This window comes from Vulpes lagopus, chromosome 2 (assembly GCF_018345385.1).
Source record: "Vulpes lagopus strain Blue_001 chromosome 2, ASM1834538v1, whole genome shotgun sequence".
NCBI classification, from domain to species: Eukaryota; Metazoa; Chordata; class Mammalia; order Carnivora; family Canidae; genus Vulpes; species Vulpes lagopus.
This window is the reverse complement of record NC_054825.1, coordinates 162,133,648-162,248,463: the sequence shown is the minus strand read 5'-3', so window position 1 is coordinate 162,248,463 and position 114,816 is coordinate 162,133,648. Positions and strand designations below refer to the sequence as shown.

At 50.1% G+C, this 114,816-nt stretch overlaps 8 protein-coding genes across 14 annotated transcripts; 2 read left to right on the top strand and 6 right to left on the bottom strand.

Moving 5' to 3' along the window:
- The first annotated feature begins 11,032 nt into the window (after positions 1-11,032).
- On the top strand, positions 11,033-15,323 carry SIGLECL1 (SIGLEC family like 1). Its single transcript, XM_041738272.1, has 5 exons — positions 11,033-11,115; positions 12,324-12,605; positions 12,727-12,832; positions 14,177-14,333; positions 15,300-15,323. The coding sequence occupies exons 1-5, from the start codon at positions 11,091-11,093 to the stop codon at positions 15,312-15,314; spliced, it is 585 nt and encodes a 194-aa protein (XP_041594206.1). The 5' UTR covers positions 11,033-11,090; the 3' UTR covers positions 15,315-15,323.
- A 26,857-nt stretch (positions 15,324-42,180) lies between these two features.
- IGLON5 (IgLON family member 5) lies at positions 42,181-58,011 on the top strand. Of its 2 annotated transcripts, none has more exons than XM_041737745.1 (8): positions 42,181-42,286; positions 49,955-50,033; positions 51,091-51,323; positions 52,789-52,908; positions 54,296-54,430; positions 54,583-54,685; positions 55,207-55,361; positions 56,424-58,011. In XM_041737745.1, the coding sequence occupies exons 1-8, from the start codon at positions 42,208-42,210 to the stop codon at positions 56,510-56,512; spliced, it is 993 nt and encodes a 330-aa protein (XP_041593679.1). In that variant the 5' UTR covers positions 42,181-42,207; the 3' UTR covers positions 56,513-58,011. The 2 variants fall into 2 exon arrangements, with proteins under 2 accessions (XP_041593679.1, XP_041593673.1); XM_041737739.1 differs by having other exon boundaries at positions 54,583-54,703.
- A 1,875-nt stretch (positions 58,012-59,886) lies between these two features.
- On the bottom strand, positions 59,887-70,907 carry VSIG10L (V-set and immunoglobulin domain containing 10 like). Of its 5 annotated transcripts, XM_041744138.1 has the most exons (11): positions 70,772-70,907; positions 67,735-67,856; positions 66,810-67,655; positions 66,122-66,415; positions 65,680-65,964; positions 64,753-65,007; positions 64,013-64,291; positions 63,495-63,791; positions 62,313-62,426; positions 61,975-62,129; positions 59,887-61,153 (listed from the first exon to the last, which is right to left on the bottom strand). In XM_041744138.1, the coding sequence occupies exons 2-11, from the start codon at positions 67,772-67,774 to the stop codon at positions 61,082-61,084; spliced, it is 2,637 nt and encodes an 878-aa protein (XP_041600072.1). In that variant the 5' UTR covers positions 67,775-67,856; positions 70,772-70,907; the 3' UTR covers positions 59,887-61,081. The 5 variants fall into 5 exon arrangements, with proteins under 5 accessions (XP_041600072.1, XP_041600069.1, XP_041600071.1 ...); XM_041744135.1 differs by lacking the exon at positions 70,772-70,907 and having other exon boundaries at positions 67,735-69,519; XM_041744137.1 differs by lacking the exon at positions 70,772-70,907 and having other exon boundaries at positions 61,975-62,126; positions 67,735-69,519.
- On the bottom strand, positions 70,885-85,480 carry ETFB (electron transfer flavoprotein subunit beta). The gene is made up of 6 exons (XM_041744141.1): positions 85,352-85,480; positions 76,905-77,063; positions 76,622-76,780; positions 74,372-74,434; positions 71,706-71,864; positions 70,885-71,098 (listed from the first exon to the last, which is right to left on the bottom strand). The coding sequence occupies exons 1-6, from the start codon at positions 85,406-85,408 to the stop codon at positions 70,928-70,930; spliced, it is 768 nt and encodes a 255-aa protein (XP_041600075.1). The 5' UTR covers positions 85,409-85,480; the 3' UTR covers positions 70,885-70,927.
- Positions 85,481-85,644: 164 nt separating this feature from the next.
- On the bottom strand, positions 85,645-89,139 carry CLDND2 (claudin domain containing 2). The gene is given in 5 exon segments (XM_041744142.1): positions 85,645-86,284; positions 86,465-86,584; positions 86,804-86,941; positions 87,264-87,402; positions 87,404-89,139. Coding segments are annotated over 5 exon segments (723 nt in total). The 5' UTR covers positions 87,656-89,139; the 3' UTR covers positions 85,645-86,210.
- A 395-nt stretch (positions 89,140-89,534) lies between these two features.
- NKG7 (natural killer cell granule protein 7) lies at positions 89,535-90,495 on the bottom strand. 2 transcript variants are annotated; one of them, XM_041745648.1, is made up of 4 exons: positions 90,251-90,495; positions 90,029-90,175; positions 89,812-89,946; positions 89,535-89,725 (listed from the first exon to the last, which is right to left on the bottom strand). In XM_041745648.1, the coding sequence occupies exons 1-4, from the start codon at positions 90,405-90,407 to the stop codon at positions 89,667-89,669; spliced, it is 498 nt and encodes a 165-aa protein (XP_041601582.1). In that variant the 5' UTR covers positions 90,408-90,495; the 3' UTR covers positions 89,535-89,666. The 2 variants fall into 2 exon arrangements, with proteins under 2 accessions (XP_041601582.1, XP_041601584.1); XM_041745650.1 differs by having other exon boundaries at positions 89,596-89,721.
- Positions 90,496-98,650: 8,155 nt separating this feature from the next.
- LIM2 (lens intrinsic membrane protein 2) lies at positions 98,651-104,878 on the bottom strand. The gene is made up of 4 exons (XM_041730496.1): positions 104,704-104,878; positions 100,077-100,226; positions 98,939-99,073; positions 98,651-98,712 (listed from the first exon to the last, which is right to left on the bottom strand). The coding sequence occupies exons 1-4, from the start codon at positions 104,876-104,878 to the stop codon at positions 98,651-98,653; spliced, it is 522 nt and encodes a 173-aa protein (XP_041586430.1).
- Positions 104,879-106,146: 1,268 nt separating this feature from the next.
- On the bottom strand, positions 106,147-107,518 carry C2H19orf84 (chromosome 2 C19orf84 homolog). Its single transcript, XM_041734281.1, has 2 exons — positions 107,474-107,518; positions 106,147-106,678 (listed from the first exon to the last, which is right to left on the bottom strand). Exons 1-2 carry the CDS (start codon positions 107,506-107,508, stop codon positions 106,147-106,149), a joined length of 567 nt encoding a protein of 188 aa, XP_041590215.1. The 5' UTR covers positions 107,509-107,518.
- Positions 107,519-114,816: the final 7,298 nt, after the last annotated feature.

The following is a 114,816-nucleotide window of genomic DNA, read 5'->3' as shown; positions in this document are numbered from 1 at the left end:
AATTCTACCAAACATTTAAAGAAGAATTAGAGATGCCTGGCTGACTCAATTGGTAGAGCATGTGACTTTTGATCTCAGGGTTGTAAGTTCAAGCCCACACTGGCTGTAGAGATTACTTAAAAATAATATCTTTAAAAAAAATAATAAGAAAGAATAATAAATACCACCCCTTCTCAAACTCTTCCCAAAAAGATCAAAGAGCAGGGAATAGTTCCTAACTCATTCCATGAAGAGTTTATCCTGATGCCAAAGCCAAAGACACCACAAGAAAATGAAACTACAGACCAATATCCCTTAGATATGACAACAAAACACAGGCAACAAAAGAAAAAGAAGGTAAGTTGAACTTATCAGAATTGAAAATTTTTTTTCTGATGACACTATTGACATTGTAAAAAGGCAACCCACAAAATGGTAGAAAACATTTGCAAATCAGAAATGTGATAAAGGGTTAACATCCACAATATAGAAAGAAGTCCTACAACTCAACAACAAATATAATAACCCAATTTTTTTTAAATGGTGAAGGACTTGAATAGACATTTCTTCAAAGATATATAAATGGGCAGTGAACATATGAAAAGATGTTCAACATCACTAGTCACTAGAGAAATGCTAATCAAGATCAAAACCAGAAAAAAATAAGGTTGATAAAGTTGTGGAGAAATTGGGACCCTTGTGCACTTATGAAGATAATGCAAAATGCTGAAGCCACTATGTAAAACAGTATGGAGTTTCCTCAAAAAATTAAATGTAGAATTATAATATACCAAATAATTCTACACTGGATATTTACCCAAAGAAAACAAAAACACTAATTCAAAAGGATATATACACCCTTATGCTTACTGAAGCATTATTTACAATAGCCCAGACATATAGGTAACCCAAGTGTCCATTTGTCCATTGATAGATGAATGGGTGAAGATGTGGTATATGTATACATATACATACTGACATTACTCAGCCATAGAAAAGGATGAGGTTTTGCCATTTGCAACAATATGAATGGACACGGAGGGTATAATGCTAAGTGAAATAAATCAGACATAGACAAATACCATATGATTTCACTCATGTGGAATTTAAGAAACAAAACAAATGAACAAACAAAGATAAAAAGACAAAAAAATACTCTTAAACATTGAGAACAAACTGGTGGTTGCAATGAGGGAATTGGTAGGGGGATGAGTGAAACAGAGAATGGGGGTTAAGATACACAATAAGGGTGATGAGTACCGAGTATGTATAAAATTATTGAATGACTAGGGACACCTGGGTGGCTCAGCAGTTGGGCATCTGCCTTCAGCTCAGGGCATGACCCTGGAGTCGTGGGATGGAATCCCACATCGGGCTCCCTGCATGGAGCCTTCTTCTCCCTCTGCCTGTGTCTCTGACTCTCTTTATCTCTGTCATGAATAAATAAATAAAATCTTTTAAAAAAAAGAATTATTGAATGACTATATCGTACACCTAAAACTAACATATCACTCTATGTTAACTAAACTTCAATTAAAAAAAAATTAAGGGACATCTGGGTGACTCAAAGGTTGAGCATCTGCCTTTGGCTCAGGTTCTGATCCCAGGGTCCTGGTATCTAGTCCTACATCAGGCTCCCTGCATCTCCCTCTGCCCGTGTCTCTGCCTCTCTCTGTGTCTCTCATGAATAAATAAAAATCTTAAAAAAAAAACATTAAAATAGCATTACCCCTCAGGAATATGCAGTTAAAATTACAATAAGGTATCACTACACAAACACCAGAATGGCTAAAATTAAAGACCAGCTATTATCAGATGTTGACAAGGATGTGGAGCATCTGTAACTCATAGGTTGCCAGCTCAAGTGTTAACTGGTTCATCCACTTTGGAAAATTCTTTGGCAGTATTTGGCCAATTAAACATATGCCTAGAGGACACCTGGGTGACTCAGCGGTTGAGCATCTGCCTTCGGCTCAGAGCATGATCCTGGAGTCCGGGGATTGAGTTCCACATCTGACTCTCTACATGAAGCCTGATTTTCCCTCTGCCTATGTCTCTGCCTCTCTCTCTCTCTCTCTCTCTCTCTCTCTCTCTGTGTGTGTGTGTGTGTGTGTGTCTCATGAATAAATAAGAAAATCTTTTAAAAATAAAATAGTCAAATAAAAAAATAAATAAACATATGCTTAAATATGAATTTTTTGTTGTTTTCCGTTTAAGAAATATTTATTGACAAGTACTATAGGAGATACAAAGATGTCTCTGACACCTGCCCTGCCCAAAAGGAGCTTACAGTCTAGTAGGAGAGAGAGTACATACATGGGATACATGAGAGAGCTATGTTTCAGTGAGATGAATCAATCTCATACTGCTAACATGAAACTTTGAGTTCCTGTTCCCCCAGCCTGTTCATGATTAAATGAAAACTTACTGATGAATATTAAATATCCTCAATATTCCAAGCATGCAAGAAACTTCAGTAAAAACAAAACAAAAAAGAAAACAAACAAACAACAACAACAAAAAACCCCACCTCTGGCCACAGTGAGCTTACATTCTAGTGAAGTAGACCATAAGCAAAACTATATTTAATAGCAATAAATGTCTTAAAATTTTTATGGCTAATTAAGTACTTAATGAGTACAACGAGGAACTGAGCCATCAGAGTTGGGAGGGTGGCGTGGTTTTCCTTAGCAACATCAAGAAAAGCCTCTCCAAGAAGAAAACTGACACCCACATTCCCACCGCTCCACGCGCCGCTCCTGCCTGCCTGGTTGCAGCTGCCTCATTGATTGGCTGCGGGGTAAGAGCGTTTGGAGCACTGATTGGCTGAGGCATAGGCCTGTGCCGCCGCTGATTGGCTGTAGAAGAGGCCCCTGCAGCCGCTGATTGGCTGCAGGGTAGACACGCCCATGCCAGGCCAGAGCTCAGGACCAAAGGAGACTTCAGACACTGCACGTCCTTCCCCGTGCCACAGATGAAAGCTGTTGTCACGAGCCCTTCTTGCCTTGTTGGCTTTTCTGGTAACCGTTGGGTGCGCGACTTGCGTTGGGACTGCCCAAAGTGGGCTACCAGGAAAGCGGGGCTTCTCTGTCAGGCAGCCCTGCTCCGCAGGCAGCAGCCGCTGGCTCATCAGTCCGTCCGTCACCAGGAGCCTGACTGTATTTAGCCTGCCACCAAGTAGGTCACTTGGTCAGCCTCAAGGGCAGCCAGAGGGTCCTCAGGTGATCTGTTGATTAATGATCAGATTAGTGCCCGTAGGAGGCAACAGGTAGTCTCCTTGCGAACCAATTAATCAGTTAATAGGATAATCCACCCATTTCCCTTCGCAGACTGCCCTGTTAGTTAATTACGCACCCTCTGAATCAGGCTCTTAATAAGTTAATCTCCCTGTAAGGCGCTCAGTCGTTGGTCCCACCGTTATCCCAAGTGTCAGCCAGTTAATCGGCTTCACTGTTAGTTCTTTGGTTTCCCTATAAAATCAGCTTTCCGGTCAGCATAAGTAGGTCAGTTGATCCAAAAGAGGGTCCTTCCCACAGCAAGTTGGGAAAGCCCTTTTTACCACTTAGATTCTGCCAAAGAAATACACCATCCCAAGTGTGCTGAGGACAAAGGATATCCTGGAGCCCTTGGAACAGGAGCCAAAGGTAAAATGGAGAAGAGAAATGATGGGCAGAGGGAAATGGTAGAGGGAGAAGAGTAGAGAGGGTGGTTGGAGTCCTCCTGTGTATCTCTAAAGCCTGACGGAGAAGAAATCAGAGTTTTAGAGCTAGATGGATCACTACATCTCAAGTCATAAAACCCACTCATGTTACAGATGAGGAAATCAAAAGGAAAAGTGGAGAGGAGAAAATATTTGACCAAGGCTATTCAGTGATTTACCAGCAGAGCCTGGGCCAGGACCCAGACAGGGCTCATCCCAACATCCAAATATGGTTTTATATCAGAGAAGGGCAAGGGGGGTGCAGGGGTGGGGGGGATTGGCAGTGCAAAAAGGCAGCAAATGTGGCTTTCCTTCCTCTAGGTTTCTGCTCAACTGTCACCTCCTCAAAGAGGCCTTCTGTGACCACCCTACCTCAACTGTTTCCCCATGGCCACCACCCCATAACCCTCTATCTTATTATCCTGCATTCTTTTTCTTCGTAGTACTTAATAGTTTTCAAATTATCTTAATTGCCAACTTGTTTATTGTCTGCCTTCCATACTAGAATGAGGACATGGATTGTCTCATTCTTGTTCACTGCCTTATCCCTAAAACATTGCCTGACATAAAGAGGTACTCAAATTGTTGGTTGTTAGAAGGAATGAATGAGAGTGCCAGTCATTAGGGAATGTGCTTCCTGAGACTCATTAGAGGAAGCAGACTCAGTTTGGAAGTAGAGAGCCTCCATAGAGTGGCAGGACATGAGGTCAGAGAAGCAAAGTTCAAGAAGGCTACCAGTACAGAACTTTGACTTTTACTCTGAGTGAGATGAGAGCCACTAGAGAGTTTTGAGTGGAGAAAGGCCAGGATCTTACTGAGGTGTTGATAGAGTCCCTCCAGCTGCCACTGTGGGGAATAGAATGGACAGAGACTAAGGTAGAGCAGCAAGTCCAGTGAGCAGGTTACTGTAGCAATCTGGGTGATAGAGGATGGTAGTTTGGGCCAGAGTGGCCTCAGTGGAGGTGATTGATTAGAAGTAGTGAGATTTTGAATTTATTTTAAAAGCCGTGCCAACATTTTCTGACATGGCTGTGGACTATGAGAGAAAAGAGAGTCAAAAGGGACTCCCAAGGTTTTGATTCTTGATTTCTTCCTAAGTATGACTTCATTTGATTTAGAGACGTGTTTCCTAAGTCTGAGGTGATTGATTTTTTCTCCTTTTTCTGAGATGAGAGCAAAGATATTTAAACTTTTAACTTTACTTTCTACCCTTACTTTGCTGCTGGTTGGCCAAACAATATAAGTAGTTTGTATATTTTCTGTTCTCTTGAAAGTTAGTGTGGAGAAAGAGGAACTTGAGTTTTATTATTTTTTTAAGATCTTATTTATTTCCTTATGCCGAGACACAGAGAGAGGCAGAGACACAGGCAGAGGGAGAAGCAGGCTCCCAATGGGGAGGCTGGTGAGGAACTTGATCCCCGGGGTCACGACCTGAACTGAAGGCAGACTCTCAACCACTGAGCCACCCAGGTGCCCCAAGGAGCTTAAATTTTAAATCTGTCTCTAAGTACACTTGCTCAGTGCATTAAGGAAGTCACTTACTTCTCCAAGCTTCAGTTTCTTCCTCCACAAGAAGGAAATCCTAAGACTTAATTCCTTGGAGTTTCTGGAAATAAATGAAGACTGCTCAAATGAGAACAAACAAGTTACTTATTCAGAGCTTGCTGTAGCCAGAGTCAGCCACCATCACTTGCATCGGCCAACAACTCAAAGGCAGGTAGCATAGTGGGAAAAAGAAGTTTCAGACAGGGTCTTAGAGATTGTGATCATAGGTAAGCTGAAGGTTAGCTAATTACAAATTGGGGTATCTTATGTGATTGAATTGTGAGCAGATTTAACTTTCTTTGATCGGTTCTGAGCTGGAAGCAGGGGCAAAAAATAGGGAACCTGGTATTCATTGCCCAATCCTGACTGTTCTGTGCCAATTGCTGCAGATATTGTGGTTTGGGACTGTTCACTGACTTTGCAGTTGGAAACAGAAATTAGATTTGTGAGAACCTAGTTCAGTGAAACATAAGTTTTGGGAAGGAGTAAGGATGTGAAGTCAGGGGATGATGAATGTTTTTTTCATGTCCCCAAAGTCACTTGTGGACATGAAAATGCAACTGTTCTGCAATTAGTTATAAGAGGTTAATGTTACCAATTTTTTAAAAAATTATGGATCCAACTCTGGAAGAGTTGACTCGGTGGATGCATAAAGAAATTCAAAATCTCAAGAAACAAACTAAATGTACAATCCTTTTGGCTAGTTTTATCTATAAAGGCTAAAATGAAAGTAAAGAAAAGGGCTGGAGTGGATCCTGACACTGGGCCAAGTTTGATTTCTGTCCAGTCTGAACTATGGCTGCTAACCTCAGAGCTGCTACTAAAGGGAAAAGCCATGTTGAAACAACAGGTAGCAAAGAAAATTAGAGTAATTCACAAGAGAATGAAAGACAAAGGGCTGGGGTGGCTGTCTGTTAAGCATCTGACCCTTGACTTTGGCTCAGGTCATGATCTCAGGGTCATGGGATCAAGTCCTGTGTTGCTCTGCTCCCCACCCCCATGCATTCTTTCTCTCAGATAAATAAATAAAATCAGAAAGAAAGAAAGAAAGAAAGAAAGAAAGAAAGAAAGAAAGAAAGAAAGAAAGAAAGAAAGAAAGAAGTGTCAAAGGGACTCATCCCGGGGATTCCCGGGTAGCTCAGGATTCCCCGGGTGGCTCAGCAGTTTAGCACCTCCCTTCAGCCCGGGCTGTGATCCTGGAGTCCTGGGATTGAGTTCCACGTCAGGCTCCCTGCATGGAGCCTGCTTTTCCCTCTCTCTCTCTCTCTCATGAATAAATAAATAAAATGTTAAAAAAAAAAAAAAGGGGATTCATCCCAAAGAGAAGAAAATCTTTAAACCATTATTAAGAAATAGAATGGACATTGATGGGATTAAAACAGAGGTCTTAGAACAGTGCTCTTGGAGTTTGGGTGGATCAGGGGGAGCCCCAGATGGTCCCTCAACTTTGAAGAATCCTAATCAAGTCTATTCTAGTTACTCTAAATTGGAGGAATTTCAAAAGCCAGAAGGCAAATGTGACAATGGGACTCTAACTTCAAACTGCCTGAGGTGATGATCTCATAATTAATCAAGATAAAAATTGGTTTAAAAAAAAACAAAAAAGGCCTGGGTTCTTTGGCTCCATGCTCAGCTGGAGACTCAAAGCCATAGGCACATTAGTGGTAAAATGATCTGCAGAAGAGATGTTTCTGGGACTCCTTAAGCTGGGCGCCCCATGCATTGTGAGTCCTAGTGAGAATTAAAGTTAGATTGGGAAGATACGGGAATACAAGTATTAAGGGGGTTAAAGTGAGGGTTTAGGATAGAAATGGAATACTTGAACAGATTTTATGTAAAGCCATTGTGTCTCTCTGTTCCTTTATCTGAATGTAAGTAGGTGCCGTGTCTTACTAGAGGACATTTCCCTTACCTAGCACTATGAAACAGGAGGCATGTAAATCCCCCCTTCAACCAATATTGATTGGACATGCTAAATGGGAGCCAATAAAATTGCCCAAGCCCAAACAGGTTGTTAATTTGAAAAACATAGGCTATCTGGTGAAAAAAAGAAAAAATGTCAGATACCTACTGTTTGATTGGCTTATTTCAATTTTGGTTGACACATATTCTACATTTGGGACTATGGCTAGCCCCTAACCATAAAGCTGCTAGAATGAGGTCTTTAAAGTCCTTATGGAAACTGCAGTTTATAACAAAAGCCAGTGAGCACCACCCAGTGGCGATCTCTGGGATTTTTCTTTTTAATCAGAAAATTTCCATTTGAAAGACAACCAGCTAGCTTGTTGGCCTTTGACTGAAACTGCCCATAAGAACTGAAGGAAGTAAAATAATCCTAAAACCTGAAATACTTATGATATCTTTGGTAATGTTGGATAAACTTGCTAATAATGAAGGCTATGCCCAGAAGAGTTTAGTAATAAAATGGAAATGGTTTGTAGAGGAACATGCTACCAAGGGATTATGAGGAGGTATTCATTGTATTCACAAGCAGGTGGTCTTTTTTTCCCTCTTTTACCACCTGAGGAGATGCCAGATCCTATTGCTACTTGGATGGTAGCAATAAGTACCTCTCAAATGACCAAAAAAGAGCTGCTTGGTTTATGGAAGGCTGTTCCAAGATGAATGAGTTCCTTTGAGTGGGAAATATTAGCAACGGTATGCTAGTAAATATTTAATAACTGGATCTCCAAAGGGAAAAGAAAGCCCTGAATTGTAGCATTGCCAAACAGCCCCCCCCACCTCCACCATAGACAGTTTCAAGCTACCAATTCATGATACAGGATTAAGAAGAGATCCAGTAGCACACCATTATGTAGTATTTCCATCATACAGATTAAATAGATGTAAATAACCTCAAGAACACAGATAACAGTAAAATGTACTAGACAAATTAGGAACTAATCATTTTCAAGTAATTATTACCTTTGTTTTTAACATAGTTTGTTTATGAATTTATATAACTTAATTTATAGTAATGACTGTGCTTTTGACACCCAGTTTGCAACATTCTTAAAAATTTAATAATTAGCTTCCTTAAGCTGGTTCACACAGGCTCCAGCACATTGATGGATGTTATTTAGAAACCGAGATTTAGGTGCTAGGCATGTTTATTGCTATGGATGTCTCATTGCTTCTAGGCTCTTTCTGTGAACAAAACATGGAAATAGAATTTGTTTGTTTGTTTTTTAACCACGGGTTTGTACTGATATTGCCAATTAAAATCAAACTTTACTTTCTTCTCTTAAATTATTGTATTTTGGGCAGCCCGGGTGGCTCAGCGGTTTAGCACCTGCCTTCAACCCCGGGTGTAATCCTGGAGACCCGGGATCAAGTCCCACGTCAGGCTCCCTACATGGAGCCTGCTTCTCCCTCTGCCTGTGTCTCTGTCTGTCTGTCTCTCTCTCTGTGTGTCTCTCATGAATAAATAAATAAAATCTTAAAAAAAATTATTGTATTTTATATTGTTTCTCTTTTTCCTTACTGTGAAAATCTTTAAAACATAGTTTCAAAATTACAATACCAATACTGATAGCTTTCTTTGTCCCCCCTTTAGACAGTACAGCCAAAGCACTGTGTTCAAAAGTTATTTGAAATAGATATTCTTCCAGAATTGTTCTATTATCATTGTGTTTGTTTACTAGCTCTTGTTTGTGTTCAATTTTAGGGTTTTTCTTTCTTTTTCCCTTCTAAGTTTAAGTGACCTTTCTGAACAGTAAAATACCAATTTGGTTGGAAAGGTTTTTTTCTCTTTGACCAGAACCATGTTACCTGAATACAAGGACATATATGTAAGGGAACCTGGGAACATTACTATTTATTATCTTCAGTCTCTGTATTGGGGACAGTGCAACAGGGACAGTGGTGCTGAGATACCTGTTGGGTCTGAAGCCAGCAGTGTCTGCCACAAGGAATTATAGATGGATACAGGAAGGAATCTAGACAAAGGACACATCCCCTCATTCTGCCTTTTCCAGAAATTAATGCAGACATGAGAGACTTGTAGCTCAGAGAGGGAAAGGATCTGTCTGTGGTCCTCTGGGGAATCAGTGACATAGCTTACATAGTCAGTGCTCCAATTCAGGGCTCCTGCTCTTAATGCTTTGCCAAAAAAAGAGGGGGGGGGGGAGATAATTTCATGAAAAGTGAGACCGACATTTGAACATTTATCAGTGACTATCAAAGGTCACTTTCTAAGCTGTTCTGAGGTCACAAGGGTCTATTTGTTGTATAGCCTTCCCTTAAAGACTCAGTCTCAGGTAGATTCTCTACTAAGTTATTTCTTTTTTTTTTTTTAAGTTATTTCTTTAGTTTCCCAACTAGAGTGACCTAACCAAATGAGAGTTTGTCTTCCTCATGTAAGGACATATTCAGAGGTAGGCTGTGCCGCCCGGTTGAGTGCCTTCAGCGCAGGTCATGATCCCAGGTCCTGGGATCGAGTCCTGCATCAGGCTCCCCACAGGGAGCCTGCTTCTCCTTCTGTCTCTGTCTCTGTCCCTCTGTCTGTGTGTCTCATGAATAAATAAAATCTTTTAAAAAAATAGAATGTTCCTTCATGAGTGGCATTCATCGTTGTAGATACTTCATAGCTGCCAAGTGGCTGTTCTACCTCTAGTAGCACATCCATATTTTAGGGAGGAAGGAGAAGGAAGTGACAAGGAAGAAGAAAATAACAATATTAGGAAAGGGAGACTTCCCCAGGAATCTTCAGCTCACTTCCACTAAAACAATATCATGTGTCCCACGTTAACTGCAAAGGAATCTAGACAAAGTGGTGCTTTAGCTTGCAGCATCGCACCCCTAAACAAAGCTGGATTTGTTGTAACGAAGAGCAGGGTAGGTAGTTGTCTGGCTGCACAAAAACAAATAATTGATTTGGGGAAAGACTGATTCTTTCCTCAAAAGACAACAAATGAAATAATGTAATTCTGGAAGGGGAAAGATTTCCCCACTTGTGACTGGGTAGGAAGATCAGGAAAGGTTGCATGCAGGAGGTGACACTGAACTCAGCTCTGAAATTGAAGTAGGATGTGAATGTGAATGAAGCGGAGTTGCAAGAGGAATAGCTGTGAAAGGGAGAAATCCCTGAATGATGGGAGAAGAATGTTTAGGGGGAGCACTAAAGAAGGCAGTGTTTTCCCTTTGGCATGGAAAATGTTGGGAAAGGCACAGGGAGACAGAAAAGCAAGGGTCAGGGAAAATTTCAGAGAACCTTATTTGCACAGCAAGGAAGTTTGGAACTTTTCCTATGAGCAGTAGGAATTCCTGTCCATTTTCGTTTTCCCAAAGGATCCGTGAAGGCTACCCCATCCTCTCCATCCTCACGGCCCACTCAGTAACGCAAGCATGTCATTCTTTCCTGACCACCTCTCCAGGTTCCTCCCTGGCCACTTGACCTGAGTTGCTCTGGTCTACACCATTTCTCCCGTGGCCCCAATGGGCTATTCCAAACACCCAGACTGGCCCTGACCCTCTGAGGTACACAGCCCTTCCGTGAATCCCTATTAGCTTTGAGACAGAACCCAAAGGCCCTAGTAGCTGAGTTTCTCCCAAATGGGCTGGGACTGGGAGGGAAAGACCAGAGGAGAGAGAAGGACACGTGGCATTGAGGCCTCTCAGAGGTGGTAGGTGTGCTCTTGAATATCCCATCCCACATAATTCCTGCTTCTGAGAGTGAACAGGCCTCCAGGATGACCAGAGACAGAAGCCCCTGGCTTGCTAAGAATACTTTCTGCTCTCCCAACCACACATTCTCTTCCAGTTATTCATCATCTCATCCCTTCTGAACCACACAGCTCTGATGTGAGAGCCAGCTGCGGCAAAGGTCCTAGCACCTCCTCTTCCTGAGGACTGCCGGCTGCTACAGATGGCAGTACCACTGCTGCAGCTTGGTGAGTGGGATGAGAGGCAGTGCTGGAGCTGTCTGAGGCTCTGGGACTGGGGTGGATGGGCTGCGGGGGTGTGAAAAAAGAGGACATAAGGGTGTAGGGTACCAAATAACCAACATGGTTTAGACTGTGTGCCGAGTCCGGGTGGGGCTGGGAGAGTCTGGGGTGAACAGCAGATTGGGCCAGGGAGCTGAGTTGGGGGTGAGGGTGGGCGTTCAGCCATGGTCGTTGAAAGCATGAGAGCACTAGGAGCTGGAAGGCCCAGGGTTAGTCAGGTTTCCCATGTCTGTCATCCACAGGCATGCTTTTCCAGATGGTAAAAATAAATAATCCAGAGGACAAGCAGTGCGGGACAGTCCCTGCAAATTCCTCATTCCCTCAAGTGACCTAGATGAGAAGACCAAATCAAGGGTTACTGGTTAAGAAAAAAATCACCCTTTTCTTTCAGTAACCTCAAACAACTCCAGTGAAAAAGTGTGTGGAAACAGTAAGAACCATTCCTTCCTTATTAACTGGCAAGTCACCAGTGGACAACATAGCCTACCTATTCTATGTAGAGTGAGGCAGTCTCGAATATTCTTACCCAGAAAATACCATAGCAATCTCTGCTTAGGATGAGTGCTCAATCAAAGGTCACCTTGGACTGGGAAGAAAGAAGTCTAAAAGGGTGTTCTGTTACCCATTCTGATTGAATGGGTAACACTTTACCATATATTCAGCTAGGAACACTGCCAACCTTAGGGCATTCATTCTTACATCCATGATAGTATGACACAGGTTCAGAGAATACCCCTATTTTTCAAACTGGGAAAGAGCAGAGAGAGGAGAAGTGACTTGCCCAACGGCATCCAGACTGTAAGAGACAGAGAAATTGATCATAGGTGGATCTAAGAAGGAGTAGAGCCTGAGGAATGGAAGGAAGAGGGAAGTAGGAGCTGAGACTGGGAAGTCTAACCTGGGGGTGGCAGTGGGGGTCAGGTAAGGGGTCAGAAGCAATGTAGATCCTCAGAAAGTTCCCTGGCCATTAGTCAGGTCCAGGTGAAGAGAGAGAATAAAAGAGAACTGGTCTGTGAAGCCTGGCTCCTCTGGGCTTCCAGAAAGTCTTTCTGAAGTTCCTTGGGAATCATGAATGAGGAGAAGGCTGGGTCCTGGAGGAAATGGAGAAAGGAAGTCAGGATTCCTTGCTAAATGCTGTCCCTATCTCCCCACAGCACCTGCCAGGCTGCTCTATTCCTCTTGTTCCTTGGAGAAGACTCTGCAGTGCAGCTGTTCTTTCCATGGGATCCCCACACCCTCTGTGCAGTGGTTGATGGACAGTGTCCCTGTAGGTGTGAACAACACAGATAGCAGACTCCAGGTGACTTCCATCATAATTGCCCCCTGGGCCAACAGCACCATCAGTTTGACAGAGCAGCCAAAAATGAGCACAAGCCTTCTCTGTAAAGGGAAGAACCAAAATGGAACCCATGCTTTGAGCATCCTACTGATGCCAAGTAAGGGTAGAGGGGGCCCAGTGACTGGGTGAGGAAGAGTGGGAGGGGGAGGGAGCAGAGCTTTGGTTCCAATTCCAAGGCCTCAGGAGAGAAGCCTTTCTCACATGCTCTCTTTTTCCAGGAAAGAGCTCTTTCCTTCCCACGATGTTCATGAAAGGGCTGATCCAGGGCGTTGTCTATGGAGCCATTACAACTGCAGTGCTGTTCCTTTGCCTCATCCCACTCATGTGAGTACCAAGGCTAAAATTCTACCTGGCAAGCCCTGGCTGCAGTGCTGGCATGGAAAGGGAAAGACAGGACCTCTGCCCCCCAAGGAGCTCAGGGTCTGGCAAGCTAAGAAGGCATCAAACATGGTTGCTACAGTCCAGGGCCATCAGGACTATGTTGAGCCACAAACAAGTCCAAGGGACAGGGGTTTTCAGTGAATTTCATAAAGGAGAAAGCAAAGGAGGAAGTGACAGTTCTGGAGAAGCCAGCAGAGTCCCCGGAGTGCTGTCTGAAGCAGTCCCAGGGGTGCTGAGTACTCATTTGTTAGGTGGAAAGTAGTATATGCATACCCCAGAGACACATTTGAGGAATTGCCAGTGTCTTTGTGCAATGTCAGGTGCATTGAGAATGAGAGGAAATGGCTAAAACTGAAGTTGAAAAAGCTTCTTGGTGTTAGTTTATAAAGACTCTTGAAAGTTGACTAAATGTATTGGCTAGAAGCCCAGAATGAGAAGGGCAGAGTTGCCAGAGGTCAGGCCAGAGAGTTTAGCAGGGGGGCCTCTGGCCAGTGCAAGTATCTCGGACTTGATCCTCAATTAGGAGCCATGAAACAGTGCTAAACTGGAAAGGAAAGCTCCTCATACAAGGTGTCTGTACACAGATCAGGGATCCCTGGGTGGCGCAGTGGTTTGGCGCCTGCCTTTGGCCCAGGGCGCGATCCTGGAGACCCGGGATCGAATCCCACATCGGGCTCCCAGTGCATGGAGCCTGCTTCTCCCTCTGCCTGTGTCTCTGACTCTCTCTCTCTCTCTGTGACTATCATAAATAAATAAAAATTAAAAAAAAAAAACAAAAAACAAGGTGTCTGTACACAGATCAAAGAGCAAGAGCCCAAAGGCCTGAAACAAGACAGGAAGTTGGTGCCACAGACTGCACAGCAAAGAGCCAGGTTTGAGCCAGGCAAGTGATGAGGGGCAGTAAGAGAGATGGGACTGGGGACTGACTGGCTATCAGGGGTGAGAAGGAAGAAACATAAGGTGGCAGGACAAACTGAGGAGCTATTTTTAGAGCATAATCAGCTGTACTTAAAGACTGATAACAATCCTTTACAGTTTGTAAAGCCCTTTCATAGCTGACCTCATCTGAGCCCCAGAGCCTAATAAGCAAGGTCTCCCCATTGTACAGAAGACAAAATCAATTCACAGAGAGGCTGTGTGGCTTGCCCTTGATAACACACCAAGCCAATGGTGTCATTGAGGCTCTAAACCAGAACTTCTGGTCAAGATTAGAGCCCTTGGGGGGGGGGGGGGGGGCGGTGGCATGGAGGTAGAGAGCCAGAACTGATCAAGGGGTCATTTCCTTAGAATGAAACCTATCAGAATGAAGCTGGTAAAGAAAATTACAGCCGTCAAAACAGAAAAGAGCCCTAAAGTCAGAGCAAGCCAAGAATCCAAGATGTCTCTGAAGCCTAAGGAACAAGAAAAATCCACAATCACCCCAATTTCAGAGAACTGGATATTGGTGGGTATCCATTGTGTCTGGAATCTTCTCTATCAGAATAGTGGCAATAAGACAAAGAGAAACACAGACAGTGTTTAAAGGAATTATCATCCTCAATCCTATAGGGCATCTAGAATGCCAGAATGTGCTGGCAGACCACTTATGGATGATGAAGCTAAGGCCCAAAGAAGGGAAGATGAAAATTAAGACAAATAAAGACTAATTCAAATCAGCAATGTACACACACACACACACACCTTCACACTGAATCCACATTGAGAAGGTTGAAAGAGCCCCTAAGAGTGGTCGTGGCATCAGAGTGGAAAATAAAGGCTTTGGTCTCTGAGTGCCTGGCAGACTGTGGTCAACACAGTCTGTAGATGCCACAGGCCCAAGTTAGGCTGAAGTGCTTGAAAACTATGCCAAAGCCAAGGTACTCCTTCATTTACCTTGGACCCCACATCCTCAGCAGGGCTTGGAAGAGACAGGCCTCAGTATTATTTACAATTTATAATTCTCTAGGACTGGAAATGCCCTGCTGCCCTCCTTACACACTGTGCTAGGATATGGTGTTCCTTCGTGGATAAACCATACATCTGTTAAATTCTACCAAAGTGTCCTGCAGTATCTCCTACCTTCCATGCTGGGCAATGCTGGGGTGTCGGAAATGGATGAGACTCAGGCCCCGTCCTCAGAGAGCAATCAGGCCGGTGGGAAGGCAGCCTTAAAGTAACTGGGCTGAGATGGGGTTATGGTTGCCCGGAGGTCTGGGATCCTGGTGCCGGGAATGCACACAGAGAACCAGCAGGAGAAGACAGGGTCACAGACTCCAATCATGAGATTCTGAGAAAAGGTGAAGCTAATGTCTGCTCCACATTGCCATAATTCTGTACTTAAAGAGAGAGACAGGATTCTTTCCTTTTAAGATTTGAATACCTCACCTCTAGACCTATTCCAATATCTTCTTTCTTTGCCCCTGCTCTGTAGCATCCCTTACCCTAACCTTCCAGAAAAAGCAAGATAAACTGGAACTGATAAAGCCTGTGAAAACTACATGCCTACCTGAAGTCCCCTGTCTGTGGAATTACTAAAGTCCACAGAATCCTCAGCAACCCCATAAATCCTGGAGTCTATTAGTCCCTGGAGTCTCCTCAGCTCACAAGCTCCCTCAAGCCCCATCTGTCCCTCACACTGATGCTCTATTGAATAGGATTACTCTGGGACCTGGTCTTAGAACCTTTCAAAGAAAATTCTATGATCTGTCATTCGGGTTAACTAGAAGAAATATGCCCTGGCCTGGAATGGTGTCAAAGGAAGGCAAAATAAATGTGAGACTATAATCCACCAAGAAGTAGCTTTTGAACCCCTACAGTATGCGCAGAACCTGGAATATATATATAACAGCACCAGACTTTAGAACCATCATATATAGATTGAGTACCAACTTCAGTGCTTAGTGGCTGTATACCTTTGGATAAGACCTTTCACCACTGCCCTGAGGCATACGTGGGTGGGGAGTGAGTTAAAAGTGGTGTCCAGAGGTGCAGGTGGAGAAAAGACACGAAGACAGTCCCTGAATGCCAAGATAAAGCATTGAAGTTTTATCTTCTACTATCTTAATCCTGATTCCCTTAGAATATAAATTCCACAAGAACAGGGATCTTGTCTGTCTTGTTTTCTGCTTATACCACCAACACCTAGAATGGTACCTAGAATATAAGTCTTTCAAAAATGTTTGTTGATAAGGAGGGCATGTGATATGATGTGATAAGCATTGGGTGTTATATGTTGGCAAATTGAATTGAAACTTAAAAAATAAAAACCGTATTAGAATAATATTTTAAAAGTTTGTAGAATAATTGAGTGAATTATAAACTGTTGCAGGTTTGAAGCAAACTGTTCTGATTTGCAATGACCTGGATGGAACTAGAAGGTATTATGCTAAGCAAAACAAGTCACTCAGAGAAAGATAAATACCATATGATTTCACTCATATGTGGAATTTAAGAAACAAAACAGATGAATATAGAGAAAGGGAAGGAAAATAAAATAAGATGAAAATTGAGAGGAAGGCAAACTATAAGAGACACTGAACTCTAGGAAACAGGGTTGCTGGAGGGGAGGTGGGTGAGGAGAAGGGATAATTGAGTGATGGACATGGAGGAGGGCATTTAATGTAATGAGCAATGGGTGTTTTATGCAACTGATGAATCACTAAATTCTACCATTGAAACTACTTAAAAAAAAAAAAAAAAAGAACTAGTGGCCAGATACACAGTGAAAGATCATTCTAAGAGTAGTTATTGAAGATGTACTTAGAAGAAGTAAGACTGGAGGCAAAGAGCCTACTTAGTGCAACATTTCTTGGCCAGGCTGAAAGTCAGGCATACAAGGAATGAGAACAAGAATCTGGCATGAGAAAAAAAAAAAAAAAAAGAATCTGGCATGAGAATAGACTGTGACTGTGTATTGTTCCCCTCAAAATGGATGACATCCTCCCTTCTGGATCCAGATGCTGGTAGTTCTTAGAGGTTGCAAAAAGGGTCATCTCTTCCCTGGGGCATTTTTTGTGAATAAATATAATGGTTCTCCATCCAGCACCAATGTGATGGTCATCCTGTATTCAACGGCAGATGTTTACATAAGCCCTCACATGTATGGGCGTCCCTTTGGCATGCAGCTCACTCATTGCACAGAAATGTGAGCATCCACCATAATGAGATAATGAGGTGACCAAGACAGACACTAGCCCTGCTTCCATTGAGCTTGTGGTCTACACAAGTACACAATGAAGAAATAAATGCAAGATTGCAGCTTAAATAAATGTTGACAAGTGGGATCCCTGGGTGGCGCAGCGGCTTAGCACCTGCCTTTGGCCCAGGGCACCATCCTGGAGACCCGGGATCAAATCCCATGTCTGGCTCCCAGTGCATGGAGCCTGCTTCTCCTCTGCCTATGTCTCTGCCTCTCTCTCTCTCTGTGTGACTATCATAAATAAATAAAAATTTTTTTAAAATGTTGACAAGTGCTAGGAAGAAAAATAGCCTAATATCATGAGAAAGTATAAGAGACCAGGGAGAGGAACCTACTTTGGATTAGAGAATCAGAGAAGTCCTCTCTGAGAAAGTGACATTTGTGCTGAGACCAAGATTATTATTACGGGCTGGTCAGAGGGACAGCAGATTCTAGGCTCTGGGATGAATGAAGTTTAGTGAGTTCAAGAGCCCAGAGGGAGTCTGTTTACCAGAGCTTAGATGGAAAGTGCCAGACCCTTCAAGGCTTCAAAGGCTCTGGGTGAGCAGTTTAAATTTTATCCTTACTCAAGGAGGTTATTTCCTTGCATCTTTGTAATTTCAGAAAGCGGGCTCCTAAGGAGTGGAGAATGCCATCTAGAAGAGAAATGCGAGAGAGGATGGGAACTGGGTTGGGAATAGGTCGGGGGTGAGTTTTGACAAGAGAATGGACAACTTGGTCTTCCTCATGTGTCTTGATTTGTTCATGATAGGGACCTGCTTGCAGGAAAGGAAATGGGGTACCAAGATGCTTTCTGATTGGCCCTAAGGATCAAGCACTTGGCATTTTCTTCCTTGGTTAATGGCTTTCAATCCACCCCATCACCTGGTACTCGCTTGAGGAAGGAGTATCTCTTAAAGCCTGATTGGCCTGCATTTTCAAGGCTGGTAGGAGTCTAGAACCTCCTTTTAAAATCTTTATTTATTAAAAAAAAAAATAAATAAATAAAAAAATAAAAAAAAAAAATCTTTATTTATTTATTTATTTATTTATTTATTTATTTTTATTTATTTATTCATGAGAGACACAGAGAGAGGCAGAGACACAGGCAGAGAGAGAAGCAGGATCCCTGCAGGGAGCCCCATGCGGGACTCGATCCCAGAACCCCGGGATCAGAACCTGAGTCAAAGGCAGACACTCAGCCACTGAGCCACCTAGGGGCCCCAATCTAGAACCTCCTGCTCAAGATCAAGGAACCACCGGTTGTTCCAATCTGCCTCAGGCGAAGGAGACCAACGGTTCTACTTTGCTTTCCCTCCCTATCCCAACAGCACCCACGCGCTTCGTCAGGCCCTCCCTGATTGGCTCTGGACAGATTTCACGAGGGCTCCCTGGTTCGCCTGAAGGGCTGGACTGGGGGCGAGGGCGGTGTGGCACCCCCACGCGACATCTAGCCGTTGGGAAGTTGGTGAGGCTGAGGACTCAGAGGCCACCTCATGAACTGGTTATACATGAGCTAACCAGCTTTCCTCTACCTTAGTCCCTTCGCAGTGAGTTACTCAGTAGTAGTACACACGTTTATTCCACCTGTCAGTTGATCCGGCTCATCAAGAGGCATTAAATCAGCCAATCAATTCGCCCCCTGGAAAGTAAGTTCCTGTAACAAGTCGGTCAATCGGTCACATGAGGCACTTAGCCAAAATCAAGGAGGACTTTGAGTTGTCAAGGAAATAGCGGAGTGGAGCCCTGCTGAAGAGGGTGCAGCCTGGAACTATGGGGACCCAAGACAAGGGTAAGTCTAGAAAAAGAAATGATCATTTAGCGGAAGGCGAAAGAGGTTTCCTGTGGAGATAACCCGTGGCTGTGCTAAACCCTAGAGAAGGGAATGAGACTTGGAAGAGATCAGAATTTTGAAGTCAGAAGGACCATTAGACGCTGGACAATAACACCTGCTTGTTTTACAGATGGAGAAAATGAGGGGAAACCAACCTCAAATCCAAGATTGAGGAGAGCTCTGGGGTGGTTCCAGACAGGGCTTTGCCAGTAACTCGCTGGAAACTTTAGGCAAGTGTCCTTACCTCTTGGTTTCCCCTCATTCATTCCATCCAATGAATACACATTCTACTCAACAACTCCTGGAACACTTAGACCATATTCTGAACTAAAAAAACCAGTCTCAACAAACTTAAATGAATTGAAGTCATATAAAGTATATTTTCTGACCACAGTGTAATTAAACTGGAAATTAATAGCTGGAAAATTATCAAGACTTGTGCCTGTACATTTTTTCAGTGAATATTTATCAGACAAGATCCTTTCTAAGCGCCTTGGAAAACAAAGATCTATTTGATGTAGGGCCTTCCCTCAAGAATCTCATTCTTAAATAGTGCCTCTGATAGGATATTTCATCAATTTCCCAACTAGAGCAACAAACAAATGAAGAGGAATCACAGCAGTAGATTGTACAAGGTGAATGTAGGAGCTCCACAAGGCTTCCAGGGAAACAGAACCCCTGTACTGTTTGTTGTCAACATCTTCAATCTGTGACTTTGATCCTTATGGTTATCTCATGGTTGCCAAAAGGCTGCTCCACCTCCACCATCACATCCATATTCCAGGGAAAGAGAAGGTGGAGAAGGGGAAGCAAGAGGAGAAGGGGAAAAAGAAGAAAGCAACAAAGAAAAAGTTGGGCTAATATCAAAAAAACAGAAATCCCCAGTCTTCAGTGGATAGACTCATGATTGGTATTCTAAGTAGACAAGTCTCTCAAAATATTTGCTTAATAATAAATCTAGCAGAGTCCAAGGTTTTTATTTTACATTGCACATGTGGGAGAAAAGAAGAGTACAATCCTATAGATTGGTGTGCAATTTAAGAAAACAGAGATGTCAGTTATAATATTATTGTTACCAGAGCAAGAAATTATCAAATAAGACAACTGGTCAGAATTCCATTTTATTTGGATATCATTTTCATAAGACATGGAATAATTTCTAATGTCTTTAGAGTCTCATAAGACCACTTTGTTTAAATTGTTCTTCCAAGGGCGGATTTGTATCAACAGAGAACAGAACAAGTCAGTAACAGTCATGAATATTCATACAAAACTGTATATTGCAAAGGAGAACATAAATTATATTCTTATAAACATTCTCAGTTTTGTACAATATCAAATCAGATTCCTTGAGCCCTTTTATAACACAGAACAATATCTTTTGATTTATAGCTTCAGGGAAAGTGAATATCTTTTTCAATTCTTTCTAAGACTTGTTTCCTTTATTATGAAAACTTATTTTAAAACCAGGCTCTGGAATTCCATTAGCTAGTATTATATGCAAAAAAACAGACCTTCAGAGCTCAATTGTAATGGTAAAGAAAGTGGGGTAAAGGCTGAATAGGCTTTTATTTACACAAGACATTTTTCTTGTACTTGGCCCATTGACCACAACTGTCAGAGAGCCATTACTGGATGTAGAGGAGGCAGAGAAATAGAGGTGTTTTTTCTTTTAAACTGGGGGGTTTATCACCTGGACAAATTTGAAATAATAAGGATACACAAGAGGATGGTTATCAGGGAGGGCAACTCTCAGAGTTTGTCTGAGACATTGCCTTAAAAGATGAACAGTTAGGGGTGCTGAAGTGAGTCTGGGAATGGAGACTTCTTTCTGGTTGTGAAGCTCCTGGAAGACAACCTGAAAGAAGTTACATTTGACCTGGACTTAGAAAGAGAGATAGCATTTGAATGTGGGCAGAATGGAGAGTTGCAGAAGGATGCCATGAAAAGATGAGTGGCCTGAGTAAACATACAGAGATGGCAATTTATAGACTACGTGTGGAAAGATACTTTTCTCTTTGGCAGGCAAAAAAAAAAAAAAAAAGCTGAGGCTAAGGACGGAAGTGGTAGAGGTAGGGCAAGTGTGCGGCGAAATCATGGACAGCCTCAAATGCAAGACAAAGGAGTTTGGAACTTATCCTGCTGGCCATAGAACTGTCTTTTATTGCTCAAATATCCCTTAAATATATCCTGTCCTCTCCACCCCGGAGCCACTGTTCTAGCTCAAGCCATATTATCCTCTTGAACTATTTTTTTCTCCTTGATGCAGTTCCATGGTGATCTTTATGACACCCATACCTGTTCCCTATGGTTCAAAACCTTTGAAAGTGATTTCCATGACTTCCCCCAACAACTTGAGAGAGAGGCCAAGCTTCTCTACCTGGTAGTCAAGGTCCTTCAAAGGGGGAAGGGCCTGGAGATGAAGATTGGAGGAGAAAGAAGAAAGTCATGGTATTGGGGCTTCAGAGACAGTCTTGGAGATACTTCTCTATCCTTGAAGCTCCTCAGCATCTGTTCCTATGAGCTCCTAATTCTCAAGGTGAACAGAACTTAAGAGTGATTGGAACAAAAGTTCCTTTTAGGCTATGAATTTACCTTTACCTCCACCTCATGCCTCTTACTGCTGACCTTCTCCTCATCCATTCCAAATCCTGCCTTCCACAACACATGACTCTGAGGCCAGGGTTAGCATTAGGCTAGGTCCTGGCCCTCTCTTGTCCCTGAGATCCTGTTGGTGTTATCATTGCTGCTTTTATGGTTGGGTAAATGGAATGAGAGGCAGGGTGGGAAGTGTCTGAGGAAGCAAAGGGTAGGGGTGAGGTGGCTATGGGTAGGGAGTGGAAGACTGGCAGGGCTAGAGTAAGGTAAAGAGGTGAAAACAGAGAATAAGTACTTGATAAATAATAAGTAATAGACTTCTTCCATGTGCATATTCTGTGACCCACTGTGTGTCCTATTTCATCTACCAAACAATTCCCTGAGGAATTACTGTCCTCATTTCACAGATGAGGAAGCAGGCCCTGGGAGATTCAGCAACTTGCTGTGAGTCACTAGAAATTTCACTATTGGAGTGCCCAACTCTTCTGACTCCTAGTTCCATTTTAATGCCATGCCCATGTCACTCTAGAAATTCAATGATAAATGTATTCACATGTGCTCTCTCAACACCATCATCTATATGGTAGGTGTTATTAAGTCACATCTTAGAGAAGAAAAATATCATGGTGTTGCAGAGCCAAGAGCGTTGAGATCCCAGGTGATGATGTTTTAGTGTACTGGACTTAACGTATGGAAGGCCAGGTTCTAGGTCTGATGCTGTTAGTCTTTTCTCTATGACCTGGAGCAGGCCATTAATCTCTCTGAGCTCCAATTTCCCATCTGTCTAAGGGACTATAATAAAACCATTATGATGATGGCTTAAGCAGATTTCTATGAAGATGCTGAGAAATCTGTAAATACTTACAGTATTTCAGGTCAGTATTACAGTACAGGTCAGTATTACTACCATAATCTTAGGATAGCATTACTAGAAGTGGCCTTGGGAACCATGAAGCTCACTATCCCCTCTATTTTGTACATGAGGGATCTGTCACCCTGGAAATAAAGAAAGAAGGGAAAAGAATAATTGTTCAGTGAAAGCCAACTAAGTTATGATCTACAATTACTGTAGGGCACCATGTGCATCAGTAGTTAATATCTCTAATTCTTACCACATTGCAGCACTGGTAGTATTGTTCCCATATTTCTGATTGAGAAACTGATATTCAGAAATGGAACCACATGGCCAACTTCACAAGATACAATTACTACCAGCAATAAGAACAACAAAAAACCCCAACAAACTAAATTGGGGTGGTTCAGTTAGGAGTCCACAGACCACCCTCAGGCTCAATGATTCATAAAAAAGTCTCACAGAACTCAGCAGAACTGTTATATTTTCAGTTATGGTTTATCACAGCAAACAAATGGAGATTAAAATCAGCAGAGGGGGCTGGCTCATCTGCCTTTGGCTCAGTGGTTGAGCATCTGCCTTTGGCTCAGGTCATGATCCCAGGATCCTGGGATGAGTCCCACATCAAGCTCCCCACAGGGAGTCTGCTTCTCCCTCTGCCTATGTCTCTGCCTCTCTATCTCTCATGAATAAATAAGTAAGTTAATTAATTAATTAATTAAGATCTTTAAAAAATAAAAATAGAATAAAATCAGCAGAGGGAAGAGGCATTGTAAGGTAGGATCTAGGAGAGACCAGGTATGAGCTTTCAGTTGTCTTCTCCCACTAGAGTTGTACTGGCCATATGCATAGTATCCCCAAGCAGGGAAACTCACTGAGCTTTAGTGTCCAGGGTTTTTATTGGGGGCCTGATCCCATAGGCATGGCTGGCCTTAGTCTCCGGCTCCTCCAGAGGTCAAGTTGATACCACATGTGGCCTGAGGTCCCCACCATAAATCACTTTGTTCATGTAGACTATCTGGCAAGGCTCATGGCCCTAGATAAATAGATACTCTTATCAAGAGAACATTCCAAGGGCTTAGAGGTTAACCTCCCTAGAGCTGGGCAAGGGCCAAATCTTTCTAGGGTAAGGCTAATTCTTTAATGCATCAGTGGAATACTGGAGGACAACTACGCCCTCTGCATGTGGTTATTTCCTTATATTTTGGTGAAAGTCAAAAAGATACCGTGGAAGAGGTATAATCCTTTGACTATTTGAACTTCTCAAGGAATTCCCCAGCAATTCTGTTGCCCATAGCTTACTGGCTCAATAAAAAATATCAGCTCCTGTGTAACTATAAATCAACTTAACACCACCACGGGCAGATTGCAAACCATTTAGAATCTTGAAGAACAGGACTATACCCTGCTTACCCACAATGTACTTCAAAGGGACAGCATGACACACTTATTCTGTGCAGATCTAGAACACAAGAGTGCTTCATGTGGGAAGATATTAACATCTATAGAGATCAGATAACATTCAATCTTATGCAATGGATGGTTTGTAAAGGAACTCGAAGAAGATATTCTGGTAATTGTGCAATTTTTTCTTCACAGGGCACTTGCACTTCATTTTTACAGCAATAATACAATGATATAGGTACAATAAATTATTTTTCCAAATAGAAATGGCAGAGAGAAGAAGTGACTTGCCCCACAGCATCCAGCAAGTAAAAGATAGAGGGGGAAGTGATCACAGATCTGCTGGGAAGGGGCAGAGCCTGAGGAGAGAGTTGGATTGGGAGGGAGGATGCAGCATAAGAGCTGAGCCTGGGAGGTCTGGGCTAGGTGACAGGTAAGGAATTCAGGAATTTTAGGAATTAAACTTGACAGGGTTCAGGTTCAAGCTCTGCCTCCTTAAACAAGTGTCCTCAGTTTGCTCACCTAAGCAGTAGAGAAGGGAAATATACTTGTAAAAATCCACCCAACAGTAACAGTCCTGGTTCCATGAGGTTATCAGAGTGGGGAAGGCATACCAAGTGAGCTTATGGGTGAGAAAGTACTTCATAACCTGGAAACACTGTGCATCAGCAAAGTGTCCATGAGGGTCCCTTGCTTCAGTCCAATTCCATTCAGACCAGTCCAATTCCATTCAGACCAAACCCAGAAACCAGAGCTCCACATGCTAGAGATTCTTGTGGCTGGAGATCCTATGACCTTGACTTGTACTATCAAAGGGCACCTGAAAAGAAAGCAAAGCCCCTTTCCTTTCCTAGAATTGGCCCACCGTGTTCTCCAACACGGATAGCTCCAACAACTCATCCTCTTAGTGCTGCTCTTCACCTTGAAGCCTCGGGATTATGGCACACCCTCAGATGTCATTTGAACATCTCCCTAGCTATGTTGACCAGAAGTAGCACAGTCTCATTTCAGGTGGTTTGCAAGTGCTGGTGGGCAAAGGAAGATCCAGAGTCTGGGAGAAATGGCAGGCTCAGGAGAAATTCCTGAGTCCTTTGGTGGGGTTGGATGGAAGGAGTCTGGGAAGCTGTCATATCCTTACCAGGCTTCTGTGACTGAAAGACCAGAGGTAAGAGCTGAGCCAGAGTCAGAGACAGATGAGGAAAGAGGATGAAGGGGAACTGGTCTGTGAAGCCTGACTCCTCTGGGCTTCCAGAAAGTCTTTCTGCAGCTTTTTGGAATCATGATTAAAAAGAAGGCTGGGTCCTGGAGGAAGTGGAGAAAGGAAGTCAGGACGCCTTGCTGAATGCTGACTCTCCCCCCCACAGCACCTGCCAGGCTGCTCTATTCCTCTTGTTCCTTGGAGAAGACTCTGCAGTGCAGCTGTTCTTTCCATGGGATCCCCACACCCTCCGTGCAGTGGTTGATGGAAGGTGTCCCTGTGGGTGTGAACAACACAGATGGCAGCCTCCAGGTGACTTCCACCAAAATTGATGCCTGGAACAACAGCACCATCAGCCTCACTGGGGAGCCAGAAATAGTCATGAGTCTCCATTGTGAGGGGAAAAATCAATATGGAATCCATACTTCAAGTATCTTCCTCCTTCCAGGTAAGTACACAGGGGTCTACTGACTGGGCTAAAATGACAGCACCTGGTGATCAAAATGAGGGTGGGCACAGGGCCAGAGGAAAGAGTGGTAGCTCAGACTTCACAGCCTTGGTTGGGGGGACTCTCATTTCTGTCTGATTCCAGATAAGCATTCAGGTTCCAGTGTGTTCATGAAAGGATTGGCCCAGGGCATTGTGTATGGATCTATTGTCTCCACACTGTTCTTCTTCTTCCTTGTCCTCCTCACGTGAGTATCAGGTTAAAATTCATCATCAAACCTTTTCTAACACCTATGACATTTATTTGTATTATTTATTTCCTTCATTATCTTCCAGTCTATTCTTCTTTGCCCTCTAAACATGGTCTCTTATATAATTTAAATTAGCCATTCTTCTTCTCCAATATTTGCAATTAAGGCTATAAATTTCCCTCTAAGCCTGACTTTAGCTGCATCTCACAATTTTTAATATATTTTAGTATTACATGGTTAAAATATTTCTAATTTCCATTATGATTTTTGACCCATGAGTGTTTTTTAGACACACCAACATTTTCTAATAATCCTGTTTTCTTTATTTCTAGCTTAAATCCAGTAAGTGAAGAGAGTATATATGCACTATTTATTTTCTTTGTGGCACTTTGTGGCATTATTTATTCTTGTATAGATTTATAAATATTCCACATAGGCTTAAAAAGAATGTGTATTCTATATTTGATGAAGGCAATGTTAGACAGATACATAGGCTTTAAATCAAGTTCACTGATCATGTTTACTTCTCCTCTAGTTGTACTGTGACTTCTGCTCAGTGACCTTTTTTGCACTTCACCTCCCATCCCTGCTCCCCTCTCACCTGGCTGACATTTACTCATCCATTTAGGGCTCAGCTCTAAATGGCTGGGTGCCTTTTCAGGGCCCCCACAGCCATCTGGGCTTTTGGATATTATTTGTGCAAATGGTTCTATTCTGATATGACTAAGTGTGGATATATTTTTTTGTTTGTTGTTGTGTATATCCTTTTTGCCTCTTTTATCTATGTTTTCCCTCTTGGCCTGTGTCCTGCATTTTCCAGACATATAGATAAATAAGCAAGTGCTAGATTAGAGCATGTACAAGGGAGAATGTCCATCCTTGCAGGGGAAGGTAGCATCCATACTGCCTAGGAATCCTCCCACACAGGGTGCCTGAGTGACTCATTCTTGATTTCAGCTCAGGTCATGATCTCAGGAGCCTGTGATCAAGCCCCACATTGAGTTCCTTGCTCAGCAGGGAGTCTGTTTCTTTCCCTCCCCCTCTGCTCCTCTTCCCTCCACACACACTCTCTCTCTAAAATAAATAAATAAATAAATAAATAAATAAATAAATAAATAAATCTTTTTAAAAACTCTTCCCACACACTTCTGGGGAGTCCTCCCCAACATGATATCCTGTCAGTATTACAGATGTTTTCTTTCCTTCCCTGTTTCTCTTATCTCCTCCCCCTCACTCAGCAACAAGTTTTGCCTTCTTCACAGGAAAAAAGCAACTCCCCAACACCTAGAGTTATTGCCACTGGCACTGGTGATTTACTCCTTGCCTTTTTCAGAGAAAGAGGCATCCCTCTTCCTGTCCAAGGTTAGCCTCACCTCCTTTGCCTGGGAATCCATCTCCTCCACATACCATTAATCAGCCTTTCTGTCTCCTAAATTTTCTATCATTCTTCCTTCACTGGCTCTTCCTCTGAAGGATATAAACATGCCCAAATCTCTCCTAACTCAGCCCCACAAACTCCCTTTATGTACCATCCAATTTTTTTTGAGAAGAGCTTACACCCACTGCCTGATTCTCATCGCCCTTACATACGTCAGTCCTCTGTAATCAGTACCATGCCACTGAAATGGCACTGTCTAAAGTAGTCCTTTTTCCTTACTCTCAAAATTATTCTCAAAATCCAATGGCAGATGTTCCATATTTTTCTTGTTCCCTTTAGGTGGCATTTCTGATTCTGGTGGGTGGGGTGAGGCCCTCCTACCCACAGGTTTTTTTTTTTTTTTCCACAGTGAATGAGTATGGTGAGGGCATCTGCTGAAAGTGATGTGGGTGGGAACAGGGTGAGGGGAAGGAATCGAGAAGAGTGGTGATGGTGATGGGGTGGTTGGAATACCCACTGAGGAGAATGAGTGGGATCCACACAAGGACAAGGAAAATAATTGGTGAGCAGCAGCAAAAAGTCCAACCATGACTGGATATTATTCATTGTTTAGCAACACCAATGTCATTGCTGTGTGTTCTTTCCTCCTAGCAGTGGCTATTGGAAGAGAAAGAGTGAATGGTGGCATTGATCTAGGCTTGAGTCTTTATAGGCAGGGTGCCATGGAAGGTGATGAAAAGAGATGTGGAAGCTGGAGGGAGAGAGAGCTTTGAGTGGATAGCCCTTGTATCTGGTGAGCAGGAAGGTAAAGAAGAGAAACCAAGAAGGCCCTTCATAAGGGTTAGAGAATGTGGTGTTTTGGATCTGAAGCCTCCACCTATGAGATCAAAGAATAGGAACACAAGGCTGGATGAGAGCACAAGAAAGCTGAATAGGACAGAACTAAGCAAAGCATGGGGTATTGGGATTTAAACTGTCATAGGTGGAAAAGTTTTGGGGAATAATACATAAGGCATAATGATTAAAGGAGATAAGTCACATCAGTTAGGACTCTTGTAGTTGTGAATGACAAGAGCTGAATTCAGCAAGCTCAAGGAAAAGGGGAACAGTTAAGGTTATTTGTTGCTGTATCACTGTCCCCTAAACTTAGTGACTTTAAATAGTGGTCATTTTAGTATATCTCACAATTTCATGGATCAGGAATTTGAGTAGGACCCAAACGAATGATTCTTCAGCTTCCTCTGGTATTCATTGAGGTCACTTGATGGTATTTAGCTAGCAGCTGGGCTGGGCTGGGTTAAAAGGCCCAGGATGCCTTCAAAATACTTGACATTTTGCTGGGGACAGCCAGAGGACTGGGCTCAGCTGGGCCCCTCTCGCTTTCCGTGGAGTGTCAGAGCCTCTTCTATCATGGTCTCTTCCAAGACAGAAGTTGCCAATCCTCTTTAAGGCTAGGCCTGGAATTGATAGAGTGTCACTTCCGTCATATTCTCTTCAAGCAAGTCACAGACCAGCCAAGATTCAAGGAGAAGAGAAAATAGACCCCATTTCTCCATGGGAAGAGTACCAGAAATTTGAAGCCATCTGTATGTAATCTGCTGCAGGAACATATTGACCATCTGTTAAGTCTAAGACTTCAACAACAGAGATTTATTTTTCTCATAGTTATGAAGGCTGGAAGTCCAAGATCAAAGTGTTAGCAGGATTGGTTTATCTTAAGATTTCTTTCCATGGCTTGCAGATGGCCACATCTTGCCTCTTCACATGGTCATCCCTGTGTGCACATACACCCCTGGTGTCTGTCCCTTTTCTTTCTTTTTTTTTTTTTTTTAAGATTTTATTTATTTTAGAGAGAGAGTGAGAGACAGCAAGCAAGAGGAGGAGCAGAGGGAGAACAAGCAGATTCTATGCGGGTGCAGAGCCCAATATGAGGCTCAGTCCCATGACCCTGAGATCATGACCTGGGCTGAAACCCAGAGTCTGCTGCTTAACTGACTGAGCCACCCAGGCACCTTGTCCCTCTTCTTACAAGGACACCAGTAATATTGGATTAGGACCCCACCTGACAGCCTCAATATAACTTAATCACCTCATTGAAGGTCCTATCCAAATACAATTACATGGATATGGGCCCATCCATATGATCTCATTTTACCTTTGTTACCTTTTTAAAGACTCTTCTCCAAATACAGTTAATTCTGAGGTACTGGGTGTTGGAACTTCAGCAAATGAATTGGGTGCAATGGGGGGGGGGGGGGGACACAATTCAGCCCATAACAGGGAATATCTGTACTTTTGGCATGACTGGATCTAGGTATGTAAATGACATTATTAAGAGTCTGCTATTCCCCGTGCCTTTGTTCTGCTGCTTCTGTGTTCCCTTGACCCCTGGAGCATTTTCCACCTAATGGCAAGATGGCCAGGAGCAGCCCCATGATTATATCCCATCTTTGCAACTCTAGCTGAAAGAAAACTTGTCTTCCCCTTGGTGATATATCAATCCCAGAGAAGACTCTGATTGTCCTAGCTTCAGTCACGGGGCTGTCCTCAACTAATGTCCAGGTGGGGAGGTACTTTGGTGGGCCAGTCCTAAGCCTACCTACTGTGCCATTCCAGTCCCATGGAAACAACAAGAACAGCTCCCACATGTGCTTGCCCCTCACTCCTACCTCTGACCAACCCTGGTGCTTCCCCATTTGGCCCTGTGTGGCATGGCCTGCCCCCTCTTGGAAACTTTAAATAACTATCTTTTCAATGGCAGTCATCCCCTTATCTGTTGGCTTCCCCACACCTGAATACAAATGAAATCCTATGTTTATTCCCACTCCTGGGGAAGAGCCAGACTGGGCAAAGCAGGGGGACCAGCGAGCAGGGCAGTCGTAGTTGCCAGGGCAAGAAAGGAAGGGGGCCAGTTATGTAATCAATGGTACAGCTATACAACAGAGCACTATGCAGCCATAAAAAAGACTGAGGAGGCTGTCTGTGTACTAATATGCACAAATATACCAGAAATATTAAGGAAAAGAGGAAAAGTACCAAAAAATTGGTCTAGAAAAAAAAGCGTACACATATTGAGACAGGACTGGAAGAGAAGCTGAGGAAAGGCACAGCCATGAAAAGCCACTGGGCTGGAGGGCTGGGACTTCGTCATGAGGTCCTGGGGAGCCATGGGAGAGCTGGAAGCAGGGGAGATGCAGGCCAGCTCTGGGGCAAGAAGCCAGAAAAGAGGCTAGGAAGAGGATCCAGGCCAAGAGAGTAGGGATTTGTATGCCCATTTGCTGAGGAGACGGTGGTGCTGGTCACAGAACCAGCAAATGAAGGCAAAGTGTCTTCTGACCCCTAGACAAGGGCTCCTTCTAGGAAGAGGGAGGGGGCAGGCAGAGACTGAGCACAGTATTAACCACAGCACTCTTTACCTTAGAATGAAGATGCTTAAATGGTGGAAGGACAGTCACATCTCCAAGGCCAAAGAGGCACCAATCATCCAGAAGCCAGAGCTGCTGGAGGAGCCAGAAATAGATGTGCAGTCTGAAGCCAAAACTACTGGGCCTCAGTTGGAAGTAAGTCCCTGGGCTCAGACTGGCCACCAGCCAGGCTGATGCACAGCTGAGGCCAGCTGAGCTCAACAAGCTGCCTGAACTCACCTACTGCCCGCTGGCACTGCCAGGGAACACTCGTTAGAAACAAAGATTGTCAGGGGCCCTTGGACCTGCAAATCCAACACCTCAGGGTCTGAGCCCAGAGGGTCTGTGCTGGTGGCAATCTCCTATTCATTCTGAGGCGTGGCCACTGGCCAGACAAGGGCCTTACCTGAGTGTCTGTCTGGTTCCTCAGGCCAAGTCCCCTGCCGGCAGAGCCCCTTTCTTGGATGGTGAGGACCCAGAGGGGCTCCAGGCCCAGCCCCCGCCCCAGCTAGGGAGGCAGACTTGGCCACAAGTGGCTGTTGCCCTGCCAGGAGAGGACAGTAAATACTAGGGAGTGGGCCTTCTTAATCTGCTCAGGGGCTGCCATAGCAAAGTATGGCAGACCCAGGAGCTTAAACGACAGATATTTTCATGGTTCTGAAGGTTAGAAGACCAAGAACAAGGTGTCTGCAGAGTTGGTTCCTTCCAACGTCTCTCCTTCTAGACAGCCACCTTCTCCCTGTATCCTCACGTGGCCTTTCTGTGCATGAGTCCGTGTCCTAATCTCCTCTTTGTATGAGGACACAAGTCATAATGGATTAGGGTCCACCCTAATGGCCTCATTTTAACTTAAGTATCTCCTTAAAGGCCCTGTCTCCAAATAAAGTCACACTGGGAGGTACTAGGATTAGAACTTCAACATATGAATTGTGCAAGGGGTAGAGAGTGGGGACACAAGGGGAGGGCAGAGTTCAGCCTGTAACAGAAGCATCAAGATGCTAGTCATGTCCCTCCATTGGTGGGGACCCAGATCGGGGAAAGGCTTGGCCAAGGCAGGAGAATGCCAGGATCTTGTTCTCCCACAGTCTAGGGCTCTTGAAACAGAAGGACCCACCATGGACAGGCAAATTCCCAAACGGATAAAGACCGACGCGTGGCTCGCAGACTATAAACTTCAAAGACCTACAGAGCAGGAGCAGCAGCTCCATTGGAGACTCTAAGACCAGAGACCAGGGCTAGGAGCTCACGCATTCACTGAACAGACATCCCCCGAGGACTCCCACGAGCTGAGCCTGTTTGTCAGCTCCTCCCAGCAACACACCTGCTCCCTACCCTTGAACTGTGAGGTCTGGGCAGGCACCCTGACGTCCAGGAGGACAGATGACATTACACAGGAGCCTGGTGGGGAGGGCAGGGGGAGGTAGCACTAGGAGATGAGCTAATGCTATTGCTATTGCAGGGGCCACACAAGGCAATGTGACCCAGAGTGACAGTGACCTTCCTGCAGCCTCGGGCACTGCCAAGCAAAGCTAACTTCAGTGTTCTAAGAAGAGAAACTGAGACCCACAGGAGGGAAGCCCCAGTGGTCTTACTGCAAGGACACTGGGGGTCATGAGGCCTGCCCTCCACACCCCCCACATTGCAAATGGGGAAATGGAGGCTCAGAAGGCCTCAGGCCACACAGCAAGACTGTGCACTGCTCAGGACACCTCCATCCCAGGATTGTTAGTCCCTGGAGCAGCTGTCCCTGTCCCCTGGCAATTTTCTCCTGACCTTATAAGACTGTAGTGCAGAGGTTGCAAGCTCAAAAGCCCACCGGGGCCCTGCACATAACAAGATGAGTACAGTTGACCTGGTGGAAACCAAGTCCATCTTAAGAGCAGGTGCCCCACCGAAAGGGGGCACCAGCAGCAGCAAACTCGGCTCCAACTCTTAGTTCCCACCCACCCCCACAGGAATGAGATCTGCATTGCTGGGCCTCCTGGTTTTGGTTTTATCTATTTATTTTCAGAAGAATCCAGACATCTAGATTTCAGTGTGAAATTTCTGGATTCAAACTGTTAGTAGCTGTTTTTAAAAAGCAGCACGGGCCCAGGAAAAGCCATATATGGACCTATCATTTGCGAGAGGGATCAGAAGACAGACCCGAAAGAGACATCTTTTCTCTGAACACACCTCCTGCCTAAAGGCGCTGTTTTTCAGAATGCAAGCTCCTTGGCCAGTGGAAACAGAATCCCCAGACCCTGGCCAGAGGCTTCGGTCTGGAAGGATGAGGTGGAATTATTTAGATGGAGAAGGAGTTCCAGGACCTCATTCACTTGTACTGCCACAAACAACTGCAGTGGCCCCCATGTGGCCTGTCCTGGGTTGGGGACACAGACGAGTGAGATCCAGGCCCTGCCCACAAGGACCCTCCAGGTATCCCAGCCTGAGGGGCTATGCCTGTGTACAGGGAGCTTCAGGGAGGGGCAGGGGCCAGCACTGGGGAGAGAGCTGGACCATTGCCATCTGAGCTGGGCAGACAGGCTGAGGCGACTGGGAAGCCATGGGATGGAAACCAGGGGGCCTGGAGTGCTGCAGCAAGGGCAGCACCAACAGGAGGCCACTGCAGGGAGAAAGGAGTCCAGCAAGGCACCACAAGCCAGCCAGAGTAAGTTCCCCTGCTCATGGGCCTCAGTCATCACTCCTTGGGTCACACCGTCTGGACCAAAAAGCAGGTTTGAGTCTCCAGAACAAACTCCCAGTCCTTGGTTATGTGGTCAGCAGTCATTCATGTCACTGGCTAAATCTCGCCATTTCCTCCCTCGACCCAAGGAAGAGGTCACAGGGGAGGTGGACTTTATAAAGAACCCTCCCCTGTTCTTTCAGGAGATGATGGGAACTACCATGATGGAGGATGATGGTGGCACTCCAAGCCCTCAGGCCTCCTTCGGTCCCATATCTCAGTGACACTGTGGAACTGGTCTGGTCATCAGGTTCATTTTACAGCAGAGGAAACTGAGGCCCAGAGAGGTTACAAAAACTCCATGCAGGAGAGAAAAAGAGAGAAACCTCCCTAAGGTCACACCTCAACCCACCTTTTCCCATAAGGAAGCTGGCATTCAGACCAGGGAAGGTCCTTCCCCGCTGGTCCTGCACCTCTACCCTCTCCTACCAGGTCCTTGGAGCCCAGTCCATTGGGATGGCTTCTACTGATCTGGGATACAGGAAGGCTGGAGCACAGGCTGGGGTCCCTGCTCACCCTGTTCCACTCAGCTCACTCAACACCATCATCCCAATTTGGTTCTATTCTCAGTTAACCCTTTGTATGCCTGAACTTAATAGGTTTGAAGGATGGCCATGGACAGGGCTGCTATGGTCCCGGCCTCCCCAGAGGAGGGCTTTCCACTGGTCGCTGCAGGGCCTCCAGAGCATGAACCTTTGGGGTGGGCCCCTAGGTGCTGGAGCTGAGGCTATCTATGATGGGACCCCAGCACTGCCCCCAGTGTGGGCCAGTCATGTATCCCATTCCTAGCTTCATCTGCAGAATGGGAGCATAACATCATTCATCACCGTGGGGTAAGAATGGGTTCACCTGGCACCTGGCAGGGCATTGAGGGCGCTGGAATGGCAGCTCACATCTGTTGAGCTGTTTGTACCCGCCAGGTCCTACTCTAAGCACGTTAAGATCCTCCTGTCTTTGCATCGGTCAGGGTTCAACCCCAGAAGCAGAACCAGTAGATGATCCCTCTTAAGAGATTTATTGCAAGGAATTGGCTTATGTGACTGTCAGGCTAGCAGGGCAGGTCTGACATCCATCCAGCAGGCAGGTTGATGGGGCAGGCAGGAGGCTCTTAAGCATGGGAAGCCTATGTCCCCAAGCAGAAATTTCTCCTGGGAATCCTCCGTTCTGCTTTGAAGGCCTTTCAAGTGATTGAATTGAGCCCACCCAGATTATTGAGAATTATCTCAACTGATTAGAGATGTCAGTCACATGTACAAAATACCTTTAGGGCAACGCTAGCCGGGGGCTGGACCAATGGGGAACTCTGGCCCACCCACGTTCACACATAGATATGACCATCCTGACATTTGATCCCCACCCCGACCTGGTGAGGTGGGCGCCAGTGTCCTCCCCATCCTACAGAGAGGGACGAGACACTTAAGGAGACCACATGACTGTACAGAGGTCAAGGCGCTGGAGCTGGTGCTTGGATCCCCCCACCCCCTGCCCCAGGCAGGGAGTGTCTGCACCTACTGTTACTAATACCCAGCATGGTTCCAGGGGCCTGACTGTGGCAGGAAAGAGGAATGTATATTACAAAGTGGGTGACTGTGCCTGACCTGTTATGGGGTGGAAGCCAGGGAAGAGGGTAGGGAATTATTTATTCTTTCAAAAATGTGCTGTGAGGAGATCCCTGGGTGGCTCAACGATTTAGCACCTGCTTTCTGCCTGCTCCTCCTTCTGCCTGTGTCTCTGCCTCTTTCTGTCTCTCTGTCTCTCTGTCTGTCTGTCTCTCTCTCTCTGTCTCTCATGAATAAGTAAAATTTTTAAGAAAAATGTACTGAGAGCCCTACTGTGTATGAAGGCATTGAGGGCATAGCAGTGAATGGGATGGACAAGGTCCCTGCCCTTGGGGAGCTCAGAATCCCTTGTGGGAGAAAGACACAGAGCAAGTGGGCAGGAATAAATGGGATGCGTGACAGATAAGGGGTGGTAGGGAAGACAGTGGGTGCCCCTGGCCAAGGAGCCAAGGGTAGCCATGGAAGGCCTCTCTGAGGAGGTGAAGGTCTTAGGAGAAGAGAGTCCAGGCAGAGGGCAGAGATGAGCAAGAGTCTGGGGGCTGAGTGCCTGGTGTGTTCACAGAGAGGAAAAAGCCAGTGTAAGAATTTTCCAGAAGAACCCACCCAAAAGCCCACAAAAGCAAGGCGTGGGCCACTTCCAGCACCACCTGTTCTTATTCTAACTTCCAGCTTTTGGTTTTAATGAATTCTTAAAAAAAAAAAAAAAAAGATTTTATTTAAGAGAACGTGAGAGGGCACAAGCAGAGGAAGAGGGAGAAGCAGGCTGCCTGCTGAGTGGGAAGCTCCACGTGGAGCTCAATCGCATGACCCTGGGACTATGACCTGAGCTGAATGCTGCTGCTTAACAGACTGAGCCACCCAGGCACCCTGAATTCCTCATTTTCAAAGAGCCTTTGCAGGAACAAGTTACAAAAGGGGGACATAATGAAAAGGCAAGACCCCTGCCTCATCCCACTCCCCAGAGACGACCACATGGGTCCCTGGTTCCTGTGCTTCCTCCCAGAGTGGTGGTTCTTCATGGGAGCAATATCCCCGATCCTGGGCAACACTCTGGGTTGTCCTGACCATTACTGGTGGCAGGAGAGCTCCTGACATCTAGGGCTCAAGTCCCTGGTGCTGCTCTACCCCCTGCAATGCCCAGCACCTGGTAAACACTGAGTGATAACAAAGCCCATGCTAGCACTGCAGGGGCCTGGCTGGAAAGAGATAACCCCCTTCAGTAAGATTCTTAAACACACCCCGACAAAGATGTCACTTACAGAAGTATGAGCAGGGTTAGGACGCCCAGGATCCAGCAACAGAAGGAAAGAGCTCCTTCCAGATTCTGCTGCACCCTAGAGGAGTCAGAGGGGGGTGGGGTGCCACTAGTGTCTCACTGAGAACCAGTGACAAGGCAGAGGGGCTACCCACCACGAAGGGAGGGCAGCGAGCAGAGAGGACAGCATTCTCCAGCCACCTTCCAGCGTTCAGCCTGTGCCTCCCTTTGGCCAGACCCACCTGAGGTCAAAGGGCAGGGGAGCTTGTTGATGTGATCACTAGAGGTCAGCCTCCCAGGCATGTATTAGGGCCGTGAAGGATAGAGGAGGGACGTAGTGAGAAGCTGAGTAACAGTCCCCAAAGATATCCAATCCTAATGCCTGAGACCCGTGAATGCTACTTTATGAAGGGAAAATGATCTTTTCAGATACAATTAAATGGGGGTTCCCTGGGTGGCTCAGCAGTTTAGTGCCTGCCTTTGGCCCAGGGCGTGATCCTGGATCCCAGGATCGAGTCCCACGTCAGGCTCCCTGCATGGAGCCTGCTTCTCCCTCTGCCTGTGTCTCTGCCTCTCTCTCTCTCTCTCTCTCTCTCTCTGTGTGTGTGTGTGTCTCAAATAAATAAATAAATAAATAAAATCTAAAAAAAAAAAAAAGATACAATTAAATGAAGGATCTTGAGATGAGGGGATTATCCTGGATAATCCAAATGGGCCCAAAATACAATCATGTGTATCCTTACATGAGGGGCCGAGCTTGGAGCCACGCAGCCACAAGCCAAGGAACGCAGGTGGCAACCAAAAGCTGACAGAGGCAGGGAACAGATTCTCCCCTGCCCAGCCCCAAAAGCCTCTCAAGGAAGCACAGCCCTGTTGACATCTTGCTTTCAGCCCTGCGAAATTGATGTTGGGCTGGCCTCCACAATCTGGAGGGAACACTGGTTTTAAGCTACTGTGGTTTTGGTCATTTGTTACAGCAGCCACGGGACGCCCGGGCAGATGGGGAAGGTGGTACATGGAGAGAGAGCAGCACAGCAGAAACCAGGAGAGCTCTCCCTTCTGGCTGGGTGCTGGGATGAGTACTATTCTTGTGTTAGGAAATTCCCTTCATTCTCAGAGAACTCCAGGAGCAGGAATTTTTTTTTTTTTTTTAAGATTTTATTCATGAGAGACAGACATAGGCAGAGGGAGAAGTAGGCTCCCCAAAGGAAGCCTGATGTGGGACTCGATCCCAGGACCCTGGGATTAGGACCTGAACCAAAGGCAGATGTTCAACCACTGAGCCACCCAGGTGCCTAGGAGCAGGAATTATCACCCTCCAGGTTTTTTTGATGATGAAACTAAGGCACAGAAATATTAAGTAATTTGCCCTGCCAAGCATTTTCTTTTTTAATTTGAACAGGGAAATTTTAATATAAGAAATTATTAACCATAACAGGTAGTATTCTATAAAGGGGTAAAGTAACTACAGTAGGATTCAGGGAGGATGTCTGAGGAAGGAAGGAACTTAGAAAGGGGCCCCCTCACCAACAGTGAGGTTCAGCCCACACTGTAAGAGATGTGGGTGTGAATCACTGGATGGTGAGGAAGGTAGCTAGCTTGCCCAGACCAGAGCTTGTCCACAGATGCTGAGCAAGCAGAGAACACCTCTCCCAAGTGCTGGCAGGGTGAGGCTGGGAAGCCAGCTTCTAGGACACATTGGGAAGGCATCAACTGGGACAGCACTGAAACCTAGTGAGATGCCGTCGTCCATGTGGACACCACCGAAACCTGATAGAAGTGAACACCACTGAATATGCCCCACATGTGTCCCTGATGACCACAGGATAAGAGCAAGAGGAAGCCCAAGGGAAAATTTAGAACAAGGAAGAAGCCCTGTTCCTTCTGCAGTGTCCTTCAGGCTCCCTCTACTGACAAAGCTTAGCAGCCCACTCACTCCAAGGAAGAATTTTTTTTTTTTTAACGATTTTATCTATTCATGAGAGACACAGAGAAGCTGAGACACAGGCAGAGGGAGAAGCAGGGTCTATGCAGGGAGCCCCATGTGGGACTCGATTCTGGGTCTCCAGGGTGGCACTAAACCTCTGAGCCACCTTGCAGGCTGCCCTGCAAGGAGGAATATTTAAAGGTTCCAACTCTATTTTTGCAGAGCAGGTAACAAAGGGTAGCTTTGGAGCATAGAAGCAATAGCCAAGTAGTATGATTATCCATTCATTGTGCCTGGTCTGGGAGAGATGGGATATTCTTATGTGATTATCAGATATCCTCTTGTGCATGTGTGTAGTGCCTATTCAAGTCTTTGCTGAGTTTAAAAATGAGTGTCTCTTAATGATTTGTAGTAGTTCTTTATATATTCTGGCTACTAGTTCATTATCAGATACACATATGACAGATATCTTCAGCCATATCTAAGGCTTTGGGAAATTTTTTTACTTCTCTGTGTCTCTATTTCCTCCTCTGTGAAATAAAGGCAAGACACACCTTGTAAGGATGTCACGAGGCTTCAAGGAGGTAATATCAAAAAAGTGCTCAGAGAGATGCCAGCTCATAGTAAGCACTCATGTTGTCATGAGGCCTGGCATGGGCCAATCCAGGAGGAGGAATGCCATCCTCACCCTAAATTTGGATGGTCCTGAATTCAAGGGGAGTGATAAATGGTCTTTGGCCAGGGCCACAGCAGATTTTGTACAGTGGTGTACTGGTACAACAGCCCTCCAAAAAAAAAAAGTTCTGATTTATAGTATTTGCTAGTTGCCATAGTGTAAATGCTCCCTTCACAGCCAATTTCAAACTAACAATGGTTTAACATCCAGCTTGCAAAATTACTGGAAATCTAACAGCCAGGTCTCTGGAGCCAGTGCAAGCCATCTGCAGTGTACCACTAGCTCTTGTACCACCTGGTTGGGTTAACTTAGGTGGATCTCTTCCTCTCTGTGGATCTTCATATCCTCCATCTGTCTAAATGGGGCAAGTCATCCAACTCATTCATGCAGTACCGATTTATTCAGTATCTTTTATGTGTCAGTCACTGGGCTTGGCTCTGGAGACACCGACTTGAGCAAAAACAGACAAGAAGACCTTCTCTAGCAAAGATATTCTGAAGATAGGGGCTGAGGGTAGTGTAATGCTTGAAAATAAACAAGCAAACACATGAAATAAAGGAATCATAAGAGCTACGGAGAAAGCAAAGCAGGTCTGACAGCTCTTGTGTTGAGAGGGGGTTTACTTTGGCTAACATGATTGACAAAGGCTTCTTAAAGGTGACACGTGATATGGGGCGCCTGGGAGGCTCAGTCAGTTAAGTGTCTACCTTTGACTCAGGTCATGATCCTGGGGTCCTGGAATCGAGCCCCACATCGGGCTCCCTGCTCAGCGGGCAGTCTGTTTCTCCCTCTCCCTCTGCCCCTCTTCCCACTTGCACTTTCTCTCTCTCTCTCTAATAAAATCTTTAAAAATAAATAAAGGTGACAACCGATAAAGAGTCTGGTACCAATATGGCAGGAAGAGAGCATTCCAGCTGAGGAAAAATGCCAGTGCAAAGGCCGGTAGCTACAACAAATTTGGCTTGTTTGAGGAACCGAACGAAGGCCAGAGCAGCTGCAGCAGAATGAAAGTTTAAGGGGGAGCAGTGGTATCAGCTAGTTTACTTGTTCAGTAGCTGTGGCTCTGAAGGTGAAGGCAAAGGTAGAGCAGGACACTGACTGCTGTAGTCAGAGCAGTCCTATGGGCGATGGTGACAGCTCAGACCTGTGAGGGACCCAGGACAGGTTGAAGTGGACAGAGACTGGTTTTAAAGGCAGGGCCTGCTGCTCTTGCAGACAGATGGGATGTGGGGAGAGGAAGGAAGGATGGATGTATTTGTGAGGCAAAACAGCCCCTGTAGGGTGGCTTCAGAAACTCCTGCCTGCAACTGCCAGACATGGAGGAGGCTGAGACTTCTCTTGCCTCAGAGGCCAATACAGGGGATGGGGACACCTCACCTGGTAGGCCCAGAGGGAGAATCCTACCTAGTGATGTAGGAACGATGTTAGGGTTCAAAGCCAATGGCTTAGAAAGAATTCTTGAGATGCCTTTGGCACAAAAAGGTGGTTTTATTACAGCCCAGGGACAGGATCTGTGGGCAGAAAGAGCTGCCCTGGGGTCATAAGGGGTGGCCCATTATATACTTTCAAGTTGGAAGGGAGTTAGGGATAGGGTAAGGTCCCAGGTATTTTGGAAACAAGGTTTCCAGGATCCTGAAAGGGGTTAGCTATTATTGGAAACAGGTCATTTATTACTGTTTCATAAAAACTCAGTCATGAGACCCTTCAGATGTATATTGGTGGGCCATATGCTTGGGGGATGATTGTCAACATGTATCTTGGGGGAATAGAAATAAAGGAAGTTTCCAAAGGAGTTTTTATAAAAGTAGACTTAGAGGATCCTGGGGGTCGGGCAAGAATTGCCTGTTGGGCTTAGCAAAGTGTTAACATCAAGGCAACTGAGTTCCTAGGGGAATGTGTCACTCTGCCTGTTTTAAGGACTTGTCAATGGGCTGTAGATCATAAGGAAATTTAATAATTTTTCTTCTGCCTTTGCTTCCCACATCACCTAGTAAGTGAGTACATGGTGGGACCAGGTGGGAAGAATGAACCACAGGTTGTTGGGATACTGGACAGAGCCAGCAGTTTCCCCAGGATCTCTCCTCTTCTCAATAGCTTGAGAAATAGAGATGATTCCCTCTTGCAGGGCAGACACAGAGGCTCTAGGAAAAGAAGTGACTCATCTAAGGTCACACAGCCAAGTAAGTGAAAGAATGGGGAATCCAGATTTTCTGCACCTTACCATCCCCTCCCCACTCCCATGACCAGATTCCGGGTCCTGCCTTATTCCCCCTGTTATCCTGAGGATGAGTACTGGAGTAAAGAGAAAAAGGAAATTTCACCCCAGAAGTCTGTTATTCATGAAAGTAGATGGAGAAGCTGAACTGTGTCCCATAAGAACTGGGATCCTAGACTCCTGGGTCTGAGGCAGGAGGGGGTTGGGGTCCTGGACTCTTGGGTCTGACAGGAGAGGGTTGGGGGGGGTTGGACTTCTAGGTTTGATGGAGGAGGGGCTGGGGTCCTGGACTCCTGGGTCTGAGGGAGGAGGGGCTGGGGTCCTGGACTCCTGGGTCTGAGGGAGGAGGGGCTGGGGGCCTGGACTCCTGGGTCTGAGGGAGGAGGGGCTGGGGGCCTGGACTCCTGGGTCTGAGGGAGGAGGGGGTTAGGGTCCTGGACTCCTGGGTCTGAGGGAGGAGGGGGTTGGGGTCCTGGACTCTTGGGTCTGAGGGAGGAGGAGGTTGGGGTCCTGGACTCCTGGATCTGAGGGAGGAGGGGTTGGGGTCCTGGACTCCAGGGTCTGAGGGAGGAGGGGCTGGGTGTAGGACTCCTGGGTCTGAGGGAGGAGGAGCTGGGGGACTGGACTCCTGGATCTGAGGGAGGAGGGGTTGGGGTCCTGGACTCCAGGGTCTGAGGGAGGAGGGCCTGGGGGTCTGAACTCCTGGGTCTGAGGGAGGAGGAGCTGGGGTCCTGGACTCTTGGGTCTGAGGGAGGAGGAGCTGGGGGACTGGACTCCTGGGTCTGAGGGTGGAGGAGGTTGGGGTCCTGGACTCCTGGGTCTGAGGGAGGAGGGGGCTGGGGGGCTGGACTTCTGGGTCTGAGGGAGGAGGGGCTGGGGGGCTGGACTCCTGGGTCTGAGGGAGGAGGGGGTTGGGGTCCTGGACTCCAGGGTCTGAGGGAGGAGGGGCTGGGTGTGGGACTCCTGGGTCTGAGGGAGGAGGGGGCTGGGGGGCTGGACTCCTGGGTCTGAGGGAGGATGATGTTAGTACACGAAGCAGAAAGAAGGTGGGCTCAGGAAGTGTCCCAGACCCGGGGTTCTGGGGATCCGAGGTGGGAAGACGCGGGGACGCCCGGGGCGGGAGGGGGTAGGGGCCGGGCGGCAGTAACAAAGGCCTCTCCCTCCAACAAGCAACCCCCCCTCGGCCCCGCCTCCCCGGCCCCCCGCCTCCCCTGATTGGTCGGCCTTCCTGCCCGTCAGCGCCGCCCCCCTCCCCGGGTCTGCAGCAGCTCCGGCCGCCTCGTCGCGCCCCCCCAGCCCCCTCCCCCCGCCCCCGCCGCCCCCGGGGCCGGTGCAGCCGCAGGCGGGGTCCCCCCTCCCCCTCCCCCTCTCCCCCCGGCCTCGCGCGCCCCGGACCGGCCCCCCCTATCCCCTCCCCCTTCGCGCCGCCGCTGCCGCGATGCCCCCCCCTACGCCCGGGGCCCGGCTCCGGCTTCTCGCCGCCGCCGCCCTGGCCGGCCTGGCCGTCATCAGCCGAGGTACCGCAGCGTCGGGGGCGGGGGGAGGGGGGCGGGGGGCTCGGCCGGGACGCCGTGGTCCCGAGCGGGGATTGGGGGTGGGGGGCTGCATCCCGGGCGGGGAACGGGAGGCTCCCGGACGCGGAGGTCTGGGCCCGGGGGCGGGGGCTGCAGCCCCCCGGCTGGGAAGGGGGTCTTGGACATCTGGATTCGCGCCCAGGGGCAGGGTTCCGCGTCCTGGGGCTCGAGCCTGGGCCTAGGGGCGGAGGTCGGCTTCTCCGGGGCCGGCGAGGGGGTCGCGGACACCTGATCCCGGCCTGGGGGCGGGAGTCTGCGGTTCCCGATCAGGGAATGGGATCAAGCTGAAGTTAAGGGTCCCTGGGCAGGATCCCTGAACTGAGTTGGGGTGTGGAGGGGAAGTGGGATGCCCCGTCGGGGGGTCTTCATCTCTGAGCGGAGACAGTCCCTGAGGGGGTCCTGGCCTAAGGACTGGGGTAGGCGTTTCTGGGCAAAGGTGGGGGGATGGTGTAAGAGAAGGTGGCAAGGGTATCCACAGACCCCCATCCCAGGGCCAGGAAAAGAAGAGGGGCTCTGGCCTCCCAGCTGGGTCATGTAGATTGGGAGAAAGTGCTGGTGTTTGGGAAGCTGCAGTTATATAGGGGAATGGAGCTGGTGATCCAGGAAGTTGGGGACACTGGGCTGGGGACTCAGATGTAGGAAGCAGGGTTCAGAGACTGAGGATAAAAGAGGGACAGGTTGAGAAAGGAAGGAAGGGAAGGGTTAACACGGGGTCAAAGGGTTAATGAGACTGGGGAGGATTGGGGAGGGGTGACCCCGGGCTGTCTGTGCACAGAGGATGTGGATGTCTGCGGGACCTTAAGTCTCCCCAGTGCTGGCAGCCCAGGGATGGTCCGGGAGGTGCCCCCCTGAGGAGGGGAGAACAGAGCACTGAGGCAGGAGATCAGGGTTAATTCAATGCTTCTGGAGGATTCCCCCAGGCCCTGCCCTGAACCAAGGATTATAGTCAGGGACACACAGTCAGGGACAACCTAGAGTCCTCAGCCGCCTCAAGGAGGCAGCCACTCTCAGCCTCCCACCCACACACACTGGGTCACGCACAGACACATAAACACCGTCACCGAGGCTGACCCAGGGCCGCACCCGCAGACGCCCACAGCCACACCAACATGGCTCTGTGCCCGCGGGACGCCTGTCCACGCACCCGGGCCCCCCAGCCCTAGGGCCTTGGCAGGCTGGAGCCTCGGTGGGTTGAGCGTTCCCCTGGCCTGACCTGTCTGAATCACGGTCTGACTCTGCCTGGCTGTCTGCGTTGCCCTGTCTCTCACTTGTCTGTCTCTTTAGGTCATTTCCAGAGGCTCCCTAGCTCTGGGGGACATCCCGTTTGTCTCTGTCTCTGGGTCCCTGTCTCTCTGTCCCTGCTGGTCTCAGCACAATTTCACATCTGTCCCTCCCTGCCTCGGGAACTGCTTCCCGTCGTCACACACGCGTGTCTGTGTCCTCTCCTCGCTTCCTCACATGTCCCTTGACCCTCGCTCCTTTCACTCCTGGGAATTCACCATCACTGGCGGCTCCCATTGTTGTCCTTGGCCTTTCCTTGTCTCTTGCCTCTCCTTCCCCTGCTCCTCGTAACCCCCATCCCACCTTGTCTCTGTGCCCCCCCACTCCCACTGTCCTTCTTCCCCTGCCCCCTCACCACCTCCTTGTTTCCTCCAGTCTCAAGATAACTTCTCACTTTCCACTTTGGATCTTCCAGATCCCAGAAATCACTGTTGTACACACACCTGGGGGGGAGCTTCTGGGCTCCCGGAGGCCACCGGTGACCTAGGTCAAGTCCTCTCCCACTCCTGGGCCTTGGGTTCTCTGTGGGAGATCGGGGTGGGGGTGGGGGGAAAAAGGGACAGGGCAGGGGTAGGCTGAGACCAAACTAGGTGGCAGCAAGGCAGCTGCACCCACTGCCAGTTGGGGCGCTCTGAGAAAAAGCAGGGGGGCCACGTAGACAAAATTGCATTCTTCTCTCCTCTGATTCATTTGCTCTTTGCCAAATTCCAGAAGGAATGCATGCAAGTGAGCATTCCACTACAAATATGTATCAGAGCAAAACCTACCTTACCCTGGCCCCGCCCCTGCCCAAACACACTCTCTTGAGAGAGCCAGGGCCACAGCTCTCCCTCGCTCACACACAGGCAGACACACCGAGTTGAACATATGTAAGGTATTGGTTTGTTCCGGAATGTTGCTTCCCGAGATAGAAACAAAATCAGCCCATTTCCCTGCAACTGGCTTTTTCCCACTTAACTTCAGCTCCCTGGCATGGGTAGATATTGCTCTGTCTTTAGTGTCTTTTGTAAATTCCTTATGCCAACACTCACACTCACACACACACACACTTACACACTCACACTCACATGTATCTATTCAGTTGCAGAGGTAGCTGCAGGAAGCGGTGCAGGGCAGCCCTGGGCGGCTGGTGAGGGGTGTTTGACTGCAGGGGGCAGCATGGGGGGCACTGTCCCCCGCCCTCTGGGCACCTGGTCTGTCTGGACTGGATATGTGACAGATATTTACTGAGCACAAAGTCTCTGTTCTGGGCACTGGAGATCTATAGACACAGGGCACTGAGCAAGCCAGATGAAGTCGAGGAGCTCTCAAGGAGCTTCTAGCCTAGAGGGATGGAGAGAGATCAAAACCTAAAAACAAGCAATGAGTAAACAGGTAATTTCAGAGAGTGACAGGTAGTGTAAAGAAGTTGGGAGTGACTTCAGGGATGAGCTGAGCATGTGAGGTGTGGTGGTTGAGGGAGCCCTCTCTAAGCTGCCGGGAGTGGAGTTCACACTGAAAGAAGAGAATTCAGCCTATCAAAGATCCCGAGGGAATGACAGTAGAGGCAAAGGTCCTGAGGTGGGAACCAGCAAAAAGGAGCAGCCAACATGTAATGGAAAGTTCTAGGGCTCTTGGCTCAGCATCTGAACTCTAGGAGTCCAGGCATCTGTCCTGGGAAGGCCCCGTTGGAGGGTCCCAGCTTCACCAAAGTTCCCCCCTTGGGGGGGGGTGGGAGGTGCTTATCTCCAACCCAGTGTTCTCCATCTGGTTCGAAATCTCTTTCTCTCTTTAGGGGAGGAAGCTCACCTACCTGTGACCTCCATCCCTTGATTTATCAAGCAGGGATGAGGGCTACCAGTCCAGACTGGCAGAGACCTGAGTGGTCCTTCTAGGATCACTCCCTGCCCCCGCCCCCCAGACAGGCTGGGGCACCTACCACATTATCATCATCCCATCAGTCAGCACATGTACAGCTGTTGGCAAGCACTCAGCTAGCAGGCTCTGCATTGAACCTGTTGCTGGGGTGACCTCTTTTCATCCTCCCCACCACAATGCGATGAGGGAGGCACAATGATCATCCCCACTCATAGAGGGAGAAACATGAGTCCTGGCAGGGTGAAGTAATTCATGCAACTAAACTGCGGTGCTGGAACTCAAACCCAGGCAGCCCAGGTCCCCAGTCTGTTCGAGTGGCCTGGTTATGCTGGCTTGGTGGCGTCAGAGCAGAAGCTGACAGGGCATCTGTACATGAGTTGCCGACTCTGGTGGGTGCTGGGCACAGAGCAACAGCCGCTCTGCCCTCGCCCCCACCCCCACCCCCAAGGGACTAACACCGAACCAGGGATAGCAGTAGGTGTTTCTTTAAAAAGGTGCTCTTAGGAACAGCCAGCATTTATTGGGCCCTTTCTGCATGCTAAGCGCTGAGCTAAACATTTTGCTTGCATGTCCTCATAGAATCCCTCACAAAACCCTCAGAGGGAAGAACTGTTGGTACTTTCTCCTTTAATAGATGGGGAAACTGAGGCTTAGGCTATCTGGGGGTCACCCCGACAGGAAATGGTAGGGCAGACATTTGGTCTCCCAGCACAGATTCCTCTGGGCTTTCTTATCCAACCTCTCAAGACCATTCATTCTCCCCACAAACACTTCCCTGCTCTGAGCTAAACCCGGTTCTGGGGGACACAGCCAAGATTTGGGCCCTTGGGGAACTCCTGGACAAGTGGGGGAGGCACCCCTGAACATTGTTCCAGCTGAGTCAGAGGGTATCCCGTAGAAAGGGTTGAGACTCTCCGTCTTAAACAGTCAGAGAGGTCCTCCTGGAGGAAAGGGCATTTGAGTTTGGGTCTTGAAGAATGAGTAGGAGTTCAAGAGTTGGAGGCACAAGTTGTAGGTATCTATTTACATTCACTCAGCAAATATTTCCCAAGGCCTTCCAGGATCAGGCCCGAGGCTGAGAAATCCTGAGGATACAGACCTGAGTCAGACCCAGGCTCTGCCCTCAAGAAACTTCTAGTCTATTGGGGGAAACAGGCACAGATGGTCACCATGGCGTGATATGAGCTCTACTGGAGGTAGTCCAGGCATTGTGGGAATACAGATCAGGTTCAGAGAGGGTTAGGGAGAGTTCCCAGAATTAAGAGAGAGTTTTTCAAGCATAATTCCTACAGAGTGGATCTCATGTGCACCAGCTTGTTTTTTATACATTATGTATCTTTCGTGGTCTTCTGTGGGACAGACCCAGAGCCAGCAATGCTGGAACCCTGCAGGTGGGTCAGACCCCAGCTCCACCCTGAGAGGCTCCCATCTGGTGAGGGAAACAGGCTCAGACAGGATCCTGGGGTGACCGAAACTGAGACCGAATGAAGAGCTGTGCTCAGGGACAGAGTGGGTGGTGAAATGACTAACCCGACCCCTACCTCCACTTACGGAAGCCCAGAAAAGGGAAGGGACTTGCCCAAGGTCACACAGCAGGGAGAAGGGAGGGAGTTCCTGATCCTGGAGTCTGGGAATTGTGTGAGACAGGAATGCAGACTCAGGATATCCACGTTTATAGACACAGGGACCAAGAATAAGACCTGCCTCAGACATGGATTCCTTCATCATGTACCTCCTGGGACTGCCCTCAGCTGAGCCTGGAGCTGGGTGTGCTGGGGACACAGATGGTCTGGACCAAGCTCTGCCCTGGAGGAGCAGGTGGGGGAGGCAGATGACACTGTTCCAAGCTGCCCTGAGAGGAGGGCAGGAGCTCATACGGGGCTGTCTCTCCTAGGAGAGGCCTCATTATACTAGACCCCTGAAGAAGGAGAAGCATTTTTGTCATAAACGGTGGGACAGAGGGATGAGAATAGTGAGGAACACAGAGCTGGGCCGCGCAGTGACCCCAGGGCCCTGGACAGGGTCTGGGCCTTTGTCCTGGGGGCAGTTCTGAGTGTTGGAAAGATCCCCTTGGAAGGAGTGTGTGTCTGTCTGTGTTTCTGTATGTCAGGACATGTGATTGGGGTCCTACTTGCCTGGGTTTGTGAGCCTAGCTCCTGCGGGCAGCACCTGGGTATTGTCCAGGGCTCAGCCCAGTAGCCCTGGGTCCCGAAGCCTGGGGGACCTTGGACAGCTCCATCTTCAACTCGAGCCGGATGTTCCTCCTGTAGCCTTGGACAGTGGCTGTCCCAGGGCGATGAGGGGAGATTTTGCCCCCCGTGGGGCACCTGCCAACGTCAAGAGGCATTTGTGGTTGTCACCACTGCAAAGTAGGTAGAGGCCAGGGATGCTGCTAAACATCCTGCAGTGCATAGTCCCCACTGTCCCCTTGTGGGGACAGGAGAGTCCCCACGGTGAAGAATCATCCGACCCCAAACGTTAGTGGTGCCAAAGTGGAGAGGCCCTGATCTAGGAATGTGTGAGCAGGAGTATGACAGGTCCTGTGGTGTGTGTGTGGATGTGTGTGTGTGGATGTGGCTGTGTATGATCTGATCATAGGTGACAGTGTGACTGCATGCGCCTGATTCTTGGCCCAGGGCAGCTCCTTTGTATTGGAGAGGCTGTGACAGTATAGCTGTTTCATTGCACGCTGTAGCTTTCTGCACGACTTTCCAGAGTGCAGGGGCGGGGGATGGTGAGCATAGCCCTTGGGCTGGTAGTGTCAGCGTGACTGATTAGGCCAGTGTGAGTGTGTGTGTATGAGAGAGTGAGAGAGAGACAGAGAGAGAGAGAGAGAGAGAGATGGCCCTCTGGATGGGGCTCTAACTGCCTGTATGTAGACTGCATCTGGGACTGTTAGTGTCAGTACAACCGTGTGCATCTAGTTGTATATGGTGGGGTGACCTTCTGCTGGGTGTGTGTTCGGGGCTGTGTGTCAGCAGGAGCGTGTGTGCACCTGTGCCTCCGAGCAGGCCACATGGCCCTCCATGTGTTGGAGTGTGGGATGGTCTCCTGGCCCAGCCCTGGCGCTGGGTGTCCTCCCTGGGCCCCAGCGATGTGTCTTGTCTCTGCGTGTGTCCACCTCCCAGCGGTCTCCTTCTCTTACCAGGGCTGTGTGTGGCAGCATCCACTCTGCACAGCTCAGGGCAGGCAGGCCCCTTCCCTGCATCCAGAAGTGACTCCGGCCACCGTGAGGGGCTGCAGGGCCCGCCCCAAACCCCAGGACCTGGTGAGCCCACTGCACTGGCTCTGCCCCAGCTCTGTCCTGAGGGGCTGCTGATGGAGAGGGCCCCCGGGAGTCATTGGGGCGGCACGGGCAATTAATTCATTAGATTAATTAGCTCCTCATGCCAGGGCGGGGGCAGGGCAACCCCACGCCAGGCCCTCCTTCCCAGGCATCCAAGGTCATCCAGTCTCCTCTCCCCCCGCCTGGTGCTGTGCCGGCTCCATCCTCCGCCTCCGCATGCCCAGCCCCCACTCCCTGGCCCTGGTCCAGCCCACTGGCCGTGGTCCATGGAGATGAATGGGTGGGGGTGGGGGCTCTGCCAGGCGATGGTGCCCCTGAGCTGCGCTGGAGGGTGCGGGCAGGCGTGGGCGTGCACCTGCAAGCGCGCCTCGTGAGCAGGCAGGCAGGCGGGTGTGTCTGTAGACGCATGTGTCTGCGAAGGTTTGTGTGGCTGTACAAACCCAAGGCCCAAGGGCCCAAGGATGTATTTGTGCATCTGTGACAGATGTGTGTCTGAGTGGATATACACATGCATCTGTGTTCGTGTGCATGTGTTTGCGATTATGTGTCTGTACGTCTGTGTACATACATGGGGAGCTCTGTGTATTTCCATATATTTCTGAATTGACGTGTACATGTGTGCATCTGTGTATATATATATGTGTCATAAGTTTGAATATGTGTGTGCCCATGTACATGGAATCTGTGTGTATCTGTGTTTATTGCACATATGTATGTGTGTATCTGTATATGTATCTGTGTTCCTGAACTTTGAGTGTGTGTCTGTATACTGTGAATGTGTACATATGCATCTGTGTACATGTGCCTCCTGTGTACGTGTATATCTGCATATACATTTATGCAGTTGTGTATCTGTGCATATGTATATGTGTGTTCCTCTGTACACTGCATTTGTGAATAGGTATGCGTGTGTATATGTGAATTTGTGTGCTGTGATTGGCATGTTGTCTCAGTGTCTCTGGAGGTATGTGGGATTGTGTGTCCCAGTCTGTCTGAGTCTCTGTGAGCTTGTGGAAAGGAACACATTGCACATGTTTGCTCTGAGCACATCTGCCGTGTGTCTCTGGAAACATCCATGACTGTGTGCCAGTGAGTGTGGGAAATGTCTGTAAGGGCATGTGTGTGTATGTGCAGACATGTACAGTCCCTGCTGAGCTGCCAAGCTGAGCTGGCCCTCCCCTCCGCAGGGCTGCTGTCCCAGAGCCTGGAGTTCAGCTCTCCTGCGGACAACTACACAGTGTGCGAAGGTGACAACGCCACCCTCAGGTACCTTCCATCTCAGGGACTCAGAAATCACCCAGTCCTGCTCCTTCACCTTCCTTGGGGCACAGCCTGGCCCTGTCAGTCAGGAGAGGTGGTTAGGGGCATGGACTCTGGGCCTGGTTCCATGCCTGGGCCTCAGTCTCCCCATCTGTCAAGTGGGTGGAGGAAAGATAACCACTATATTGGCTGTCACAGGGATTTAACATTTTGTACACACACTCCCAGTTCAGAGAGCTCAGCACACTGACTGCTTAGCAGATGGAGCCAGGCTTATTTCCCCAGATCAATGCTGCTCCCCACACTGGGTCAGCCATGCTCTCTGGCCCTGTCCCCATTTCTCTGGGTCTCTGTCCTTCTCTCTGGATCTCTGTCCCCTCTCTCTAGGTCTCTGCCCCCCTTCTGTCTGGGTCTCTGTCTCCCTCTCTCTTGGTCTCTACCCCTCCTCTTTCTGGGTCTCTGTTCACCCCTCTCTAGATCTCAGTTCCCCCCCCTCTCTGGATCTCTGTCCTCCTTCTCTCTGGATCTCTGTACCCTCTCTCTGGATCTCTGTCTCCTCTCTCTAGATCTTGGTTCCCCCTTCTCTGTGGGTCTCTGTCCCCCTGTCTCTGGATCTCTGTCCCCTTATCCCTGGATCTCTGTCCCCCCCTCCCTCTGGGTCTCTGTCCTGCCTCCCTCTGGATCTCTGTCCCCTGCTCTCTGGATCTCTGTCCCCTCTCCCTCTGGATCTCTGTCCCCCCTTTTCTGGGTCTCTGCCTCCCTTCTCTCTGGATCTCTATCCCCTTTCTCTCTGGATCTCTGTCTCCACTCTCTGGATCTCTGTCCTCCTGTCTCTGGATATCTGTCCAGCATCTCTGTCTCTCCCAGAGTGTTCCAAGTACTTTTCCAGTCTCTAGCACACAACAATCACTCAGTAACCACTAGCTACCCCTTCATTGTGCACTTGGGCTCAAACTCCGTCTAAGGCTGAGTTTACCCACTTCCAAGCCCCCAAGATGGCAGAACCCAGAGGGCCTTCTGGGGTGGGAGAGAGAAGAGCCCTCCTCCCTTGTCCTCCCTAAAGCTGCTTCATTGACGAGCATGTGACCCGCGTGGCCTGGCTGAACCGCTCCAACATCCTGTACGCGGGCAATGACCGCTGGACCAGTGACCCACGGGTGAGGCTGCTCATCAACACACCTGAGGAGTTCTCCATCCTCATCACCCAGGTGGGGCTCGGCGATGAGGGCCTCTACACCTGCTCCTTCCAGACCCGCCACCAGCCGTACACCACTCAGGTCTACCTCATCGTCCACGGTGAGCCCTCCACTGGGCCTAGGGTGGCAAAGGGGGTGGAGAGCATGAAGGAGAGGGAATATGCACATCCTTACCAACTGCCCGCTCTCTGATCCTGGAGATACATGGTGTGGAAGGCAGACACACACCCTGCCCTTGCAGATTTCAGCCAAACAGGAGGGACAGTCACTTGGAGAGTGACCCTTCAGCATGACAGCTTCTAGGACAGGAGAGCTACAGAGGTCAGGAAGTGCACAGAGAAGACTGCAGCCATTCACTCAGCTCTGTTTATTGAGCACCTACTATGTGCAGGCATTGCTCTAGGCCCTGAAGATAAAGGAGCCAGGCAGGCTGCCCCTGACCTTTTGAAGCTGACTTTCTAAGGAGGTAGCTTCCCAGACATAGTGTCTGAGCTGAGACCAGTGACCCACAGACTGGTACTGGGAAAAAAAGTGGCACTGCAGGGGTTGGGGAGAAAATGAGTCAGATGTGCAGAGTGGGTCCCACAGGGCTGGATGCCCCAGAATTCAGACAGGGAGAGGTGGGCAGAAGACAGATAAATGGGGGAAAAAGCTCAGGTGGCTGCCCCACATGGCATCAGAAACGGTCTGGAGGGCAGGGAACAGTTGGACTGATAGGAACCCAGAGACAGAGACAGCCCAGCCGGGCCATGACAAGCCCCAACTCAGGAGCCAGACCATCCAGCTGCTGAGGGACCCTGAGCAAGCAGGGTGGCCTCAGACTCCTCATCTGCAAAATGAGGATGACTCTGTCATGCATCACATCCAAAGCATCATCAACAGAAAAGGGCATCTTTATTTTACCCTCTGCCAAGAAAGAAAAGAAAAATAATCCTACCAGTTAAACTCTGGCATCCTAGGTTGTCAGGCAGGCCATCCTGATTGGAACAATGTTCAGATGGGAGGGAGAAACAGCCATATGTGTTAGAATTGATGAATATAGCAACATCTACCCCAGAGGGTGGTAGAGTGGTGAAGGTTTAATGAGCTAATTTGTGTAAAACACTTAGAACAGGGTTACCATTGCTGGAAGCCCCATATGAATATGTTATAGAAATTAATTGTTTAAAATAAGAATAATAACAATTAATAAATAAAAGCAGACTGAGATAAGGTGGGAGGAATTCAGAAGAGAAGGCAGAGAAACCAAGTTAGGGTGAAGGGAGACAGAGACAGAGAAAGAGACAGAGACAGAAAGAATGGAAGAGAGACCAACAGTTAGACAAGGAGCCAGACCCAGAAGCAAGGGAGAAACAGAGGAATTCTTAGAAAGACAGAGGGAATGTTGGCTAGACCCTTGGGTCTGAGGAAGGAGAAGGTTGGGGTCTGGACCCCTGGATCTGAGGGAGGAGGGGCTGGGGGCCTGACTCCTAGGTCTGAGGGAAGAGGGGGCTGGGGGCCTAGACTCCTGGGTCCTGGGAGGCCATATTCAGCCTCTCACTGCCCTCTCCCCTCCCGGCCTACAGTCCCCGCCCGCATTGTGAACATCTCCTCACCTGTGACGGTGAATGAGGGGGGCAATGTGAACCTGCTTTGCCTGGCCGTGGGACGGCCGGAGCCCACAGTCACCTGGAGGCAGCTCCGAGGTGAGGATCCCACCCCTGGCCCAAAGCCCCTTCCCCACTCCACAATCTGGGCCCCTCGATTCCCCATGTCCCTAGCTAGATTCCCAGAGTCCCCCTTCCCCTGACCCCCCAATCCTTGTCATGACCTGATTTCCCCCTCCCACTTTGATCCCATTATTTCACCAGCAGCCCCCAGAGCCTTAGGGTCTTCACCACCTGCTGGCCTGAACCATTTCATCAAACTCACCCGCTAGACCGCAGCCTGCCCTCTGTCCCCATGTTCCCCACCAGTTCACATAATTCTGGGTGCGGAATCCCTATCACTAATCCTAAATCAGTTTACAACAGTAACAGTAACAATAACAGTGGCCCCGGCCCCTGTTTCCATCTCCTGGTCACCTCACTGTATCTCCTCTGCTGGATGCTCTCACCCAGCAGTTCTCAAAGTGTGGTCCCCAAGCCAGCAGCATCAGCATCACTGGGAGCTGGTCAGAAATGCACATTCTGGGCCCATACCAGGCCTTAGGAATTAGAACTTCCGCCTACTACCACCACCACCACCACCACCAGTCTGTTTTAACAAGCCCTTCAGGTGATTCTGGTGATAGAGCTGAGAACCACTACTCTAGGCTTCCCCCAAACATATCACCAAGGCACCTGAACATGACATCCCAGATCCTGGACATCCACCACCCCTTTTACCTGGATCTCCACCACCACTCCCCCAGATCCCTAGGCCTTGTTCACTGAGTCTTTAGAGACCAATGGTGCCAATCACTCTATCCCCCGAGACCCCAGAACCCAAAAACTAGGTCTCTGATCCTAGATCCTTCCCACTGGGTCATCTGAGCCCCACAATCCTGGGCTTGAGATTCTGGATCTTTGGAGGTCCTTGGATCCCAAAGGGTCTTCTGAGCCTGATGATGTGTCATCAGACCCCAAATATCTAGATTGAGGATCCCAATTACTAGATCCTGATTCCCTGAACCCAAGAATAAGATCTCAGACCTCTGGACCCACCCCCCCTTGGGTCTGTATGATCTGGATCTTTCTGAGGTCCAGGAACCTGGGATCCTCCCTACTGGGTACTGTGAGCCTCATGATCTGAATTGTGAGCTCCCAGATCCCTGGATCTGTTGCACCCCCAAATTCTAGGACCCTCCCCATTGGGTTCTAGTTACTAGGCGCCAGACCCTCATTCCCCGCCCCACCCCTAGCAGGAGATCCCAGGCCTACCGATCCAAACCCCCACCCCAAAGCCCTGCGAACCCCTCCTGGCTCTCATTGCCCCGGGCACTCCAGGCCCTGCGGTGCCTGCCCCGCTGATGTATGTCCGTGTTGTGCCCGTGTTGTCCCGTGTTAAGTGTTTGTGTCCGGCCTCGCCCCCTCCCCTTCCCTCCCCGCACAGACGGCTTCACCTCAGAGGGCGAGATCCTGGAGATTTCCGACATCCAGCGAGGCCAGGCTGGGGAATACGAGTGCGTGACTCACAACGGCGTTAACTCGGCGCCCGACAGCCGCCGTGTGCTGGTCACAGTCAACTGTGAGCCCCTTGGCACCGGGCATGAAAGGGGGGGCAGTCCCTGGGGAGGGGGAAGGGGGTGCTGGACCCCTGCGAAGGAGGGAGGAGGGGGACAGGGACAGAACCCCTTCATCTCCAGCTCGCTGGAATTCGCGGACTCTCGCCCTTCCCAGATCCTCCGACCATCACGGACGTGACCAGCGCCCGCACGGCCCTGGGCCGGGCCGCCCTCCTGCGCTGCGAAGCCATGGCGGTGCCCCCCGCGGACTTCCAGTGGTACAAGGATGACAGACTGTGAGGACAGCACTGCGGCGGGCCGAGGGAGTGGGGTGGGGAAGGTAGCCGAGCCCTAGGTCCCGAGAACTGGGAGGTCCAGCTTCTGGGGGATGGAATCTGGTGCGCCCCAGAGAGATCTCGAGGGTTACTGGAGACTTTGGTCCCCCCATGGTGAATGTTGGAGCCTCATCTCTTCGGGCTATTCAGGGACAAGTTCGGGGGTCGATGCTGAGAATGGGGTGGGGAAGCTTCAGAGGACCATTGAGGTTGGGGTCTAGCAGGGTCTGGGACACACTGGGAGAGTCCAGTGACCGTGAGGGGCAGGGCTCCCTGGAGAGGGGTGTCTGTGGAAGTGGCCTGGGGACCCACGGGGAGCTAGAGCCCGAATCTGGGTAGAGGGCAGGATTCGGGGTCTCCGGGAAATCGGGGAACCTGAGAGTCGCGGGGAGTGGGGCTCTGCGCCACGAGGGGGTCCCGGGCCAGGGTCCCACGGCGCGGTCCCTGACCTGGATCCCCGGCAGGCTGATCAGCGGCACCGCGGAGGGCCTGAAGGTGCAGACGGAGCGCACCCGCTCGATGCTTCTCTTCGCCAACGTGAGCGCCCGGCACTACGGCAACTACACGTGTCGCGCCGCCAACCGGCTGGGAACGTCCAGCGCTTCCATGCGGCTACTGCGTGCGTCCGAGAGGGAGGGGCGGGGCCGGGTGGGGGCGGGGCGGGGCCGGCGCCGGAACTGCCCCAGACCCCCGCGAGCTCGGGGAAGTGACCGACGCTGAGACCCGAGCAAAGCGACTAAACGAGAAACCCATTCCTTCAATGAATGTGATTCATTGAGCCCCCACTAGGGGGCGGAACTGAGACGGGAATGGGAAGAAGCGGCCGGCCCCGCTGAGATCTGCGGGAAGAGCTTTGCAGGCAGAGGGAACAGTATCTGTGTGCAAAGGCACAGCAAGGAGGCTAGCATGACCTGAGCAGAGTGATCACCGTGGAGTCTGAGGCTGAAGAGGAGGGGGGAGGCAGAGGCAGAGTCTCGTGGATCTGGGGTTTTATTCTACCGCAGGGTGAGGCCCCTGGAGGCTATTCAGCAGGGGAGTATGACCAAGGGGTTGATGCTTATAATCACTTTGACTGCTATTTGAGGAATGGCCTGTAGGGGGCGCAGGATGGGCGCCGGAGGACCGGGGAGGCGGTGGCTGCAGAAATCCGAGGCGAGGGAGGGGGGTGGGGGGGGCGGTGGCACATCTGCCGGTGGGAGATGTTTTGAGGGTGGCAGGAAGAAGCAGGTGGCGTCCAGGCGATCCCAAGGTTTGGCTCGGGCAGCCGAGAGAATGGGGATGTGGTCACAAAGTATTGAAGTGGAGAGATGTTGGGGTGGGGGCAGTACCTAGTCTTGGGGAGAAACGTCAGGAGTACCACTCCAGGCGTGCCAACTGCGAGACGCTTCATGGCGGTACTGGGTAGATCCAAACCATACGACGTGAAGATCTGAGAAAGACAGATCTTTCTAAGTCCCTTTCTTAAGAGAGAGGGACCGAGTGGCAGAGAGAAACAGATATTCAGCGAGATGACTCGGAACCGAGTGGGAGGAGCAGAGTGGAAGCCCCGGAAAGGTCCCTAGAGAGGAAGGCTCCAAGAGCCCCTCGGAGACCAGGACCTGGCAGACCCAAAGCCCCGCAGGACGCACACGGAGTCTCGCCTTCCCAGGTCACTCCCGTGACCCCCTCTCTCTTTCCCCAGGCCCAGGATCCCTGGAGAACTCAGCCCCAAGGCCCCCGGGGCCCCTGACCCTCCTCTCCGCCCTGGGCTGGCTGTGGTGGAGGATGTAGGAAGAACCCAGTGCAGCTCGCCTCCCCCTGCGCGGGGCCTGAGGCCGGGAGCGAGAGCAAAAGGGAGAGCAAGCACCGTGGGTCTCGAGGGGGCGGAAGAGCTCTCTGCCACCGAGGAGGAAGAAGAGAGGAGGAGGAGCAGGAGGAGGAAGAGGAGGAAAGCTCTTTAGAGAACCCATCACTGTGAGGGATAACGCAAAATTATGCATCTTTCTACAGCCATTGTCGCCACTGTTCACGTTTCCGATTGTGACCCACCCCCGGCCACCCCACACCCCTCTCTTAGCTCAGGCTGTCAACTGGATCGTGTGTATGTAGTGGGTGTGTGTGAGCATGAGCCTGCACGTATGTGTATGTGTGTGGAGGGAAGGGGCTCAGCAATCTTCCCTCCCCTAACACCCACACGCCCACTGCCCCCCAATGCTGCTGCCTCTCACCTCTGACTGGAGGTAGGTATGTGGGCTTCGTGGCAGAAGCTGTGAGGAGAGGTTTCCAGGCTCCCTGCGTTCCCAATATATGCACGCACACCACCCTCTCCCCTCCCTGTTGAAAGAGCGTCTCCTGGCCAGGTTGAGAGTGAGGAGGGTTGTCGCGCTCACCTGTCGAGCTCAACATTCAGCCTTTGTGAGCAGGTGGGGGATCCCCATCGTGGCTCTGGGCCTCCTTGCCGTCAACCACCAGCTGCCTGTAGCCAGAGTCCCCGTAACTGGCTCAGCAGTCTGAGACCTTCCCACTTTCCCTGCCAGCCCTCCCTCCCCTGCCCCCTGACTTTCTGGCCCCCTCTGGGCCAATCGGTGCTTCCATCCAACTGTCAGACAGGTGCCTGTGGTCACCTGTCTGTCTCAGTGCTTTGCCCTACCCCACCCCTGACTCCCTTGGCCCCCCCGCAAGCACCAACCAGCTGCCCTCAGTGCCCCTGTAGCCACCCCCAGGTGTGGGCTTGCTGGTCTACCACTCCCTGGCTTCTCCAACAACTGCACCTCCCAAAGGCTGACCCAACTGCCCTCACACACACACTCAGATAGACACACACACACACACACACACACACACACACACATACCAGCGAATGACCAGCAATAGCTCCTGGCTCCAGCTGCCCTGTAGCTGGTGACCAGCTGTAGTTCCCCGGAGGGTGGGCAGCTTGTCAGGAGGGGGTGCTGAGAGGCCATAACTCTCAGCTCCAATTGTAGGAATATGCAATCCTGGCACACCACACCACACAACGTGGGGAAGAGAGAGGCATCACGCAAACATCCCCCATCCAGACCAAGATGTCAGGTCACCAGCTCTGACTCCTGGGAGACCCGCTATAAACACCCACCCCAAATCACACTACCCAGAGCTTGGGGAGGAAGAGCTCAGAGCAGGGGCAGGGGGGCAAGGGGCAGTGACTGTACCTCAGACGGGGGCGTGGGCCCCATCCCACATTGTCTTCCATTCCCAGGGTCCAGGGGTTGGGGAGGGGTGGGGGAGGGATGCGAGGAAGGGGGCGGGGGGGCCCTGGGGGCCGTGTGTTCCGATTCATGGGGAGTGTTGAGACCACCACACCAATAAACGCCTTTTTCCAAAGTCTCTGCCTGCAAATGTCAGTGTCATTGAGGATTTGGGTGAGTTGAGAGTGAAGGGTCATCGGTGGTTTCTCCCCAGCATCATCTCTACCCTCTCTTTTGGTAGATTTGGAATTGACCCATTACAGAGGGGGCCCCTGATTGACTTAAGCCCCTCAGCTAATGAGACAGTACCATAGCTGCATGGATTTCACAAGATGCTCTTCCACTGGATAATGTAGCTCAATGATGTGAGATCTATCTAGATCTGCATAGTTGCTTTTCTCCATTACATGGAAGATCTTGGGTCTGTGGGGATAGCAATGGTGGGGAAGATGGCACATAGAGCCTGAGAATGATAGAAACTACACAATACAGAGAGGAAGGAAACTGAGTCCATGGTGACATTGAGTAGCTGGATCAAAACTGACCTGACACCCAGCTTTATTTACATAAGCAATACAGTTGCCTATCTGTATAAAACAAGTTGTGCTAGGTTTGTTATTAGCTTTCGTTTCCTTTTCAATCAAAAAGGAAATGAAAGCTCTGAAACAGAAAAGACAGAGAGAATCCAGGTACCCAGGACCCCAGCCTTCATCTTTCCGAAAATATCAAGAGTTCTATTTCCCTAAAGGCCTCTTTCATCCCAGTCTTCAACCAGAATACCTCCCATCCTTTCCTTCCCTGAGACAGACGCTTTAGTTGTTTCCTCCTCCTTTGCTATCAGACCCACCTCCCATGATGCAGGCTGAGATGTTTGGTTTCCCAGCCTCCCTTGCAGTGATGTGGCTAGTTTTGGACCAATATGGGCAGTTTGCTGATGGGATTCCAGGAAAGTTTTTTTCCTCATTATGAGTTTGGTCAAGGGAAGGGGTGTAGGAAGGGACTCTAGCTACCCCTCTCCTTTTGTCTTCAGATACAGTTGTGTGAAGACGTGATGCCTGGAGCTCCAGCAGCCATCTTACCACATAAGACAAATATGTTAACCCACTGAGGGTGGTCAAGCAGAAGGATGCAGAGAGCTCAGGTCCTTGACGGGGTCTCGAAGTTGCTGAGCCAGCCTGAAACCACCACCACTTTATTTTGCCACCATATATTTTGTCACTGGCAGCCAAGGGAATCTTCACTGACGCACTCCCTAAATTTCTAATGAGAAACCCAGCTAAGAAAGAAAGGCATCGTGCTGGCAAGAGTGGCTGCAAGCCCAGCCTTCCACTGGCACCAAAACAATTGCTCGGTCAATCCATATTTATCGATTGCCTGCTGTGTGCCAGGCATTATGTTAAAAGCTGGGGATAATGACATTGTCTCTGCCTTCATGAAGTTCTCAGTTTGGAGAACGAGTCAGAGGCTAAACATGTATGTACAGATTTATGTGAGAGGGGCCAGAGGTTCAGAGGCTGTGGGACTTAACCCATGACTAAGGCAGATTAAGGTCATGGGTTAGGGAAGGGTCTCCCAAGCTGGTAATGTTACTTTTTTAGGGTTTCTGCACCTGATTCCAACATTAGAGGAATGTTCTAATGTTCTCCGCCACCCCCCTCCCCCAACAACAACAACAAGCAATTGTCAGACACCTGCTGGTGTCTGACAATTCAACTCCATTCTGACTTGTCTACCCAAAGATAGCATGAAATTCTACAGGTGAAGGATGCAGCCCTACAAAACTGCCACCCCTATTCCCCACATCAGACACTAACTGCAAGCCCCAAACTGCTACCCATGCTTCTGACTGACTGGCTACAGGCTGGAGGTTCCAAAGACCTCTTCCTTGGATTTGATTATTTTGCTAGACTGGCAAGCAGAACTCAGGGAAACACTTAGTTACATTTACCAGTTTATTAAAGGACATGAGAAAGGATATAAACCAACAGCCAGATGAAGAGATACACAGGGCAAGCTCCCAAAGGAATCTCTGTCATTGTGGGGCTTGGGGACCCAGTTTAGTGGTACATGGGGGCATTCTGGTTCCCCCAGCATGGAAGCTCTGCTGAAATGGGTCAAAGAGCTGTCCTCTGGGGTTTGTTCGTAGGCTTCATTTTATAGTCATGATTGACTACGTCACTGGCCATTGGTTGATTCAACATCCAGTCCCTCCTCCTCCTGGAGGTGGGGGTGGGGAGAGTGTACAACTGAAATTTCCAATCCTCTAATCACAGGTTTGGTCCTCCAGGCAACCAGTCCTGCCTTTGGGTGCAACCCAAAAAGTCACCTCCATTAATAATAAGACACTCATTTCACCTTTATGGCTCTGAACCATTTTCAAGAACTGTGGATCAAGACCAAATCTATCTGAGAAACCAAATGATAATCAAATATACATGTCCTATAAATCACTGTATCTCAGTTCCCATTATACTTGAGAAGTGGACGACCCAGGGCAAAGAGTGGTGTTCTAGGCAAAGCAAACTCTGAGGCAAAGCCCTGGAGGCAATCTAGAGCTGTGTGGACAGAAAATCTGTTGTTAATTCTGAGTAGCAGGAGTGAAAGGACTGGAAGGGAAGGTCAGAGGCCAACAAAAGCCAAACCACAAGGCTTTGAAAATCACAGTGAGGAATCAGGACAATATCTGAAGGGCAATTGGCAGCCATCAAAGGGTTCAAAGAGAAGTGGATGTGATCTGGGCTGTTTTAAAGATGAAGACTCTGGGTACTGGATGCGGAATGGCCTGGAGGAGACAAATGGACATAGGAAGATCTTCTGAGAGAATGAGGCAGGGCCCTCTCTGGGGCTCGGAACAGCAAGGACAAGCCCTGCCTGTTCACCACCAAGCCTGTACGTCCTGCCTGCTTGGAGGTTGTGCAAATCACACTGGTACATCAGCAAGGAGTATCTCCCAGCCTGGGAACCACAGCTCCTTAGTTGCACAAATATGAGTAGAGTCTTCTGTGCTGACAGGGAGACTGGAAGTCTCATGCTCTATGGCCAGTCTTCAATCTCAGCAGGGCGGGAAGGCCCTGCCTGCTGTCGGGGTGAAACAGGAGGTCCTACCAAAAAGTCCTGTGCAGAGTGGGCCCCGTCACACCTGTGTGGCTGCCCGAACAGTCCTTAGGCCCCCACCCGGAGAGATGACTGGACTGGGGCCAGTGACCTGGAAGAGAAAGGAAGGGAAGGGGACCATCTCAGGGGTTACCCTGAATGTGACACAACTTATGCTTTTCTAGGGTGAGCTCACACCAGTTGGACATTAACCAGGTTACCTCCATTTACCAAAGGAAAAAATGTCCACCTACCCTTGGGAGAGAGAAGACAAGCAACAACCCAGCTTTTATGGGGAAGATATTCCATCCCACATCTGATAGAAAAAGGAAATTTGCCAATTGCTATGGAAAAGAATAAGGTGTTTTTCCTCCAAAACTGGAATTTTTTTTTTAAAGATTTTATTTATTTATGAGAGACACAGAGAGAGAGAGAGGCAGAGACACAGGCAGAGGGAGAAGCAGGCTCCACACAGGGAGCCTGATGCGAGACTCAATCCCAGGACGCAGGGGTCACGTCCTGAGCCGAAGGCAGACACCAAACTGCTGAGCCACCCAGGCATCCCTAAAACTGGAATTTCACTCTTAATATAACAAAAATTGGATGGGAAGAGGGGGGATTTTACCGACATTGTAAATCAACAAGTAAAGCTAGAAGAAGACTCAGACCGTGTTCTCTCCCTGATTAATACATAGGAAGGGGGCACCTGGGTGGCTCAGTGATTGAGCATCTGCTTTTGGCTTAGGTGGTGATCCTGGGGTCCTGGGATGGAGTACTGCATCAGGCTCTCCACAGGAAGCCTGCTTCTTCTCTGCCTATGTCTCTGCCTCTCTCTGTGTCTCTCATGAATAAATAAGTAAAATCTTTTTTTAAAAAATAAAATAAAACACAGGAAGTTCCATGCCCTTTGGACATTGGGGCACCTACACTCACCTGGTGGGCCCTGTCTGGGCTAGGGTCCTCCAGCGGCACTTTGAAGGGCAGAGGCTGTGGTGTCTGCACTGGGGTTATGCTCTGCATCTTTTTTTCCGGTGGGGGAACCACAGGAGTCAAGGAGGGAGGACACTTGTTTTTCTTTAGAGTGTCTTCTGGAAAGAGAAGGAAGAGAAACAGGAACCGTGACTGGCTGGTCCAACATTCCAACCCAGCCAATGACCAGGGAAGCTGGGCTGAGGGGCGGGGCCTTACTCTGATTGGCTGATAATGGTAGAAGACAGGGTGAATGACCTATGACTGGGTTGACTGACTCAGCCAGTGGGCCCCTCACTTACCCCTAAAACTGCACAGGCAGCGGATGCACTTGTAGAGAAGCGCTGCTAGGAGGGCCAGGCCCAGTAGGGAACCCAGGACGATGCCAGCAATGGCCCCAGAGCCCAGGGGGGGACCTGGAAGAGACAAAGAGATGGAGGATAAGGAAGCAGGAGCCAGGGCTGGACCCAAGTTTCCTAAGCTCTCTGCTCCAACTATTTTGGAACTCAGGAATCTGGGATCCCAGACTCCCAATTCATTTTGCATCTACTAAATCACTGTGGTGCGTCCGGCATTCTACCGGATGGTAATGATCCACTGATGAGCAAACCCGGATATCTACTCTCAGGGGGATTAATTTTTAGGGAAATCAGAAATGAATACCCAAATTAATAACAATTACAGGTGGCACTAAAAAGAAAGTAAGTGTGCTATGCCAGAAGTAATGTGCTATCATAGAAATAGAGTCAATCTTCTACAAAGAATCTGTTTCCATATAAGTTCACATTCACAGGCACAGAGAGTTAAAACGTAATATATCTTTTCAGGAGGAGACACATCTCAACCAATCAACTCAAGATGAGATCATTAGGATAAGCTGTAACCCAATATGACTAGAGTCCTTACAAGAAGAAGACAGAGGGACACCTGGGTGGCTTAGCAATTGAGTGTCTGCCTTCAGCTCAGGGCATGACCCCAGAGATCCAGGACCAAGTCCCACATCCTGTAGGGAGCCTACTTCTCCCTCTGCCTATGTCTCTGCCTCTCTCTGTGTGTCTCTCATAAATAAATGAATGAATGAATGAATGAATAAATAAATAAATCTTAAAAAAAAAAGAAAAGAAAAGAAAAAAGAAGACAGAGACACACACACAGGGAGGAGGTAGCTGTGGAAAGCTAGAGGCAAAGATCACAGTGATGCAGCTATAAGCCAAGGATTGATGGCCACTATCAGAAGCTGGATGAGGTGACAAAGAGTCTACCCCAAGTCTCAGAGGGAGCATGGCCCCAATTTCCCTCAGAGGGAGCACTGACACCTTGATTTCCAACTTCTGGCCTCCAGAATTGGGCGAGAATACATTTCTGTTGGGTCCAAGCTACTTTCTTACACTAGCCCCAGAAAATGGATACAAGCAGACAAGCGGGATACAATGCAACAAACTGAGGAAACAGCCCAGGAAAAGGCTCCAGTAGCCCCAACTCACTGGCCTGGTACACTTGGCTCTGTGATGGGGTCCCTGGCTGGCCCCCCAGCATGGGCAGGACACGGAAGACCCAGGTGCCAGGGTTCCGATGGGGAAGGGGTACCACGGCTGACCGCTCCTGAGGCCCCAGGATGAGCAGAGAAATCCAGTCCTTGTAGGTAGTGGCTCGACCCAGGTCAGGGCCTTCTCTTTGTGCCTGGATCTCAAAATCACTGATCAGGGCCCCACGTTCCACATCCCAAGTAAGCACTGCTGCATCCTGGGCTCTCTGCAGCCTCCATGAGGAGATGGAAGGTCCTGAGGAGATTAAGGTGAAGGCTAGATTTATGGGTCCTAGAGGGGAGAGGGAAGGGGGCTCTGGACCTGGGCTCATAGGTCCTGAGGGTCTGCTGGGGAGCCTTCTAGGCCTACAAGAGCAAGGGACTGAGGGGCTGGACTCTTGGATCTGAGGCAAAAGGAGCTGGGGACCGAGTGTGAGGGAAGAGAAGGCTGGAGGTTCTGGGAAAGGATGGACTCACCAGTGAGAGTGATCTGGTTGCCCCCAGCACCCAGCGCCCCGCTGCACAACACGGAGTAATTTCCCAGGTCCCAGTCCAGACTGAAGTTGCTAATGAGGAGCCTGCGCCCATCTTGGCTGAGCCGCAGGCGACTCCCATCTCCTGGGGCCACAGGCTGCCCTGCCCGGGCCCAAGAGGCTCTCGATGGTGGAGGGCAGCCAGTGGCCTCTAGCACCACCTCCACCTCCCCTGACCGTGTTTCCTCCACTGTGGGATGCAGCAGCACTTCCCGAGGAGCCTCTGCAGGTAGAAGAAACCCAGCTGAGTCAAGACCTTCCCCTGGAGTGGGAGACCAAGTCCTGCACCCTTTGGTGAAGTAAATTGCTGTGAGACCCCAGCACTCTAGCCAAACAAGGAAGCACTGCCCATTCACTCACTCTCATCCAATCACCATTATGATTTCTTTAATAAAGACGACTTATTACATACATACTAGCAGCCAGGTTCTAGACTGCGGAACTCGTATTATTCTCAACCATTTATTGCACTGGACACGTAGGAAGGTGTCTCTTCCTGGGTCCAGGAAAGAAATTGTGGCCCTTCTCCTGTTTGAGGTATGGGAAAACCTTAGTCCTTCTGCAGGGTTTAAGACAGAGGAACTCTCTTTTCCGGGAGTTTCGAGTCTGCCTTTCTCATTTCCTAAAGGAGCTAAGAAATACACCCCCTTCAGGAAACAGGAGAGGAGTCCCACCGGCTCTCACCCGGGGTGACAGTGCAGGTGCGCGTGGTCATCAGGTGGCGGGCAAGGCAGGTGACCGGGACGCCGCTGAGCCGGGGGTGGGCGGGGACCGCTGCCAGGAGCGCAGAGGCCACCGGCCCCGCGCGGACGCCTTCGGGGAGACCCTGGAACTGCAGGGAGGCGGCGGGGACCCCGCCGGGCCACGCGCAGCGGAAGCGCAGGCTGCGGTCCCCTGGGCCGCCTTCGACTGAACACTGCGGGGACCCGGGAGGCAGATCTGTGGGGCGGAGGGAGATCCCGGGGTCAGCCTCTCTCCGCTCAGCCCTCCAGCCCCGCCTCTCCGCGCCGCACACCAACCCTTCGGCACCTGGCCCCGCCCGGTAGGCGCCGCCCGCGCCCCATTCTCCAGTCACCCCAGCGCACTCTCCCAGAAACTTCCGGGCTGAGTGGGCAGCTGCAGACCCCTGACCGCACCTCTTTCCTAAGGAAACTACATTTCTGCACGGATTTCTTTCCTTGCAAACATAACCCCGCCCCTTTCTTCCTAGTCCCGCCCCCTCCACCAAGTTACTCCGCGCCTTCAGCCAGACCTCTGCGCCCCTCCTGGTGCGCCCAGTCCCTCTTCTAAGACCAATCCGCCCATTTCTAGAATGATCCAGCCCCCTTTTCTTATGACTTAACTCCCAGGCAATTTATTTGCTGATCCCACTTACTGGCTCAAGTGCCCTAAGCCCCTTCCCTTTCTGGCCTCCACTCTTGCCACCCGACGCTCTGCTTAATTTGTTGAGATTCCTGCCCAGGAATCGCTGCCCTATTAACGCTGGCCCCGTGCCCTCCCTGGCCCTCCCGCCCCACCCGCCCAGTCCCTCGGGCCCCTGTTGGCCCCGCCCCTTCCCCGGGGAGGCCCCGCCCACAGGTACCCCACTCCCCCCGCCCCCACCGCGTTCACCCGCCACCGTGAGGTTGAGCAGAGAGCGGCGGCGGCGGCCAGTGCGCGGGTTCGCGGCCAGGCAGGCGTAGGTGCCGGCGTGGCCCGGGCCCACCGCGGGCAGCAGGAGACGCGGGCCGGCGGGCACCGCGGCCTCGGCCGGGTCGGCCAGGCTCCACGCGATGTCGGCGGGCGGCCGCGAGGCGGCGGTGCAGCGCAGGGTCACGTTGCTGCCCGCAGTGACAAAGAGGGCGGGGGCGGCGTCGCGGTCCGAGGAGATCTTGATGACCGGCGCATCCGGGCCGTCTGGACGGAGGAAAGGGTCCGGACCAGGAGAGGCGGGGTTACCCGGGACCCCGCCGCAACCCCGGGGCGCTGGACCTCCACCCCCCCTCGGCCCCAGGGACTCAGGAACCTGAGCTCCCAGCTCAGGGACCCGAACCCGAGGCACGCCCACACTCACAGAAGACTCTGACGTCGGCCGCAGCCTCGGTGTGGCCGAAAGGGCTGCGGACGCGACAGGTGTACCGGGCCTGGTCGCTGCGCACGGGTCGCACGATGAGCAGCTGGTCGCCCTCTGTGCGGATCCGGGGTGGTTCCGCTCCCTCAGGGACTGTCGCCTCCAGGGTGCGTCCGTCCTGGCTCCAGCTCAGCTCTCCACGACCAGGCCCCCACCCCAGGCAGCGCAGCCGGAGCTCGGCCGCCCCCTCCTCTGTCTCGGGGGTCTGGGGCTGCACCGACAGCTGGGGCAGGGGCTCTGGAGAAGGGAGCAGACTCAGGACCCGGTCTCTGGCCCCCTGGTCCCCTAGATCCAGGACTCCAGACCTCACCCTTCACTCCTCCCACCCAAGACTTTGAGGCCCAGCCCTAGGGGTCCTCCTCCTCCCAGACCCATAAGTCTGAGTCCCCCACTCTGTCCTCTCAGAGACTCAGGGTTCCAAGCCCCCAGGGGTCTTGATCCCCAGGTCCACCTCCCCTCAAGAACTCCTGTCTTGACCCCCAGCCCCTCTTATCCCTCCAACCTAGAAGTGCTCTCTCCCCTGTCAAAGGACCCCTTCATCAAGGGAGAAAACATGGACAGCAGCCACCTGCCCAAAGGTCTGGCACAGCAGACCCTGCAGCCTGCACTCTGAGCCTCAGTGCCCACTTACCATACACACCCACCATGAACTCCCGAATCTGCCGGGAAACCCCAGCCCGGATAACCTCAGCAGTGTAGAGACCAGCATCCTCCAGCCCGGCAGAAGCAAGTTCCAGGCCCCCTTGGGCCTGGTCAAATCGTAAGCGGTCTCGGTAAGCAGGGTCCAAGCTGATCAGGGGCGCCCCTGGCCCCAGGCCTCCTGCAGCCAGCACCTTGGAGCCCCGGCGCCAGACAACCAGAGGAGCAGGAGGGCCAGGGCTGGGAATTGGAACTAGAGGAAGCTGGATGGTGGTCCCCACTAACACCGAGAGAGGCCTCCCCACCTGCTGGGGGAAGCTTTCCCCTGGCTGGGCTCCTGCAATTACTTTGGACTCAGGTTTCTGGGCAGAGATTTCAAGATTATGATCCTCAGGGGAGGCTTTTGAACCTGGGGTCTCAATAGGTACTTCAGTATCTGGGACCGGAGCTGAAATGTTCAAAGCTGGGGTCTTAACAGAGAAGGAGGGCTCTGAGTCTTTGGCAGGAACTTGAGAACCCAAGATATCAGAAAATACTTCAGAATCAGGGATTTCAGAGAAGGTAGGATCCAGGCTCAACTTTTGGCCCTCAGCAGAAACATTTGACCAGACGGACCTAGGCATATCGTTAAAATTTGAGGCCTCAGAAAACCATTTGGGATGAGGGATAGCAGCCGTGGCATTTGAACCTGGAGACTGATCTGGAAGTTTCCAGCTGGGGGGGTTGATGTAGGAGACTTTTGAACCTGGGCCCTGGGAAGAGCTTTCTGAGTCCAAGGAGAAATTGGTTTGCTGAACTCCAGAAGAGGCTCCAAGGGTGAGGACCTCTCCTCCAGAGGCTGCAAGGAGAGGAGGGGAGGGTGTTGAGGAGGTCCCGAGAAGGGGAACAGGTGGGAAGGGGCTGAGCAGGGGACTTACCCAGAAACAGGAAGAGCAGCAGAGCCCATGAGGTGTCCATGGTGCTGGCTGCACCTGTGAGGACACTGGAGCGAGACTCCAGTGCCTCCCTGGTCAACAAGTCTGACAGGACTGGTAGCTTCCTGGGCGGGGAAGGAAGCCAGACCCAGTGGGCGGTGCCAGGATCCCCCAACCCCAATCTAGTGGCAGAGCCAGCCACCCCACCTGACTGGTCCTCATCAGCTGGTCCCATATGACCCCTGCACTCCCCACACCCAGGGTGAAGATAGTGAAAGCTGCTGAGTCCCAGCGGAAATTGGGTAGCAAACCCATGGGGAAGAGAAGCCAGGAAGACTTCTTGGAGGAGGGTGAGGTGACCCTTTGGAGAGCCCCACTTCTGATGGCCTTGGCCTCAGTTCAGCCTTCCTTCTCCCCACCCTCTGGCCTTGAGTCTCCTCTGTCCTCCCTGCAGCCTCAGATACCTGCAATTGCCGAACTGCTTCAACTCCTCCTATGGCTCCCTGCTGCCCTCAGAATATGTCTCAATTGGTTGTCTCCTACCCTCTCCTGAGACCTAGAGTTGCATCTCTGTGCCCCCCACGGCCTCAAATGCCCTGCATCCCACTAAACTCAGCATCTTCCCTCCAATACAACCCCTTCCTGGGCTCTCCATCTCAAGTGCCATTCCACATCTATGCACAGGTTGGGGAGCCTTCTTCCCTCCTCTCTCCCCCTCCTCTGCCCCTTCCTCTCCATTCCCACTGGCCAGATCCTAGCACAGATCCCATCCTCTCCTCCAGCCTCCTGCCTCCAGCCTCTGCCAGCCTATGGATCCACACTTAAACCCTTTCTGTCCCTGCCCCTCCTGTGGCTCCCCTGTGCCCTCAAGAGACATCTAAGGGCCCTTTCAGACCCACCCACTCTGGCCACGCCCTCCACCCTCTAATTCTTTGAACATCCTGCCATTCTTCTGCGCCATCTCTCCCCTCCCAGATTTGCAGGCGGGTTTCCTACCTGGAATGCTCTGCTCACTCCCTGCCCAGCCCCCACCCCCAACTTGTCCTGCAACCTCACCTGCTTAAGAATCATAACAATAATTACCACTTCTGTGCCAGGAACCATGCAAAATGCTACCCAGGCATTATCTGCCCAAACACTTCCAAATGCCCTCAGAGCTGGGTGTCGTTATCGCTATCGTCATCTTACAGGCCAGGGGACCATGGATCAGAGAGGTCAAGGGACCTGCAGGAGGTTGCACAGCCAGAGAGAGGAGCTGGGCTTTGGCTCAGGGTGGTCAGAATGCTTACTCCTCCTGAAAGCTTCTACCACCCAGAGCTCTGCTCAAGCTCCCAGTCAGTCCTCTGAGCTTATCCAGGGAGTTCTAACCATGCTGATGGTAACAACAATGGTAATAATACATTGTGAGCACTTTCTGTGTGTCAGATGTGGTTCTGGGGGAGCTACATTAATTCCCTCAAAACTTCATGGGGTAAGATTTATAGCTTCAAGATGCCTGTAAATTCAACCCTCCTCCCTGAAGGAGTAGGGTCTATACCCCCTCCCCTTGGATCGGGGTAGACTCGGACTACCAGATCAAGGGAGTACAGCAGAAGTGACCCCACACCAATGTCTGCATCTCAGCCTGCAGACTGGCATATTCCACTTCATGTGTGGTGGAACACTCCCTCTTGGGGGGTGCCTGGGTGGCCCAGTGGTTGAGCATCTGCCTTTGGCCCAGGGCATGATCCCAGGGTCCTGGGATCGACTCCACATTAGGCTCCCTGCAGGGAGCCTGCTTCTCCCTCTGCCTATGTCTCTGCCTCTCTCTCTCTCTCTCTGTGACTATCATAAATAAATAAAAAATTAAAAAATAAATAAATAAATAAATAAATAAATAAATAAATAAATAAAATCTTTTTTAAAAAAAAGGGGGGGGGATCCCTGGGTGGCGCAGCGGTTTGGCGCCTGCCTTTGGCCCAGGGCGCGATCCTGGAGACCCGGGATCGAATCCCACATCGGGCTCCCGGTGCATGGAGCCTGCTTCTCCCTCTGCCTGTGTCTCTGCCTCTCTCTCTCTCTCTCTCTTTGACTATCATAAATAAATAAAAATAAAAAATAAATAAAAAATTAAAAAAAAGAACACTTCTTCGAACCCAGCCACCATATTGTGAAGAAGCTCAAGCAGCCCCATGGAGAGGAATCATGGCCTCTGGTCAACAGTCAGCTCAAGCCAACAACCCTGGCCAGTTTGTGGGTCACATGACTGAATCATCTTGGATGTCAATCCTCTGGCCACTTCTTGAGACCCCAAATGATGCCATGTAGAGCAGTGAGCTCTCCTGCCAAGCCCTGCCCAAATTTCAGGTTTATGGGCAAAATAAATTACTGCTGGCTTACACCAGAGTTTTGGGGTGGTTCGTTATGCCATGCCAGACAACCAGAACACAGATCTTATTACTAACTCCACCTGAGAGAGGAGGAAATACAGGTTCAGAGAATAGGAACTTGCCAGGAAGTGGCCTGGCCAGACCCCAAGCCCTAACCATTACACTAAGCTCTTACTATTTTGATCAGCTAGATAAAGAAACTGAAGCTCAGACACCAAATGTAACTCACTCAAGATCCCACAGTTGGTAAATGCGAGAGAGGCTCTAAAATCACCAGGTCTGACTCCAGGGCCCGCTCTTTATTCCCACAGGGGTTTTGATTGTGGTATGTCTGTGTCCCAAACCAGAACCTGAGCTTCCAGCTTTGTCCTCTCTTGTATCCCGACTCTCAGAAGGGCCTGGCACCTGGGAGTCCCCAGCAAAAACTCTGCAGATGAAAGCCTTTCTTCTTCCCACCTCACTGATAAGTGTCTTTCAAGACTCAACCAAGAAGCCACTCCCTAGGAAAGCTCTTTGGCCCCAAGAGCCAGGTCAGGTGCCCCAGGTGGCTCCCAAGTGTGTGGTGTCACCTGTGCTTAGAGCACATAGCACTCTGCATTACAGCTGCCTCTGCCCATGTCCACCCCCACCCCCCCAACATGGAAGCTTCTCAGGGACTAGATGTGACTCACCTGGGTCCCCGGCGTCACCCAGCACAGGGCCTGGCACACAGGAGACTTAAGTCAATGTCTGTTGAATGAATCAAGGAACAGGTCTCCAGGGAATGAGTTAACAGAGACAGTCGTCGAGAGGGTCATAGTTTTATTGCTGGGTTTCAGGGAAGGGGCTCAAATCCGCCCAATCTCCTTCAGCTTGGCCACCAGGTCCTCCACAGTCTCCACCTTGATGCCAGCGGTTCGCTGGGGTGGGTCCTCCACACTAACTATGGAGAGCTTGGAGGTCAGGTCCACACCCAGGTCTCCAGGCTTGATCACTTCAATCTTCTTCTTCTTGGCTTTCTGCACATGGGTGGCCACAGTTTACAGGCTGCTGAAGGCGCTGCCCACCCTCCCACAGCCTCCTACCCATGAGTGCCACATCTGCAGAACAAATGCCACTGCCTGAACTTTCCTGGACCTACCCACTAGCCAGGACATCTGTGACCTCTTACAGAGCCTGGTATAGATCATTTCTGTTGGCAGGGATGTCCTGGAAAGCCCTTCACTGGCTGAAGTACACTGGCAAAGTCAACCTTCTGGTAGTAATGACTCCATGAACTTTGGGCCGAGCTGACCCACTGAACCCACCGTGCTGGATGGATGAGATAACTCACTGAACCCATCCACTGGAAGAGATGCTCCACTGAATTCTCCTTGTTGGCTGAGATAACTCCTTGAATCCATCCTACTGGATGAGATGACCCACTATACCCTTCCTATTGGCTGAGAGGACCCAATGAACCCATCCTACCGGCCATGATGAACAGTGAACTCTTCCTTTTAGCCAGGTGATCACTCCCTTTGGATAAGAAGAGCCTTAGATCCTCTCTCCTATCAGGGAGGCACTGGGCGTGCCATGCACTAACCCGTTCCCGGGCCCTCTGTAACCCGTCCACTAAGCGCTCACCATGATGTTGGGCAATGTGGCATAGCGGGGCTCATTGAGCCGCAGGTCAGCAGTCACCACAGCAGGCAGCTTCAGCCGTACGGTCTCTAGGCCCCCATCAACCTCCCGCTCCACTTTCAGTTTGTCGCCTTCCACTGTCACCTGGGAGGCGAATGTGCCCTGGGGAGATGAGAGGATGGGTAAGGTTAACTCAAGGCAGGAACAGAGCTGCAGGTGTGCATGCACACAGGTGAGTGAACAAATAAGAGAACAGAAAAGAAAGTCCTGCAAGGCAACCTGTAGACATCAAGTTCACAAACATGAGGAAGCCACAGAAAGAGATCTCAGTAATCTAGGGAAGGTATCTTGTACTTTCCCTGGGAGCCAAGGTGTGGGTCCTAATGATCTGAACCTGCCAGTTAGGCTCCTTCCTACTATTAACCTAAATTAATAATGATGAACATATATGGAGTAGGAAAGGCACTGTTCTAAACAATTTACATGCACTAAGTCATCAGGCCTCACAGGAACTCTATAAGGTAAATGTTATTATCCCCCTTACAGATGAAGAAAACTGAAGCAGAGGAAGGCTCCAAAATGTGCTCACTGTCACCCACCACTGTTAAATCCAAGAGCTGGCAGTCTGGTTCTAGGCTCAAGGCGGGGCTCCCACTACCCACCATTCTGTCCCCTGGAGCTCCCTTTGAGGCCCCCTGTGGGGCTGACCACAGCTTTATGTTCACCTTGACCCTGGTAACCTCCACTAGGACCCCATCTTCTTCACTCGGTGCCAATGCTCTGGCCAAAACCCCTCTGGCCCTCAGCTCTGAATCAACATTTCCTGATGTACTTACACCCTCTTTGTCCAACCAACCTGTTCTCTCCATTCACCTATTCACTAGACAAACCTTCCAAGTCTTAGCTGGAATGTTCCATCATTCCCAGTGTCATCTGAGTGCCTCAAGAGCCAGTCCTGGGGATACACTGTGACCCCCACCAACAAGACCCTGGCTTTCATGGGCATCTATCCCGGCCAGGAAGACCACCGGGAACCATAGAGATACACAGCAGCCATTGGACCCAGGTGTCTCCTGAGCACAAGAAACGTGGCTACCATGATTGAGGGATAGAGTTTTTCATCTTACTTAATTTAAATATAAAGACCAAAGGGAATCTGGGTGGCTCAGTTCGCTAAGTGCCCACCTCTTGATTTCAGTTCAGGTTATGGTCTCAAGGTTATGAGATCGAGTCCTGTGACGGGATCCTCACTTAGCAGGGAGCCTGCTTCTCTCCCTCTGCCCCTTCCTGTGTGTTCTCTCGTTCTCTCTCTCTCTCTCTCTCTAAAATAAATAAATAAATTTTTTTAATAAACAAATAAATAAATTTAAAGATTGACAAGCCAGATACATTATGATTGTAGTGATGGCTTCATGGGTGTACCCATGTGTCAAAGCTTACCAGACCGTACACTCTAAATATATGCAGCTATTGTAGGTCACTTAATCTCAATAATGCTGGTTAAAAAATAAAAGATACTCAATGCAGTCCCTGGAAAATTTTTAAGTTCATTTGGAACAACTTAGGTATGTGAACCTACTTTTCCTTTTTTTTTTTTTTTTTTTTTTTAAGATTTTATTTATTTATTCATGAGACATAGAGAGAGACAGTGACACAGGCAGAGGGAGAAGCAGGCTCCCCATGGGGAGCCCAATGCGGAACTCGATCCCAGGACCCCGGGATCACGACCTGAGGCAAAGGCATACGCTAAACCACTGAGCCACCCAGGCACCCTGAACCTACTTTTTCAACTGTGAATTTTAGGAATCTAAATTAAGTATTTTTTTTAAATATTTTATTTACTTATTCATGAGAGACACAGAGAGAGGCAGAGACATAGGCAGAGGGAGAAGGAGTCCTGGGATCGTGCCCTGAGCCAAAGGCAGATGCTCATCCACTGAGCCACCCAGGCATCCCTAAATTAAGTATTTCTGATGGAATTTCAGCATCTGAACTGAGATGTGCTGTACATATAAAAATCCACCCTGGATTTCAAAGACTTAATACAAAAAGAAAAAAGAATGTAAAATAGCTCAGTATTTTTTATATTGATCATATGCTAAGAATATTTTAGATGTCTTCAGTTAAATAAAATATTATTGCAATTAGTTTTGCCTGTGTCTTCTTACTTTTTTTTTAATCTGGCTATGAAAAAAAAAAATTTTTTTTTAAATTTTTAATTACCTAGGTGGCTTGTGTTTCTATTGGGCTGGCATAGGTGGGGAGCAGGGAATCTGACATTGAGGAGGGGGTCTGAGGATTTCATAAGGGTGGGCAAGGAAGGCCTCTCTAAAGAGGTAATAACAGAGCAGGGACCTAAAGGAGAGAGTGGGAAAGCCATGAGGCAATCTGGGGGAACCATGTCTTGGCTGAGAGAACAGCAAGTGCAAAGGCACTGAAGCAGGGATGAATTCAGTGAGGTTGACAAGTGACAGGGCAGGTAAAAACAGAGGACCAAATGCCCAGATGAGAAGCATGGTGTCCTGGCTGGGCACATCTCCTTCCTGCCCGCCAGAGTAGCCATCCTGTCTTACTAAGCCTGCCTCCTTCCAAAAGGACAGGGACAAGGGTGGCCCTGTTCTGAGCTCCCAGATCTGACCCCCAGCAGGTGCTCTCCACTCCAGCCTCACCTGTGGCCAGTCTAGAAATCCAGCTGTCATCTGCCCCGTCTGGTTACAGTCATCATCGATGGCCTGAGTGGAAAAAGAGAGAAGACTATATGACAACGGGTCTTTTCACATATCATTTGGGCCTTGGTCTCGATGGGGTTTGGCCAACATTTTCCAAATATCACCTAGTCTCTGTCATAGCTACTGAACTCCACCTCAGTAGTACACAAGCAGCCACAACAATGTGCTTATATAAAGCAACAAGTGTGATAGTGTTTCAATAAAATTTTATTTATAAAATCAGCAGTGGTCATGGCCCACAGTTTGCTGACTCTTGGTCTAGAATGATCCCATCCCTTCACTTGGGTCTGAAGATAGGCAGCCACTTGTCCAGGGGCAGCAAAGGACATCTAGCATCCTCAATGCCAAACAGGGGTCTTTGCCCACCATACAAATATTCATAGAAGCCAGGACCTGGGACAGCCACACTGGAGAACTGAATAAGCAGGACCTGGGCCAAGAACATTCTATCCCCTGACCCTAGTGATTGGTTCAGGGATGGGTACTTGACTCAAGCTGGACCAACGAAGAGCCCTGAAAGCTCTTTGGAGCCCTGAAAGATTTGCTGGAATCTTTGGGAAAGAGGCTCTTTTCTTTTCACTGAAGGTGCTAGACTTGTGGGGTGTGAGCCTGGAGATGTGGAAAGTAAAGATAAGACAGAGGAACAGAGCCTAGAGCTGACATGTGACCCTGGATCAAGCTATGCCTGAAGCCTGCTTGTATAAACTAACAGGTTCACTTTCTGGCTTAAGCCAGTTTGATTCTGTCACCTACAATGAAGAATGTCTTGACCCGTTTATCCTCTATCTTCTCAGTTGGAGGTCCTGGCCCCAGGAACTGTCCCTGACAACCAGGACAGGCAAAAGGGGGGCTTCCATTGGCCATGCTGCCACCAGCAGTATCCTGGGGAGCTGGTGTGAGACCTGGGTCCTCAGAGCCCTGAGCCCTATCCAAACCATGCCTTTTTGGCCTGTCCTCTGACCAGGCCCTTTGCCTCAGCTTACTGACTTACACTGATTCCCTTATTGTTTGTCATGTCTTGTTCTCTATTGCCTGACTTGTGCAAGGCTGTGCAGGACACCCAACAACCTACATAGACCCATCAGCCTCCCTGTATCCTCAGGTGCTGATCCAGCCTGCTGGAATCACTGTCTTTTCCTGCCAGGGCTCAGCCTCTATATCTGAACCTCCTGTGCCATCTATGTGCCTCATCTTCTTTCCCAGGCTCTGATAATTCTTTCTCAACCTCTGTCCCTGAGTCCCTGCCCTTTGGTCTCTCCCCTCCCACTGCTGTCTATCGATGGCTTAGCTCTTCTGATGACCCTCTGCCCCCACCCTGAGTGAGGCCACAAGGTCTGTCCTCAAATAGGAGGGGGTGGACAGGCTACCCAGAGGGTGTCACCTGCCTGGTCTCCTGAAAGAACAGCTGAGCCAGACTCACATCCTCCTCAGGTTGGGGGTACCACATAGTAGGCAGGGTTCCAGCTCCCCATTAGCCCCCATTCCCCTCCCAGGACTCCTAACCTCCAGTCTCTCCCCTTCCAATTCATTCCTCATGGCCTCAGAGAGGTCTTTCTGTACCCAGAGCTGATCCCGTCCCTCTCCTGCTCATAGGCCTCCAGAGGCTCCTCAGCACCCTCCAGAAGCCTCAGGTCTCTGCTGTAGCCCAGGCTGTCTGAACCACACGGCTGTCTTCCCCACACACCAAATCCCCGTGTCTTCCTGAGTTCTTTGTAATTCCTGATTGTTCTTCCAGGAGTGCCCCTCTGCGTCTCCCAGCCAGACCCAGCACTGTCTGTACCTCCTCCCTCCCCCTCACTCCCTACAGCTCAAGCCCAGTCCCTCCAGCCACATATATCTGCTCTATCCATCTGTCTGCTCTATGTTGGCTTCCTATTCTTCCACACAGGCCATCACCACAGCCTCCGGGGCTCCAATGATAACCCCTAGGACCCCAGGAGTCTCTGGAGCTCCGATCATACCCCTAGGACTCTGGGGAGTCTCCAGAACTCCAATTGTACTCCAGAGGACCCTGGGAGTCTACAGATCTCCAATCATAGCCCCTAGGACCCTGAAAGTCTCTGGAGCTCCGATCGTACCCCCAGGATCCTAGGAGTCTTTCTGCATCTGTGGTCACCCTGCCCTCCACTCAGCCTGGGCCCCCTGTAGTCTCAGCTCCTGTGTGTGTGTGTGTGGGGGGGGCACATTTACCTGCTTGCCCAGCAGCAGCAGGTCCACCTTCTCCTTCTCTGCCAGCTTGGCCAGGACCCGGGCCACCTGCAGGGGACCCAGGCGATCTGCCTCTGCAGCTGGCACCTCCACGTGGATACCTCGGTCTGCACCCATGGCCAGAGCAGTGCGGATGGTCTCCTGCCAGGAGAAGGGGCTTGACTTGGCTTCCAGCCCCAAGGGGATCCCGGAGCCTGGTCCCAGTCCTTCCTCCCTCAGACCCAGGACTCAGGGCCTTGGCACCCTTTCCCCAGGATCTGGGCACCTGGCACTGGGCAGGCCCACAGCTGACAGCGATGACCTCTTTGACCAGCTTCTTCTCCTTGAGCCTCACGGCCTCCTCCACTGCGATCTCACAGAAGGGGTTCATGGAGTGCTTCACGCCATCTGTGACCACGCCCATCTTGTCAGGTTTGACCCGGATCTGCCAGCCAGAAAGGGAAGGGGCGGGGTCAAAGGAAACAGGCAAGGAGGCAAGAGGGGGACCCCCGAAAGGGGCAGGGCCTTGTCCAGGGTTCCACAGCTCTGGGGACACAGCAGAGGAGAATTTCAGGTAGGTAGAGGGTCATCCTCTCATGGTCTCATTCAGACATTTGTTGAGCACCAGGGACATCTGACAGGCTCATCAGACTCTGTTGCTCTGCTTGGGCCTGAGAGGAGAACGTTTCTCAAATTTCTATTTCCCATAATCCAGTGTGAAACACATTTTATGATACACCTGAGTATATCACAAATGCGTAACATATACTTATATATAAATATGAATATCACTGCAATGTGAGATTCAGTGAACAATACTTAACCTTAAAAAAAATAATAATAATAAAATAATAATAATAATAATAATAATAAATTTTAAAAAAAAACAATACTTAACCTTACTTTATACACCATACCCTGACATTTTCTACTCTTTCTTTAAATGTCAGCCTTCAGAATGCCTGGGTGGCTCAGTGGTTGACTGTCTGCCTATGACTCAGGTCGTGATCTTGGGGCCCTGGGCTCCCCGTGGGGAACCTGCTTCTCTCTCTGCCTGTGTCTCTGCCTGTCTCTCTCTCTCTCTCTCTGTCTCTCATGAATAAATAAAATAAAAATCTTTAAAATAAAAAAATAAAAAATAAATAAAATCTTAAAAAATAAGATAATTTTTTTAAAAAGATAAATAAATGTCAGCCCTCTTGGGGGATTTCATGATTGACACATGGTCATGATCTAGTCTGAAAAACACCAGTATCAAAGGCCTATTCTGCCAAAGAGGCAAACTCTGCTCATTCCTTTCCTCAAAGGGTCCGTCTTTACTGAGCACCGACTGTATGTGGGCCCAGAGCTGGATTCTGGGGATACTGCCATGAGCAAGGGAGAGAGGCCCACCGGCCCTTGAGCTCCGGGTCTAGTTAAGGGAGGACAGTATAAACAACTAACCATCCTCCTATTAGTTTCCACGTGGTTGCCCTTCCAAATTACTAACCCAGTGGCTTGCTGTCTCACCACTCTGGAGGCCAGAAGTCCACAATCCGTTTCAGGGAGCTGCAAGCATGTGTTGGCAGGGCGCAGCCCCTCTGGAGGCTCTAGGGGAGAATCTATCCCTCAGCTCCTCCTGCTCCCTCTGCCTCTCTCTTGTGAAGACTCTAGAGATGGCATTTCGGGCCATCCAGGATAACCTCCCCATCTCAGGAGCCTTAATTCAGCCACGACTGCAAAGACTCCACTTCCAAATTAGCTACCATTCATAGGTTCCAGGGATCAGGGCCTGGATAGCCTGGGGGGGGGAGGGCACTTCCTAGCCTATCACATTCCTCTTAAAAGCCAACGGACACTGAAGGAGCCTCAGGCAGGAGCCGTGTTCTAAGCAATTATCCTAACTTATTCATCTCATGGGTGACCGTTTGATGAGGGAGGAGCAGTCATTATCTCCATGGGCGGATGAGAAAACTGAGGCACTCAAGCAAAGTACTTGGCTTGGTTTCTAGGACCCAAGCACTCAAATTCCCTGTTATGCCACTTGACAATCCATGAGGAAGTCTGGGGAGCTCTGAGAGAGGATGATGGGGGCCTCACCGAGTCTGAGGTTGGAGGCTATCAGGGAAGGCTTCCCTGAGTCAGTGGCCCTAGAGCTAACGCCTGAAAGATGAAATAGAGCTGAATATGTTAAGTGTGAAAGCGGTCAGTGGCGGGCAGAGCATGTGCAAAGGCCCTGAGGTATAAGGAGTCTAAGGAGGCCTGTGTGACCACAGGAGTAGTCTGCCATCAGGCCAGAGAGCCGGGACTATTGTGATGGGCACAAGATGTCCTCATCCTAATCCCCAAAACCTGTGAATGTCGCCACCATGACAAAAAGGACTTTGCAAGGGGGATTTGAGAGGGGGACTATCCTGGGTTGTCTGGGAATGGGCCCCGTATAATCACAAGGGTTGCTGTCAATGAAGAGAGGTCAGTGGGAGAGGTAGTGTCAGGGTCAGAGAGACAGTGAAGACACTGTGCTGCTGACTTTGAACCTGGAAAAGCATCTCTCCGCACCTCCAGAGGGAATGTAGGGCTGAGGACACCTTGATCTTAGCTCAGCAGGCTCATTTCAGTTATCAGATGTGCAGAGTGATAAGAGAACCAGTCTGTGTTGTTTGAAGCAACTGAGTTTGTCAGAGTTGCTAAAGCAGTAACAGGAAACGAACACAACTCTTAGGGCCCAGCAGGCTACAGAAGGGGAGCTGGGTCTCGATCCAAAGAACAATGATGATCAAGAAGCAAGTGGATCCAACTTAAGTTTTCACAAGATCACTCTGGATTCTTGGTGGAGAAGAACGGGAACACAGTAAGGGCAGAAATAGGGAGCCAGCTGGGTGGCTGTTAGTCAACAAAATAAGTAATGACAGTGGCCTGGTCAGCTGTGCCAGCAGGGATGGAGAAGTGGATGGACTGGAGAAGCCTTTGGAGGTGGGAGTGACAGGGACAGAGTGGGGTTTCTAGAAGCCAGGGGAGGGGAAGAGGTGGGTTCTGTGTCTGAGAAGCCCATGAGATGCCTAGAGGAGCCTTGCTCGGGAGCCTGCACGATCCACCAGGATCTGGCCTGCCTCTCTCTTTCCCTGTGGCTGCTGCCAAGGCCTCAGCCAGTGCAGACCTGGGATGATAGCCTGGCCCAGCCGGGGACACTGGGACACTGTCTCTTTCTATCTTCTTACACATTTCTCTCTTCCCAGCCTGGATGTGCCTCATGGACCAGTAATACTGAGGCGGGGGAAGAGGAGAAAAGGACAACTATCATTTGCCATCACTGTTATTTCTTTTTAAAAGTCAGGGGCACCTGGGTGGCTCAGCCAGTTGAGCATCTGCCTTCAGTTCAGGTCACAAGCTCAGGGTCCTGGGATCAACCCCCACATTGGGCTCCCTGCTCAGTGGGGAGTCTGCTTCTCTCTCTCCCTCTGCCCCTCCCCGTACTTGTGCCCTCTCTCTCTCAAATAAATAAATAAAAATCTCTCTTTTAAAAAAAGTCATTTTAGCACCAAAATAGGCTCAAATTTCAGACCTGAATAAATTCACTCTACAGAAATCCAATTGGAAGAAACACCATGTTCCGAATCCATGCTTTTCTCCCAAACCATACCGTGGGGCTTGCACATGATCCCCAGAATTTCTTGGAATATGCCCTGGCTTGACTCCCACCTCCTCTGCTGTCCCTGTCCCACCTCCTCTTGTGTAAACCCTGTCCCTCCCGACTCTCCCCACCCCCTTATCCTGTTTAACTCTCACCATAGCACTGACCACCCCTGACAATCAACACACGCTGGTCATATTAAGAGTCAATTTTCTCCTTACCAGAATGTCAACTCCCCGAGGACACGGATCTCCATCAGCTCTGTTCACAACTAAACTCGCAGGCCTAGCATAGTGCCTGGCACACTGCAGGCACACAGTTAAATACTCGCCAGACACACACATGAGAACCCGTGTTAGAACCATTCAAGACTTGAAAACGGTAGGAAACTAAAACACAAAAGCCCTCTGGTTACAAAAATAAAATACAAGTCAGAGGTTTCCCCTTTCAACAGAAAAGCAGCCCCCAACAGCAAAAGGCCAGTGCTGGTGAGCCAGGGGCCAGTGGAGGGCGCTGGGCCTGCTCTTGCTCTGGCAGGACTCCCAGCACCAACCTCCTGACTCCCAAGCAGAATGAGACAAGAGCCCTCCACACCAGGGAAACATGCCAGCTCATCTTCTCCATGGAAGACCCTTTAGCCTGAGTTGATTTCAAGCTTCAAAACCACTGTTTAGTTAAATTACGTAAGTCAGGAAAGCATGGTCAGTCTGAAAAATTAGTGCCAGTCTTTTTATTATTTTAAGTAACGAGCTTGTATAAATCAGAGATGATCATGAAGCTTCCACCCTTTCTCTTAATGGTGCAAAATATTGGGGCGCCTGAGTGGCTCAGTAGGTTAAATGTTTGCCTTAGGCTGGGGTGATGGTCCCAGGGTCCTGGGACCCAGCCCCATGTCCGGCTCCCTACTCAGAGGAGCCTGCTTCTCCCTTTCCCTCTCTGTCAAATAAATAAATAAAATCTTTTTTTATAAAAGTGTAGAACATTAACCTTTAACAAAAATAACCATGAGTCAGGCAGGCATCGCTCCAAGGGCTTTATGTGTATTAACTTAATTAACTGTCCTAATCGCCTAGAGGTTAGTTACTGCCATTACCATTCCCTTTGTACAGATAGAACAACCACCGAGAGGCCAAGGCCTTGCCCAGGATCACACAGCAGGACCAAGGGGCCTAACTCCGAGTTTGACTTGGGAATCACAAGACTCTCCAGGACATAAAATGGGCTCTCAAGAGGTAGGGTAGCCAGTCCTTTTATTCATGGCCCACTGTATCAGAGCAGGTGTTTATAAAATGACTTCCAAAAGCTCTCCCTGAGCTCTTGACACAGCTCAAGGACTTCTCTATGGTTCTGTCTTCTAGTTTTTTCCATCAAGTGAGTCACTCACTGGGCATGTGCTAGAGCTTTGGGCAGAGCACAGAGCACCCAGGACACACAGTGATCAGGACAGCCAAGGCCAGATAGGCAGATGGTGGCCAGGGAGTGATGACAGTGACAGATGACTAAGGCAGTGGTCAGTGCTCTGAGACCCTTCTACAGGAGACCACATGTGGGGCAGGCAAAGAGGATCAAAAACTCCCGGAGTTGACATGTGTGACCTGAGGGAGTGATGAGGAGGTGCCAGCCTTGCCAAGAACCGGGAGGGGCCAGGAGATGCAGAAAAGGCCATGTGTTCCCAGAACCGAGAGAAGGCATGGCTGGTTGGAGTTAGGCCCAGAGGTCAAAACAGGTTTTCTGGGGTCTGAGGTTTCCAGCCTTTTGGAGAAGGCTCTTTAAGAATATGCACACCAGGGGCACCTGGGTGGCCCAGTGGTTGAACATCTGCCTGTGGATCAGGTGGTGATCCGGGAGTCCTGGGATCAAGTCCTACAGGGAGCCTGCTTCTCCCTCTGCCTATGTCTCTGCCTCTCTCTGTGCCTCTCATGAATAAATTTTTAAAATATTAAAAGAAAAAAGAAAAAGAAAAAAGAGAAAACACACACCAAATCATGAAGGCAAAATTGATCCAATCTCTTCCTGGGCCTTGAAAGAAACTCTGAAGGTTACGGCCTCATTCAGCCTCATGGAAAATGTATCCCTGGCCAGAACTGAGCATTCCTGGGTTGCCAAATGCTGATGTATTAATACCCCAGGCGCACAATCTCAGACATACACAAACACACTGAGCAGAGTGTTTGTTGTGTTCTGAACAGATGAGCAAATGAATTTCTACTACCAGTTCTACCGATAGTAACCACACTCACTGAGTGCTAGCCAAAGCCAACAGTTACTATAGGCCAGGCATTATCTAAAGGGTTAATTTAATTTTCACTGCCACCTGATACAGGAGGTATTACTGTCATCCCTATTGTAAAGAAGAGGAAAATAGGGCTCAGAGTGGTTAAGCAACTGCCCCAAGGCCACACAGCAGGAAGCAGACCCAGGCAGATGGCCCTGAACTTCTCTTGCAGGGTCTCTGCTATCTCAGACAATGGTGACTACATTAAACAGACTTTCCTCTCGAATGCTGGAGCTCAAAGCAGTCTTTGAGCTGTCTGGAAGGAGAGACAGACACCAAAGTGAGCAGTTATAAATTACATTGTAGAAAAAAAAATTTTTTTTTTTAAATTACACTGTGGATTGCAAAGCAATAAGAGTATGGGAGGAATCACCATGAGATAGCAGACAGGGATGATGGGAGCTGCAATTTTAAGTCGGTGTCCAGGAAAGGTCTCACAGGGAAGGTGACATCTGAACAAAGGCTTGGAAGGAAGTGAAAAAGCCACACTGGGAACAGAGCAAATGAGACCCAGCACTGACCTCGAGGAGCTACCATTCTGGGCAGGGGCAGTTGAGGGCGGGTACACGGGTGAACCAGGGGATCCCAATCCAGCATGGAAGCAGAGCTGAGAGAGGCAAGCCCGGGGGTGGGGGTGGGAGGGCTGCAGGAGTGTTCAAGGACACATGGAGAGGCCTGAGAGGGTTGGGGTAGGGGGACTTTCTGGAGGAGGTGACACCAGAGAATCACTAAACTTTGATACAATTGACAGGTCAGAGTTAGGCAGGACAAGGGAGGCACAAGCAACAGAGGTGGAGAGGGAAGGGTACCCAGGTAGAAGGCAGAGTAGGGGCAAAGGCCCAAGGCAAGAAGGAGTCTGGTATGTCCAGAAAGATCAGGTGGGAGCTGTGGACACACAAAGGGTGAGGGAGGGACAGGGCACCGTGGATGGCAGAGCAGGAAGCACACACCCCTGGGATAGGTCAGAGGCTGATACCCGAACTTTGTTCTCACCACACACCCCCATGCCAGGCGCTGTGCTGGGTGATGCTGGGACCCAAAGCCCATCAAACTCGGGTCTGCCAGGTCAGGGAAACAGATGCTACCCAGGCATCTCAGGCCATGGAGACCAGGGTTGCGGCCCAGGGAGGCCTACGGGGCAGAAAGAGCCCGAAGCAACAGCTACAGGTGGGAGGAAATCAAGAGAGAAGGTCCCAGGACGCCAAGAGCAGCTAAAGACAATATCCCTGCCCTCTGCTGCCAGGGCTGTGCTCTAGCTATGGAGTGAGAAGGGGAAGAGTGGCGCCTGGGTGGCTTGGTCAGTTTAGTGTCAGCCTTTGGCTCAGGTCATGATCTCCAGGTTCTGGGATTGAGAACCGTGTAGGGCTTCCTGCTCAGCGGGGAGCCTGCTTCTCCCTCCCCTTTTGCCCCTTCCCCTGCTTGTAAGTGCACCTGCACACACTCTCTCACTCTCAAATAAAATCTTTAAAAAGCCGGTGGGAGTGGTGGGGGGAGGAGGAGGAGCAGAGACTGGAGCAGGACTTGCCTGCACTTAGATCCTGCTTGTGGCTGCCTGGAGCTGGGTGATCTGGCAAGTCACAGAACTTCCACAGGCCTCAGTTTCCTCACCGGTCCAACAGGATTCATAACATCAAGAAGATACTGAAAGTACTGAATGAGTCAGTCCCTGTCCCTGCAGAATAATCACTCACTAACCATTAAGCAGCTATGATCACTGAAGTTTCCATGCCAGGTCCGGCTCCCAGGCCCTCCTCCCCACCTCACTCCCCAAGCCCATAGGGGCCCTGGTTTCATGCACCCCGAGGCCTCTGGCATGCCAGGCCCTGTGCTGGGCAATGCTGGGGACAGAGAGGTGGAATCCAGTCTAATAGTGGGGACAGACACGGATGGGCAGTCACCATCTTCAGTCTGCTTAAAGCCAAGTATTTCAAGGGGTGCCTGAGTGGCTCAGATGGTTAATCATCTGCCTTCAGCTCACGTCATGATCCCAGGTCTTGGAATGAAGCCACACTTTGGGTTCCCAGCTCAGCAGGGAGTCTGTTTCTCCCTCTGCTTCTGTCTCTTCCCCCTGCTCATGCTTGCTCGCTCTCCCTCAACCCCTCTCTGTCTCAAATGAATAAATAAAATCTTTAAAAAAAAAAAAAAAAGCCAAGTATTTTGAGAAACTGGCCTGAGAGGCTGCATCTGATTCACCTCTGCTTGGACCAGCTTTTCTCTGGGGCAAGCCAGACCCTCAGACACACTGCCCCCCCAAGCCCTCTCATGGGTAGTGGGAGCCATTCCACCAGCTCAAACAGGATTTCATCTCTAGCAAACACTTCTCCCTCCCTTCCTGGCTAGAGCCTCCTTGCTCACCAAGAGACTATGTAGGGTGAAAGCTCCTGGGTTCCCAAGTAACAGTCAACTGAGTGTGCGTGCCATGACAGTGTGGCTTGCGTGCAAAGCACTAGTTGGGCTGAGCCAGACGGACCTGGAGGGGAATCTCAGCTCTACCGCATTAGCTGGGTGACCTCTCCGCGCCTCAGTTTCTCCAATATGTTCCACAGGGGCCATGGCACCTCCAGCAGGTTAAAAATAGAGAAGGCAACTCGTACTGCACACGATTATTAAGACAGTGAGTCCAGAAGTTGAGAAAAGGGCACGGGGTCATGACCCCAGAAGGGCCGGGGCTGAATGAAGAGGGATCTGAAGTCTGAACCTCACAGTCCTTGATCTTTGCCCTCAGGTGTGACTTTGACGTTTGGGGGAAGAGCGGCAGAGATCAGATGTACGAGAAGACCCCCCAGCCAGTGACCCCGGAAGCACATGGCCGCGGGGTTCGGGGAGGTGGGGAGTGGGGCCCGGTCACCTTCACGGCGAAGTCGATGACCCTCTTTACAGCCACGAGCGCGCGCAGCTCCGCCATCTTCCTGCTGCCACCTGCGGGGTCAGGGGGCTCGCTCGGCCTCCAGATCCAGACGTCCCGCCCCCCCACCCCTCCCACCGCCCCTCTCTGCGTCTGCGCCCCGCGCCGCCAGCCAGTCAACCGCTGCGGTGCCTCCTCCGTCCTGACAGAGGACCAATCGGAGGCCCGGAGGGGAGGGGGTGTGGCAAGAAGACCCGGACCAATGGGAACCGGATCCCGGAGAAAGAGGCGGGACCTGAGGGGAAGGGACCGGGACTCAGGGAAGGGGGCGTGGCCGGGAACTAGGGGAAAGGTCGTGCGCGTAGGCTGGAGCTCCCGCGGTGGAGCTCCTCCCGAGCCTTCTAAACTTTTCCCAACGCTTCTGCAAGTCGCCATGCTTGTGTTTCACCACCCACCCCGGCCTCTTATGTCTGTCTCCCCTTTTTCTTCTTGCCATGTCGCTAGTCCCCTGATCATGCCTCTAACGTTCCCCTATATCCGTCTTCCCGCGTCCATGTCCCTAAATCCCCTCCACGCGCCCTTGTGCTCTCCTGATCCCCTAACCCCCGTGCCCCGTTCCCCCTCCTAGCCCACGCGCCTTGACCACTCCATGCTCGTGTCCCCATGTCCCTTGCTCCCTATAGATTCTTGTGCTTATGTCTCCCCCAACCCCAGGTACCCCCCATGTCCCAGTCCCCCGTCCTTTTCCTATCCGTGTTCCCGCGTGCTTTTGTGCCCCCGGTGTCCGCGTCCTCACGGCCGCTAGAAAGGCACGCGCAGCCGCGGTGGTGAAAGCGGTTCCTTTATTCTGCCCCAGGCAGGCTCACAAGTACACGGGGAATCCGCTGATGGCATCGGTGCTCTGCACGACCATGTCCGCCAGCAGAAAGTAGATGCCTGGGGAGCGGAAGGCGGGTGGGGGCCCTTGGGCGGGTGGGAGCCCCCAGGGCGCCCTTGCCGGGGATCTGCGGGGGTCGGGAGCGGAGTGTGCTGGGGAGTCCCGGGGGAGGGGGTGGCGGCCGAGAGTCTGCGGTGAGGGGGTCCTCTCCTCCACCCTCTTCCCGCTGTGCAGCTTACCCGCGAGAATAGAGAAGGGCAAAGCCAGCCACCCCGAAAAATAGGACCACGAGAAGAAGACGTCGTTTTTCCACGCGTTCTCCACGGTGTAGCCTGTCAAGGCCATCAGCAGCAGCAGGCCTGGGCCCCCGCGCACGCAGTGAGCGTGGCCGGGGCCCAAGAGGGAGGGGGGCGCGGACCCTGGCCCCACCCAGACTGCGTCCACGCCCGGGCCACGCCGCCTCCTCTGGGTCCCCTCCTCCCACTCCCCTCTCAGCGCCTGAAAGCTTGACGCGTGAGCCCCTAACCCCGTGCAAGCGGCAGGCCCGCCCTATGCCTGAGGGCCCGCTGCCCTCTCACCGCAGAGGAAGAAGATGCTGCTTGTGGTCTGGCCCCGCGCGTCGCCCTCGTGGCACTGGATCCGCAGCCCCATCACTAAACCCACGATGCCGGAGCCCGCCGCCAGCACCATGTACGCCCCGGTCACCGCCAGCATGGCTGGGGAAAGGGGGCGCCTCAGCCCTGCGCCGGCCCCTGGCCACCACCCCGACCCGCCCGGTACTGGGCGGGAGCAGAGTTGACGATTTGGATGGGGACTTGGAAGTTACTTCATGAGGGGCAGTTAATGTCACAACAGGGAAGCAGGTCCCAAAGTGGGGATTTGTGGTAGTCTCTGTCGTGGAGGAGCAGGTGGGCCTGAGACTGGAGTGGAAGGGGTGAGGGTGGGGGCAACTCGGGATGTGCCCAGCTGTTGTGCCAGCTGTGGTCTGTGCTGGGGGCTGTCTGTCCAGTGGGGGAGACCTGGGCGGCCGGGCCTCACTCTGGCAGGGGATGTTGGAGCAGGTGCCGGCATTACACTCCTGCCACAGGCCACGGTGGCCCCCAGGGTAGCGTATCCAGTAGTTGGTGGCAGTGGAGAGAATCATGAGGATTTTGGCCAAGAAGCCCAGCAAGATAGATGCCCCCTCTCTGAAGGCTCCGCTTCACCCCCATGCCAAGGAGGCTGCTGCCAAGGGCCACACATGCAAGATTGGCCAACACTCCTCCCGCCCCTAGACCCCTCTCCCAGGTCCTGCAATTCCTTGAGATCCCCTCCCACATGTCTCTCCATATCTGACTGCACCCCGGGCACTGCTGTCTGTGGACCCCTTCTTCAGGCCCTCCCCAAACCTCCTTCCAAGACCTCCTTCCCCCTGGCCTACTGCTCTTCATGGGGGCCTTAAGACCTTACCCCCAAGGAGTCACCGCTTAGAAACCTCCCTGTCTTTCAAAGATCTTCATGCCCCAGTGGAATGTCCCTTTAGCCTGTCCAGTGCCCTCCCTGCCTCCCCCATGCACACACCCACCTAAGTGACAAGTGACTCACCCCTAACTCCCAGGCTTCTTAGACACAGAGTCCAGAGGGGTGGGGGAAGGGAGACTGGGTCTCTGTGAGGCAGGAAGAGTTCCAGAATTCCCTCTCCCATCAGCCATTTAAAGGGATAACAACCCACCCACCCACACATACACACACACACACACACACACACACACACACACACAACTCTTCTAGCACAGAGACAGCTCAGAGTCTAGGGGGAGCCAAAAGGCCATGACATGGTAGACCGTATCCCTCTGAAAACTCTTCCCTTGATCACATAAGCACTCCAGGTTCCCAGCTCTCTGACTGCCCTCTTAGATGCCCATGCAAACTCCTGCTCCCCATCCTCCCGATTTTCCTGGAGCCTCCATCCTGCACATTCCCACAAGAGGACCTCCCTCACCTCCACTGGTAGCCACCGATTCTCTGATAACAACCCAAACCATCTCCAGCCCAAGTCTCCCTCCCAGACCCCTGACAAACATATCCCAACTGAGCTCAATATCCCCCACCCAAACCAGGGATGACCCTGCTATCCTGCCCATCGCCCATGCCAGACGCCTGAGTAGTCTCCTTCCCCCTCCTGCCCATCACTCCACAAAGCCCTTGGATCCCTGAATCTGGTTCCTTCTGCCACCACCACCCACTCCTGCCCCAATCTTTCTGGCTCCTTCCCTCTTTCTCATCTCATGCCCTGGTCGCAGTCACACCCGTCACGTTGCCAAACTTCTCTCTCCCTCTGGCCTCCCTGCATGCCGCAGAGGTGTCTTTCTGGCACCTAGAACTGGTGTCACCCCTCCCCAACTCATAACCTTCTCCTAGATCCCCATTGCCCCCAGGAGTGGCCTTAGGGGCCCTCCCACCTGCCTCTCCATCTTCATGCTCCACCACCCTGCATTCCACATTCCACCACAAAGCACTGTTTTCCATCCCTGAAAACGTCCAGCCATTCCACACCTCCACCTTTGTGTCCCTCTGCCTGGATGACCTCTCCTTGGCCCTCAAGAAGCCCCTAAAAATGCTCTTCCCAGAAAAGCTCACCTTCACCACCCCCAACAGTCTTTCTTCCCACCATCCTGGACTCTACCTGTGGTCTCAATTTCCCCAACCAGGACTAGCAGCCCTAGTGGGCAAGGCCCAGGTCAGATTACCATCAGCACCCCAGTGAGACCCAGCAGGAAAGATGAGCTCAGGAAAAGCCAGCTGAAGGAGTAAGTGAATTAATGAAGTGGGCAAGGAGAACCAGAGTGAAGACCAGGGTGACAAAATCAGAGCAAGAGTGAGATGGAAAGATAAAGAAGAAAGAGAAAGGACAGAGAGTCTTGAGGTGGAAACAGGGAGAAAGATAAGGGCAAGAGAAGGAAAAGACATGGGACCATGCCTGAATCCACACCGTCGTGTGCGGGAGCTACCTGAGCACAGGTGGGGGTTCTGACTCCTTTCTGTGTGCCTAGTGTCCCCACCATGGAGCTCAGCTTATGTCGTGTCAGAATTAATCTCAGAATAACCAGATTCCAGGATGCCTGGGTGGCTCAGTGGTTGAGCATCTGCCTTCTGCTCAGGTCATGACCCCAGGGTCCTGGGATCGAGTCTTACGTCAGGCTCCCTTCAGGAAGCCTGCTTTTCCCTCTGCCTGTATCTCTGCCTCTTTCTGTGTCTCTCACGAATAAATAACTAAAATCTTAAAAAGAAAAAAGAAAGAATAACCAGATCCCAGCAAATTTTTGTTGAATGGATGAAGAAACAAATGAAGGGGTCTCAGGAGGGCTAGGGGTAAGGGCTAGAGGGAGGCCTGTGGGTGCCTGCGGCTCCTGACGACATCTTCTGTGACTACTGCTTCTTCCTCCTGGTCTCGCCTTCAGCTCACAAGGTGTCATAGCCAGGCCGGGAGGCTCTACAATAAGCACTCAGACTCAGGCTACCTGGTGTGGCAGAGAGAGGTTAGCGCTTGCCCCCACTCTGCTCTCTCAGACCCCAGACCGCCTCCAGTTCCCAGAGCAACAGTCACCTGTACAGAGAAACAGGACAGTCGAAACCCAGCCCAGGTAGAAGGACCAGGAGAAGAAGGTCTGGACCTGGGGGCTTTGAGGCTGGTTCCACCGCTCACTGGTATAGACCACCATGGCCACCATCGCAAAAAGGCCTGAGGATGCAGAGGAGAGACAGGGCTCAGCCCCTCTGCAGGAACTCCGGTCCCCAGTGCCCAAGTACAGCCCAGAGTCTACCTGCAGCAAAGGCTGTGACAGAGGAGACAAGGCGCCCGTGGCCTGGAAGGGACAGTAAGGGGATGTAGGACAGGACCAGGAAGATCACCGACACCAGGACCGACAGACCAGCCAGAATGGTGAGGCTCTGCGTCGCACGGATGTAGTCTGTTTGGAGGTGAGATTTTGGTGCCTGCCCCTCTGGCAGCCCACCGCCCCCAACAAGAGACCCCTCTCCCTTACCTGCTACTTTGTTATAAACCCCCTTTGGCCAGAGGCCCGAGTGAAATGTAAAGCTGGGCCCCATGGCCACGAACCAGAAATCCGTACTCAGAGCAATCAGGATGGACACCAGGCCCAGGGAGCCAGTGAGTAGAGCCAAGGACCGATAGGGCTCCATGTAGGTGAGCACTGGGTGTCTGGGTCCTGGAGATGAAGAGGCTGGTAACCTGGGTGGATGGGTCCTCTGAGCTCAAGAAAGAGACTCAAGACTTTAAAACCAAGCTGGTTTGGTTTTACACGAAGTTCCGGGTAACTGACTCTTGCCTTACACCCTCCCTTCCTGGTTGCCCTGTCCTCCCCCCGCAGAGGTCCGGTTCTCCTCATAGTGTGTGGTGGGGGAGGGTGTCATATCATCAGTGGTTTGGGTGGTGGTTCAGAACTTACCTCTGTTTTAGGTTCTATACCTCCCACCCTTGGAACCCTCAACATCAGAGGAGACTTCTTCCTGGAAGAGGTGTGAGAGAGGCTTGGGGGCCTCAGGGTGGAAGGTGACAGATGAGACCAGGGTGTGAGTTAAATGGGGGGGATGTGGCCAAAGGGGACAGTTAGGGGTTGTGTCATGCTTTCCTGTGGGTTCTGCAACCTTCCATTCTGGAAGAGGGGGCCCCAACTCTAGTGTCTCTGCGGAAGGAGGGGCCTGGAGGCCAGGATGCTTGCAACTGAAGGCATAGAGGGCTGGAGGCCTGGACTTGGGTCCTGAGGAAGAGGCGAGCAAGCAGGGTCTCAGACTCCTGGACCCTGCCTGGAGCTTTTACCCAAGACAAGCAAACAGTGGAGAATCACAATTCTGAAAGTTTGTGGAGAGCATGACATGCCCACATCCTCCTCTGATGAGAGTTCACAGAGCTCTGCTTTGAGCAGGGCCTCTAGTGTGATGGGCTTCATTGCCAGGATCAGGGTGCCTGAGGGACACAGGCAGGCACACAGGACCCACCCACCCTCCAAGCACTAGCCGCCTCTTCCCATACCAGCAATGGGCCCTAAGCAGTGCCTCACCTCACCAATGAGCAGGTATAAGGTAAAGGTGCCATAGCCCAGGTAGAAGGTGCAGGCCATTCCTCATGGCCTAGAAAAGGACCCCTGTCATGAAGCCAGCAGTCCCACAACAGCTGGTAAAATGGAGACCCAAGAGTGACTCAAGTGGCCAGGGCTCCTTCCATCTTCCATCATTGGAGACTCCAGTTTGCAGTCCCCCATCTCTCACCCAGACCCTCACCACTGACGTAACTGGCCACTCCTGAGAACATGTTCACAAGGACAGGCTCTCAGGGGCAAATTCAGGTCAGCAATAACAGGGGCACCAATACAAAAATGGCGGTGCATATAACTCTAGTGAAGAGCAGCAGACAGGCTTCAGAAAGTCTGGGCCATGGGTGTGTGGTGAAGGGAATGTCAGGGCACGGAGGCCTTCTGTGATGTCTACCCCATCTAAGACCCAACCCCATTCTCATTCCCAAACCTAACCCCAAATTCAACCCCATCCATAACCCAGCTCTACGCACAAACTCAACCCCAACCTGATTCCTAAAGCAAGCCCTATTTACATCATCAAGACCAGCTCTAAAGCCAGTCACATTCCCAACCCTAAATATGACCCACTCTTTAACCCCAGTCCCAACCTCTAATTTAATCCCATCCTCCAACCTAACCTAACCTTCAACTTCTTGGAGAAAGAAAACTCTGCCCCAACCCCATCTCCAAATCTAAGCTTAGCCCTAAACTCAAACCCATCCTCATCCCAAGAGACTTAACCCTATCCACATTCCCATCCCCATGCCAGATCACACTTATAGCCCACCCTCACTTTCTCATCCCCTACCTCACCCCCCATAATTCCTATCTCGACCCTACTCATTTTTCTCTCCATTCCACCTCCAGGCCCATGCCTGTAACCCTGTTTCATCTCCCTTTACTTTTGAGTTTGTTTCTTTAAGTAATCTTTAGCCCCAATCTGGGGCTTGAACTCAGGACCCCAAGATTGAGAGTCACGTGGTCTCCCAACTGAGCCAGCCAGGCACCCCTCCTGTTTCATATCTGTAAATCCCACCATCACCACCACACCATACACATACACAGGAGCACACACATGCACACACATGGCCATACCGTGCTCCTGCAGGTTCCTTGCACTTGTAGGCATCACAGGCTGACTACAGGCCCATGATCTTGGTGCCCACCAGACCATACACCTCAAACCAGTAGAATCAGACTAAGGCCACCAGGAGAGCCCGAAGCAACTCAATGTGACATTGAAGATGCACTTGTCCTGCAGAACCTCCATCTTTTTTCTTAACAAGATGTGTGTGTGTTCTGAAGCTCTTCCCCAGACCTCAAGTCCCCAGCTCCCAGCCTCTCCCAGACTCAGGGAATTCCTTCTGAGGCCCCCACCCTGCAGAAGCTCTGCCCAGTCCTCAGGCTCACCTGTACCACCTAGACACCTGGTCTTTATTCTATGGGCTCTGTCTCCAGACCTGAGGTCCCCCAGTGCCAAGGCTCCAGGCTCCACCCTCAGTCCAGGGCACTATTCCATAGCCCTAGCCCAATTATTATCTCCCAGGACATTGCTCACTTGGCTTGATCCAAAGTGTCTTGCCTTCCACCACTTTCCACACGTCCTCAGACCTCAACAACTCCAGAAACAAAGTCTGATGAATTTGCGGGACTCGGGGGCTCCCCTGTAGGAGGCCTCTGGAAATATTTAATTTTGTTTTGTTTTGTTTTGTTTGATTGAGGAGAGACTGCACACCAGGGCAAGGGGCAGAGGGAGAGGGAGAATCTCAGGCAGGCTCCACGCTCAGAGCAGAGCCCAATGCCAGGCTCAATCTCACAACCCTGAGATCATGACCTGAGCCAAAATCAAGAGTCAGATGCCCAAACAACTGAGCTACTCAAGTGCCCCTGGAAATAGTGAATTCAATCAGCACTGCTTATAGGCCAGGCCTTGAGGAAACAGCAGTGCCCAAGGCACATGAGGCCCTCACCCTCACTGAACCTATAGAAAAGATGTGAATGCTGCTTATAAACAGTTATTATGGAAGACACTCTCATTTCTACTGAGGCCTACTCCATCAATATTTAAGGCAGTCTATTATGATAATAAAAATGTACTAAATCTGTTAGTTTAGTTGTTGTCTAGTAGAATGCAGCTTAATGTATCTGCTCTGACATAAAAAATAACTCATTAGATGGAAACTCTCTGCTAAGAATAGTAAGCTGAGGGGTGCCTGGCTGGCTTAGTGGGTGGAGGATGTGACTCTTGATCTCCAGGTTGTGAGTTTGAAACACACAAGGGCACCTTGATGGCTCAGATCATGATCTTGGGGTCCTGGGATCAAATCCCACATCACATTGGGCTCCCTGCTCTGCTGGAGGCCTGTTCCCTCTCCCTCTGCCTGCTGCTCCCCCTGCTTGTGCTCTCTTTCTCTCTGTCAAATGAATGAATAAAATCTTTTTAAAAAACAAAACAGGGGGCAGCCTGGGTGGCTCAGCGGTTTAGCACCGACTTCAGCCCAGGGCCTGATCCTGGAGACCCAGAATCGAGTCCCAAGTCAAGCTCCCTGTATGGAGCCTGCTTCTCCCTCTGCCTGTGTCTCTGCCTATCTCTCTCTTTTTCTCTCTCTCTCTCTCTCTGTCTCTCTCTCTCTCTCTCTCTCTGTCTCTCATGAATAATAAATAAAATCTTTAAAAACAAAACAAAACAAAACAAACAAACAAAAGCAGATTGATCCAGATGGGCGACGTTCTCCCAAGCAAGCACTACTCTCTCCTTGCTGTTGTATTTGTGGTTACTTTTTTCAGCTTTATCAATTTTACAACAAGCACTCCCTCCTCTCAGGGTCCCTCTCTTAACTTCTCAGAGTTTAAAAAAGTAAAGTAGGTTTTTTATACAGTGTGTCAGGATCTTATGAAATGTCTCACTATAAAATTAATAGTAATAAAAGTGTCTGCTACATATGTAAAACAGGAAATATATGTATTTTGTATATTATCTTTGGAAAAATAATGTTTTCTGGTTGTGTAGCCTATAACTCATAAAGTGATTATATGCTCTTCCACTTCTATTTTGCTTTTTTGGTTTATTTTAAATGAAAAAATATAGGGGCACTTGGGTGGGTTGAACATCTGCCTTTGGCTTGGGTCATGATCTTAGGATCTTGGGATCAAGTCCCAAATCAGGCTTCCTGCTCATCAGGGAGTCTGTGTCTCTCTCTCCCTCTGTCCCTACATCCTGCTTGTGCTCTCTCTCACTCTCTCTCTCAAATAAATAAAATTCTTAAAAAAATAAATGAAAAAAAATATATATTAGGGGATCCCTGGGTGGCTCAGTGGTTTGGCGCCTGCCTTTGGCCTAGCATGATCCTGGAGTCCCGGGATCGAGTTCTGCAGGAGGCTCCCTGCATGGAGCCTGCTTCTCCCTCTGCCTGTGTCTCTGCCTCTCTCTCTCTCTCTCTCTCTCTCTCTCGCTCTTTCTCTCTCTCTGTGTGTCTCTCGTGAATAAATGAATAAAATCTATTTAAAATATATATATTAAATAAGCAGATTAATTATAAAAATATACATATATACTAAATCTCAATAAATATCATTAGGGTAGAGCTCAACAAATATTTTTCTAAGATGATAAATAGTATCATTAATTGGCCTGAATAAATGTATTTTAAGCAACATTCTTTTTTTTTCTTTTAGCAACATTCTTTTGAGTGATAATTCTAGCGGTGACCAAAACCAGATACAAATCTCCCTTTTGGTAACATTTACATTCCAGCTGGGGATAGACAAACATGGTGTCCATGAAAAATAGCATAACTGTGAAAAGTGCTGTAGCTAAGTAAAAGTAGGGAAGTGGGAGAGGAAGTGTGTTGTGATTTCAGATAAGGTGGCCAGTGGAATCTCAGCAAAAAGTTAACTTTGAGACAAAAAACTGACAGACACTTGGAAAGAGCCATCCAGGAAGAGGTGGCCCAGGCCTGTGCCAACATGGTGGCCAGCAAGGCTCAGAGAAGAGTGGGAAGCCAAACATTAGCCTTGACAAGAGATTGAGGGAGGAACTTCTAAATCCTTGGCATGTCCTGCCTGTTTAGAGTGTCTCTGATTACCTGGGGTCCTTGGGCCACACTAGATGGTATATACTGTCCATGTGGCATATGGTGGGGACCCTGGGCCATACGGTATCAGGATGACCCCTGGAGTAGCTAAGGTCAGCCACATGATTTCTCCATGCTTACAAAACTGCCTTGGACCCTGGACAGTGACACCCCTGGACACCAAGGCTCAGGTGAACTTCTCCGGGGCGCAGGACTCTGTGTATATTGTCATACATTGTTGGTGGAAGCAGTAAGTAAGCACTGTCTGTGTGACTCCGCTGGGAGAAGACGACTGGAAGCCCAGGCCTGGTCCCCTGGACACTGCCTGCAAGCCTCTTCATTTCGCCGCTTTTCATCTCTAACCTTTGGCTATTTATGATGATCTGTAACTATGAGTATAACAGCTTTCCAGTGGTCCCTTCTAGTGAATTATTGAAATTGAAAGTGGTCTTGGTCTAGTCAAAGAGCTAGCAGGGTTTGGAACATGTGGCACCTTGTATGGTCTTGCTAGACTAGCTTTTTTTTTTTTTTAAGATTCCTTTCATTTATTCATAAAAGACACACAGTGAGAGGGAGAGATAGGCAGAGGGAGATGCAGGCTCCCTACAGGGAGCCCGATGTGGGACTTCATCCCAGGATCCTGGGATCACAACCTGAGCCAAAGGCAGATGCTCAACCACTGAGCACTCAGGCACCCCTATAGACTAGCTTTTCATTGGAACAGAGGGGTGACATGACTTGAATCAAGCTTTAACAAAAATCCCTCTAAATGCTGTGTAAGGAATGGACTGTGGGGGTGGCAGGAGGAGGGTAGAGACACCAGCAGAGCTGGTTAGGAGGATGAGGCCATAAGCCAAGGGAGATAAGATCAGACTGGTAACTGGATGGGCAAGGAATCAAATTCTGGACACATTTTTAAGGTAGAGCCAAAGCTGCTTGCTGATAAATCAGATGTGCGATGTAACAAAGCAGCTGAGGATGTTCCCAACACTCTTGGCTGGAGTAGCTGGATGACAGTGGGGCAGGATAGGGAGATATGGGAGGAGTCAGTGTGGGACGTGGAAGAAACTAGGACACGTGAGATTTGAGATGCCTCTGCTCTTCCAGCGGATATTGGAGATGAGTCTGGAGTTGCAACATCATTATTATTGCTAGAATAAACCTCTATAAATATGATTACTGGAATAAGCCTCAGTGAATATGACTCCTTAAATAGGCCTCAATAAATTATGATTAGAGAAGGCTTCAATTGCCATTATTAGTAGAGGAAGCCTCTATAAATATGGTACTATTGTTATTTGTGGATGCCTCAATAAACATTTCTAGGGAGTAAGCCTCTATTAATATGACAGTTTTAGCATAGGATGTAATTAATATTATTTTCTTTAAAGATTTTTAAATTTATTTATTTATGAGAGACACAGAGAGAGAGGCAGAGATACAGGCAGAGGGAGAAGCAGGCTCCATGCAGGGAGCCCGACGTGGGACTCAATCCCCAGACTCCAGGATCACACCCTGGGCTGAAGACAGGTGCCAAACCGCTGAGCCACCCAGGGATCCCTGTAATTAATATTCTTATTATTAGAATTAGCTTTGCTAAATGGCCTTATTATTTTATGATAGATATCAGTAAATCTCATGGCAATTGGGTGCAGCTTATTGAATAAAGTAATGAAGAGAAGATCAAGGTCATGATGAATGGTGTGCAAAGAGGCAGGAGGGTGTGCAGATCAGAGATCTGGTGCTTCTAGATGGAGGGGGCCATCCAGGAGGGGAGGGCCTGTTAGGAATGCTGCCTGGAGATGCTGCGAGTGGACAGTGAGATCTTTTCTTTTATTGTATTATCCCACTGATATGATTCATAATAAGAAATATATATTTGGTCTTTGTACTATTCCTGGCACAAAGCTGTGGAATTTCATGGGTGATAAGGGCCTTGAAGGTCTATTTGTTACATTAATGAGGAGACTGGGGGGAGTGGGTTGCACTCCAGGGTAAGGGCAGGTGGCAGGGGAACCAACCAGGTGACTAGAGGGAGTCCAGCCCCCAACCTGGAGAGGGAGAGGCTGGAGACTCAGTAACCACCTGTGGCCAATGATGTACTCAAGTATGCCTGTATAATGAAGCCACCATAAAAACCCACTAGGACTGGGTTCAGAGAGCTTCCAGGTTGGTGAATGCATGCATAATGGGGAGAGTGGCCTCCTGGAGAGTGCATGGAAGCCCTTGGCCTTTTCCCCACACCTGGCCCTGCACTTTCCTTCCATCTGGCTGTTCGTGACTTAGATCCTTTTGTAGTAAACTAGTGATCTAGTGATCTAGTGATCTAGTGATTACTAGAACTGGTGCTCTAGTAAGTAGAAGCTTTCTCTGAGTACTGTGAGCCACTCTAGCAAAGTAATCAAACCCAAAGAGTGAGTCATGGAAATCTCCAACTACTGCTGGTTGACCTTCAGAAGCCCAAGTGATAAGCTTCACTTCTGATGATATTTGAGGTAAGGGGTGGGGCAGTCTTTAGGACCCAGTCCTTCCTCTGTGGTATCTGACACTACCTCCACTTGGATAGTGTCAGAATGGAGTTGCTTGGTGATGTAGAATAAAAAAAAAACCACATCAGGGGCACCTGGGTGGCTCAGTGGTTGAGCATCTGCCTTTGGCTCAGGTTGTGATCCCAGGGTCCTCCCTGGCAGGGAGCCTGCTTCTCCCTCTGCCTATGTCTCTGCCTCTCTCTGTCTGCTTTTTATGAATAAATAAATTAAAATCTTTAAAAAAAAACACATACACACATTAGAATAGGTGTCAGAATTGGACCTATACATCTGTTTCCTAGAAGTCATAGTTAACCCCTGGTGGGGACTGTGTGATTCATGTCTGTCCCCATCCCTACAGAGACTGAGTGGGTTCACCTGCAGTAATCCAACCACTCCCACCCCATCCACCTCTCACACGTGTTTCTCAGCACCCCAGCCCCTCAGGGACCACACCTTAGTAGTTTCACATCAGTTTTATTAGACTCTCAAAAAGTCGCTCTAATGGAGATCCCATTTCTCTAACACCCCCCTTTGTGGGCTGGGCCTTGGGTCTTCTCAGCTGCTTCCCACCAGGCCCCATTCTTCCTCCTTACCCCTTGGGACACAGGAGTCAGAGGTCCCCACCCGGAGTCCAGGACTGAACCCCTTCATGCCCACAGGAACCGGGACTTCAGGCCTCTAGACCCTCCCCCTCCTTTTCAGTGGCCCCATTCTAACTTCCAGATGAAGTTGGGAGTACACTGGGCTCAGCGGGGAGTAGACAGGCGCCGACATTCATGCATCCGGTAAGCACACATGTAGAAAATCCCTGCATGAGAAGAGATCCCAGTTGACCTCCCAAGTCCTCCTAACCTGGGCTCCCAACCCAAGACCCCAGCACAGCACTCCCTTCTTCCTTGGGTTTTGGCAGAACCTGGAGTCTGTCTTCTGGCTCACTGCTAGGGGACTTGTAGGGGACACCCCATCATCTTGCCCTCTGGAGTGCCGCCCACTCTGCCAAGGACACTGACTTTCCCACCCCCAAGCCCTCGTACCTGCGAAGAAGGTCATGAGCAAGGCCACCCAGCCCAGGATGTAAGACCAGGAAAAGCGCCAGTCCCCAAAGCGGCGACCAAGGAAGCTGACAGTAACTCCAGTGTAAATGGCCAAGGCCAACAGGACAAAAAAGGCTGGGGAGAGAGGGTAGGGGGTAATGGGTGGGAAAGGGGGCAGGAATGGGGTTTGGAGATGGGATGGGAATGAGATGGAGGAAGGGGGAGGCCCAGGTAGGGGAGGGAAGGTGTAAAAGGTGAGGAGGCTTGGGGAGTAGGGTTGGATGAGGATGGGTCAGGCCAGTGCTGTGTAATAGAATTGGACTGGGCTGGTTTTGGTCTCTGGTTCCTGGGAGGGAAAAATTAAATCCTTGGAATTTCCTGAGTAATAGGAGTATCTTTGTTATTATTGGATTTATGTGGAGCTGAGATGACACAGGGTAGGAACTGGTCACCAGAAAGACCAGCCACAGAAACAGAACAGACAGTGGGGGTTTGAGCCACTAGCTATCAGATCACCCTCTGCAGAAAGAACCTGGAGATTAAATTCGCTCACACAATCAATGACTGAGTTGTGCTTTGGCAATGAAACCCCAGCAGGAACTCTGGATGTCCAAGTGTGCAGAAGCTTTCTGGCTGCTAACACAGCAGTGTGTTGGGAGGGGACTGTGCTCTGACCCCAAGGGGGAGGGTGCAGAAGCTCTGTCTTCAGGACCCTCTCCAGCTTCATGCTAGACATCTCTTTATTTATCCAGTGCTGAGATGGAGCCTTTATTAATCTGTTCGTTGTTAAGTGTAGTTCCTTCCTGAGTTCTGTGATTTCTAGTGAATTTTTTAATCTGCCTGGGTTCTGGGAACCCCTGAATCTATAGCCAGTTGGCCAAAAGTGCAGATGGCCTGTGGCCCCCTCTTGCCACCCAAGTAGGCACAGCCTTGTTAGGGGTCATGCCCTTAATCCTGTGGGGTATGGCATCAATTCTGGGTGGTTGGTGCCAGAAACTCTCTGGTTGTTGGTATCAATCGGGGTTGGGGTCATGGAGCTGAGAATGAGAAGAAACCCCCCAGAAAGAAGTGCTGGGGATGGAAATGGGCAGGGAAGTTGGGGGTGGGAGAGGGGATGGGGGAGGGTGGGTCCACTCACTGGAAGCGAAAAACATGATGCCTGCGGAGAAGGGCCGGGAGAGGCGGGTGAAGGTGGGCTGCTGAGCGAAGGCGAGGATGCCCATGATGATGCCCGAGGTGGCGCACAGGGAGGACAGGATCATGAAGGCCCGGGTGGCATTCCAATAAGCTGTGGTAGCACCGAACAGTCACTCCCAGGCTCCCAGGCCACTCCTGCCCTCAGTGGCGAATACTGCTACCTCTGAGGGCTGTAATGTCTTGCCTCTCTCCATATCCTGACCCAGCTTCTCCCTCGCCTCTCTGCAAACCAACACTCTCTGCACCTGGCAAACTCCTATTCATCTTCCACAGTCCAGCTCCCAAATTCCCTCTGGGAAGCACCCTTTCACCCATCAGGCATGGTCTTTCCCTCCTGCTCTGGATTGTGGCTCTTGGCTTGTTTTCCCTTCTAGCCTGATTGCTCCCTGAGGCCAGGATTCTACATGGAGAACACCCCAGCTCAAGTTTGGTTTGCTAATGGGTGTGGAGAAATGTTTGTTGGATGAATGAATGAATGAATGAATGATGAATGAGTGTTGATTCCCTGCTATCCTCCTGCTATTTACTTCCTATACTCACCGTCTTTTTAAAAAATATTTTATTCGTTTATTCATGAGATACACAGAGAGAGGCAGAGACACAGGCAGAGAGAGAAGAAGGCTCCCTGCAGGGAGCCTGATGTGAGACTCTATCCCTGGACCTGGGATCAAGACCTGAGCCAAAAGCAGACACTCAACCACTGAGCCACCCAGGTGTGCCCCATCACTGTCTTTCATTTCCTTGATACCACTTGCCCATACCTGAAAATGGCCTATTTATTTATTTTTAACTTTATATCTGTCTTTCCCTGATGATTTCTTAGTTCTGCAAGGACAAAGGTCTTGCTTCCTCATTCATTGCTTCATCCCTAGCACAGAGCACCTGGCACATAGTGGGTGCTCAGGGCAAATGCTGAATGAATGAATGTGGAGACCTGAGAATCATTCTTCTGTGCTTAGCTCTGGGCTTGCCCTATAGGACATGTCCTGAGAATAATAGTTATGATCTCATCTTCTGTTTAGCAGCTGCTAAATATGTGCCAGGCATGCATTCTGTGAATGGGCCTATTTGTTCCTTCTGAGAGCCCTTATGCTGTACATACTATTTTTAACCTCATTTTTTTTTTCAGGTGAAAAACTAAGGCTCAGAGAGGTAAAGTGACTCACCCAGGGTCTCATAACTGGCAGTAGGACAGGCATTGAAAGTCAAGCACCAAAGCTCTTGTTGTTAACTGCTTGCCTAGTCTGTCTCTCAGAACACCCAGGACAATTCTGCAGCTGGGACAGAGCCTAGGTCCTGCCACTTGAAAAGTAAAAAGTCTGAGGGCACCTGGGTGGTTCAAGGGTTGAGTGTCTGCCTTTGGCTCAAGTCATGATCCTGGGGTCCTGGGGTCCTGGGATCAACTCCCGCATCAGGCTTCCCACAGGGAGCCTGATTCTCCCTTGGCCTATGTCTCTGCCTCTCTGTGTCTCTCATGAATAAATAAATAAAATCTTTAAAAAATAATAAAATAAATAAAAAGTCTGGATCTTTGCAAAATGCGCTTTTGTTTTGTGCAAATGTCAGTGAGAAAAATTGCTGGCTGTTTCTCCATGGCTGTTGTTACAGAGTTGAACTGTGTCTCTCCCCCAGCCCCCAAATTCAGACATTGAAGCTCTAATCCCCAGAATAGGACCTTATTTGGAAATAGGGTCATTGCGGATGTGATTAGTCAAGATAAGGTCCTACTGGAGTAGGTGTATTCCTAATCCAAAATGACTAGTATCCCCATAAAATGGGGAAATTTGGAAAAAGACAGACATACAGCATGGGGTGGGGTGGCAGGTGCAGGGATGGGGCACCATATGAAGATAGAGATGGAGATCAGGATGATGCATTGACATGTCAAGGAATACCAAAGACTGCCAGCAAACCACCAGACACTGGGCGAGAGACAAGTAACAGACTCTCCCAGGCAGCCTCAAAAGGAACCAACTCTGCTGACACCTTGGTTTTGGACTTCCAGCCTCCAGAGCTGGGAGACAGTACATTTCTGTGGTTTGAGCCTCTCAGTCTGTGGTCCTTTGTAATGGCAGCCCCAGGAAACTACAGATGCCTCTGGGTATTTAAAAGTCTGGAGGAGGGGCATCTGGGCAGCCAGGTCCATTAAGCCTCTGCCTTCAGCTCAGGTCCTGATCCTGGGGTCTTGGGATCAAGCCCCACACTAGGCTCCCTGCTGAGTGGGGAGTCTACTTCTCTCTCTCCCTCTGCTCCTCCCCGCACCCCCCGCCCCCGCTTATGCTTGCTCTCTCTCTCTCAAATAAATAAATAAAATCTTTTAAAAAAATAAAAATAGGGGCACCTGCGTGGCTCAGTGTTTGAGCTTCTGCCTTTGGCTTAGGTTGTGATCCCGGGGTGCTGGGATCGAGTCCTGCATCAGGCTCCCTACAGGGAGCCTGCTTCTCCCTCTGCCTATATCTCTGCCTCTCCCTCTGTCTCTCATGAATAAACAAATAAATAAAATCTTTAAAAATAAACAAATAAAAATAAATATAAATAAATAAATAAATGCAAACCTGGAGGACTTACCAGGTACATTTTAGTCTATGCCCTTCCCATGGTGTGCTGAGGTGGGATTGGAAAGAGCAAATGTCTCTGAGGCCTGCCTAAAGCTGCAAATAAGTCCAGTGGGCTACGGTGGGGTGTTGCTGTGAATTGGGCATGTACATCCCATCACCAGTTACCCACTATGGCCCTCTGCTCCATCTTCAGAGAAAATTCTCCTGTTTAAATTGCAGTGTGCTTCCCTGAGGGGCCCCTGACAGATATACCACAGTTAAAGGTTGCAAAACTGGATTTTTCTAAGTGAGCTGCAAGCCCAGATTTTGTAATAAAAATTTTTATACAAAATTTTAAATTCTGGCAGAGACTTCAGAAACTTTAAAAACTCTATACACCCACGTCTGCAGCTGGGTTCGGCCACTGCAAGTTCATGTCTCCTGCTTTGACTCTCATGAGCTCCTGAGAGTTGATGTGCAAAGTGAGCCAACTGCTTGGACAGATATTCAGCAATCCATCATGGTAAGGTGTGTCCCTGAGGATCTTGGGTTTGAGGTCAAATGCACTTGCAAAGCTCCATCATGCCTCCCTCTCCCCATCCCCAGCAGAGTTAAGACAGGGGATATGGGTGTCCCCCAGGGTGTTCCCAGACTGAAGTGGGAGAAATGGTAGGTAGAGGCATGAATGAGACCTCCAGAAATGAAAGGGAAACATGAAGTCAGGAGGCCAACTGAGCTCAGAAGCTGGAGGCTGGGGCAAATCTTTCCACTGCTTGCTGCCCTGGTTTACCCCTTCTGAAGATGGGCATCCTGCTGCCTCTCCCAGGCAGGTTCAATGAGATGGGATGCCTGAAATCTGGCCCATCACAGGGCTCAGGGGGGTTGGCTCTTCCTCTCAAAAACTCCCTGGAGAGAAAGTCTGGATTTTTTTTTTTTTTTAAGATTTTATTTATTTATTTGTGAAAGACATAGAGAGAGAGGCAGAGACACAGGCAGAATGAGAAGCAGGTTGCATGCTGGGAGCCTGCCCGATGCCAACTTGATCCCAGGACTCCAGGATCACACCCTGGGCTGAAGGCAGGCGCTAAACTGCTGAGCCACCCACGGGTCCCCAATGTCTGGCTTTTTGAGGGCAAGTTTCATATTTTATTCCCAGAAACAGTGGTACCACCTTCAGTGTTGTTGAGCGACCAAAGGGTATTAATTCATGTCAAGCACTTAGAATAGTGAATAGGACACAATAATATTCAATAAATGCCAGTCATCATTATTGTTATTACTATTATTACTACTACTGTTTAGTAAATATAAAATATGTAACCTTATATATTATTAATATATTAATATATAATGCACATTATATATAATATACAATGAATGTATCTCTCCATATATATGTATAAATACACATAGGTATATGTATATACATATGGAGAGAGATACACAGATATATATTATATAATATACTATATAATATGTATTATTTTTTATATAAAATATATATTATTATAATGTAGCTTGCAAGAACTCTATGCTGGGAGAGCTATTTTTCCCCATTTTTACAGCATATATTGTAACATGCACATATATACATACACATGTACATATAGACAGATAGATTACATAGCCTGGCACACAGTACGTATTAAATACTACCATCCAGTCTTTAGCAAATTTAGGATCTATATTTCTTCTGTAACCCAGTTTCCAACCTAGTTCTTGATACGTAGTAGATATTTAGAAAATGCTAGTCTGACAACCCTAACCCCACCTGCCCTATCTGACTTCATGCCAGGAAATGTCACGTCTCTACTTAACCTCTAGGACATTTCATAATTGTACTAGAAAAAAATCCTGAAATCCCAGTTCTGCTGAGTGATCTTTGGTTGGTGCCTTTACCTCTCTGAGGCACAGAGTTCTCCACCTGCAAAACAGGCGGAGAGACTGTGTCCTGGGTGGGTGGGTGGGTGGGTGGGTGGGGGGCTCTGGCTCTATCCCCAGAGGGCCTCTAACCCCGCCCCAGAGCCTTACCGATACTCTCTGTCTGCAGGTAGCACTTGTTGCCCAGGCAGTAACGCCACAGGCCCTGGTGGGCAAAGGACCCTGACAGCCGGTACTGCATCCAGTGATCTGTTGCTGTGGCCACCACCAGGAGGATGGTTCCCACCCAGGCACAGAAGAGGCCGCCACCCATGAAGCTGTACATGGTGATCTGTGAAGAAGGGGAGAGATGGGGTCAGGAGCTGGACTCCTGGGTCCTGGCAGAGGAAGGGACTGGAACCTGGGCCCCTGGATCCTGGGAGGGGGTGGCTGGAGGCCTGGGCTTCCGGGTCCTGGGTGAGGAGGGGGCTAGGGGCTGGGACCCCAGCAGGCCCCTGGGAGAGGAAGGAGCTAGAGGATGGCCCCCTGGGTCGTGGTGGAGGAGGGGGCCTGTAGGTCCAATGCCTGGTCCCTACCTGAATGGCAGAGCCTGTCACAAGCCCTCTGTCTGCCTCGGCCCTTCTGTGCAGACTGAGCCGAGCCAGGTCACTGGCCTCTCTGCTCCCTGGGCCCCCCAAATCCCTTAAGCCTCCCCACACAATGACCCCATGGCCCAGCAGCTTCCAGCGGGCAGAAGTGCAGTGGTGGCAGAGGCCCCAAATGGAATTCGCTGAAACAGGGATCCAAGCACTCCCTCCATGCAGTCCCTGGCTCCACTGACCTCTCTCTGTGACCCTCCCAGCGACCCTCCCACCCTTTCACAGGCCTTGCTCACAGCACCCACTGGGTTAGCCTGAGCTGCGTAAGCACACACACAGAGACACAAGACATAGGGCCAGTCATCCATTTATTGTTCAACCAGGGCTCCCCATCCCCAGGGGCAGGAAAGGGAGTGGGGAGCGGCAGGTGTCTGGGTACGCTGGGCCAATGGGGTTCTTTGCACGTGGGTCACAGGGCATGTCACATTTGGGGCTGGGACTGGCATAAGAATGGGACAGGGTTGGCTGGGGTCACACATGGGCTAGGTTTGGGGTCAAGTTTAGGAGGCAGTTAAGGATGAGGGAGGATTGGGTTGGCCTGAAGTAGGTAGAGAATGAGAGTGCAGAGCTGGGCCTGAGGGGAGAGGTAGGAATGGAAATGGGAATGAGTGGGTTTAGGGGTATGATATTGAGAGTGGGGGGTGGGCAGGTGGGGATGGGGTTAGGGTCATCACTGTAGTTGGGGATGGTGTTTGGAATGGGAAGAGGTATGGCTTTGGGCATGGGCATGAGGCTCAGGGTTTTTCTGGCGTGGAATCCTAAGTCAGCTCCAGTTTCCATGGGGTGGCTCGCAGGACCCACTTCTGAAGCTGTGGTTTTGGGAGAAGACACATGGGAACAGGATGTTTCTTGGAGTATCTCTGCCTCAGCTGAGGTCACCCTGGGCACCAGGAAAACCCTCCTGGTGACCCTGGGTGGGCCCACTCAGGAGTTTGGGGAGCTGGACCTTCAGGTCCTAGTACTCTGCCTCCCAGTCTTCTGCTACAGCAGGCGGCATGTCCTGGGATGATGACTCCTGATCTCTGTCTTCCTTCTTCTCATCCTGTCTGGGCAGTATTGGTGGTGATGCTGGGATCGCTGGAGGAGTCTTGGGGCCAGCCCCAGACCTCTCCAGCCAGCCCCTCTCTGGATTCTCAGCCCTGCCAGGTCGCCATTGCTGTGGGCCCTGGCCCCGGCCTAGCCTGCGCTGGACGCCCCAGCCCCTGCGTCCCCTGGATGGCCTGATGGCGGTGCCTGGCTGGGGGCAGCATGCCTGGGTGGTGCAGGGGCAGGAGGGCAAGGACTGTTGAAGGTTGTAGGCCCCCAGCAGAGCACTGTGCAGGAGGTAAGAGAGGGCGTCCAGGCGGATGGGGACGGTGACAGAAGCCAGGCTTTCAGGGAGCCCCAGGTGGGCTGGATCTGGGGTGCCCAGGGGAAAAGGTGGCAAGGCTGGAAAAGGTGCAGGTGGCCACAACTCCGTCCCAGGGGATGACAAGGGCGGGCTGTTCCTGGAATGACAAGAGGACAGGTCCACAGGTCTTGCCAACTCTTTCTATCCTTCCTACTATAGTCCAGCACTTTTCCTGGGAGTCCTGCATCCACCTCTGACTTCCCTGCCGGTTCAATCTCTCTCTCATTCTTTCTTCCCATTTCTCTACAGAGGGACAGCCAGCTCTGGCAGAACTTTAGCACCAGAGAGAACAAAGTTCCAGGGTGCCTGGGTGGCTCAGTGGTTGAGCAACTGCCTTTGGCTCAGGGCATGATCCCAGGGTCCTGGGATTGAGTCCCGCAACGGACTCCCTCTGCCTATGTCTCTGCCTCTCTCTCTGGATCTCTTATGAATAAATAAATTATATATATATTATATATATATATAAAACACAGTTCCAGCTCCAGGGCCACTTCCCTCAGGGTATGTTTCTGGGCCCCTCACTTCCCTGTGCTGAACCTTAATTTTTCACACCAAAAGAGGTAGTGTCAAAGGCGCATACGAAAGGCCTGGGTCTGACAATTATTGTGCTGTCTCCAGCTCTACCGCTGTTTCTGGGATCTTTGATTCTCCTGGTTCCCTCTTGAAATGTCTCCCTGCTCCGCGAGTATCTGTTCCTAACTGAATCCCTGTTTGTATCTCGCTCAGCTCTAGCAACAAAATCGCTAAGATTCTGTTTCTAACTGATGATACTTGACTTTTTTTTTCCTTTCAGGTACTTTCTTTGGGTCTGTCCACTCTGTCTCTGATTTTCTCCGTCCCCTCCCCTCTCTGGTCTTTTTCCTCCCCGTGGAGAAGGTCTTGTGTCTCTCACCCTTCGGGCTCAGTCCCCTCCTCCTGCTGTTCCATCTTTACAGGAGTCTCTCAAGTCTCTTCTAGAACCTTCCCTTTGAGTTATCCCAGGTCCAGGGAGGTGCGGAGGAGTCGGGAAGGAAGTGGGTGGGACTTTGTCCAGAGGGGGCGTGGCCTGTCGGTGCGCGGAGCCGCGGAAAAGTACGCTGGGATCTTACGCTGAGATCTCGAGATCTAATTCCTCAAATCCCCCCAACCCCCCCAGCTTCCCACCCCCCATCTCAGGCCACAGTTCACACGTCCCCAAGACCCAGGAGTACGGCCACTGAGCTTCTCCCTGCTCAGACCCAACAGCCCTGGTCCCAGCCTCTTCCTCCCTCAGACCCAGGAGTCCAGGCCCCAGCCCCTCCTCCCTCAGACCCAGGAGTCCAGGCCCACAGCCCCTCCTCCCTCAGACCCAGGAGTCCAGGCCCCAGCCCCTCTCCCTCAGACCCAGGAGTCCAGACCCCAGCCCCTCCTCCCTCAGACCCAGGAGTCCAGGCCCCAGCCCCTCCTCCCTCAGACCCAGGAGTCCAGGCCCCAGCCCCTCCTCCCTCAGACCCAGGAGTCCAGGCCCACAGCCCCTCCTCCCTCAGACCCAGGAGTCCAGGCCCCAGCCCCTCCTCCCTCAGACCCAGGAGTCCAGGCCCCAGCCCCTCTCCCTCAGACCCAGGAGTCCAAGCCCCAACCCCTCCTCCCTCAGACCCAGGAGTCCAGACCCCAGCCCCTCTCCCTCAGACCCAGGAGTCCAGGCCCCAGCTCCTCCTCCCTCAGACCCAGGAGTCCAGACCCCAGCCCCTCTCCCTCAGACCCAGGAGTCCAGGCCCCAGCTCCTCCTCCCTCAGACCCAGGAGTCCAAGCCCCAACCCCTCCTCCCTCAGACCCAGGAGTCCAGGCCCCAACCCCTCCTCCCTCAGACCCAGGAGTCCAAGCCCCAGCCACCTCCTCCCTCTGACCAGGAGTCCAGGCCCCCAACCCCCTCCTCCCTCAGACCCAGAAGTCCAGGCCCCAGCCCCTCCTCCCTCAGACCCAGGAGTCCAGGCCCCAGCCCCTCCTCCCTCAGACCCAGGAGTCCCCCCCAGCCCCTCCTCCCTCAGACCCAGCAGGTGGAGCCCTCAGTCTCCTCTTCTCTCTCAGTCTATATTTATGGCCATTTCTTCAGGGGGCCCGCTGGTGTTCCTTAGGACTAAAGGGATATTTAGATAGGGAAATCGGAACATCTGTACACTCCTGGAGCAGCAGGAAAAGTAGATGAGCTGGAGTTAAGGCAGACACTTAACAGACTCAGCCACCCAGGCATCCATCCCTCTGTTGGAATACCTTTATATTTACAGAAAAAGTTACAAAGATAATACAGAGTTCCCATACAATCCTCACCCAGCTCCCCTAATGTTATCCTCTTACATTGTTATAGAACCTTTGTTGGACTAAGAAACTAGCACGACTATTTACCTAACTCCAGACTTTATTTGGAATTTACCAGTGTTCACATTAAAGTCCTTTCTTTTCTGTTTCAGAATCTGTTGCTGGATACCATTTATCGCCACACCTCCCTAGTGTCCTCTCAGTCTTTCCTGGCTTTTCACAACTTTATCAATTTTGAGGAATACTAGTTACATTATAAAATAGGAGTCTATTTTCATTAGTAATTCTTTTTTTTGTTGTTGTTGTTTTAGAATTCTAATAAATTCACTCCGCAGGTGATCAAACTGTGCCTCAGAAGAGTCTAAAAAAGTTGCTTGAGGTCACAGAGCTAGGAAGTGGCACAAGTGGAATTTGAATCCCAGCAGCCTGGCTCAAATCTGCGCTCCTAATGGAGACACAAGTAGTAGCCAGATTTTGTAGGACCTGGTAGGCTGCAGTGAAGACTTTGGGTCTTGGGGGGGTTGTGCCTATGTTTTAAAATTTTAGAACACTGAGATGACTTCGAACATTTGTAAGCTGAGATGTGACACGTAATTTGATTAATGTTTTAAGAAAAGCACTGTGAGGGCACCTGGGTGGCTCAGTGGTTGAGTGTCAGCCTTTGGCTCAGGTCGTGATCCCAGGGTACTGGGATCGAGTCCCACACCTGGCTCCCTCTGCCTATGTCCCTGCCTGTCTCTCTGTCTCTCTCTCTTTTTTAAAAGACTTATTTATTTATTCATGAGAGACACAGAGAGTGAAAGAGGCAGAGACATAGGCAGAGGGAGAAGCAGGCTCCTTGCAGGAGCCCCATGTGGGACTCGATTCCAGATCCCCGGATCATGATCTGAGCTGAAGGCAGTTGTCCAACTGCTGATCCACCCAGGAGTCCCTGTGTCTCTCATGAATAAATAAATAAAATCTTTAAAAAAGAAAAGAAAAGGGCAGCCCCGGTGGTGCAGTGGTTTAGCGCGCCTGCAGCCTAGGGCGTGATCCTGGAGACCCGGGATCAAGTCCCATGTCAGTCTCCCTGCATGGAGCCTGCTTCTCCCTCTGCCTGTGTCTCTGCCTCTCTCTCTGTGTTTCTATGAATAAATAAAATAAAAAATCTTAAAAAAAAAATAAAAAAGAAAAGAAAAGCACTGTGTCAGTGGTTTGGAAAACAGGCCCTGGTGGAAGAGCGGTGCTAGAGTGGTCACAGGAAGTCCAGGGAGGATATTGCTATCCTCCAGGCCAGGGGTGGTGGTGGTGACTCCCAAGGAGAGTGGGATGGGAAGATGTCAGTGGATTTAGGATGTGTTTTGAAAGAAGAACCATCAGAATTTGCTGCAGGGCTCCTGGGGGTGACTAATGAGGATCAAGGATAATGCAAAGTTTTCAGCCAGAGCAGTGTCTCCGAATATGATTTTTTTTTTTAACAGAAGTCCACAACATCCCATTTTAAGGATGGGAAAGCCCAGATACCACCTTTCACTTTTTGACTTCCTTGGAATCCAGGCCCTGTGCAGGATGATGCTGGTGACTCAGAGATGTCACCTGTCCTCAAAAAGCTTTGTGAAGGGTGGCAGACAGACAGAGAGGGATGGTAACATTCCAGGGTGATCAGGGCCTAGAAACAGGTAAAGGACAATGAGAGCCCCAAATGGGTGGGGATGCTGCCTGAGGGCAAAGGACTGATGTCCGGTGAGGGGGGGGGCAGGAAAACCTTGTTGCTGCAGGCAAGGGGTGGTTCTCTGGTGGTTTTGTTTTTTGGTTTTAGGGGAGGTAGACTTTGGACTAGGTCTAGACTAAGTGGGTATTTGATGTAGAAGAAATGGTGTGAGCAAAGGCCAGGTGGCTGGAACCAAAATATTTTTATCATGAAGCGAGGGCTTTCCTTTCCTGGCCAGTGTGATTAGGATTCAGGTCTCATCCATCCCTTATGTTGTATCTCAAAGAGGCAGGGCAAGACTATTTTGTGGAAATGGGGCTCAGAAATGATGGTTTGAATCTACGCTCCGCTACTTAGAAATGCGTAATCTAAAGCAAGCTGCTTAAGCTTTTCGGGTTCCCATTTCTTCGTGACTTGGCGCTTCCTGCTCCATTCCAGCATAACGGAATTGCTCTATTTGCTCTTTAATATATGCATTATTTATTTATTTATTCATGAGAGACAGAAAAAGGCAGAGACATAGGCAGAGGGAGAAGCAGGCTCCCTGCAGGGAGCCTGATGGGACTCAATCCCAGAACCCCAGGATCATGACCTGAGCCAGAGGCAGCCCCTCAACCACTGAGCCACCGAGGCGCCCCTGTTACTCCTATGTCTGCGATCAGGGTACCACATCAACTTAACCAAGCACCTGGCCCTTTAAGACCCTCCTCCCACACTTGAGAGCCCTTGCGGGCTCTAGCCTCTCTAGGAGAAAGTCGTTTATTCATCTTCCAAAATTGACAGGCAAGTTCTTTTTTTTTTTTTTTTTTAAAGATTTTATTTATTTATTCATGACAGAGAGAGAGAGGCAGAGACACAGGCAGAGGGAGAAGCAGGCTCCACGCAGGGAGCCCGACGTGGGACTCAATCCCAGGTCCCCAAGATCACACCTCAAGCCGAAGGTGGCGCTAAACAGCCCCTGGGCCTGCCACAGGCAAGTTCCGAAAGTGACCAATCAACTCCTGAGGCGGAGGCAGCAAAACTTCCGATTGGCTGGGGAACTCTGGCGGCGTTACGTGTAAGCTCCGCCCCTCCGCGTTACAGATCCCGGCGCGAGAGCATCATCCTTGGCTCTGATTGGCGAGGGAGCTCGCGCTGCCTTCGAGTCCCCTCCCCGTCGCCGTCAGATCCGCGAGCCAGCATTCGCGCTCTCTGATTGGCTACATTTCTGAGCGCGCCCTCGCCCTCGCTCCCTGATTGGCTGTCGTTTATCGGGACCTTCCCCGGACTCTCTTGAGGCGGCATCTAGGGTTGTCGGTTGCCGTTGTTACTGTTGTGCGGCACCTGCTGCGTCTGGGAGACCCGTCCCAGGGCTAGAGATGACGAGCGAAGCTTGGAGGGGAGACCGGCCTTGGGCTGAGCGGAAGGATCCCTGCAGGGGTCTCCTTGGCCCACCAGGGAGCCCCATTGCCTCATCCCCACCTTAGGATCCCCTTCTTTGCATTGTCCTCCACGTGCCTCGGACAAAGTCCCAAGACTGGACCTTAAGGTCCTCCAGCCTACTGGGCTCACGGATTCCCTCAGGTCTCCGCTTCCATCCCCCCCCCCCCCCCCCCGCCCGCGGGACCCTGGGATGCCTTCGCTTGAGCCTTACCAATTCTTTGAATCCCTCCAACTTGGGGATCCTCCCAAGTGCAGGGAAGGCATCAGGGCCTCTGGGTCCTCTCACTGCCACCCCTACCTTTCCATCCTCCCTGTCCCCAAAGTCCCCCCTACCTCCCTTCCTTGCCTCCCCTTGGAGAATCTCCCCACCTCTGGGGGCTCTGACCTCTCTGACCTCACTGCTTTCTTCCCAGCTGCTTCAAGGCATAGGGGTCACCTTTACACGTTGACCCAAGACTTCTACGTTTTTCCTAACAGAATACTGCTGACTGAGGAGTGGTTCCCAGCCCACAGGTCAGGATTCCCACACTTGTAAAATTGTAAAAATCAGTCTCTCCCCTTTGGAATTGCTGCTTCCCCTTTGGGATGTATATTTGGGACAATCCTTTCCATTGTCTTTTTTTTTTTTTTCATTGTCATTTTTTTTTTAAGATTTTATTTATTTATTCATGAGAAACAGAGAGGCAGAGACAGGCAGAGGGAGAAGCAGACTGAGCAGGGAGCCTGATGTGGGAATGGATCCCAGGACCCCAGGATCATGACCTGAGCAGAAGGCAGACAGCTCAACCACTGAACCACCCAGGGGTCTGTGTATTGTCAGCTTTGTTCAGGGTTACCTGCATTCAGGGGGTCAACTACAGAGCTTCCCTACATTTGGAGAGCTCCCACACAGCACTCCCCAACTCAGTGACAGTCCCCTTTCGCCCTCAAAGCAGAACTTTCTGGGTTCAGAGAGTGACCCTCGGGGTCTCCCTCAGCCTCAGAAATCCTCCTCCCTCAGCCTCAGAGATCCCCTAACTCCTGGGTTTCCTCTTACACTCAGAAGACCCAGCACTACCCTCCCCCCCTCCCTGCTGTTCTTCTGTCTCCCACACTCACACTCAAGTTGTGGTCCTGGGGTCAAGTCCCACATCAGGCTCCCCATAGGGAGCCTGCTTCTTCCTCTGCCTGTGTCTCTGACTCTCTCTTTTTCTGTGTCTCTCATGAATAAATAAATAAAATCTGGGGATCCCTGGGTGGCGCAGCGGTTTGGCGCCTGCCTTTGGCCCAGGGCGCGATCCTGAAGACCCGGGATCGAATCCCACATCAGGCTCCCGGTGCATGGAGCCTGCTTCTCCCTCTGCCTGTGTCTCTGCCTCTCTCTCTTTCTCTCTGTATGACTATCATAAATAAAATAAAAAAAAAAATAAAAATAAAATAAATAAAATCTTTAAAATAAATAAATAAATAGTGCTCAATCTATTTTGTATTCATATTCTATTAATCCAGCAAAATGAACTCTTTGGTGTACAGTTCCAAGTTTTGACAAATTCGTAGCCATGTAATGACCATCATAATCAAGGCACAGAATACTTCTATTATCCTCCCCAAATTCTCTTGTGCTGCCCCTTTGTTATAATGACTTAAAAAAAAAAAAAAACCAGCATCTCTTGGAGAATGGTTTGTCCTTATCTAGCAAACTTAGAGGCACAGCCCTTTAGACCTGACATTACTACTGCCAGTGGGTTACCTATGCATGGATTAGTTACCCCGAGTTTTTAAAAAGATTTATTTAATTGAGAGAGAGAAAGGATTTAAAAAATTAAAAAATAAAATAAAAAAAATAAAAAACACGAGCAGGGGGAGAGGCAGAGGAAGAGAGAGAATCCTTGAGCAGACTCACTGCTGAGCAAGGAGCCTGCAGGGTTTGATCCCAGGATTCTGACATCAGAACCTGAGCTGAAATCAAGAGTTGGATGCTTAACCAACTGAGCCACCCGGGTGACCTCTATTCCCCCACATTTTACTGACCAATAAATAATGGCTCAGAGGTTACCCATGTCATATTGGCAAACATGCAAACAAAACCAGCTAGGATCAAAACTATCATTGTAAATCCAGAGCCTTTTCTTCTTGCATATGCTGCATTCTGGACCAATGATGGTGATGATCATGGTAACAATGATGTCAGAGTGGGAGAAAACAACACATTTTTTGAAAACATATAGGTCCTGGATTTTCTTTCAAGTGCTTTTATCTACCTCAATCTCACAGCAACCCAAATAGATATTAGTCTCATTTTTTAGATGAAGACACAAAGGCACGGAGAGGTTAATGACTTGCCCAAAGTCACCGCTAAATGTGTGGCCTTTCTGAGCTGCTCTGGCTACCTTCTTTCTTAGGTTTTATACTCTCTCGGGGCCTTGAGGAAAACGAAGTTTGAGGTGACAAATCAGGTGGAAATCCATCAGTGGAGAATTAGAGCTAGTGATAGCTTCTGGGAAAGCAAGTGGCTCAGAGGGAACAGGAGATGACCTGTGATTTAAGGCAAAAAATGGTAGTCCAAGGCTGGCATATGTTGTACGATAGATTTTGTCAGGGCTTTGTTCCTGGCTTTTGTGGGGGAACTTCTAAACCCTTGTGATTTTCTGAGCCATAGAGGTGTCTTTGATATTTATGGTGGGCCCTAAAACCATACCTAAATTTATGGTAACAGGGCAATTCATGGTGGGCCCCTAGATGGTTCCAAGATGGGGGCTGACCATGCTGGAAAGACCAGCCATGTCATTAGGGCTTTGGGGCTTTGAGCCTTGTGATATCAACCTGACCCCCTGAGAGGGAAGGACTAGGGTTTGAGTTCAACGTCATGT

Bases quoted from the DNA above. Each gene is read 5' to 3' on its own strand.
- NKG7 (XM_041745648.1), bottom strand. From the start codon at position 90,407: ATGGAGCCCTATCGGTCCTTGGCTCTACTCACTGGCTCCCTGGGCCTG. The intron at 90,176-90,250 runs GTAAGGGAGAGG...ACCTCCAAACAG, and splicing joins GGTTTATAACAAAGTAGCAG to ACTACATCCGTGCGACGCAG. The intron at 89,726-89,811 runs GTGACTGTTGCT...CTGCCACACCAG, and splicing joins TGTCCTGTTTCTCTGTACAG to GTAGCCTGAGTCTGAGTGCT.
- VSIG10L (XM_041744135.1), bottom strand. From the start codon at position 67,966: ATGGGACCAGCTGATGAGGACCAGTCAGGTGGGGTGGCTGGCTCTGCC. The intron at 67,656-67,734 runs GTAAGTCCCCTG...CTCTCCTTGCAG, and splicing joins GCTGCTCTTCCTGTTTCTGG to CCTCTGGAGGAGAGGTCCTC. The intron at 61,154-61,974 runs GTGAGTGTAGGT...TTTCTCTTCCAG, and splicing joins GCCCAGACAGGGCCCACCAG to GTCACTGGCCCCAGTCCAGT.
- LIM2 (XM_041730496.1), bottom strand. From the start codon at position 104,878: ATGTACAGCTTCATGGGTGGCGGCCTCTTCTGTGCCTGGGTGGGAACC. The intron at 99,074-100,076 runs GTGAGTGGACCC...CTCTCTCCCCAG, and splicing joins CATCATGTTTTTCGCTTCCA to CCTTTTTTGTCCTGTTGGCC. The intron at 98,713-98,938 runs GTACGAGGGCTT...CTTCTCATGCAG, and splicing joins GCTCATGACCTTCTTCGCAG to GGATTTTCTACATGTGTGCT.
- IGLON5 (XM_041737739.1), top strand. From the start codon at position 42,208: ATGCCCCCCCCTACGCCCGGGGCCCGGCTCCGGCTTCTCGCCGCCGCC. The intron at 50,034-51,090 runs GTACCTTCCATC...TCCTCCCTAAAG, and splicing joins GGTGACAACGCCACCCTCAG to CTGCTTCATTGACGAGCATG. The intron at 55,362-56,423 runs GTGCGTCCGAGA...CTCTTTCCCCAG, and splicing joins CGCTTCCATGCGGCTACTGC to GCCCAGGATCCCTGGAGAAC.
- SIGLECL1 (XM_041738272.1), top strand. From the start codon at position 11,091: ATGGCAGTACCACTGCTGCAGCTTG. The intron at 12,606-12,726 runs GTAAGGGTAGAG...CTCTTTTTCCAG, and splicing joins GAGCATCCTACTGATGCCAA to GAAAGAGCTCTTTCCTTCCC. The intron at 12,833-14,176 runs GTGAGTACCAAG...TCATTTCCTTAG, and splicing joins CTTTGCCTCATCCCACTCAT to AATGAAACCTATCAGAATGA.
- C2H19orf84 (XM_041734281.1), bottom strand. From the start codon at position 107,508: ATGGAACAGCAGGAGGAGGGGACTGAGCCCGAAGG. The intron at 106,679-107,473 runs GTGAGAGACACA...TTGTCATTCCAG, and splicing joins GAGGGGACTGAGCCCGAAGG to GAACAGCCCGCCCTTGTCAT.
- ETFB (XM_041744141.1), bottom strand. From the start codon at position 85,408: ATGGCGGAGCTGCGCGCGCTCGTGGCTGTAAAGAGGGTCATCGACTTC. The intron at 77,064-85,351 runs GTGACCGGGCCC...TCTGGCTGGCAG, and splicing joins TCATCGACTTCGCCGTGAAG to ATCCGGGTCAAACCTGACAA. The intron at 74,435-76,621 runs GTAAATGTGCCC...TTTTCCACTCAG, and splicing joins TGCTGCTGCTGGGCAAGCAG to GCCATCGATGATGACTGTAA.